We start from the raw sequence: 143403 nt of genomic DNA on the forward strand, positions 1-143403 counted from the left end.
ATGAATGAATGTGTGTGAAAGTTGAAGGAGGAGGAGTGAAGAAAGAGAAGTATTAGTGTTCACTGGATTATTTGCTTAGTCTATGTTATATTTTAGAAGATGCAGACAGGAGGAAGAGTTAGAATTTGTAGAAGGTACAAAAGCAAGAAGAATTTGTTTGGTAGATATTTCAGAGAGGCATGGTGTAAGTAAAGATGTGATGGAGTGCAGGAGCAAGAAGAGACTTTTGCCTGTCATCAGGGATGTGGTGATATAGAAAGATACCAGAATTTAGATAGGAGATGTTTAGTTAGTCCCAGGAACAAGGAGTAATTTGTTAAGATGAGAATTACAAGTGAAATTAGAAATAAGAGTGGCTCCAAAAGATGAAATAATTTGGCAGACCAGGAAGCTAAGGTGCAGCAGAGAATGAAGCTAAAAGGGTCATGTTAATATTAACTCCAAATAAGGAAAATTGAAAATTCCAGAATTTAGTGAAACAGAGGAAAAAGAATTGAAGGAGATAAGAGGTAAACCAGATGAATCAAAGAAACAGAAACTTCTTGAAAGAAGGCAATTACTTAATAAAGTACTTACTAGAAAAATATTAGAAAACATGCATCAGAAAACTCACTGAGGTACCCAAGCTTTGTGTGATTATTTCCTAAGAAACTATGAATACATTGGGATTTGTAGGGTAACAGAGAAGATAACTGAAAGATGTATAACTTGTCAAAAGATAAAATAAAAAGATAATGAGGAGAACTACACTGGAAGGTAAGGAATTAGCCTTTAGACCATTTCAAAGTATCCAAGTAGATTTTACAGAACTTCCTCAAGTTCAACGATGGAAATATATATTGGTAATAACAGACCATTTAACTCATTGAGTGGAGGCAGTTCCCACTGCCAAGGCTACTGCTAATGTGGTAAGTAAAACCCTTTTGAAACAAATTATTCCAAGATATGAGATGGTTAATAAAATAGATTCAGACAGAGGAACACACTTTACATCAAAAGTGTTACAACAATTAATTCAAGCTTTGAGGACCCCAGGCCCAGCAGCTCTGGCTCTGTAGGAAAACCCTAACAGAAGCTGTGAGGCAGCTGCACCAGGACACCCCTGACCTTAGGCCCCTCTGGGCATTGGAGTCCGGGAAGAGAATGAACTCTTTGTCCCCAAGAAAGAAACCCCAGAAGCCCCAGGGTGTCCTTGGGGAAGTGTTCCTGAGTTTTGCTTCTGTTTGTTATTAATGCTGGGGTTGGTGTTGTTTGTTAACCTGTGTATATACACCAAAAAGAAACTGTTATTACTGTCCCCAGATCTTCGCCTGAGAGGCCCCTAATTTTCAAAATTACAATAATTCAGAGGGAGAGAGTTTGAATTCTTCATTACAAGGGTGGCTCCAGCTTTTCTGTGGCAGATACCTGTCTTTCAGACTAAGACAGGACCATTTTTTAGCTATCCTATAAAACTTAGGTGTGATATTTATAACAGTATTTTAGCATTGTGCAGCTTGTATTCCAAGATTTTGTTAAAACCTATGATCAATTTAATATGCTGCCATTTCTGTCAGCTATATAGTGCACACACAGATAGATTATGTTGTGCCAAAATGCAATTCAAAGAAATTATAAATTGCACCATATCAAAATTGTTGTGATTAATATCTCTAACTCCAAAATGAGAAAGTCCTTTTCAGGTATTGCTGACTGAGGCGGCGATCCAGATCAGGGAATGAAGATGAATTCACCAGCAGAGCAAAAGGACCTGTGGAAAAGCCTAAGGAGTGGACAATATCACCAGAACCGAGTGATACAAAATTAACTCTTAAACGGGAATGAGTAGTAATGAACTGGGGAGATCCATATGATCCAGGAAACATACGCAGGATCACACCTGACTGGAAACTTAGACTGAGTTTTGCATCAGTGGTTTCAAATACCACCTGAGAAAACTTTAAGACACCTCCAGTACCCTCCATGGGGAGGATACTGCCACCGCAGACAGGAAGATCAGAAATGTTTCGGACAGAAAACCCCTGTAATTTTTGGCCTTAGCCTGTGATTTATATAAAGAGGAGGGTGAATTACAACCTCATATATTGCCAAGCCAAATACCCTGTTTGATTCACCCAAATACTGGACATGCTGGTTGGTTTAAATGTGTTTGAGCTGTGAGAAAAATTGGTACTGTAGTTCACACAAATGACACTCTCGTTGCATGAAGTGTAGAGTGTCACCTGAGCCCCCTATCCAAGCAGAACTTGGAGCTACTGAAATAATAACTTAGTTGTGTGGTTGGGAGTTATTAGTGCCTCTTGAATGGGAGATAGCTGAGAAAAAGTGGGAGACCACCATTAAAGAGTGTCAGAAACGATTTGCCTGGAAATTAGCCAAGAGAAAGTGACAATAGACGAGAGGGCAAGACCAGATTGGCCTCTATAATCGCCACCGAGAAGATCACATACACCTGCTGTGGGCTGCAACCCCATAGGCATGGGAGGTGGGAGTATAAGCCATACTGGACCTCTCCTTTTGCTGTCACTCATTCTCTGTTTCTTCATTTTTGAAATATTAACCAGGCCATGCTATATGGAAAGACACCGAGGCTCCTTCTTTATTTCTCATACTCATGTCAACAGTCACTGTTACAACCCTTCCAAATTGGGAAATTGCATACACAATGAGAAAAAGTATTAGATTGCTGAAAATTTAAGGGGAAGTGAATGTGCAAAAGGGGAGAAATGGATGTGTTTCACCCACATTACTAGAAGTAAAGCAAAGAATTTGGTATACAGGAAAAATCCCTATGTTAGCCTCCCAGAGATTTCTAAATTTTGGGAGAATATGGATGAGCAAAAACTGGATTATTGGAAAGCACCAAACGGTCTGTTCTGGATATGTGGAAAAAGGCATACCCAAAACTCCCCCCACAAGTGGAAAGAGAGCTGTACTCTGGGTGTCATACAACCAGGATTTTTTCTTTTGCCTGGACCTGAAGGGGACCACTTAGGGATACCAGTTTATGAGGATCTAAAAAGAAACAAGAGAGACCTAATTGGAGGATTCCAAAAATGGGGAGATGATGAGTGGCCCCCTGAACGAATACTAGAAACGTATGGGCCAGCCACCTGGGCACAAGACGGGAGTTGGGGATATCGAACTCCCATTTATATGTTAAATCGTATCATAAGGCTTCAGGCAGTCGTAGAAATAATAACAAACAAAACTGGTCTGGCCATGGAATTAATATCCAGGCAACAAACTCAAATCAGAGCCGCTGTGTACCAAAACAGGTTAGCACTGGATTACCTATTAGCTGAAGAAGGGGGCATTTGTGAAAAATTCAATACATCAGATTGTTGTTTATAATGGAGATGCTATCCTAGATATAGTCAATGATATCAGAAAAATCGCCCAAGTACCAGTTCAGAAGTGGGAATCCGTGCTAAGTACCAGCTGGTGAGATAATGTGCTAGGAGTAGAATGGTGAAAGAAACTAGGCTTTTTCCTCTTATGTGCTACAGCTAGTTTAATATTCTTTCCTTGCTTGATCCCTTGTTTTATTAGATTAATCACTAGTGTAGTTCAAGGTATGCAATTAGTAACCTTAGATCAAAAGATGGATACAACAAAAACGGTGCAAAAGATTATGGTATTAAGGAAACAAAATAGAGTAGAAGACCCCCCTCCAAAAAGCTAGACTGATTTATGAAGAAAATGAACATAGAAGGGATGCAAGAGAGCAGTAAATATCCGCTCGAGCCAATTTATTATAATAAGAAAGAGGAGGGATTGTGAAAAAGGCATATTGTATATGTGGCTCTACGCAGATATTTACTATATGTAATCTGATAGATAGAAAAGTTATACTATATTAACATTAGAATAATGTAGTGAATGTAGTTTTGTAATTAACAATAAGTTATAGTACAATAGAAGCTGTGTATGTGTGTTATATTTTTGCTCAAGAAGAAAAAATTCCTCAGCACAGAGATAACATTCACAGAGGCCCCTAAACCTTACAGAGGCCTCTAAACCTTCTAGTGAAGAAGAATTTATGGCCTCTTATCCACAGAACCTAACTTTCTCAAGGACGTATGCTCTCATGTGTTCTTTTAATTAACAGAAAGCTTTTGTGACAAGAAACAGCTGAAAATTACTTGTTTTACGTAAGATATGAATAGTCATAAACTGAAGGCTTAAAAAAGAAGACTTCTCTTTGTTCTGGGCCCTTCTCCTTCCTAGCCTTTGTCTGGGAGGGAGGGGGGACAAAAGCCCGGGCTACCTTCTTTGCTCTTGTTGTCTCATTATTTGTCCTGTCTCTGAAAACTTTTTTTAAACTTTTATTATTGTATTAATATTTTTGTAACCAATTTTTATTCTTTATTAAATATTCATAAATTTCAAAAAAACGAGTGATTTGCGTTTATCACACAGGGAATCCTTTAAGTACATTTAGATCAATGCATGAAGTCAAATAAACACTTCAAATCCCTCAAGATTAAGAGTGAATCCAGTCAGGAAACGGCTGAGCCACTGCTCGACCCTTTTTTCTGTCGTAGACCAACCAGCCTGGAGGATGCTGCAGCCCATCCCCAAATCCTGCTGTACCTGGGCACACTCCAGTGAAGGACAGCAGAGCACAAGGCTTGCCCTGGCCCCAGCTGGGTTGGGATGTTTCAGCTGCAAACGATAGATCTATTTTACGTATTAGAGCTTGTCTAGACCAAGGAAATGTTCCTGCTATGACTATGCTGAGGTAATTACACCAGTGTAAACCCCTCTGGGCAAAACAGAGCTTTCAGTGGCCTGATTTACGCTGGTCACTTGCCAGGATTAGTTCAGCTGGTACCAGCCTGTCCTCCAGGAGCTCCTGCTCCCAGCTGGAATCCCGCACAGAAGTTTTCATCCGCCTCATCTGAAACCTTGGCACTGCCAATCTATCAATCAAGACATCCTTCTGGGACGGGTGGGCAAATGTTTCTCTCCAAAAGAATGGTAAATATTTAGAAGGCTCTTCTGTTAGGGGAGAATTGATTAATATGCTACCAAAAAAAAAAAAAAAGAAAAAAAGCTGAAATAAATCTGGATCTAAATTAAAGCATATTTGGATTTGTGTATGTATATCAGGGCAACATGTTGGCTGCAAATACAATGAAATAGGAAAGCTGATGTAGGATGTTTAACCTGCCAGGGGTAGAGGTGTCCCTTACCCACATTAAATTTGTGTGCAAGGACAAAATGTGTCCAAGCAGTAAAACAGGAGCTACTCCAAACTGATCAATTCAAATGAACAACAACAAAAAAAAAAAAGAGAAAAAATTTCCCTAAATTAAATAAACCCAAGGAAGGCCCTTTAAAGCACAGAAGGTGGAACCCTAGTCTAGGAGAAGTCAGTGGCAATATTTACACGGGCTTTAAAGGAGAGGCTTCACTTACTCTGATATGTAAAAGCACACGGTGCTGTTGTGCATAGCGTGGTACAAAATACATGTGCTGAGTTTCACACACAGCATTCAGGGAACATGCTGATAAATGCAGGATGAGGAACAGGCAGACTAACAGACAGACTTGGTTATATTTTAATCTGGTTTACTGTTACCTGCAGGTGTTGGAGTTAAAATGTTCTAAAAAGTTACTACATACTTTTAACTCTAAACAGTTACTGGAAGGACAGCTAGAAACTCTAATAGTAAAACAAACACGCTCCTTTAAAAGTTTCCTTATTAAAAAAAAATTAAAATGGGGGGGAAAGTATGTCTGAAGCACAAAGATGACATCAGAAAAGTTCCTCAATTCACAGATGGCTGCACCTTTCAAAAAAAATTAAAACAGGAACCCTAGATTGATTTAATCACCCGTACAAGTGAAAAAACGTAATGAAGATATTTAGTGCCAAATTGGTTTCTTGGGACCTTTTCCATGTAAATAATACAAATCAAACCTTGAAGTTCAGTGCAGATATGATCTGACAAGTAAGCCAGGCTTTTTGTTTTCCTTTGATCCAGCTCCAGAAATATTTTATCCAAGGTAAAGTTGGTTTTAAGTGTTTTCCATTTCAGTTTTTAATTTTGGATATTCATCATATAGGAAACTTGCTTATAATGCTTCAAACACCAGTCAGGCTGCACTGACTCACAGCACCAAACCCAAAAATTTCCTTGTGTTTGCTCATAAGAGGGGCAATATCAAGAACTCCCCACAAGAATATCAAGAATGTGACATGGTATTAATTTCCATTACTTGGTTATTTTTAAGGTTACAGGGCACATGGACAGCCCCAGCCAAATATTCCCAAATACCAAGACAAACCGACTTCAGTATTTTTTGTACTGTTCCACTTCTCCCAGGTGTGTTGGGGAATCATACTTATGAAGATAATAAGATAGACAGACCTTTGCTTTCTGAGTGATTCCCCAAATTCCCCACATACTGCCATTCCCTCAGGATGCCATCTGGGAGCAACAGTGCCTTCTCTTGGAAGAAAATCTTAACTTGTTATGGTTTTTGGGGAGGTCTTGGGTTTGGATTTTGTGGTTTTTTTTTTGGTTTTTTTTTTGGTTTTTTTTGGTTTTTTTTTGGTGGGTTTTTTGGGGGGGGAGGTTGTTTTTGGTTTTTTGTAATTGTTTTTGTGGTTTTTTTGTTTTGGGTTGTTGGGGGTTTTTTTGTATTTTACTTCTCTGATTCTATTAAAAATTAAAATTAAAAATTAAAAAAAAAAATTTCCATTCCATTTTCAAACCAGGATGAAGATTCTGCAATCCAGAAAAAAAAATACATATAACCTTGTTCACAGCTTTCAGTGTTATGTGCCTAAACACAGATTTAGACACCTTGCTGTAGGCAGGCAGTTTTCAAAAATTCAGCTCTTGTCAATAATGTAAAATCCTGTGGATTCTCTTCCTTCCACAAATTGGTATGTAGTATATTTAGAATTAACAGGGCCCGTTTTCCCTTTTCACTCGAGTATGTGGTGTAAGGTTAATGAAAATAAGATGGATATTTTATTTTGGGTCTGACATATAATATTATTAAATGTGCCCACCAGAAATGTAGGATAAAATATTTGCTCTGCTTGAAGATTATGTGATATTTGTATTCTAAGCCTCACCACAGTGGGTTTCTTTAAATAGAAGCTATACTTTACTCCTAAATTGCTTAAGGCAAAGGAAGCAGAGATGATGTTTTTATGAATGTTTAAATGCAAATGGAACTGAGAGTGAATGCTATGCTAGCTAACATCAAAGGCTCACCAAAGTCTCTGCATTAATGAGGCTCTTTGTTTCCTGGATCACAGATTACAACAGGTTTCCAACTCATTGCCAAGGCTTTATCTCCATTTGGGAGGGCTGTAAATCTCAGACGATTTTTTTTTCACATGCAAAACAAGAGGATCATCTGAAAGAAGGAAAAAAAAATCTTAAAGTAGCAAATATTTCATTCAAATGATTATTCCTCAAAGTGGCTGCATCTTATTTTATTTTTGGGATGTTTAAAAGAATGGAAATTTGCCGACAGAGTTTCCTATGGGGCAGCTCGTTCATTTGGAGGAGAAAATTGAGCAGGAAAAAAGCAAACAGCATCCTTCCCTCTCCCATCCTCTTCAGCCCAGCATCAACTGTGCCCCAAAATCAGAACAATTATTTTATGTCATGCAAAATCAGCAATTAGCAGAAAGACAGATTTTGCTCCATTTAAATATTTTCAAGTACTTTTCAAAGTGGCTCCAACTAGTTCTTCTCCTCCCCAAAAAGTAATGAGATTATATCCCTAGTAATAATACCTTAATTAACAAGAAAAATAGGGACCAAGATTTTTAGCTTCCTATTCAAGGGCTGAATGTGACAATATGTTGTATATTGGGTCATAAAAAACAATTTACATGGCGTCATTACAGTCTGTAGCAGAGTCTCCAGGACCCAGGGCTATCTTATGCAATCTTAATTAAGGAAAATAAATATCGGTGTGTTGTTTTAAGCTACTGGAGACATGCACAGGACCTGTCGTGTGTGATCAGAAGGGATGGGGAGTTTCCTTTTCCATGGGAACTGCTTAAAAAACCCTCCGACGCCAACACACAAGTGTCTAGTGCCTTCGGAATGGGCTGTGAAGATGGTAATTTCTTGTTTCCTGACCCTAATAATTTTGTGCCACCCCACGTCACGTCTGTGCTGCGAAGGGGCCGAGGGAGCACCGCCCGTGCCCGGGGCACGCACGGCGGGTGGCCAGTGGCACCCACGTGTGGCACAGCTGTGCCTGCACCCACAGCTGGCAATGGGCAGCTGTCCTGGCTCTGTGTGTGTGTGTGGGCACACACGTGTGCTGTGTGTGCTCAGACATACGTGCCCTGACGTGTCCCAGCGTGTGTGTGTGTGTTCATGCCTATCTGTGCACACATACGTGTGCTGATGTTGCAGTGTGTGTTTGTACACACACCATGATGAGTTTCAGCACACACATATACGTGCTGAGGCGTGTCTGTGTGCACACATACACGTCCTGGTGTCTTACTGTGTAGAGGTTTACGTGTTCATGCATCTGTCTGTGCACACATACGTGTCCTGATGGCTCAGTGTGTGCACACACGTGCTGATGTGTTCTTATGTGAGTGCACACCCGTATGAGCTGACATGTCTGTGTGCACACATGTGCTGATGTGTGTCAGCAGTTCCATGTATGGCCTTCTGTCCTCTGTGTGAAGTCATGTGCTGCTGATCTGTGCTTGTACATTCATAGGTGAATGTGAGTGTGCAGACGTGTTTGTGTGTGCAGATTGTGTGCACAGATATGTCTGCAGATGTGTGGCTGTGCATGCTGATGTGTGCAGCTACGTGTTCTTTTGTGTCTCTGGGGCTGTGTGTGGATCCCACTGCCGTGTGCTGCTGTGTGAGTGCTCGTGTGTGCCAGACGTGCATGCTGTGTGTGTACACAGGTGTGTGTGTAGCTGTGCACACACACACCTGCAGAGACATGTGGGGGGCCGTGCAGACCCTGACATGCTGCTGTGTGTGTACAGACTGTGCACACACACGTATGTGTGGATGTGTGTGAGATGTGCACGTGCAGCCATGCATGTATGAGTAAGCACCGACGTGTGCAGGTGTGTGCTCAGCTGTGGGCATGCAGGGGTGGCTGCAGGTGAGCCTGTACCAAGGTGTGTGTGCAGATGTGTGTGCACAGAAGGGTATGCAGGAACGTGGATGGGCACGGGCGTGCATGGGGCATGTGAGTGTGTGCTCAGATGTGCATGCAGGCATGTCCGTGTGTGCAGGCATGTGTGCACAAAGGTAGGCACAGGTGTGTGTGCAGATGTGCAAGCAGAGATGCGTGTGCATACCCGAGTGTGTCACAGCCGTGCACACACACCCAGGGCAGCCCCCGGTGTTGCCCACCCTGGGGCCCCCCGCAGCCCCCACCCAGCGGGCCGGGAGGGGGTCACCCCGCCGCAGCGCCGTCGTGGGGACAGCGTCGGGCTGGCTGTGCCTGTAACGCAGGGACTCGGCCCCGCGGCGTGTGCCCATGTGTCCCGGTGTGTGTCCCAGTGTGCGTGTCCCAGTGTGCGTGTCCCGGTGTGTGTCTCAGTGTGTGTCCCAGTGTGCGTGTCCCAGTGTGTGTGTCCCAGTGTGTGCATGTCCCAGTGTGTGCGTGTCCCAGTGTGTGCGTGTCCCAGTGTGTGTGTCCCAGTGTGTGTGTCCCGGTGTGTGTCCCAGTGTGTGTGTCCCAGTGTGTGTGTGTGTCCCAGTGTGTGTGTGTCCCAGTGTGTGTGTCTCAGTGTGTGTGTCCCGGTGCGTGTGTCCCGGTGTGTGTCCCAGTGTGTGTGTCCCGGTGTGTGTCCCAGTGTGTGTGTCTCAGTGTGTGTCCCAGTGTGTGTGTCCCGGTGTGTGTGTGTCTCAGTGTGCGTGTCCCAGTGTGCGTGTCCCAGTGTGTGTGTCCCAGTGTGTGTCTCAGTGTGTGTCCCAGTGTGTGTGTGTCCCAGTGTGTGTGTCCCAGTGTGTGTGTGTCCCAGTGTGTGTGTCCTGGTGTGTGTCTCAGTGTGTGTCCCAGTGTGTGTGTGTCCCAGTGTGTGTGTCTCAATGTGTGTGTCCCGGTGTGTGTGTCCCGGTGTGTGTGTCCCGGTGTGTGTCCCATTGTGTGCGTCCCTCTGTGTGTCCCGGTCTGTGTATCACGGTGTGCGTGTCCCAGTGTGTGTGCGTGTCCCAGTGTGTGTGTGTCCCGGTGTGTGTCCCAGTGTGTGTGTGTGTCCCGGTGTGTGTGTGTCCCTGTGTATCCCGGTCTGTATCCCGGTGTGTGTGTGTGTCCTGGTGTGTGTGTGTCCCAGTGTGTATCCCGGTCAGTGTCCCGGTGTGTGTGTGTACCCCGGTGTGTGTATGTCCCAGTGTCTATCCCGGTCTGTGTCCCGGTGTGTGTGTGAGTGTCCCGGTGTGTGTGTGTACCCCGGTGTGTGTGTATGTCCCAGTGTCTATCCCGGTCTGTGTCCCGGTCTGTGTATCCCGGTGTGTGTGTGTGTCCCGGTCTGTGTCCCGGTGTGTGTGTGTACCCCGGTGTGTGTGTATGTCCCAGTGTCTATCCCGGTCAGTGTCCCGGTGTGTGTGTGTACCCCGGTGTGTGTGTGTCCCAGTGTGTATCCCGGTCAGTGTCCCGGTGTGTGTGTGTACCCCGGTGTGTGTATGTCCCAGTGTCTATCCCGGTCTGTGTCCCGGTGTGTGTACCCCGGTGTGTGTGTGTGTCCCAGTGTCTATCCCGGTCTGTGTCCCGGTCTGTGTATCCCGGTGTGTGTGTGTGTCCCGGTCTGTGTCCCGGTGTGTGTGCGTGTCCCCGCGTGTGCCCGCCCCCGGCCCCGCCCCGGCGCTGCCAATCACCCGGCGGTCGCTTTGATGTCGCAGCGCTCGCCCGCCGCGCCGTCGCGCTCGCAGTCGGACCGGGCGCTCCGTGCTCCGCCAGCCGCCGGCGCCCGCTGCTCCAGCCAAACTTCCCGGGGCTCGGAGGGCGGGGGGGCGGCGGCGGCACGGGGGCGCCCCCGGAGCCCGGCATCCCGCGGCGCCTGCCCGCCCGCAGCCTGCCGAGCCCCCCGCGGGAGCGGGAGCGGGAGCGGGGAGGGGAGAAGGGAGGGGGGCAAAGAAAAGAGTGACGAGGGAAAAGCAAATCTTCGTATTTTCTAAAGGAAGGATTTAAAGGGAATTTGGAAAGGGGGAACAAAATTAAAGGGGGAAAAAAACTTTAAAAGTTGAAAGGAGGAAAAAACTTTAAAAAGAAAAAAAATTCAAGAGGGAGCTATTTTTTATTTTTAGTTTTTTTTTCAAGAGGAGGAAAAAATAATTGAGGGAGAGGAGAAAAAAAAAAAATTGCGAAGGGCTTGATCCGGGAGAACAATACTCGCCGGGAAAGTTGCTGCGCGGCGGGGAGGGAGCGGCGGGAGGAAAATGCCGCAGCTGGGCAGCGGCGGCGGGGACGACCTGGGCGCCACGGACGAGATGCTGGCCTTCAAGGACGAGGGCGAGCAGGAGGAGAAGATCCCCGAGAACGCCTTCACCGAGCGCGACCTGGCCGACCTCAAGTCCTCGCTGGTGAACGAGTCGGAAGGCAGCGGCAGCCCGGCCGCCGCCGCCGCCGATGCCGAGGTGAGCCGGGCCGGAGCGCCCCGCACGGCGGCCCCGCGCCCCCCGCCCCGCCGCGGCCCCCGCCCCACGCCCCCGCGCTGCCCCTCTCTCTCCTCCCCGTGCAGGCCCTCCGGCGAGTGCAGGATCCGCAGCGGGTGTACCAGGAGAAGCTCCCGGACCACATGGATGATGGTTAGTCACAGCCACCTCCGCGTGTCTCTGTGTGGCCCCCTCTCCCCATTCCCGGTTCCCGCTGGTCTTCCCCAGTCTAGTACTGGACCCCCCGGTTCCCCAGCCCATGGCCCTGACACCCCTGGGAGTGAGGGATGCCAGCCTGGTCACCGCAGCCCCCCGTGGGAAAGGCGATCCTGACAGCACCGAGGCTTCCCGGTGTCCCCACTGTGGGAGTCCGCACCCAGGGGGGACCCCGGCGCTCCCCAGCTCCTTCTCTGAGGAGTATGGGACAACAAGACCCCCACAACATGTTGTAACCTCTTTGGGGACCCCCGACAGGCAGAGGAGTCACCTGTAATAAGACGAATTTTGACAGGGAACATTGATTTCAGCAGGCATGAAACATCAGGACTCGGGGATGTATAAAGGATCTGCCTATTCTGGTTACCCTTTCCTGATGCTCTCAGATCCGTATCTGCCCAATGGATCTATGTCACCTCTGGTAAGTTCCTCCTCTCCTTTCGGAGAAGTTTTGTGGCCTCTCTCACTGCTGAAGTATGTTGCAGGTATTGTGCAGGCACCTACACGTGTTTTTTTCCTGACAAATTGGAGCCCAGTTTCTGAAATATCTGGACACTGTTCTGTCCAAGCCAAAAAGAAAAGCAGTGGGAAGGGGGAGAGATGCTCGGCAGGAAGTGCCTGCTGCACTCCGAATTTGCTGAAGGAGCTGCTTTTCCAGTCTCCTCATTCTCTAGGTTTGGCTTTACTCTTCCAGCAGTCAAATATCTCATGGAAGAATTCCCTTCCTTTTTCTGGGTCATGGCCTTTGGAAGGAGCAGCTCCTGGTCTTTGTGTTTGTGTTCAGGGTTGTGTCCCGCAGCTGAGCTTGAACCTGCCTGTAAAACATCCAGGTTCTGGCGTGCTGTGTGTTAGGGCTCTGTTGTGGATGATGGCCCAGGAAATGGACCTTGTGCTTCTAAAATGGCAATAGAAGTTCAGGAAAAGGCTTCGTGCTGCTGGAGTACTCTTCCCGTCTTCTTCCTGTAAAGTTTTTCCCTCTCAGTTTAAATTAGCTTTAGCAATTCTGTATGTTCTCATGTTTCTAGGTTTTGCTATCTGAATGATTAAACTAAAATCTTCTTTACAAAAGCTGTCTTTTCCCATCACCATCTTGGTCAGAACTTCAGAAAATAATGTCCTGACGTTGCAGCAGACAGTCGATGCTGGTGTCGCTCCTGGGAGCCAGCACTGCTGCATTTCTTGCAGACATTGTTCTGCATTGGCTGTCAGCAAGTGAGGACAGAATGTAATCTGGTTTATTTCAGGTTCAGGTTTTAACCTTTAAAGGGATAAAGTTTAAAAGAATATATAAACCCATGCTTAATTCCAGTCATTTGTTCGCAAGAGCGGTAGGATGTAAAACTGGTGTTACGAAAAATGGATGGACTGTAGAGTATGAAACTTAAATTTATTTGTGGAAACCAGTGCCGTACCCTCACACCTGACCCAGCTGGCCTGGGTAGCAGGAGACAGGACCCTGCAAGAGCCTGTACCCCACACAGCTTTTCCTAGGGGATTCAGTTTTCCTGGCTGACTGCTGGAACTTTGCTGAAGTTTGCAGGTTATAAAGGATTTATCCCTAAATTTTAAGTCTTCCATCAGTTTACAGCACAAAAAGATGTATTTGCAGGGCAGGGCCAACTTATGTTGTAACTCAAATAAGCATTTCTTCTGGTGCTTCCCACCTTATCCAGATACCAGGTATCCCCCTCATTCCCCAAAATATTAAGGTGTTCTCTTCCTGATAAACTTTAAATGCTTTTAAATTTGTCTTATGTAAACACACCTAATTTGCTTCCTGAGTTAGAATCTGGGTAAGTCCAGAGTTAAGTTAGTCCAGCATCTTTTTGCTATGGTGAAATATTTCTTTTAATCTTAAACTCTTCCTAGATGGGCAGCAAAGTGCAGTAGCCTATTTATTAGCAGCTAAGCTATAAAGTAGATTTATAAAGTGGTTTAGGAATCACCTTTTCCCTTGATAACAGAATAAAATCTAGGCAGTTGCTGTCAGAGCAGCAGACAAGAGCAAATAGACTGCAGAACTCGAAGGGGAGAAGACGTAAGTAGCAGAGAAGAAAGGATCCCATCCCCTTGAGAGCCACCAAAATCATCCCATGCCTCAAACAGCTGCCTTTAGACCTGTTTGGATCCTGCTGTGGTTTATGAAGAGCTAATTTGATGTTTTCAGTTAAAAATCTGTTACCTAGCAGACAGGGGAAGTTTTCTTCCTCAGATGAAGGCTGGTCTTGCGGTTTTTCAACTTATTACAATAACTATTTCAGTGTATAATTCTGGGCAATTTCATCTTACGTTTCTATTGACTGTGCAAATGTTATCATGGTAAATTATGGCTTGCTCTCATATAGATTTATTGCTGCTGTGTACATTATATAAAGTGTGGGCTATAATCTGGTGGCTGCTTCCAATAATTGAGGAGGTCAGATGTGTGACTGAAGATTGCAGATACTTAACCATCCATAAAAGTGTGTTTAATTAACACTTTAGCGCAAGTAGAGTCGGGGAGGAGGGTTGTGTGAGTGAATAGGATTACATATCACAATCATGCATGCACTTGATAGTGGAGATTGTATTTTGGTTAATGAGGCTTCCTGGAAACAGTTGTTTGCAAGTAGGGTTAATTTTAGAATCTTAAAAAAAAAATCAATTAAAAAATTAAACCAGGAGTGCTTTGGCAAACTGTCAGGGCTTTACATTGAAAACAGTAATTTACCTGATTGAAAATAGAGTATAACTCCCTGAAAGATGCAGAGCAGCCAGCACTGAGGCTGGGGCTGAACCCCTGCCCTGCAGTGCTCTGTGAAACCACATTTTTTTCAGTGGGCTCCCCGTGAACCCTGTGAGGGAGCTGCAAGTGGCTCTGGACCGGCTCCAGCACCTGCCTGGCTGGGTGTGTTGCTACCAGCAGTACCGGGGTGCTGCTTTCCTATTTTCTTTCTGATTTTGTCAGCAGCACCACTTTTGCTTTGTTTCCCCTCAAGGTGTTTGTAGCCACTAACTGTTATGCAGCTCACCCGAGCATCCTGCTCAGGTCCCCACATCTCCCAGCCAAAATTGCCTCTTTTTACCAAACACACCCAGCATTATTTACGTTATTTACGCGCGGTGCTGCCGCTCCGAAGCGATGCTCTGAGCAGGGCTGGGGCAGGGCTGGGTGCTAGCAGCAGCCAGCCCAAGCACAGCTGATGGTCCCTGGAGGGCCAGCAGCAGAGGAGTGCCAGGAGCTCCCCACAGCTGGGTGGCCCTCCTTGGCTGAAGGTGGCACATGCCAGTGTGGGATGATTCAGCTGGAGTGCTGCTGGATTGGGCAGGCACAGGTTTCCTGGGCTGGCAGTAGAGCTGGGGGCGTGGGCAGCTTCTGGAGCTGAGGACAGGGCTGAGCCCAGTGTCCCTTGTTCTGGGAGCTGTGAACCCCCTCAGCTGCCGGGCTGGGGAGGGCACACTCAGTCAGGGCTGTTTAAGAGCACCTTGGCATTGCCTGTGCGTGCATCTGAAATCCTGGCACTCTGCAGGGCCCCAGGAGAGCCATCTCTGCCTCTCAGGTGTTACGTGTGTGGTTGTTCAAGGCTCCACTTTATCCCATCCTATGCAAAGTCCAGCTTTTCCCAGAGTGAAATATATAGGACTTATGGGTTAAAAATCTGCAGAGAAACTTCCAAAGAATATGAGCAAGTTGAGGAACTGTTTTTCTAAATTAAATATAAAATCATAAAACTATATCCTTTTTTAAATAGTACAAATGACTTTAAATCAAATTAAGGTACATCCTTAGTAAGAGCAGCAGCCTTTTAGGTGGTTACAAACATTAGAGGTCAGACATGGTCAAACATGTTAACACTTTGATCAGATTAAAATATTTTTCTTGCTACAGTTGTATAATTGAGTTTAGACCCGAGGGGGTTTTCTGAACATTGTTATATCTTGTACTGCGTGGTAGTTAAATGGTAAAAGGAGCTCTTATATAAGTTCCTTTAAGTTCCTTTAAGTTCTTTTTGTAAATAGGTTTATAAAATAGGGGAATGAGCCATGCTGCCCTGTATATAGGGCATGAGGTCGCCCTGCTCCCATGGATGGGAGGGATCTGAGGGGAGCTCCTCACACCTTCTGTGCACTTCAGATGTGTTTGGTGAGTGTGAGGGGTGTAAAGACAGGATTAAAGTGTTCTGTATGTAAAGCTGAGACACTGGACTTCCTGTCTGTGTGAGAAACAGAAGTGCAAGAGCCTCCTTTTCTTTGGAAAACAGACACTACCTCATTTTCTTAATTACTAAGTTGTCAAACCAGGGCTTACATGGGAGCAGAAGAGTGGGTGTACCTCCGCAAGCCCCGCGCAGCTGAAGCCCCCAAATAAGACAGCAGGGCTCACAAATAATGTTGCTTTTCAGAGCCTGATCCCTGTGGTTCTCTGGGCTCCTTGAGCTTGTTCAGAGGGTATGAAATGTCCCCTTGGGCTGGGCAAGATGAAAGTGCAGTTACTGCTGGCCTGGGGCCACAGGGCGCGAGTGTCTGACATGAGGTCAAAAAGCATGGAGCTGCAGTCTGGGGCTGCTCTTCACTGGACAGCAGCTGAACAGCAGCAGCTGAGCCCCAGGACAAGGCTGCTTCTGCTGCAGCCCCTTTCCCAAGGCTGCTCCATCCCTCTGCAGGAGGAGACTGGCAGAAGGAAATCTGCAGCTCATCTGCTTCTCTGCCTTTCTGTCCTGACTTGCACTGTTGGGGCAATAGTTTAGGATTGCTTTTTCCTGTGTTGAGTTCTGATCTTGTTGAAACCAGTGGGAAAACTCCCCGGAGTCACCGTGTGATTGGGATTTGTTGGTGTGAGAGGACTGCTGCATCCCTCTCCAGATGTTATGCGTGGAGGGAGGAAGGAGAGCAGCTGGAAGCCAGCTCTGTGTGTTCCAGCAGTGCCTGCTGCTGTGGGAGAGCAGCTTCCCAGCCAGGTTCCCTGGCAGCAGGGCTTGCACTGCAGGACCTCTCTGGGATGGTTCCCTGTCCCTGTGGATTGTTACATTCCCAGTGGCAGAAAGCGTCAGGAGTGCGGTGGCTGTGGATGGACCTCCAGGCAGACAGACAGATGAGTAATTTGTTCCTGACCAGAGCAAATCCACTTCTTTCAGCTCTTCTACCTAGCTTGAAATAAGATAATGATGAAAATAATGTTTTGTGTTAAAGCACAGTTTTGGATATGTGGAGGTACCAAGGCACAGCGCTTACGAGGTCATTTATTGCATGTCTGATTCAGTCTTGGTTCCCCCAAGGAAAATTCTTGTGTTAATTTCTGAGTTCATATCACACCCTCAATTTTGAAGCAGAACTTCCCTTTGAAATAATTAGAGAGTTCTGCTTAAGAAGCAGCGACATGATACAGCCCTGGATGTGTGTGGTCTAATATAACCTTATTTTTAAAATTGTTTGGAATGAAAAAAGAGAAGGCAAAATGTCACAGGGAAACAAAGGCAAGTTTTATGTAAATCTGTGCATGTGAGTAAGTGTGCATGTGATTCAGACAGTTCAACTATATCTGGTCTCCCACTGGGATTCCTTCACAGGCTTCCCTGGCACTGGCTGTCCAAGCCTGAGATGCTTTGTTGGCAGGGAGTTGCTATGAGATGTGTATGGTAAAGGCACTGTTCCTGCAAATTTCCAACCATTGCTGCTTGTGAAATTTTATAGGCTTGACCAGTTGAGAGTCTGGAGGGAAAAGCAAACACTTAACATAAACTCAAGTTCCTGAAGCTCAGTCATGTTAGTGATTAGTGGTTTTAAAATTTTAACTGTGAAGAATAAAGTGATTTGGGTTTGAGTGGCACGTGGCACATCCAGGATGAAAAGTACAGAGCTGGTCTGGTATCCAGAGCTGTAACTGAGAGAAGGGGGAGCAGGAGGGGCTCTGCAATGTGCTCACTCGTGTGTTGCCTCACAGTTGTAGTCCCTCTCGTGCCATGACTCTCTTGGCACCATTAAATTCCTGTATTGGCCTGAAAACCCTGGCTGATCCACGCAGGGGGATGTGCTGGCCTTGCTCTGCCAGGTACCCGGTCCAGTAGCACGGCGTGTGTTCTGTGACTAAACAGGAACGCTGGCTCCGGAGGGATGACTCCCTCCTGCTGTCAGAGATCTTCTGCACAGGCCCAGATCCTAATCACAGGCTGAACCCTCTCTATCTGTAGCGTGATCTGCAAGGGAAGCAGGATATTGGGATATGGGTTGGTGTGAGCTGCACACCTGAGGTGGCAGTCTGGTGTGGACTGTGTGTCTGTGTGTACATGGCACCGTGGTTACGGCCAGGGCAGAGCCTGGTGCTGAGAAACAGCAACAGTTTTGAGGAAGCATCTACAGCTTGCCATTAATTTCACATCTGCAGTTCTTCATCTGCTTTTTGGCCATGATTCATCCAGACCAAATTTAGTCTTTGTTTCCTATGGGTTGGCCTTTGAGCCCCCTTGCCAATTCACCACAGAGAAGGGGAGAAAGGACCTGAGCACTTGTGAGCATCATTACTCTCCTGGGGAGGCTGTGCTGGGCAGAGTGGGTTTGGGTGAACAACAGTCAGGCATGTGCTGCTCTTCACTTGCTAAAATCTCCTGCACCATGTGTGAGTCACAATTTCCTCAATAAATCCTCAAGGATTATCTTTCCCTGTCTGTTCCATTGATTTGAAGAGGGACTAGGTGCCAGAACTGTCTTCTTGAGGGCATGGCCACTGTGGGAGCTTCTCTTCACCCCTCCGAGGCTTTGGCCATGGCTGCTGCAGCTCCCTCTCTTGTTTGCTGCTCATTTCATAGAAACACAGAATGGTTTGAGTTGGAAGGGTCCTTAAAGATGATCACATTCCAACCCCTTGCCATGGGAAGGGATACCATTACACCAGGTTGCTCAGGGCCCCTGGTTTCCCATGCCTTTGCCATTCCACCTCACTGCCCAGGGAGCCAGGATGGCTTATGTCAGCATCTCTGCCAGCCTAATGTACACATGCTCTTACCTCATTATTTACCAGTGGTGGGTGGAGGGCACAGCAATAGGAGAGAAGGTACAAGTTGCTTCCTGAACTCTTTTTGCAGAGCCACTGCAGCAGGGAAAGCTTTTCAGACTGATCAGATCCCAGGCTGGTGCCAAGTGGGGACATGTGAGTCCCCCCTCTAGGCTCTTTCATGTGCTGTTCTTTGAATCTCTCTTTTTTTCAAAAAAATAGGCTATAACAAGATACTTGCTCATTAGTCTCTGTGTCTGGAGGATGAAACAAAGGTTTGGTAGGCGAACGGGTGACTCAGAGGGTTGGATACAGGATACAGAGCTGTTCACTTCCTAGTTTCCAGTTTTAATACGGCTGAATCAGTAAAGACCAGGTGCCTGTTCTTTCTGCTGGCTTGTCCACTGGTCTGAGAGGGCACAGCTCCCTCCAGGCAGTGCGAGTGTTTCATGGAGTGAATGTCCAAGGAACCTGCAAAGTCTGGACCAAACCCTCTGTGAACATCAACCAAGGTCTTGTTCTCGTCATGAGACTGCCAGTTCAGCACGTGCTGGTGGTTCACAAACCCACTGGCTTTGTTTCATAAAGGAAGGCTTTGCAACAGCATGTGCCTCTAAGGCTTGATTACAGCAGCATCTTTTTCTTGGTTGGTTATCTTGGACAGAGCTCTTACCTTCACCTCCTTACAGAGCAGCTTAGAACTGCTCTGTCACTGGTTTTTGCCTTTGAGTCTTTATAATTTGGGATCATAAAGTCATTTATTCTGGAAAAGCCCTCTAAGATCAGTGAGTCCAATCTTTAACCCAGCACTGACAAGGCTACCACTAAAACATGTCCCCAAGTGCCACATCTACACATCTTCTAAATCTCTTCAGGAACAGTGACTCCACCACTTCCCTGAACAGCCTGTGCCAGGGCTTGTCAGCTTCTTCAGTGAAGAAATCTTCCCTTCCATCCACTCTCAGTGTCCCCCTGGTGCAATTTGAGGCTGTTTCCTCATCCTGTTGTCTCTTACTTGGGAGAAAAGACTGAAGCCCCCCACACCTGGGTCTGCCCTCCTTTCAGGTAGTTTTGGACAGCAGGGAGGTCCCCCCGAGCATCCTTTACTCCAGGTTGAGCCCCCTGTCTCCCTCACCTGCTCCCATCAGACCTGTGCTCCAGACCCTCCATCAGCTCCATTGCCTTTCTCTGGACGTGCTATCTATGACCATTCCCCATGAAGGGCTCTTCCACCTCCCCCTCTGTGAAGTGGCTTCATGGACAAAGCAGGACACTTGGTCACTAAAAGGGTTAGCAAAACCTGACAAAACCAGCTGTCCCCATCCATGGCATTCTGCTGGCTGGAGGTGCTGGGCAAGAGGTTACCAAAGTGGCTTTAAACCACTGCTCCTCTCCTGTTCACCACCTCTGCTAAACACAGCTCAGCTGCCATGAAAAGAATCTGCTTCATTGTGTTTCACGGGGTCCCAAAATTAGTATTTTGTAAAAGAAAACAATAAACTCAACCATGCTGTGGTAAGTTTTTGAAACCAAAGTAAAACTGGATACTAGAATCTAGAGCACTTTTCCCCTCCGGTTATAACAACTTTGCATTTGATTAAATGATAGGCAAAAAAATGTCTCAACAGTATCTCCTTTGTTCCATTGAAAAATCTGGAACTGTAATATACAAAGTACACGTCTGCCTTGAAGAGGTACATGGTAATCACAGACTGGCCAAAAAAAGACCTTTTTTTTTTTTTTTTTAAAAATGATTCAGCTTGTCTGCTCTGTGTTGAATTTGTTTTCTGCTGTGGTTTGCTCTGAGGAGTAGAATACATGAGCATAAACTGAGGTTCTGCTCTGATGGGACCCACACAAAAGTAAAATGTGAAAGCCCAAGGTCATGAAATGTGTTTGACTGGAGCAGAGGGGCTGTGTTTATAAAGGCACTTGGGAAAAGACTGTTGTGGAGTTGCTGGGCAGAGACTCTTTGCAGCAAAATGCTCAGAAAGGATCAGAAATGTGGAGTTTTTATTCTGACACTGAGGATATGGCACTGTGGAGATTGCTTTCATGTTTAGGAAATAAAGCATTGTAAGATCTACCACATGAAAATTTGTTTTTCTTAGCGTGGAGAGGCTGATGAGGTGATTCTCGTTAGGTGCTGCTGCCCTGGAATTACTGGTATGGGAGTCTGGATAGTGAGGAGGAGTTGTTGTCTTTGGATTCCAGGTGGGAGACACAGCACAACCCCTGACACCACCAAACCCCAGGTCAAAAATTGGCCTCTGAGCTTTGGCTTCCTGCTATAACTCACAGGCTGTGGCATTGCCAGGTTTGGAATCTCACCATCCAGAAAAATACATGGCTTTAGAAATCCAAGTGATGTTTTGCAAGATTGCATCATGCTGTGCTGAATATTCCTTGGAGTGCCTAGATAAATCAAATAAATAGATAAATTGATTATGCATATTAACCCAAAATTGAAACCAAAAGCAATAACATAAAATAAGAAATAATTTTTAAAAAAAAATTAAATAAACATCCAAACCTTTTTGTTTGACTTTCTCTGATACAAAGCAATTTCTCCAGGACTGTACACCATATGAAACACATTATAAGTGCTCTTGTAAAATCCACATCATTATACCACATGAAAGCCCGGGTCCTAAAAATAGCCCTTCAGAGAGGATGCAGGCTAGTAGCAATTTCGGTGATCATGAAATAGTTGTGTTGACATCTCCATGCATGCACACCCACAGAAAGCTTTGACTTTTGAATATTAGCAAAATTTGTGCTTTGTGAAATTTTACATCTCATCCCATTGATGGCCCTTTACCCAGGGGCATTCATTTCTGATCTTGTTCCCGTTTTTCTAACCCAATTTTATTGAGAAAGTGGGTACATCACTTTTTTTTTTTCTTCCCTCGATTTTTCTGTGAAACTCTTTCCTTACTATCAGTTTGACAGTGGGTGGCAATATCAGTTGTACTTCCCTGTCTTCCAGCAGGGAAATATATGTTTTTTTTCTTCAGTAGACACATACATCCCCGGTATTTTGCAGAACTGTTAAAATGTAAACGTAGAGCATTAGATAATAACACAAGAAGCTGCCACATCTATGCAGCCTTTGTATCTGGTGTAGTAGTCAAAAGAAAGTAAATGAAATCTGCAGTAATTACACAGTAATGTATCCACAACAAAAAAATTTCTTCCTTGTCCCAGCGATCAGAACTTGGCTTTTGTTCTGGAGTATGAAAGGTGCAGCCTCCTGCCTTCGGTGTGTTCGCAGCAAAGCCCTGGCTGGGATCTGCTGCCGTAGCTCTGGGATAGACAACACAGCCCTGCCAGCTGGTATCACCCCAGATCTTTTTGAAGAGCTCATCAGATCTGGTTTTATTGCTGTTGTGTTTCGGTTTTCGTTTGTTATTTGTTTGAAAGCGTTACTATAGGGGTAGTTTTCTGAAAAACGTTGGAATCTTCAGCGCTGATCTCTCGTTTGCATTTTTCTTTTATAAAGGTGCTAGAGATGCACACCTTCACTTGAGGGTGGCTGAAGGCTGTGGTTTAAGGCTGTCCTGGATTTTAAGTGTGTGGCCCTTCTAAAACCACTTGGAAACAGTCTGTATCCTCAAAATAAATTTGCTTCTGGAACTGGAGCAAAATTTGTGGACATGGCAAGTGAAATAACAGAGTGTGGAAGAAAATGACATTGCTTCTGAAATAGCTGGCATGAAAATCACGGAGTCTGATGTTTCATTCAAATCAGATGTGGCTCTGGTTGTTGTGGGGCAGGACACAAACTCGCCCAGCAATGCAACTCCAAGGGATTTACAGGAGACATGCAGTTGTTCCAGGTTGTTTTAACTGCAGGGCAGCTCTTGTCCCTTGTCTGGGGTGGAGGAGCAATCTTGTTCCAAGGCAAACAGGCTCTCCAGATTTTACCTTGGTCAATTGATTTCTTGTAGGCTGTTAGCAATTCTGAAGAATCAAATGCTGTAAAGTGACATCACAGAAGTAAGTTTGCTGTTGCTAATTTAGCTCCCTAGAACATCTGGACTAGGGGACATGGCAACACCTTCACAAGGCAATAATTTTATAGTGTAAATGCATTGATTTCTACAGGAAGTCATCAGTAATTGAAGGATCTCTTTCCCACCAAGGGCTGAGAAATTTTGGCTCCTTTTGGCCTTTATAAGGCAACAGACAGTGGTGTTTAGAAAACGCCAAAAAGTTTTAATGCTTCTGGCTTGAAGCTGCCATCATCCTTAAGCCCTTTTCTCTTTTCCATAATTAATTGGGTGACTGAAAATAGGGTTGTATCTGGCAACGTCAATTTTTTTACTGTTTTGTTGAGCTCAGATTTTTCTGCTAGGAGCAGAATTCAGGTAAAAGCACCAAATGTTCCTGACTGGGACTTGTGACGGGACTTGAATGCCAGAGCTGTTGTAGAGAAAATTTAACTTCTTGACTCAGGAGTACAGAAAGATACCTGATATGTTAGTGCCAATTGTTTGGCTGTTGACTGTAACTAGTATATAACTACATCTATGTATTCAGACTTCGCAGAATAGAACGTTTTCAAGTTACAATACACTATTTGTACAGATCCAGCACACGGATCTGGTTGTTAAATGCATACTGATGGATGAGGCAGGCTGCAGTGAATCCCTGGCACATCAGCTCCTGTATCCAAAGGCATCACTCCTCAGCCAGGTTTCCTGCTGAAGCACCGTGGTGAACGCCAGGCTGTGGGGTGGGCGCGTTGCTGTTCCCGTGGGCAGGAGCTGCCTCTCTCTTGCTGCAGCCCGTTTGATATGGGATCCTCTGAGCAGGGAGCACCAGGTGCTGTGGCAGACGGTGGGAATAGCCAGATCAACAGCCATGAGCAGCGCCAGTTGTTTATGTGTTAACACAGGATGTTCTCAAAATCAGGTAAGAAGTGAGGCATGTTACCACGTTTTATAGCAGAGGAACCGGATAGTCTTGTAACTGCCACGCATGGCCTCGGCAGAGGAAGCGTGGTTTTATCCCAGCTTCACCTCCCAGTCCCACAGGAGCTTGTTTTTCTGTGACTCAGTTTCCCCCAGGAGTGTTGTGGAGCTTTATCGTTTCACGTGGAAGCAATGTTTGGAGAGCATGGCAATGTCAATACTGGAACAAAGTATAAAATCCCACACAGGCTGCTGCAAGAGGGGATGTTTCAGAAATGATCAGAGAAGGAATAGCCTTAAAAAGAAAGCTCTGCTGCTTATTAGACCACTCTTACTTCAAGATATTTAACAAATTGCAATTTCATAATCTTTTAGGAAGTTGCAGGTGTCTCTAAGACCACAACTCCTTCAAGGAAACTGGCATCTTGCTTTAAAAACAAATCACCTTCTCAGCCTAAATGATAATTTCGTAGAGTGGTATTAGCTGGATGGCAGCGATGATGGCATGGTCCAGCACGTTGTCTGAAATACACATGACAAATAAATCCCTGTTATTAAACCAGGAACAAATGTCATTTATATATCCACTTGTAACATGCAATGAGGACAACCTCCAGGATCACACAGCATAGCTTTTGGAGGCATATACCAAACTTCTGGATGCATAATTCAAATTCTTTGTCATGAAGAATCAGTCTATTTATCTTGGAACCTTTTTTACTTAAACAGTAATCTCTAGGAAATCATTTAACAGTAGTTCCCTGCCAGTTTGTCAGTTAATGGCTTGAGGCAAAGTCTGAAGTGGATGAAAACCTTTTTAGGGAGATGCTGCTGTCGCAGGAGGTGCAGAAAGGTTTATAGCAGAAAGCAAGAGAGGAGGCGGTCAGATGAGTTCAGTCCAACTTTTAGAATCACGAGGAAACTCGGCACAACAGGGCAAAGATGGCTTCTGCAAGCTCATTATGTGCAGAATGTGAAAGCCATCTGTTGTGCCCATGTCAACTTAGAAGCCTAAATTTTCCGTACTGGAGGCTCCAGGTGTGACTTTGTGGAGGCCAAAACCACATGTGTTTGTGGTGGCTGGGGCTCTGCCTCGCTCCCTCGCTTCTTTGCATCCTGGGCATTTCTGTATCCCAGGTATCTCTGTCTCTCTGCATCCTGGGCATCTCTGCATACTGGGCATCTCTGAATATGTGCCCTGGCCATCTCTGCATCCTGGCCATCTCTGCATCTCACTGTCCTGGGCATCTGCACCTCTGCATCCTGCATCTCCCCATTCCCGGTGCGGAGGCAGCCGGGTGGGAGAGCCGGGGCACAGCCCCCCTGCTCGGCTGGGGTGCTGCAGGGTGTCTGCCAGGGCAGCAGAGTCCTCCAGCTCTCAGATGTTATCACTTCTCTCTAAAAGTCTAGCAGCAAGTTTCAGTTAGGTAATGAGTTATCTGATTTCCCTTTAATCTGGGCAGCATCACTCCAGCGCGATAACCTCCAATCGTTATTTATCTCACGCTCAGTGCTGCAGGAAGAAAACTGGCAAGGATGGGTGAAAATTCACTGGAAAAGGGGCTAAGAAAAGTTGCCCTGGCCTACACCAAATTCCTCCTTTTTGCAGCAGGTGCGGGTGAGAAATAACTGCCCTGAGTGGAAACTCTCCTGAGAGGCCACAAAATCCAGCTGAAGCAAATGCCACTTCCCTGCAGCATTATCTCCCACTCAGTGCTGTCTGCCCACAGAGGATGGTAGGGTGTAGGAGCTGGCAGGGGATTAATGGCAGCCTGGTTCATAAAAAACTCCGCTGCCAGAAGGACGTGGGACCCAGACAGAAGTAAAGAGGGGCTGATTCTCTCTGCAGATGCCCCCAAGTGCTATTTGTCTGAGAGCAGATTTTCCCACAGATCTTTGGCCTTCATATTATTTGAAGAACCCCCTCTGCAGCTGCAATCCTTCCCTCCCCCGAGGGAAAAACAGGGTGGTAACTTTGTGAACTGAATGGTGTGGAGGTTTAGGAGTACTGCCATGGGAGGGGAAGATTTGGCTCATTAGTGTGGAACATTGTGTTGCCAGGAACAGAGTTTTGGGGCAGAACTAATAACATGGAAGCAGATGCAGTCAGCTTTTATTAAACCGGTTTGTAGATGACTCCAAATAGGCAACAGTTGTATCTGGGGCTTTCCTTGCAAGAGGCAGAATGGCAGACCCCAGCAGAAGCAGAGCCTGGCTTAAATACTGGATAAAAAGTACAGAAGCTAACCTAATTTCTTGATGTTTGGAAACATTTCTCCCAAATATATTTTTAAAAGAAGGAAAAGAAAGAAAGGAACAACTGAAGACTTGGTTATTGTGTTATAATCTTTAAACTTTTAGAGCTCATATATCTCACCTTGAGGAAGGAGCAGCTGTAGATCACAGTGTTCACAGTCTGAAGGACCCAGCAGGATCTCACCTCTGCTCTATCCTGATGCACCATCTCCTCTAGGCCATGGACTCCCAAGTTGCACTCAGTTACCCCCACATCTGAACATAAATTAACTGCTTGACAGTGCGTTAGAGGTAGGCATGGATAAATTAATTTCCAAGCCAGGTTTTGAAGCACTTCTTCCTTGAACCACCCTTTCCGTAGAACCAATTAACTCCATAACACTAATCAGCATCCGTGATGGTCGAATGCCATTTCCTGACACGTGGCATTCCATGGCCACCAGTAAGGATGGGTTGAACTCATTCTGTAATTGCCTTACCCAAGTGCATGGGTTGCAATGATCGTCAGCCACATCCAAAGTGCTGTTCCCAGCCAGCTCCCCGATCTGAGTGAGACCATTGATGCCTCTGAGGGGTCACACAAACACCATCCATGCTCAGCCAGACCCAGCAATGACTGTGTGTCCTTACAGTGTCCTCCTGGTCCTTCACCTCCTCTGTGCAGCCTGGCTTTCGTGAGGGTGTTGGGAATGGTCGGTCCCCATCAGTGCAGCCAACCCTGCCAATCTCTGTAGAGGTGCGTGTTGGATTTCTGACATCTCCATAGATGTCTGTCAGCTCCTTCTAGGCCAACTCCAGCCACCGTTTCATAGAGCGAAGAGAACCATCCAGAAATCCTTTCCCTGCTCCGTGCATCCAAGAGCAGCCTGGCATACCCATCAAGTCTTCCTGGCTGTGCTCTGTGCAGCTTCATCATCCCAGTCTGGCTGAGGAAGACAAGAAGAATCCACTCGGATGCTGTACTCCATCCTGCCTTGGTTGTGCAATACTTTTTTTTCTCGGGCAGTTTCTAATCTAGAGATTTTCTGGGATCTCCATGGCATTAAGGGAAGTCTCCTCATCACCTCAGGTTCTGTCTTTCAGTACCAAGTGTTTAAGACATAATTCCAGGCGTCCAGGGCTTGCTTTCTCTTTGTGTCTCCTTTGCTGTTGCTTTCATTTGCTAACATGTTGAACTTCAAAGTCTATTCTTTCTCATTCCTAATTTTTATGGAAAAAATGGTCTGAACCCCATTTGCATTTCCTCCCTGAGGATACTGGCAGTTCTTAATCCTATATATTAAAGTAACTCAGTTTTCCCAGCAGCCCTTTATTCTGGGACTGCTCTTCCACTCTGTTTTCTCCTTGAAATGCTCTCCTGTGGTTCAAAATTGCTCTTCACGGTGCCCCTGACCACTGTCACTTGCTGTTATATGCTATTTGCAAGGATGTTTGATCACTTTTAAAGCCCTTTTCCCTTCCCATCCTGTCCCTTGCAGGTAATTTGTGAAGGTTTCATGCCCATGGCAGTAGGTGCCTGTTTGCTCTCAGAGGTTGCATTGTGGGCTCTGCAACCAGCAGTATCCAGGACCTGCTGGAATAACTATTTATAAAGCCAAGAGATAGCAGGATGAAAGTAAATAGGGTACTATTTTATTCAGGCTGATTTTAATTTCACACTGATGGTCTCCATATTCTGTGTGAGTCCCAGTGACCACTGGCATTTACCTGCCCGAGAGGCAGTTGCCATCTGTGCTTCCCTGGCTGTGATGCAGGAGGGTACAGGGACCCTCTGTCTCTCAGTCCCTTGTCCCTCTTTCTGCTTCCACACAGAGGCCACAGCAATTCCCTGTGTTTCCCAGCCCCTGGGAGCTGTGGGAAGCAGGCAGAACACCGGCTGCGCTGGTCGTGCAGATCCAGGGATTTGGATCACGCAAACCCAGTGTTCTCTCCTACAAGCCATTCTCAGCAATGTGCTTGGGTAATTAGCATGTTCATAAACACTTCGTAATCTTGTGATCATGGCTTGCAGATTAGCTCTTTTGCCAGCTTTGCGATTTCTTTGCCAGTTTTAGTTTTAATTGCAAATCCATTACTGCCAGCTCCCTTGCATATTGTAGCAATAGGCAAATTAAAAAACTTGGACACAGTTGGGCGGGTTTCAGTTAAGAAATTAATTGTTACTGCCAAGCAGTGCTTTTTAATGTGAGGGTGGCATTTGAGTTTGTTTTTGAGGGCATAATCTCCAAGACTTTCTTTTTTCCCTTCTCCTCCCCCCTCCCCAGACTGCGTTGCCCTGTCGAGCAGCTCCCCAGATGGCATGAAGCAAATGCTTGCCTCTTTGATCTCCTAGTCAAGAAATTTGGAAGTCGTTCTGAATTTATGAGAATCCTGTCTGAAATAAATCTGTCTGTGAGCAGGGCCACACTAAGGCAACCCGGAGCTGCAGGCACAGCTCACCTGAACCTCCCAGGGAAGCTCAGGATTACATCCCACAGGAGCATCGTGTGATGCTGTAGCGATAAAGAGAAACTTCATGCATATTGTTGAACATGAAAAAGTCTAGACAATCTACAATTTACCAGTCGGGGTAATTGGCTAAAGGCTTAATCCGCCCTGATAATCCAGTAATGGTATTGTTGGCAGGACATTGATGTAAATATCACTCAGCAGTGCTGGCAGCCGCTGTCTCCTGTGATTGCTGCCATTCCCAATTCCTTTTCCACAGTCATTAGGGCTGATGGGGAATTTTCTGAGTTCTGCAAACTTCTTTTTTTCTTTTCTCAAAAATTGTCTGGGCTATATGGTTGTTTTTCACTCTGTTGAATAACATTTTTCACCAGGTTAGAATTTTCACAGACCCATTCCTCAAGAATATCTTTGTTCTTTGATGTACTTTTATCCCCTCGTGTATTTCTCCCATAGCTCTCTTCAGCCTCCTGATGCTGCTGTTGCAGAGTTTGCAATCACCCTTTAATACAAACAACATCTGGTCCTGCAGTGGACCCGTGCCAGCACTGCAAGCCACCTATCACCTGTGTGTCACCACCAAGCCCAGTGGCATTCACTGAGACTCTGTTGGCATCACTCTGCACAAGCCCTGACATGCCACTGGCATGGCTGGGGCTGCAGACACTGGTGGGGCACTGTGGAAGTCAACGAGCTGAGCAGGGTTCTAGAAATCCATCCCCATTTTGCAGGGGTGTTTTAAATGCATTTCTTTGTGCCCTGTGGGGACAAAGAAGGGGATTGTAGCATCACAGATGCAGGGAAGAATGGACAGACTTAGTCCAGCCTTCAAACATGAGTCTCCCACCACTGCAGTGCTTGTCCTCACATGCTGCCTTCCATGGCTTGTTGATGTGTTAGAGCATGGCTGGGCTTAAATCTTTGTTTAATTGTGCATGAAGCCAGTGTCTAAAAACATCTGTCCCATTCTTGTTACTTTATTCTCTTTAACTCATTCTCTCCATTTGCCTTGGTTAATGTGGTTGTTTTCAGCTGCCTTTACAGCTGAAGGACTCTACTCCTGTAAGCCTGAACAGTACCAAGCACAAATAGATCCTGCCTGACTGGAGTCACAGAATCCCAGGATGGCTGGGTTAGAAAGGACTTAAAGACCTTCTCATTCCATCCTCCCTGCTATAGGGAGTGATGCCACCTAAAAGATGAAGTTTCTCAGGGCCCCTTCCAACTGCTCTGTACAACTCCTCTGCCTTCTGCGGGATTGCAGTTGTGTAATGGAGTGGAGCTCAGCAGAGGATTCCCTCATGACCAAAACAGAACCACCATGAGAATTCCTTTTCTGCTGACTCCAAGCTGCCAGCTGAAGTATTAAAACCCTATATGTAATAATACATAAACTTATTTTGGTCGTGGACCCAGCTGCGGGGGCTGTGAATCCTTGATACTGTTCTTAAGGCAGCGTGTAGTGGTTTTTAGAACATGGCTTTTTTTTTTTTTTTTGTCTGCTCAGAAAACAATAGAAGCAGCACAGTTCTGCTGCAAACAAAACCTGAACGTGCTCTAACTTACGTGTGAAATATCAAAGAGCGCCTATTCAGTACACACCACCCTTCTGTTTCACAGCAAACACCTTGTCACAGCACAGAGACCTTGGGAAAACTATATATAGTGTATTTGGGTGAATGTCACCCTGGTAATTATTCCACAGCTCTGGCTCCACAATGTTGTGGCTAACAAATCCAACTTTAATTGTTCGTGATCTCTATCGGAGCAGACATTGGGTTTGAGTTCAGTCGGTACAGAGTCAGGAGGAATAAACACAAACCTACAGTAAGATCAAAGCAGCAGAGAGGCGCACATGTGCTAATAATAATAGCTTATGAAAGCTTATATTTTCCTTCAACAACATCCTGTCATTTATGTATCAGCTTTGAAAAGGGTAAAAAAAAAAATTCAGTGTAATTTACTTCAGAAAAAAAAAAAATAGATAAGGCAGGTATTTGATTGCAGCAGCTCGTGTGTGGTTTGCTGCGAGGATTGTACATGCACCGAGTCCTCCAGTGCATGTGTGAAAGGAAGGTGCAGAGGCTGAGCTGGCTGTGACCAAAGTACCATCATTATCTGATTTTTAGTACAGCTGGTGACAGTGTAAGGCAGCAGGGAGGATGAGGTAAACAGTCTCAAAGGCGGTAACCGCACGCACACCTGGTGCACCTCCATCAGATGTGTGTAAACAGCCTGCGTGGAGGGAGGTGACAGCGGGCTCAGGACGGCTAACGGCTCGGGACATGCAGGACACGCAGGACACGCGCACAGAGGTTTGGGGATGGTGTTCTGGTTGGGGTGGAATTGCCCAGGGGATTTAAAGGGGGATTTTGCCCTTCCGTGACCACAGGCAGCTTTGCAGGGTGGCTTTCCCTCGGTGTGTGGGACAAGCAGAGTGTGGCAGGGTGGCTGTACCCTCTGGCTGAGCGGGGTCGGGTAGCCGTGATTTCACCTCCACACAGTGTGACCTGCTTAGGAAGGTCAGCCCTCAAAACTGGGCACAGTGCTGACCATTTTTTCTGTGCTCTTTCTTCAAGTTTTTGCTATCAGCTTTTTTAATCTAGCGCAGTGGCTTAAGCTTCAGTCGGGGGGTTTGTCCTGCCTGGCACTGAGGTGCCTGGTGGGCTGTGGGGGACTGGGACACCAGGAGCTGCAGGAGCAGAGCTGTGGCAGGTGATGTGGCTGTCAGGAAGGAGTCCTGGTGTGTTGTGAGTCTGTCTTTCCCGTTGTGTGCTGTGATTGTTGACATTTGGTTATGCCTGTAGTTCTCTCTGCAAGCAAGAAAGGGTTTGGAGTGTTGGTGGAGGGAGGAAGGCTGACAACAAAAGGTGTCAAAATGTCCCACTGAGTACTGAAGATGGGCTGGCTGAGGAAGGAGAAGGTTGTTTAGAAAGAGAACCAAGGAGAAGAGCACAAACAGGAGCAGGTACAGGAACAGTCACACTTTCTGCTCTTTCTGCACAGGCTCCTCGGGCACAGTGTGACCATGGCCATGGGGTGACAGTAGCAGAGAGCAATCCCTGCACTGGGAAGGGTTTTTCAGGGCTGTAAGGCTGAGCTGGAGTCTGTTCAGAGTCTGCAGCGGCTGAATCGCAGCAAACAGGGACTCGTTAGGAAACTGGAGCAAATAATAATGATCTGTATGTTTAATGCAGCTGAAAGGCGTACTTCAAAGATACTGTTATCCCAGAAAAGCCCGAGTATAGAGGGGAATGTACTTGATCACTGCTTCCAAGTTTTGATGGTAGCGTTGTAAGTAGGTCAGCAAACGGTAATATTTAAATTAACTCCTCTTTCTGGCAACTAGATGGGAATGTAGGTCTAGAAATGGGTAAATGTAGATTCCCTTCCCAGCTCTGCCACTTTGACAAGTCACTTCATCTCCTCGTGCCTAAGGGAAAAATACACCTTTGGGCTCTGCCCAGTAATCATCATCCAAATGCTTCCCCACCTATCTGAAGGGTTTTAGAATATGTGATTGAAAAGTGCAAAGTGTTATTAACATTGAATTAATGTCTGCCATTACAATATGTAATGGAGTATTTCTGCACACACCCCATTTCCTCCTGCTCGAATGTTTTGTCAGACAAGTCCAAGTGTTTACCAGCTTTATAGCTGGCCTAAAAAGAGCCAGCGGGAGCTGCTGGTCGCTAGTGGAGCTGCTGGGCTTGTTTGATGGCAGCTGGGGTGCAGGAACTGCCAGCAGGGCTGCCAGCACACAGCCAGGGACCCAGCTTGTGGCAGCAGGGTTGGGGTGGCCAGGGTGTCCCCTCAGCAGCCAGCCCAGAGCTGTAGACACATCTCCTGTGACACATCTCCTGTGACACATCTCCTGTGACACCTGCACGCTGTGGCACTGTACCAGAAGGCCAGGTTCCCCTGGGCACAGGGAGCATGGTGGGGTAATGCAGATGCACACTCCTGCCAGGGATGGAAAGTGGGGAATGTGCTACTGGAGCACCTCACTTCTCTTTTGTGGGAGCAGAGAGCCACAGCCCTCCCACTGCCTGCACCTCATCAGCTGATGGCAGCATTCTCACTTACTTGGGCAGCACTGGTTGATTTGATTTCTACCTCCTCTAAATACATTGCTGTTCTCTGTGCAAATAACAGCTGCATGTTTATTGACCTGCAGCTGTATTTAAGGATTCTCATCCCTGGAAATGTTCAAGGTCAGGTTGAATGGGGCTTGGAGCCATCTCATCTTGTGGAAGGTGTCTCTGCCCATGGCAGGAGGGTTTGAACAATAAGAGTTTTAAGGTCCCTTCTAACCCAAACCATTGTATGATTCTGTGATATCAACCCAGATCTTTCAGAGCAGCATTGCTCCTTTTTGGGCATCTTCTCATCCCATCAGACAGACCTTCCCTACCTGCCTTGGGTTTGCCCACCACCGTGCACAACCCTGCCTTCTTTCTCATTATCATGCCCTGCACAAACATTTCCCTTCTTTTCTAAAATATCACAGCACATGGTGTGGGTTGCTGTCTAGACTGCATCACTTGAAGCAAATGTATTCACTAATATGATATATTATTAGAACTCACTAAAAGTAACAAACAAAGTACATTTCTTTGTTCACTCTTTAATTGTTTGTTCATTAGCTTGCTTGCTGATTCATAAAATATGAAAAGCTCCAATAGGGTATCTAGTCACTAGTGCAAATTAGCTAGTTTCTAATGTACATAAATAAATTATAACCCTGTATTTACAATTTGCCTGTACTATAAGGGCTGTGCAGAAATGCTTTATCTCTGCACACAAAATGACAAGTAAAGGCAGAAGCTGGGAGTGCTGTATCCTACACTTGCAGAACACGCTAGTAGCAAAAATTATCTCTTTGCTGGTGGGTAATTTGTTTTCTTTAGCTCTGAAGGTGGAATATGACAATGTTGGATAGCTACCTTTGTAGCTAGGGCTGGATGTTCAGCTGGTGAGTTGGCAGGGCCATGCTCTGTCTACTGTCAGCAGCTGGGAAAGCCCTGAAGCTTTTGTTATCCTGGGGCTCTGCGTTTTCCTCTGGTTTGTCTGATCCACTGTTGTGCTCTCTCTTCAGCAGCAGCTCTTCATACTTTTTGGCTATTCTTGTTGCTTATGAATTATTCCCCAAAGACAGCCATGTCCTCAGATTCCTAGGAAACTTCCAGGTATTGTGTGCCCATGTGCAAGACTCCCAGAGGGTGTAAGATCATCTTAGGGTGTTTTTTTCATGGATTTCTGTAGTACAGAGTGTAATTCTCTATTAGAGATCAGAGATAGGATTCTTCACTCCTTTCCAGACCATGATCAACATGCTCATGACTAAATGAATAATTCTCTAAAAGTTGTGTAGGTTTCTAGATAAAACTCTGCAGGCAACTGTTTAATGTCTGCATATTACATTGGTTTAATCCCTTCTCAGTTCTGTAATTCTTTTAAATAAGGAATCCAGGCTGTCGGAGTCCGAGTGAGAGAGTACCAAAGTCATAGAATCACAGAATGGTCTGGGCTGGATGGGACATTAAAGACCATCTTGTTCCAACCCCCTGCCATGAGCAGGGACAACTTCCACTGTCCCAGGCTGCTCCAAGCCCCATCCAAACTGGCCATGAACACTTCCAGGGAAGGGGCATCCACAGTTTTTCTGGGCAACCAGTGAAAAACGAACTTAGTAATTATTAAAAATTTGTGTCCCGTCTGATTTGTATCAAAGATACAAAATACCAAAGATTTCTGGCCATAAATGCCTTGTTTTGCTAAATTCTTGGTTACTGCCTCTTCCATGGGTAGCGTTCCCAAAGCCTTTGCTGGGTGTTAGGCTTGGACCTGCAGATGCTCACGTAGGGAAATGATCTCACATATATGGATGGTCTTGTCAAAACCAGCCTAACAATTGGTGCATAAAATTATTTGTATATATTTGTATTTGCAAGTGTTGGATTTATACATGCAAGATCAAGGACTTAATTTGTAAATTTTTTTTTTGTTTTGCTACATGAAAGCTTTGCTGACTGTGTACCCAGAGGTCTCTGCTGCATAAATCCTGTTGAATTTCAATAAAAACCACTTTAGCCTTTCTTGGGCAGACCTGGGTACTTATAAAATTTTCAAATTTATTATAAACTGAAGGATATTTCATCAAGTCAGCTCACTGTAGGATGTCACATTTCCAATATGTTAGCAGCAGTCAAGACCCAAAAATGTCTGGTTTTGACAGAATGAAATACACATTTTTTTTCTCAGCCTCTTTCAATGGCAATGATTAAACAGAGATTAGGATGATGTGGGGTTTGTATCTTCAGTTATTTTACCTCAGTATATACCATTGCTTTAACTGACTTTACCACAAAGCCTCTCAAACTTCCTTTTCTTTGCTAAATTAGCTTGTGAATTCTCCGCTTCCTCACATCTTCAACACCTCCACCTCTGACAGATGTGGAAAAAGCCTTTTATCATTTACATGTCCCAAATGTTCCCAGGAATGACCCTGGTGCACCGCACTGCTGTGGCGGGACACGGCTTTCCAGACATGGCTTTTGGGAGGGGACCTCATCCACAGACAGAGTGGTGAAAGCTAAACCCCAGTCCCAAAGACATTTTAGGACCTTTGTGGTATCAAAAGGGAGCATTTTGTTGCATGTTTTGAATTTGAGAATCCTAAGGCATGATTCATGTGGTCAGGGAGCTGGCAGGGCTCGTGGTGCATTCTCCAGATGTACCGGGAGCCTGGAATCTGCTGTGCCCCAAGTGTGGGCAGTTGGGTCATCACACCAAGTGGAATCCTGCTTTGGAAACTTGGGGGCACCCAGTTTGACTCCTTCTGCGTTTCACATGAGGCTTTTCTTGCTTGATCACTCATAGATTTCTGTCATTTTGTCAGTATTGAGCTTCAGCTATAAAAGCGAATTAGTTCTGCTTAATCAACCCACAAATCTATAATCTCTAGTTTATGAAGGGAAAATACAGAAGTGGTAAAATCTTGTGCCCTGCTCTTGGAGCCAGCCAAGCTGCTGCAAAGGCCTGCAAGCAGTTCTTGACAGCATCATTCAGAAAGTCTTGCATCTTCATCTCATCCTGCTTGAATTTCTTCATTTGCTTGTTGGAATCACTGGCTGCACTTGGCTTCCTACATTTTTGTTTTGCCGTGTGTGTGATGCTGCCCTTGTCTCTTTGCAGATGGCCAGATTAGGTGGAAGAAAATGAGTTATGCTTATTTCTGCGCTTTAGGTGTTTTTTCATGAGCACTGCCCTATGCAAAGCAAGCAATGTGATTCTTTCATGTTTTCTTTAATCCTGACTCTAATCCAGTCTCCCTAGTTCCTCCTGAGTTCCATGTGAACATAGCTTTCTTCAATGTACGTTTTTTTTCTTCATTGCTGAAGAAAAGGTTTCTTGCTAAAGGAGCAGACAGTTCTAGACCAGCATCTCCTTTTTTAGGTTGCTCACTCTACACTTTCTGAATCTGGGCCATGGTGATGAGGACCTCAGCCCCAGCACCAAGCTGCCTTTGGGGTTAGGGTTACAGTTCAGAGAGCTGAGCCCACCCTCCAGGGACACTGGCACTCAAAAAGGCACTGCAGGGACATCACAGCAGAGTGCTGTCATTGCCAGCTCCACAATTCTTAATCTGTGCCACCTCTGACAGTGGGGATTGCTGGGCCAGTGCCAAGCTGCCATTAGGGTCAGGGTCAGGGTTAGGGTTTAAAGAGTCAAATCTCCAGGAACTGTGGGGCTAGAAAAGGTATGCCAGGGCAATCCTGGCAGGGCCACAGCATTGCTGCTCTTACATCTTTCTGATCTGGAAAATCCGTAATAGTTGGTTTGGGTCTGGGCTGGGATTAGGGTTTGGGTTACGATTAGTGTTAGGGTTGGGGTTGAGAGACCCAAAGAGCCTGCAGCTCCAGGAGCACTGGGGCTGGAAAAGGCCATGGAGATCACAGCAGGGCCATCACATTGCTGCTCTTACATCTTTCTGGTCCAGCTGTGGTGCTTAGTTTGGGTTTAGGGTTAGGGTTAGAGTTGAGAGATCCAAAGAGCCTGCAGCTCCAGGAGCACTGGGGGTGGAAAATGCCAGGGAGATCACACCAGGGCCACCACACTGCTGCTCCTGCATCTTTCTGACCTGGACATGGTGATGGGGGCCTCAGCCCCAGCGACAAGCTGCCTTTAGACCTTAGGTTAGGGTTGAGAGAGAGAAATTGCCTAGAGCTCCTTGGACATTTGGCCTGGAAAACTCGCCAAGAGATCATAGCAAAGCCAGAGCATTGCTGCCTCCACACCTTTCAGATTAGGGCTGTGCTTGGAGGTGGGCATCTCAGCCACAGCCCTAATCTTGCTGAAAGTTTGGTGTGAAGAAAAAGAAAATTCTGAATGAAAACAGTTAAATGGAATAAAATGAAATGAAGTGCAGTGAAATGAGCCAAAGCTTAATGAAATTATTTTCATTGAAATCTTGAGATTTCATTTCCTTTCATTGGAAGAGTTTTTATTTCATGAAAAGAAATTAAATGTGAAATTGAGGAAAAAAAGTGAAATGAAAAGTCAGGAAAAGAAAGGAAATACAGTGAAATGTATTTTCTATCAGTTCAGTTCTCTGCCTTCCCCTTGGTATTAGGGGCAACAATGGGGCTGAGATTCTCTGAGGTTCTCTAGCCAATTCTGCCATTAGAATTTGACTCTGAAGGCCACCACACAATTCCTTGAAGAAAACAATTTCCATTCTCTGCTGGTCCTGTCTGAGTTTAGGACAACAGCTGTAAGGCAAAATATTTTACTGCAGATACCAAGAGTTTTAAAGTCATGAAACAAGCCTGCATTTAAAAGGAAGAGTTGCTAAATTCAACACATATAATTGACGTATAATTTGAAGTAATAGCTTTGCAGGAGTGTCTGCACAGAATCTGACCTATATATTCCTTGGAATTGGTGACCATGTGGAAGAAGGAGAGAGGTTGACCCAGCTTGACATTCAGATCCCAGAGAAAGGCTGCATGACTAACACTGAAAAAGCAGCCGTGTAATTTCAGTCTTGGAATTGCATCATGAGCTCACAGGCTGACAGCCATGGAACCCAATATGGGCATTTTCCAGAGTCACTTCCTGGTGCTCATCCACCTGAATTAAGACAAAAGAGTTAATTGCATTTTTTTGGGAAGCAGCTCTCCTCTTAAGCACTTTACCATGTGAAGAGCACCCCTTCTGCAGTTGAGGAGGATTTCAGATTTATCTTTGACTCACACTTGCCAGGTGGTGGTGATCCAGCCTTTTCAAAATGCCTCTGCATAAAATTATCCCAATCCCACAAACCACTCAGTATTATTTCATTGATGTTCTGCTGGCAAAGAGGCCTCTAAGGCTTTAGACACTTGAATGGAGGCAGGTGCCTTTTTTATCCTCCAGCCTTCCCAGAAAATCTAGTGAGTGATGCTGTGGGATTTCCCCAGTCCTCAAAGGAATTCCCTCCTTGGGGGAAGATAGAGGTTAGAGTGCCAGTGTGGGTATTTGTTTGAATCTTGCTGGGGCAGAGGACTCTGTCTCCAGTGCACCCTTCTCCTGCATCCCTTTGCCACCTGGATGCTGAGTCCTCACTCCCCAGGAACATCTCTGGGCCACTCTGTGCTCTCCATTTTCCCATTCCTGGCTCACTGACAGCAGACAGATCCCACATGGAGGGAGAGGATGCAGCAGTACAGTGAGGACCTGTGAAGCAGGGAGTTAATGCAGTGTCCTGGGGACCAAACTGCCTCAGGACAGCATCCTTGGGTACCATGCTGGGGCTCCATTCCCCCCACAGCACCGCCTGTTGTCCTGCCTTACAGCTCAGCACACTCTTGATCAGCTTTAAGGAAAGGACTGCCCTGTATCAACTGTGTCAATCTCTGTTTCCCATGTGTGGAAATGCTGTGATTTCCAGCAGAGCACAAGTGGCTGCTGGGTTCATCACCTGAGCTGTAGCATGTAGGCTGCTCCTTGGGGTGACTCACTGGGGTGCACTGCTCTGCCCCTTGGGGCATTTGGTTAAGACAGCACGCTCTGGGAACACTGGATCAGGAGAGAACTGAAAAGGAGCAAAGTGTTGCTACTCCAATACGTTTTTTAAAACTCCGCTTTTTAAATGATGAGCAGAGCATGCCAGGAGCTGCTGGGTGTTGATCTCTGCTTTCCTGCTCCCTTAGCAGGCTCACAGAGATTTGGATTTTCCCTTGCAACAAGGGTGGGTGGAATGAGCTGAAAAGGAGGGAGTCAGCTCTGCTGCCTGATGGAGAGAGCATGGGGGAAGTGCTGTTCTCCAGTGCTGGGGCCACCAGCAGCAGTGGAGATCCAAGCAGCTGCTGGGTCACCCAAAACCATGCCCAGAGAGAGGGAGGGGAGAAGCTTGAGCTGCTGTAATCACAGGTAGGAGTGGAAATGTCTGGAACTGATCCATCAATGAGCAGTGGGCCATTCCTTGGAAATGCTGGGAATGGCTCCTGTCCCCTTGCAGCACATGTGCTGATCTGGGCTTGGACAGTACTTTCTTTTTCAGTCTGGCTTATATACTCAGTAACATGTTTAGAAAGAAATTTATATAAAAATCTCTCTTCATGTTATATTTCCAAGCCACCACACATGGATTTACTTGTGAATAATGGATGAGTCAGCAGGGTATAATGCTCATTACTCACAGTGAGTACGCAGGGAGGTACTCGGAGCAGTGGCGAGGGCTGGGTGAATCCCAAATTCATTCTGTCCCTGGATGCTGGGCATTGTTGCCTGGAGCTGCCACACTGCTGATGCTGCAGAAGCTGGGATGAGGAACTCAGCTCGTTTTCTCCTAATTTTTTAGTTCATTTCTGTTGAGGTAAACTAAGCCTGTGACATGTCATGGAGTACAAGCGAGTGATAAAGTCTAATTTCTGCATCTTCTGCCTTCCCCTGCTGTTTGTGGAAGGGAGGTAACAAGTGAAGTTGGACAGCCACAAACTTTTAAATGAGGATTACATTACCTACAAAGAATGTAGGCAAGCAAGATTCAGTGGTGCAACTTTCTGAAGAAGAAAAGTCTGTCAGCCAGTGCTAATGAGGGTATCTGGTCATTCACAACTGGATTAATCTTCTTTTCCCCAGTGAAATGTTTCTGTTTAAAGCACCTGCTAAAAAGGGAGCCATATAAAGAAGTGTCTGGGTGGTAAAAAGTGTTCTTGTGTTTGCTTCCCATTCTTCAGGTAATGTATAGAGCAAAGAAAAGGTTCCCATAAAATGGGAAACCAGGAACAGGAATAAGGAATTAGGATCTGGAGAGCCTGAAATACCCAGCCTGCAAAATCTCCTGCTGCTGGTTGCATGGAAAGGAAGAGCAATAATTGAAGCAGAGAGACTGAATTTAAGAGCAGAGCAGAATGAATTAATGTGTGGTCCTGGAGGGTGATTATCCCTGCTCCTGTGCCTGAGAACACCTGGGCTTGTCCTGTGTCACAGGGGCAGGGTGGTGAAGCATTGGCTTCTCCTTCTGCTCAGAATACAGTTTAGGCCAACCCTAGCCAGACCAGAAAGACAACATGGCATGGAAATCAAAACACAGGCTCCTATTTCTCTGATGGTGTACACAGGATATAGTGGGGCCAGCATGAGGTTTTTTTGTTTGTGGTCGAGAATTTAACTTTCATTTTTCTAACGTCAGACACTTTGGGGCTGAGGGTTTCAAATGAAACAGAATTCGGCTCATGCAGAAGTTGCATGTTTGCAAATACAGTGAAGTGAGTTTGAACCCTGTGTGGTTTACCATGGAAAATGCAGACATGATGTTTTTCACCTGAACTTGGCTACACACACACTGAAGACAGAGGAGACCGTGTAGCTAAAGCAGTGAAGAGTTTCAGACGTGAAACTAAAACTAACTTCCTCGTTGTGCACAAATACAGATAAACACACACACCCACCCAGGCTGCTGTGGTGTGATTCCTCGTGCCATTTTGGCTTGCAGAGCAGTCAGTAGTGAGCAGCTGTATCTGTGTCAGCAGAGGCTGAGCAGAGCTCCAGACCCTGAGCCGTGGAAGGAAGATTCTGTGCTGGGAAGGACACTGTGCCAAGAGGGAGTCAACACTCATGGACAAGACCTCAGCAATATTCCATCCATACCTGACACACGTTTAGCCTCTGTTTAGCCCTGAGGGTGCAGACTGGCACAGTTTGCCCAGAGAAGCTGTGGAAGCCCCATCCCTGGAAGTGTTCAAGGCCAGCTTGGACAGGGCTTGTAGTAACCTGGTCTCAAGGAAGGTGTCCCTGCCCACAGCAGGGGTTGGGACTGGTTGAGCTTTAAGGTGTCTTCCAACCCAAACCTTTCTAGGATTCCACAAATCTTTGTAAGCAGGTTCAAGTCTTTTTTTTATTTGTAAGTGCATGACAATCTTCCTCGCTTTTGCTCATGCATGACCCATATGCTTCAGCATCTCATATGGATGACACATTTTCTCAGCTTGGAGTTGGCAGGGTATGGCCCTTCCACTGGAGCTGAGGGAGACAAAGAATTCCTTGTGCACAGAACTCATTTGGGCTGCCCCTGCTCTGCTTCCGAGCAGGCTGAGGGTTCAGATGCAGGTAGCAACACCCAAAAATACCAGGAGGCTCAGGAGTCCTTTGATGCCTTGTACCTTTGCAGCACAGTTACAGCTGCTGCTTGTTTTCCAGTGACTCGTGCCTGTGACAGTAAAGCCAGGATATGAATCTTCATGGTTTTGTTTGCTACTCAAAAGGTCAGGGGGGAAAGTATGGTACACCATATCAATAATGTATCATCTGAAAGGGATTGTTTCCACCTTTGGACTGGGAAAAAAAAGATACCTCCCAGTACAGATGTGTGCAAAGGACACACTTGTATGTGTTTATCATCATGCATTAATGGGGTGGGTGAGGGCCTTCCACATCCATAATTCCTTTTAATTTCTACTGCAGTGTTGAAGGTTTACAGTCTGTGACACAAAGCATGTGGGTTTCACAGGTCAGTCAGCCTGCCCTGGAGCAAACAGATTTTGGGTGTAGTTTCTCATTCCCATTTACTCCTCGTATTCTTCATTAGCACATAGGCCCAGAGTGAGCCAGCTGCTGAGCACCAGCTGGAAGGGAAAGCCAGGATGTGATCATCTTTCACATGGCGACAATTTTGTGAGGATTTGGCTTGAATGTACAGTTTAGCAGACAAATGTGGGTTTTGAGTTAGACATGTGTTTGTTGAAGGTTTGGGCTGGTGGCGACCTAAAGCTGGAAGTGAGCCTGGGAATGAGGACAGAGCAATGACCTGCATGGGGGCTAGGGCTGTTGGGAAACATTGGTTGGAGGGGAACATTTTAGGGCTAAGATTTGTCTGAGAAAAGCCCTGAGACAGTGTAAGTGTTTGTGGACCTGTGATCTGGACATGATACATTGTTCAGCTGGCACTTACCAGAGCTTTACCTGCTGCCTTGACCGTCAGTGCCTTGCTGGCTGTGGTTGGAAGCATGGCCCAGGGGCACTCAGCAGTTCTCATGGTGCTTTAGTGATGCCTGTAGCACAATCTCAGGGCTTTATCCTGGTTCAAGCCCTAACCCTACATTCAGTGTGAGCCCAGCCCCAGAAACCTCTCCCAGTTCCCAGACTGAGTGAAATGGGTGCAGATGTGGCAGCAGAGTCCACTGTATAATCTGCTGGATTCAAACTCTAACCCTGACCTCAACCTCAGCCTGTTCACTGCTCCAGTGACTCCTGGTGACCCCAGGTTTCAAAGCAGTCACAGATTCACTCACCATTTAGCTTTCCATTTGGGTGCTGTCTCCCCCAAATCTCTTTGTTATCCTGGCTCATCTATGTCTTTCAGACCTTCCAAAGTCATGCAGCCTGCACCAGTTCCAGAAGAAAATTATCTCAAAGAGCTGCATGTCCTTTCACCATACTTTACTCATCTGCCTCCACTAAATCTTCTCATAACCCAAATTTATCTGTTCTTCCTCACCTGACTTTTGATCCTAACGCCCACTTCAGCATGAGTGCCATTGTTTTCCCCTTGCCTAATACTAATCCTAACCAAAACTCTCGCCCAAGTCATAAAGATGGAAGCTGTGTACAACCTGCCTTACATCCAGGTGGATCTGCTAGAATGCTTTCTTTGGGTAGAAACTGCACTGAGATCCAGAGTCCCATGAGTTGGGACTGGGCTTGGGGCTGTGGCCAGTACTGTTCACCCAAAAGAACTTCAGGATTTAATTTAGGCTCATGTTTCACAGGAGCCATGAGCTAGGAAAAAATGGGGAAGTGGTGACACTGTGGCATGTCTCCAGTCACTGGTGCTGGTTTCACAAGTGAGTAGGTCAGGAGTGTCCCGTCCCAGATATCCCTGCTGGCTCTCACATGGATAAAACAAATACTGGTACCATAGGTGCACGATAAAAGTCTTCCTTGTAAAAAACAGACTTCAAGGAAGAGTAGCTGATGTCATCACTGAGAGATGACTGGGCTGGAACAGTTTCCTTAATTAACCTGTAAATAAAATGTTTGATGGACTGACTGCAGCTCCACAGTGGTGCAAGTGGTGGATCTATTTCTGAGGAAATTCTTCTGAATTCCAGAAGAGATCAGGATACTTTGACTGAGAAGGAACTGTATCCAATAATATCTCTCAAGTTCACAAATAAGTCTTTGATCTCTTCTGTTTCATGACTCCGCATTGCTTTTGAAAGACAGCTGAAACTTCAACTCCCACAGTAAAATTCAGCTTTTTTTATGTTTTATCCTGTTTACAACAAACACAGGCAGGTGGCAGGTCCTGGTGGTGTGATGCGTGTGAGGGAATGACCTTCTCTTCAGTGACAGAATAGAATAGAATAGAATAGAATAGAATAGAATAGAATAGAATAGAATAGAATAGAATAGAATAGAATAGAATAGAATAGAATAGAATAGAATAGAATAGAATAGAATAGAATAGAATAGAATAGAATAGAATAGAATAGAATAGAAATTTCAGTTGGAAGGAGTATGACAGCTACTCCTGTTTTACATATAACAAGAGGCTTGGGATTTATGTGATCAGCAGTTCAAAAGCTATCAGAAGAGGAGAAGCTCCAGGCTGGCTGCATGCTTGCTCACAACTGAATGCAATGCAAGTTGAGGCCAAAGTCCATCCCAAGAGCCTCCCCCTGTGTTGCAGACCACCCCTGTCAGGGCTGTGTGAGGATGAACTGCTCCATTCCAGCCCCGTGCTGAGTGACAGTAACCCGGTGGCACGGGGACAGCTGGCCATCTGTGCACCTCTCCGGGGAGGAGCACACAGCTGTGAGCACATCCTTTCTCATTTGATGCATCACATGTGAAAGGACGAGGCTGGAATTCCAAGCTGGCCCCACTGTGCCCGTGGCCACAGGGGAGCAAAGCCACATACCGGAAAGTTAGCTCAGTGAAGCAGTCACAGGTTTTTCTCTTGATTTCCATTCAGACTTCCAAAGGTACTTTTTCTTTTCTCTATGCCTTATAAAGCACTGCATACACCTACTTTCAGCTATAAATAAGAAATAATTGTGCGCATTTAACACTTATTAAAATTCTTTTTAAATTTATATGCAAACGAGGAGCAGCCACAGGCTCCTGGCGGGTTGCCGATAAAGCCCTTTGTTCTGCGAAGATTCTACACCACTGATGAGGGAGATAAATTTGTCTTCAGTGCCATAGTCTTGTCTTTGCTCTGAATCTTTTTTATAACTACTGGAAGGTGTAGGTTGAGAAATGCTGGTTTGATTAGCTGGGCTTGTGGTTGGTCCCTTTTCATGCCAAAATCATTTAAGTGTTCCAGACATGGCATACACCCATGGAATCTACAAATATATCTCTCCCCAGTGCGTCATAATTCCTGGGGTAGTAAGTGATGAATCATCAGGATCTAATGTGAAGATAACCTAATTAGCATTAATCAGAGCTCCTGCCCGAGGTGGGAAAATGCTAGGTGAGCAGTCTGTTAGCTGCCATCTGACTTTTTAAATTATTTTATTTTCATTTCTTTCGATTTTACAAATCAAACTCTTCAAAGCTTCCAAGCTCGTAGACTGGTACTCCTTGGTGACATGAAAAATTTAACAGCTTTTTCATGTCCCTCAGTCTCCATCCTGCCCTGCTCTTACCCATTATCTTACTCCTTGCATTGCCTGGGAGTCCACAGGCTGTGGCTGGGTTGTGCTGTGGCATGAGATGGCTGCTGGGCTTAGAGGTTTCTCCCTGAGGTTTCTCCCTGCAAGGAATCTGCCTGTAGCCCCCTCCTGCTAAAATCATTAAGTGACTATCTCCAGAGTTCAAATTAACTCTTACCTTGTTTCAATATGACAGAATAGAGATCCCATCAGGTGTACTAAGTGGTGATGAGAAGTATTCCCTTAGGTAGAGTAGTTGTAGTATCTTCTTTCTACTCAGGACAATAACTTTTTTTTTTTAAATCTTTAAAATTATTTTGCAGCACTTTGCTTCTAGTAATGTACCTTCTAACCAAAAATCCCAAGCAGCAGGGATGACTGTAAATACTTCCCAACGTGTCCTTACCCTGCTTAGGGCAGGGCTGTTGCAATCAGAGTTCAAGTCTGTGGTGCAGGAGCACGAGGAATTCAGTCTCAGCAGAAAGATGCCATCGAACACCACCCTCCATGAGTGCTGGCCCATTTGTTTGTGGATTGTTTATGGCAAATTCTTTTACCTGTTGGCATTTGCAGCATGCCTCTGGATTTTGAAATGCATTGGCTTTGGTGGTGTGTCTCCTCACACCTCGGGTTTGGTAGTGGGAATCCCAGTACAAAGGGAACCAGGATTCTGAATTATCCATTAGCATAAAGATGAATAGCTTTCAGTGAGACCCATAAGGATTTATTTTAATGATGCTTATTATTTTAAAGGTAACCCAGTGTGCAACATGGCCCCTCAGGCAGCCTGGGACTGCCGTCATGGTCACAGAACACCAAATGGCTTGGGTAGGAATCAAAATCATCTCTTTCCAACCCTCCTGCCATGGGCAAAAACACCTTCCACTAGACCAGGTTGCTCCAAGCCCTGTCCCACCTGGCACTGGCATCCAGCTGGTGTGGCACAGCCTCTCCCCCATGGAAGAGCTTGTGGGCCCCATGGGAAGCAGTGGCAGCCCTGCTGGGGCGTGGGGAATGTGTGTGAGCCGACCCCCAGGGCAAGAAAAAGGGAAATACTTGCCAGTTTGTGGGCTCAGAGTCCTACAGTAATCCAGTCGTGATCCTTTGCTGTGGTGGCCAATGCATTTCTTTGCCACCCAGACAGAACTGAGGTTATCTTTCCTTGAAGCTGCTGGAGATCTGCCATGGGAAATGCCTTTCTTTGATCTGGATTTTGCCATGATCCCCTAACTTATAATTACACTAACTCTTCCATTCCAGTGAAACCCACCCCTTCCTTTTTTACCCGTGGCACATGGGATTTTTAGAGAAACCACTGAGACTTGTCAGGGCAGCATTGTGCTCCATGGGCTGCTGGGGTGGCTTTTACCTCCTGAATTTGCTCAGACGTAACAGAATTACTCTTTTCACCTAAATACTGTTCCATAGCTCTGTATTGAGTTGGAGGAAAAAATTCCATAACAAAACCAAAAGGGCAGGAGCACACAGCTGCTTCTTTTATTATGGTGCATAAAGTCACCTAAGCCAGCTGGGAAGGTTTGTAGCCACCAGCAGATGTCATTGCAGCCAGCACAGTGTGGTGTATGTCAGGTGAGAACAGAGGCACTGCAGGTATTCAGATAATACCCAGTGGAGAATGAAAATGAAAAAATAAATCATGTAATTGCTGATTGCCAGGTAGCTCATTCTTAGATCACTGGTAGCTCATTTGTAGTAGATAAGAGTAGACATGAGGGATTAAATCCCACACTACAATTTGTTTTCTGCTGAATAATTAAGATTTATTAGTCCCAAGCACAAATTATAGTAATTTAAAATACTAATACTTTTTTTTTTTGATGGAACATGGGAGTGGATTTTGTTTAGTGGGAGTAGCTGGGTCCTGATAACCTAAGGAGCCTGAGGATTAGTGAGGAGGGCTGGGATGGGATGATCCACCCCATGCCCCAGTGCTGCCAGCCATGCTGAGCCCCCAAGGAAGGTGGAGCAGCCCTGGGGCTGGGGGCTGTGCCAGGGGTGGTGATTACAGCAGTGGCTCACTGTTGTTACCTTGCCTTCCCTCCTTTGTTTGCTCTGCCGTGTCTCCAGGACCTGGCAGTTTGTGCACATCTCCAGTACAGTGCTCTAGTGGAAGGGGTCCCTGCCCATGGCAGGGAGGTTGAAGCTGGGTGAGCTTTGAGGTCCTTTCCCACCCAAACCTTCCCAGGATCCGTGATTCTGTGATCCCTTGGTGCAGCAGGAGAGCCGTGGCATTCGTGTTTGTGCGTGTGTTTGCCTGGACATTCGTGTATGTGCACAAATTTATGCCCTTGCAAACCTAAATTTTTAATGCTCACACATTTCTGTGCTAGTGGCTGCAAAGTGGCAGACAGTGCTCCTCTTGAAATCAGTGGCAAACTTTGCTGTCACAAAGACAAAATAATGAAAAATGCTCATTACTCTGTTCCTGAGTAATTTCCTCACTCCTTCCTCTGGGTTCAGCAAGCAAACAGAGAAAATCCCTGAGCTGCCTGTAAGACCTTGGTCAGTCACTGGTAGTTATTATTATGCCATTGCATCAAATGTATCAAAATCTTTTATATAAAATCTCCCGTTACAAGCAATATTTACTGTTGGCTTGGTGAAGACCACAAGCAGAACTGAGTCGGCTGAGCTCCATCTTTTTCAGATTCAGGAGATAACAAGTCTCCACCCTAAAATACACTTTACAGTTAAGAAATGCAATTTCTGTTAAACTGCTGATCCGAATATAGCCTTGTACACATACAAGACAGTCAAGCTGAGGCAGATGGATGGTTGGTGATAAGAGAGACAGGCTAAAGGCAGGGTTTCATGGCCAGTCTCCTCACAACACAGCAAAGAAGGATTTATCTTGTGGCAAACCCTGGCTCTTCCTATTTCTACAGTCACTGATGAGGCTGTACCTCAAATTCTGTTTTGTGTTAAGGGCCCCTCACTCCAAGACAGACATGGAGGTGCTGGAGAATTTGCTGAGAAGGGCAGTGGAGCAGGGGAAGGGTCTGGAGCACAAATCTGATGAGGAGAGGGGCTAGGGGGACTCATCCTGGACAAAAGGAGGCACCTTCTCGCTCCCTACAACTACCTGACAGGCAGGTAGAGCCAGACAGGGATCCATCTCTTCTCCCCATAAACAAGTGATGGGACAAGAGGAATCAGCCTCAAGTTTCAGCAGGGCAGGTTTAGATTTAATATTGGGAAAAAATATCCACCAAAATGGTTGTCAAGGCCTGGAAGAGGCTGCCCAAGGCACTCAGGATGGAGTCACCATCCCTGCAGGGATTTAACAAACATGTAAATGTAGCACTTGGAGACATGGTTTAGTGGTGGCCTTGGCAGTCCTGGGTTAACATTTGGACTCACTGATCTTGGAAGGCTTTTCCAACCTAAATGATTCTGTGATTCCAGACCCAAGAAAACACCTGCCAGCACTGGAGATAATGTCGTGTTCTTGGCCTTAGATGAGATAAGTCAGTGGGAAAACTTCATTGACTTTGGCACAGGTTGTATCTTATTTTCAATTCCATGAATCTGAATTGTTAATCTTTTGCTAATGTTTGGAGATGCCCCAAACACTTCAGCTGGGGACATACAGAGTCACCTGTTCAGGTGGTATTTCCTTATGAATCCCATCCCTGGGGCTCAGCTCAGCTTGGGGATTTATTTCTTTAGAAAATCCCAACTTGCTTTATGTCCTGAAATAGAGGAGAGAGCCAGCCAAAGAATTAAAAAGAAGATGTTATATTAAGCATGTGTTTTTAGAAGAAAGTGCTTTATCTGTGTGGCACCTCACTTAAAACCAAGAGGTATAAAAAAGTGTAATTCTCTGTAATCAATAGGATTTTTACCTTTCACATTCTAAGGAGCTTAGATGATGGCCAGGAGATAGATGGGCTTATTTTTTAATTGTGAACTTCGCTGGGAAGAATATAAATCCCAATCCAATGGCTATAGTGCTTTAATTGTTTTTTTCAGCAAATGTACAATCCATGGGTAATGAAGACAACTTTTACTATAAAAAATGGAATACTAATATAAGATTTAATCATGTGACAGTGTCCTGAAGCAAGGACTCTTTTGCCTGTGTATCATTGTCCTGGAGGCAAGATAAGTTTTTCATTCCCAGATTCTCTCAAAAGCAGATGTGGGACACATGGACTTCAGCTCAAGCCCTAAATAATACTTAAGCTTAAAAATATCACTGTGGGCATGTGGAGGTTGTATGCATACAGGTGTGGCAGATGTTGTGGATTTTTTAGTATAATCAATGTTCTCTTTAACCTCAGTTCCATCGTTCAGCAAATACAGCTGTCAGTTGTAATAGATCAGAGACCATGACGAGTAAGTTAAAAAAAGTCTGTGTTACAAAATGACCTGCAGTTAAATAGCTGATCTCTGGTGCTGGTTAGTTAATTACCTGGTTAGGGAAAAAAATCTATGCCAGAAGCTTCACATAATCATCCATTCTTTGTGATTTTTTTCTTCTTCTTTTCATCTCAATGGGTGTAAGTGCTGGGGCAGTTGTGGGTCTGTTTGCAGCTGGCATTTTGGTGGCACCGTGGTGGCATCGCTGGGGGCTCTGGTGCAGGCAGACCTGGCAGAGGTCCCTGTGCACCAGTGACGTGCTGGGATGTGCAGGAACGCAGTGGCTGCTTGCACATCAGCCACCCTGCTCCCTGCCTCCTGTGGGGCTGCCTCCACACACCCCTTCTGTTTGCTCAGTTCTGCTTTGTTTAACTTTTCTGGAAAACCTTTCCCATGCGGTGCCGTGTCGCGGCTGACCGCGGGGCAGGGCGAGCTCCCAGGGCAGGCTGTGTTGGAAAACAAGCCTGACCTCGGCCAGCAAAGTTGGGACTTTGACATTTTTGCCCTTCACCACCAACGTGAAATGGTGAAATCTCGCACTGGGGTGATGGGAACAGATGCTTCCCTGGGGCTGCTTTCAGGGTCAGGCCACCAGGACCCTCTCTGTGGTCAGCCTGGGGTACAGCCCAGCAGAAGATTGCTCGTGCAAATGTCACCAGAGATGAGAATCAGAGCATGAAAATACAAAGAAAGGTTTGGGATGAACGTGGCTTATTTGGGTATTCTGCCTCCTGGGAAGGTGAGTGCATCAACCAGGACTTTGTCATGCACTTAAATTTCTCCCAGCAAAACTGTGGTGAAGTTTGGTGCACCCTATGAAGAGTTGTGGATTTTCTGAGAAAAGCAAATAAAGTGGCTTAAAAACTCCTGGCCCTGTGCAGTCCTGGACCAGGTGATAAGCACCCTAACAAGAACTGCATCATTAGAACCCTGCTAAGCCCTCACAGGGTTGTGCCTTTTGCTTCTTGTATTCCCATGAACCCCGAACTCAAAGCAAAACCAAGTTGAAAGCGAAAAGTTTCATCAATTATTTTTCTCATCAAAACCATATGAAATTTTGACTTTCTTATTTTTTCAGAGTGAAGCCTTTGATCAGTCCTGCCTTGTGAATGTATGATTAGCCAGGGTTAAAATGAAATCCAAGACTGGGAACGTTTTTGTGGCCTCTGGTTTCGAAGTGACAATTTTTCACATCTGACCTAACCAGGTTATCCCTGGGCCATTGGTGACAGTCACTTTCATAAAGCTATAGCCAAAAACTGAGGGGAGCTCTTGGTAAAAATATTCTGAGAAGTCAGCCTAGCCATAGCAGGATTCATTTATTATTTTTATTTTAGCATAAAAAATAAAGTTTGCTGCATTTATTAATAGGCCACATCATAATCCCCCATTATGGCACCTCCTGGAACTGTATTTGGCTATATTTGGAAAATAAGACTTTCATCCAGGCTCTGAAGTTTGGAAACCAGCTCTCTCCAAGCTGCTTTCCATACTGAGACACAAAGATGAAAATAATCTCATGACCATCCACTCCTGTAGTAAAATCCTGTGCAATTAAATCTATGAATCTCAATACCTGAAAAACAGGACTTGATGACACATGACAGGAGCTGAGTTAAAATATGTATGACTTAGTCCTGGCACAGTGGGTAATCTCTATCATCACGAGTGTGGAGAAGATGAAATCGAGGCATGGGGTGGGGATGCACAGCACCAGAGTTACCTCATATATTCCCACCCCTTACCTGAACTCCAGTTCTGAAAATGAGCCCCAGAATTATTTCTGAATAGACAATATTTTTTAAAAAAATAGAAAAGATCTGTAAAGATGCTGTGTATGGAGTCAGAGGTTGCTGTGGTGCTTAGTGCATCACCTCTCTCTTGGTTTGCTAGCTCATTACCTAGTTTGTTGTGAGGAATTAGGAGATTGAGGCAGGAAAGCTGCATGTTCCACTTCAGTCTGAGTCCAGCTCACAGGATAAGACCTCTCCATCCTAAATTTCATCCAGGAGCCTCTGCCTCATGCTGCTGAGGCTGCCAGGATTAGCTGTCGAGCATTTGAACTGCTCCTTGTTTTACATCTCATAGGAGGTAACATTTAAGGAACTTCTAGAAGTCAAGTGGCAGGACAAGATTAATTAGGATTCCTTTCTAATCCTAATTACAATGATATTTGCTTCCCACGATAGGAGTTGTTCATTAGCATATGTATAAGTTTGTTTTGTTAGCCTGTCTGCTTCCCTCCCCCCAACAAAAAAAGGTTAAGTAATATTTAATACATTTTTGCAGTCATTAAAAAAAATCAACTCTTTTTAATCTGGTAAAAACATCAGATGGGCAGAGGAGAAACCCATTCAATTCCCTATTAATTTCCCTTGCTCTCTAATTATATGCAAATCCACCAAGCCCAGGTTTTAATTCAGCTGCTCGCATTAAGAGATCAGAGGAAGATTCAAAATGGGAAAGCAGAGTTTGACATGTCATCGGGGGCTCATACGAATTTGACTGGAAGATAAATTCCACATTTTAATTAAAATGTTTATTCCGCTCCGCACAATAATGCTTGCTTGCTTTCAGAGGAAAAAAAGGGTATTAAGCATTAAAGGAACTAATTCCTCCTATCGAGAAAATTAGGATTTCTCTCAGGCAGACACAGGGTATCATCCAGGATTAGCGGCTGTAGCATTCTTTGTAAACATGTCACCCTTGAAAGTGAACAACAAGGAAAGCTGCTATCGCCTCACTGCTGCAGGGTGTCCACGGAGCATCCCTTTGGCTCCAGAGGGGATTATCTTCCCTCCACGGCCCCCACAGAGCCCTTTATCGTGGAAGCTGGGAGATAAATGGGAGTGAGATTAGGGTGATGTGGGGGTGGCAGCGGGCAGCTCGCCTGTCCCCGTGCTGCCATCACCAGGGGCATTTGGGGTCCCTGTGGGGACAGATGTCCCTCAGCACAGCCCTCACCCAGCGGGCTGCACAGGCAGGGCTGGGGAGGAGGGGATCTGTCCCCACCCTGGGCTGGAATCACGCTGTGGAGGGGTCTGGGAGAGACCCTGGGGAAGGCTCAGAGCAGCCGTGGTTCATTCACTCCTGGCCATCCATGTTGTGCTTGACATTTGTATCAATTTGAAGGGATTTCACCACAGCAGAGAAATGTGTGCTCCAGGAGGATGATGATATTGCAGATTATCATCCCAGGTTGTTTTGACTTGTCTGTTACTGGACTGTGGCATGGGCTTGGACCCTGGGCGTGGTAAAACTGCTTCCCTTGGTGTCATCTGCCATGGTGTGAGTGTGTGGCCTGGCCATGGGATGCCATGGGAGAAAGCTCCCTCTGGACATGTCAGCCACATCACAGTACCATTCTTGTTTTTATGTATTGTTCCTGTCATTACTATTATTTTTCCCAGCATTGTCAGCGAGTTGGAGATTTCAGATGGGATGAGAAACTTGGGTTTGTTGTCTGTTTCTTTCAACCAGTGATGTTGTCAGGCAGTGAGACATCCTCTGAAACAGATGTGAGAGAGGAGGAGAGGAGAGGAGAGGAGAGGAGAGGAGAGGAGAGGAGAGGAGAGGAGAGGAGAGGAGAGGAGAGGAGAGGAGAGGAGAGGAGAGGAGAGGAGAGGAGAGGAGAGGAGAGGAGAGGAGAGGAGAGGAGAGGAGAGGAGAGGAGAGGAGAGGAGAGGAGAGGAGAGGAGAGGAGAGGAGAGGAGAGGAGAGGAGAGGAGAGGAGAGGAGAGGAGAGGAGAGGAGAGGAGAGGAGAGGAGAGGAGAGGAGAGGAAGATGAATAGAAAGTAGGGACTATAGTGCTTGCCAGCAGGGGCAGACGACTGTCCCTTCCCAAGCCCATAGAAAAGAGGCAGGTGTCCTGTGATAGGTCTCCTGTCCAGGTCCCCATGTGACAGGTCCCCGTGTGACCAGCAGGATGGTGTCACCCATGGTGGCCTTGCACCCTGGCACTGCTGTGATGTGGAGGGGCAGGTTTCACCCCTTTGATGTTTGGTTAATCGAAACGTCTTAAATCACACAAGTGTTTTTGAGGGGTTGTGTTTTGTAAACTCCCCCACACTCTTTCAAGTACATGGGCTGGTTTTGTATTTGTTATAAATGGAAAGAAAAACACAGCCAGCAGCCAGGACCCCTCTCCTCATGCCCAGGGATTCTGTAAGCAAACATTTGCCTCCAGAAAACTGCACAACACTGGCACCTGGAGGGTTCTTGTTGCTGGCAGAGGGCCCCAGAAATCTTGCAGGTTTTTCCATCTGCTGCTGCAAGCACATCCCTGGAGATAAGGGATCTTAGAATCACAGAATGGTTTGGGCTGGAAGGGGCCTTAGACCATCTCATTCCACCTCCACTGCCATGGGCAGGGGCACTGTCTGCTAGACCAAGTTGCTGCAAGCCCCATCAACCTCACCTGGAACATTTCTGGGGTATGGGGCAGCCACAGTTTCTCTGGGAAACCAGTGCCAGTGCCTCACCACCCTCAGAGGGAATAATTTCTTCCCAGTATCTAGGGATGTGACAACCAGATGCCAAAGCCACCTCAGTTCAGATCCAGCATGCAGCTGGGGCTGGGGTTTGCAAACAGCTTCTCAAAGCAGGTGGAAATCCTTGAAACTAGCAGCAGCAGGACCACGACATGGCTCTCACAGTGCAGAGCCTCAGTGTTTCACCAGAGCTTTGCACCCTGAGGTTTGGCTGGGCCTGGTGGTGCCAGGCACATGGGAGGCGACATCCCCGGCCCTTTGGGAAGCGGTGTCTCAAGCCTGGCCACAGGGCAAGCCGTGCCTCTGTGACAGATTTTTGTTTTGCTTTCCTCCCTTGCCCTCTTGGACGTTTTCCTGATTAATTCTGGGTACTGGACCGAGTGCTCTCTGTAGAGAATGGGGTGAAGTGAAGGAGGTCAGATCCTATCAGCCCCACGGGTCAGAGGGGAGCACTCACAGCCTCAAGCGCTGCCAGTAACTCCAGGGCTTGCAGCTTTTGATTCAAATTCTCAGAACCACACGGCGTGATGGGGACAGAGATTTTTTTTTTTCTCTGTAGCCCAGAGAGAGCCAATAACCAGAGGTGAGTGTTACAGGACGAGCTGGGGGCTGATGCAGCCCCAGAATTAAATTGCCATTTTTTGGGAAAGACTAGCAGGGGTTTGGTGCTGCAGTGCAGCCCCTGGGTTATATTGCCCCAGCATTTTGGTTCCATGAAGCCAAATGTCACCACTGCCTTTTGTGGCACTTGGGGACTGGAGGGGGTTGCTATATCCTGAGCAGATGCTTTGAGGGTCACAGCAGGAGTGTTTCCCAAGCAAAACAATCATTCATGAGGGCAATTTCTGCAGGTTTGAGGAGGCATCTGGAGTGAGGTGGCTCTTCTGCTGAATGGAACTGTAAACATTGGGTGGTGATGTCTAAATTTCATTTTTTGGGGGCTCCACCTCTCTGGTATGGGGTGTAGCTGCCTCCACACTTGGCCCCTGTCACCCCAAGAGAACAACCTCTGGGAGGGACTTTTCATCTTTATTTTTCCATGCCTTTTTTTTTTTTTTTTTTAATTTTCAGGAAGAACCACCTACATCTTTCTCTTAGAAGATAAATACTTGAGAAGTGAAACAGCTCTTCCTGTGCCCGTAAATGGTGAAAAACTCAGCTTATTTCCCCTGCTGAGTTTGACTGAAAAATAATAACCATTATTGCTTAAAACCAGAAACCAGCAGCAGCACAGAAGGTCACAGAGAAATTTTGGAAGGTTTTTAAGTTCTTTCCCTGTATTTTCCCCCATCACTGTAAGTGTTCAAGGCCAGGTTGGATGAGGCTCTGAGCAACATGGTCTAGTGGGTGATATATATCTGCCCGTGGCAGGGAGTTGTAGATGTGTTATCTTTAAGGTCCCTTCCCACCCAAACTATTTTGTGATTGCATGATTTGTCCCCATCATGTCTGGAGCTTGGTCACCCCTCTAAGTGCTGGGACATTGAAGGTGTGAAATGCCTTCACATTTTTTTACAAACACGGGGAGTTTGTTCTCTGATGTGCATCCCAGTCACAGGGGAATCAGGATCAGGGGAGCTGAGTTTGGCTGCTCAGGCAAGCACATCCCCTGGAATGTGCAGAGAGGTTTAGGGCTACCCACGTGCCTCATCAGCATTTTCAAAGCAGAGCTGGGTTTTAAAGAGGCTGAAGGAAATCAGGGGAAAGGGAAGAGCTGAGGAAATTAATGCTCCATCAACCACAAAATGTAGAGTGCAGGGATAAAAATCAGAGTGAGGGCAATGTTTGGATAAAAACCTGAGGAGCAAAGACAGTATTTGCCTGTATGTGTGATATGTCTCTTAAACCAATCGGTGCCTTGTTGCAATTCATATGCAGAATTAATGCAAGAATTAATAACTGCAAATTATTCCTTTCCTCTCCATCTTACTGCTGCTCATGAGCACATCAGGGCCAGCCAGGGGTGGGGGGCACAGGGCAGTGGGACCCTTCTGATTTTGGGAATGAGGTGTGTGGAGGAACCTTGGTGGTGCTGAGGGTAGGAACCAGATCCAGCTGTCTGTGCCACAGCCCTGCTGGCTGACCTGGGCAGTGGCCAGGAGGATGCTGCTGCTGCTGCTGCTGCTGCAGCCAAAATTTGGCTGTGCAGGAGGAGTGCATGGCTGGATGAGGGCAGTCCCTGAGCATGAGTGGCTTTAACTTTCCCTGTTTCTTTTCCTCTGCGGCAGCGGGCTGGGGCGCTGGGACTGCAGCAAAAGTGAGAAAAGAGACAGGAGTGTGCTGAGATGAGAAATGAGTCAGTGCTGCCTTTGCTCGCGGGTGCCGAGGGCTCCGGCCCCGCGTGCAGTCAGTGCCAAAAACGCCTGCAGTGGGTGCTGGGGTGATCCTTTATCACAGCATCTCCTGGTGTAACACACGGGGAAATGAGGGGCAGAGGTGTCTGCTGACACAGCCTGGGGCCCTGAGCTGGGAGGTGTTACCAGGACTTGGGGTGTGCAGGGCTGGCTTTGAGTCAGGGGCTCTGGGTCTCCAGTGCCCCAAGTGACAGCATTCCCCTGGGAGTCCTCCTGGCAGCCCTCCTGGCATCTGATGCTGTGGGATGTGCCTAATAATGTCCTTAATCATACCATAGAATCACAGCATGGTTTGGGTTGGAAGGAACCTTAGAGATCATCCAGTTCTAACCCACCTGCCATGGGCAGAGACACCTTCACTAGACAAGGTTGCCCAGGGCCTCATCCAAGCTGGACTAATGTCCCTGATACATCCCTAATCATCTGCTAATTTGGATTGACTGGAGGATAACGAGCAAGAGGCACAGTGCCACTGGTCACAGGTAGCTTCACCAGGAGCAGTGTATGCTTGGTGTAGCCTGACCTTATACCTTTCTTTCTGTGGCACAATGACTAATTTTGCTGTGAAGAGGAATTAATTCCTCATTGAATCAGCAACAGCAAACCTCGGTAGGTTTTGTTTTTCATAGCTGACACATCGACTCATCTCACTCTCTCTGAGAAGTGACGTCAAAGCAAACACGTTTGGGGCAACTCGGGGCTGGACTGCAGCCTGCAGCTCCCGTGCTGCGCCCGGGCACCCACGCAGGGCAGGGGAGCACGGAGACCTGCCCGGAGCTCAGCCCAGTGTCTGAGCTGAGAACTGCCTTGGGGAATGCTCCCAGCAGCCAGACACACAGCACAGCCAGTGACACGGGGCTCTGGGACTGCCAAACCCCCCTGTGCCATGGTGGGGATGGCCACAGCAGGGCACAGCTGCCAGCCCCAGTCCCCTTCCCTTGGCCAGGCCCCTCGCTGTGCTCAGGGCACTGCAGGGCTGGCCCATGGCTCTCCATTCTCTGTCTTTGGGGCTGGCAATGTGGGAAGATTTGAAAGTGATGTGAGTAATTTCACCTGGCTGTGGCTGGGCGCCCTGGCGGGGCTGGAAACCACAGCGCTCGCCCTGGCCACCAGCTCCTGCACCCTGTGCACCCCGGCACCCTGTGCTGGGGGATGGATCCTGCACCCTGGGGTGCTCCCTGCCTGCCCTCAGCACAGCCAGGCCCACGGGTGCACCTGGCTCCAGGGCTCACAGAGGGGTTGTGGGACTTTCATCCCCCTGCAGACTCCTGTGCATCCGTGGATGGACAGAGGCTCCCACAGAGCAGGGTTTTCCAGCAGGTTTGGCTCTCAGGATGTTGGCTGATGTCCTGGGAGCTGTGGTTTGTGCAAGGCAGGCAGCACCCTGTTACCCTCCATGGGGAGCACAGCACCCCTTGAAGTCACATCCCCAAAGAAAATACAACAGCATGAAATTTAACATGTTTCGCTATTGGAAGGGGCAGTAGAGGTAAACTACTTTATTTTAGTTCTGGATTGTCTTCTACCTGGAAATCAATTAAAGTCATTCCCATCTGTAAAAGCAGCAGTGGAGCCCAGCACTGGTGGGATGTTGCGATCTTCAGCAGCCCCCAGGCAGCGTGGTGTGACCTCTGCTGCTTTTAGTAGCTGTGTTCAGTTGTAGCAAGGAATAATTTCACAGGTTACGAAACATCTTTTTTTTTCATTTGTTTCTTTTCCTAAACTGATCCAATTTTTTTTTCCTACAATATTTTCAGACTGAAAAACTCAAAAGAGTTTTACCAGCCATGGAAGTTTTTTAGTTTGATCATTTCACTCAAATTTTGACTTTTGGCCTTCTATGCTACATTTTTCTAGGGTTAACTTTAAAGTTTAACAGAAAAATCCTCCATCAAACTAGCAAAGTAAAACTACTCATTTTTAGCATGTAATGACTAAATAGATGAGCTTCTAAAAAATGAATTAAAATACTTCCTAACACAAGGTGCTTTCCAGAAAATGTTTGATTTTAATCTTGCACCATTCTCTAGTGAAAACCCCACATTTTGATTAAACCCCCCTCATTTATAGTTCTGATCAACCAGAAGCATCCTAGCAGTTTGTATAACCCAGTGCTACCTTGGCCAGGGTGTGTGTGATGGAGAATGGGAGCAAAGGCAAAGCAAGTGGAGCCTGATCAGGACCTTGGAGCCAAAATACACTGGAACTGCAGTGGTGAGGGTGATCCTCACAGGCCAGATCCACTGGGTTTGCATGTGCTCAGAGGAAAGGGAATTTTCTGTCTGGCCTTGAGATCTCATCACAATCACACACCCAGCCATGAGTGGGGACATCTAATTTAGCCTTTCCAACAATTAATCTTTCTTAATAATTAATGCTACTGTCTTTTTTCTTTGCTCCTCCAATTACCTCTAGGTATTAAACTCACTTCTTTGCTTCAAGGAGGGATCTTCTTCCCTCAGTAGCATTGGGGTTTTCACTCATTTTCAGGGAGGTTGGTGCAGGGAGGGGGATGCACTGCAGCATCAGTGCCTGGCCCAGCACACAGGGGAGGAGAGGGCAGTGCTCACTGGGCACTCGGCAGAGCTGCAATTTAGCAAATTTGAGGGTGGAGGGAAAGCCCTCCAGACCTGCAAACCCCATCCTGCTGCTCCATCCCCTCTGGAAATACCATGCTGTGTTTGCTGTAAATGTGTCTCTTCATTTCTGTACGAGGTTGTGGCTGCACAGCTCCTTCCCCAACCTGTCCTCAAAGGGCTGTGCTGGAAGAGGTGGGCCAAAGCTGCCCTTGGAGCCCCTTCATGCCCCCCATGGCTGCTGAGGGACAGGAGGTGACAAATTTGTGTTGGGGCCGTGATATTTGGCAGCAGCAGTGTTATTTTTGGTGCTTGGGTAGTGAGCAGCTCTGTCACTGCAGCTCTGAGCTGTGTTGAAACTCAGGAGACAAAATAAGGTTCTTACAAACCACAGCACATCCCCTGGGATGTCCTGACCTGGTGTCCTCCCAGGGGACCTTCTAGAGAACACCAAACCACTGCCCTCGTGTCAATTCAAACCTCTTTACATCAGGCTGATTTTATGGCATAAAACATTGTCAGCTGCCTTGAAAAGTCTCCTCAAGGTTCATGTGCTGCAGCTGAGTTGCAGGAACATAATCCAGACCTTGCAAAAAACGGGGAATTGATCCCATTTCTCTGGCCTGTGGATTTCTCTAAGCCAGGTGTGGCTTCATGGTGCAGCTGGGGAAGACCAGGAGCTGCAGCCATGGCCATGGGCCACAACCATTGGCAGCTGCAGTCTGTGAACCAGGATCAACATGGATTTTTCACTTTTTCTCCATATTTTTGTGGAGCATTTCCTTCTTCCCTTAATTTTGAGAGATGAGTTCCTGTAACAAACTCCCTAATGGAGGAAGTGGAAAGGGGAATAAATAGCCCCTTGCAGAAATTTTTCTTATCTCCTTGCTGGTCATCCTTCCCCACCAGGTCTTTATGGCTTTAGAGAGTAGAGAAGTTTTTTTGTGCAAGGCAGGCACAAAGTGAGGCAAGGGCAAATGTGGAAGGGCCATGGGGAAGGCAGCTCTGCTTACTGGTGCAACATGTTGTTTTCCATCTGGACTGGTGGAAAAACTGAGTAATTGAGCTGCAAGTCTTGTTGTACCACCAGGTTACCACTGAATCACTGAACCTCAGAATGGTTTGGGTTGTAAGGGACCTTGGAAATCATCTCCTTCCAATCCCCTGCCGTGGCAGGGACACTTTCCACTAGCTCTAAGCCTGGTCCAAGCTGGCCTTGAGCACTTCCATGTTCTGCTTTGGTGGAAAGGACAGCCCATGCTTTATTCTAACCATGTGTACTCCCTGCTTTTCCCTGGGGAGGTGTCCTGCAGACCAGCATCAGAACAGTTCCTCTGCCTTTGGAGTGGTGTGTGTCTCCTGTCATTGCTCTGAAAGCTGTTCACAGGCATCAGGCAGCGAGGCTGGCTGGTGAATGGTGCTGTGCTTTGGATCAGGCATGAAGCAAATGGGAAAGAAAGATCTGCCCTGCTTTGAACAGAAGAAATGCCTGAGCTCAGGTTTTCAAAACAGCTCAACATTGAGCTTGTTCTGCTCCATGTTAGAGTGTACACGTAGAACTGCATGTCCCTCGTGTAGGCTTTGTGGCTCTTAAATAAGCTAAACCATAGCTAATTTTAGAAATATCACTGAAAAGCTCTTCTTCATCTCATTTCATGGCTAAGAATAGAAGGAGCTCAGAGCTCCAAACATGTGTTTAACTGAGCAGGGACCAGCCCAGTGCTGCTCTCGATGGGAAAACCACAAAACCCATGGCCCTGCTGCAGGACAGGAGTGCCTGTACCACACCAGTTTGTGCTGGGAAGGGGGATTACATTCCCAGTACCCCATTGTATGCAGTAAACCTACACCTGTTAAGCATCAGGAATTAGGGTTTTCATTCATTCTCAAATGCAAACCTGCGTGCCTCTTGGTTTTTATTTGCATGAGCAAACCTTTGTGGGAAAGGCAGATGTAAAGCAACGTCTCCATCAGTCTGTTTTTCTTTCCGCTTCATGGGTTTCCTCCTCAGAGCAGGGATGCAAAACACAGGACTTGCCCAGGGCTCCCAGTTCTCTTGGAGAGGCTGGGATAGGTCCAGGACAGGCTGATCAGAGCCACTGTCTGTGTCTGTGCCTCCTTCACCAAAGCCAGCTGGAGCTTCATGCTTGTTCTGCATGAGCAAAATCATTACAAAAATGAAAGGCACCAGTGAATTGAGTCCATGGATCATAAATGATTTGTCAGAAGTCACACAGCAAATCATCTGTAGACATCCCAGTGAGACTGATAAAAACTGGCTGGCATGCCCAGCTCCCAGCCCCTGGAGAGCTGTCTGACCTGCTCTGTTCCCAAATTTACCCTCTTTTGGAGTGCTGTTAGTCCTGTTTCTTTTTGTGGATTTATCTGGGACAAATCCTAACCTTCCACCACCAAGATGAAGTCAGTTTGGATTTAAAGGCAACCATGGGCGAAACTGGGCATGTAGGAAACAGCACAAGGTGCTCGAGGCGAGGAGGCTGTGTAGATGGCAACGTGTCTGTGTGTCTGTGTGTGTGTCTGTGTGTCTGTGTCTGTGTGTCTGTGTGTGTGTCTGTGTGTCTGTGTCTGTGTGTCTGTCTGTGTGTCTGTGTGTCTGTGTGTGTCTGTGTGTGTCTGTGTGTCTGTGTGTGTGTCTGTGTGTCTGTGTCTGTGTGTCTGTCTGTGTGTCTGTGTGTCTGTGTCTGTGTGTCTGTGTGTGTCTATGTGTGTCTGTGTGTGTCTGTGTGTCTGTGTCTGTGTGTCTGTGTGTGTCTGTGTGTGTCTGTGTGTCTGTGTGTGTGTCTGTGTGTGTGTCTGTGTGTCTGTGTCTGTGTGTCTGTCTGTGTGTCTGTGTGTCTGTGTCTGTGTGTCTGTGTGTGTCTATGTGTGTCTGTGTGTGTCTGTGTGTCTGTATGTGTGTCTGTGGGTGTGTCTGTGTGTGTCTGTGTGTCTGTGTGTGTGTTCCTTACAGCTGTGCAGCTCTTCCAAACAGGTTCCTGTCTCTCTGTTCCAACACAATGAATTCCTGTTGTGTTGACAAAAAGAGCTTTTTCCAAGGTGTTGGGCTCCCACAGCCATACTGTGCATAACCAGGAGTAGCTACAAGAGGAGACAGATTTTTCTTTGCTTGCTTTTCCTGGATTTTTTGCATCTCCAGCATTACCTCAGTTCCCTCTGGTCCCTCTCCAGCACTGGAGCTCAGTCCAGCAGGGATTTCAGCCCAAGGGCTAGCTGGTGACCACGTCCTGTTTCCAAAGGCGTTACCCTCGGCGTTCAGTGGTGGCCTTGGCAGTGCTGTGCTGCCAAGGTTGGACTTGACGATCTTTTCCAAGTCTTTTCCAGCCTAAATGATTCTGTGATCCTGTGTCTGTCTTTGCATGAGAGCCCTGATTAATAAAGCCCAAACAAAGATCCAAATGAGTATGAAGGATTCACTGGGAAAGTCCTGATTTAGACCCTGTGGTAGTCCAGGACAGAGAACAAGAGCTTTGCCTTGGGTAACACACTTGGAGCATTCATCCTGGAATAAAAGATACTGGAAGTGAATGGAAAAGAAGTTGTGAACTTTGAAAATTTCATGCTGGTTTGATCTGTTTTCCACTTATCCAAGAAATCATCTCCAGCTGTTTTTCCTGCTTGGCTTACAGATTTTTTTTTATTATTATTTTTGTAGGATGCTGCAGCGTTTGTTCAGTAATCTGTTGAGTGTTTGTGTAGTGTTTCCAGTCATTCCCAGCCTTGCTGGCAGCAGCAGAGCTGCAGAGGGCACTGGCCCTCCCTGCTGGTGTGTCCTGCAGGCTGCTGAGCCCTGTGCTGGTTGTGTCTTGCAGTCCAACAAGGTCCCTGTGGTGCAGCCGTCGCACGGGGTGCACCCGCTGACGCCGCTCATCCCGTACAGCAACGAGCACTTCAGCCACGGCAACCACTCGCCCCACCTGCCCGCCGACATCAACCAGAAACAGGGTAAGGGCAGCTCTGTGCTGCATTCCCCGCCCAGACACCCCCAGAGCCTGCAACCACGTAGTTTAACCCTTCCTCCCCTTTCTGACACTATTGGCTGTGTTCCAATTCTCTCTCCTTAGCACAAGCCTAGATAAGGCCCTCTTCTTCCGCACTCACCTCTTTCCCCTCTGGAAACCACCTGGAATAAACATCTTGAACTACATCTGGGGCTTAGAGCCTCTTTTGGAATCCTTTGCCCTGTCCCTGAAATATTCCTCCAAAGCCTTCTAGGATCTGAGCTAGCACAGGAACTTTGGGAGGCAGCAGGGGGGATATTTCACTCTGGGACCTGTGTGCTGCCAGGGGGACAGAGGCCTCTCAGGCTGACACCTTCCTGCCCCCAAATCAATGAGAAAAATCAGGACCTTTGCTCAGCTGGGACATTGCTTAGCAGTAGGAGGGTATTTATCTTATTGGCAGTGCTTTGTGGTCTGGCTGTGAGCAGTTTGATAGCAAAAGTGCCAGCCCTGCTCAGGCAGTGTGCTCAGTTCTCTGTACACACTGTCCTGCACCTTGAGACCAGACCAGAGCCTGCACAATAATGCACAAGAGTCAACCAGAAAATGGAAAGTAATCTTTCCTTTGACTCATACCCAAACTGTTGTCAGGTTGTCATTTTGAGAAAATAAATGCTTGAAACAGGAAATATTTTGACTAAACCGGATCGGTGTCTGAAAATTGACTGGATTGTGACATGTGTGTCCCCGTGGCCACATGTTCTGTGGTTGTCACCTGGTTTGGCTTTTTGTGTTCCTGTGTGAGCCCAGGCCGTGTCAATTGGCTCATGAGGCTGTGGAGGAAAGTACAGTATTTTGAGGTTAAACCCTCTAAAATAAACTGTAAATACGGGTATGTGTTGAGGAATTCACCCCAGTCCATCATTCCATCATTCTTCATGAGTTCCTGGCAAACAGAGTGCAAAATGAAACTTTTCTCAAGCTTACATTAGTGCAGAACTTCTGTTCAGGTTACCCGAGTTTTTACACAAAGCTGGGCTTGATTTCATGGGAAAGCAAGCAAACTGAGAGTTTTGTGTCAAAGTGCATTCAGGAAGGAGGTCAGTGTCCATCAGAGCCCAGAAACCAGTGCCAGAACAGAGGCACAAAACCAACTGTTGGGATGTGGGCAAAGGTCTCCACCCAGGAGTGATCCAAACTCTCCCAGAGGCATCAGCTCCACCAGGTTAACATCATTGCTAAAACAATGGGTTATTGAGGATGCTCTTGGCTGGAGGACCCACTGAATAATCCCTGGTCTGAACCTGGAGGCCACAGTGTGGGCTCACCAGGGATGCTGATGGTAGGATTTAGGTCTGGAGTTCACATTGTGGTCTCACCAGGGATGCTGATGGGTGTGATTTAGGTCTGGTGTAAGAGATAACCCAGGCACATCCTGGTTGCCTTCCAGGCAGCACACTGCTTGTCAGCCATCAGAGCATAATAAACTCAACAGAAAAATAGGAAGAGTTAACAAAATAAACCTACTAAAAGCTCAGGTAATGGCTGAGTTTGAGTCTGAGAGAAGGTGTGCAGGAAGGCAATCTGACACACTTCCCCAACAGTGCCTTTGCTGTACCTGCAGAGCTCTGCCCCTCCAGGAGCCACTCGCCATGAGCTGGGACTCTCTGTCAGCCTGGGGAGCCTTAAGTGATGCAAGAGCAGCTCACCCAGGGGCAGAGCTGGCAGTATCCCTCTGTGGAGGCTAAGTCTGGCACTGGAGCAGTCCCTGGGCATTCAGCTCTGTGGTGGGTCAGTCATTCCAGGACACTGTCCTTGGGCTGCCCCCTGTGCCCCCAGTGCAGGCTCTGTCCAGTCTCCCCTTCCCATTTTGGCCTGTACTTCTGCAGACTCAGGGAGTCTGTCTGTCCCACAGACCCCCCCATGTGCTGTTCAAGGAAAGGTTCAGCCCACCATCCTCAGCTGGCTCTAGCCTTTGTGGTGCAGCTGTGATCATACATGTCCCATCCCTGCACTGCTGGGGAGGGTTCATCCTGCATGTGCCCCATCTCTGTTCACCACGGAAACGCTCCCATTACCACCCAGTGTAAGCACTGGAGAGTCACTCTCACACTCATTCTCCCAGCATCCCTCTAAAGTTTCTCACAGTAGCCCAAGGACACACAGACAAGGAAATACAAGCAGGAATTCTGAGTCAGTGGCTGGTGCCCCAACCACTGGGCCAGCAAGAATAACTTGTGCTCTGACTTATGCAACTTGTGTTGTTGGGGCTGCAAATCTGAGGATGTTCCATCAGCTGCCTTGTGCAGGGCTGGTTTTGTTTGACCCTCCGTGGGCCACTGAGTCACACTGGAAGCAAATCTATACTAAGTTATATATTCCTGTCAGGTCAGTTATATATTTATTTTAGCTGTCTCCTAAAAAAATGCTTAGAATTTGTTGGTGTGATTCGTAATTAATGAGGTATCATTCATACATCTAGGAGAAAAACCCAGTTGCAACTGCTTGCAGCTCATCACCAGTTTAGTCCATGTGTTTATCTAGGACAGCCACTCAGCAATCCCTGTTTAAAATTTTTGTCTGAGGCTCAAGAGCAGCATCACCACACCACGCTGTGCCAGGGCTCAGCCCCAGCACCCCCCAGTTTCCCAGTCCAGGGGTCAACTGGAGGCTGTTTTTGCCAGCAGCACCGTGGTTGTCTGAGGCCCACCCACAGCCCCAGGCACCACAGGATGTTTTCCAGCCCAGACAGGAACAGAGCAGTGCTGTGGCTGTGTCCCCTGGCCATGCTGCCCCTGCCAGCGGCTTTGAAGATCACCCAGGGATTCCCCATGCAAAGGGTGAATTCCCAGCTGGCACCATACCCACCTCCACAGTTCCTTGGCACCCACAGAGCCGCAGAACAATTGTTTTGAACTCAAATTGCCTAAAATGAAGTTGGAAGTGGTGCCTGCTGGAGCATCCCCACTGCCTGCTCACGGGGGGTCCTGTGGATGGCTGATGGAGAGGGAGCACAGGAATGGCTTTGACCATCCACTGAGCACCTGAGTGGCCTCTCTGGGAAAGGCAGAGGGATCCTGGAGCCAGACAAATCCTTACCAAAGCACGGTGCTGCTTGGCCTCAGGGTGGCATGGAGCAGCCATGACGTTTGTGCAAGAGCGAGATGCCTCCTCCACCCCCCCCATGTTTGTGATTTTGCAGCAATGTGGATGACCCACAATGGGATGTGACCCACCACATCCCCACAGAGAGAACCACAGGAAACTTGCAGGCAGCTATTTCGTGTAGCTGTCCACAAGTGCCCATAGGTGAAGCAGCCAGGGGGTTGGGAACCATCCGGGTCAGCCAGGGAGGGCAGTGCCAGGCTCACCTCCTCTCCTTCTCCCTTCTTCCAGGAGTGCACCGTCCTTCCCAGACCTCAGACATCCCTGGTTTCTACCCCCTGCCCCCCGGTGGAGTGGGCCAGATCCCGCCGTCGATGGGATGGTGAGTGGGGAGGGCCAGCCCCGGTGCTCCCCCTGCTTCCCCTCCTGTGCTCTGCAGGGGAGGAGAGGGCAGCCCTGTCCTGGAGCTGGGAGCACACCCACGGACAGGCTGGAGCCTCCATCCTGGCTGAGGCATCCCCGGAGAGGGGGTACAGCCTGCCCAGTTCAGAGCTGCCTCCTGCTTTACATCTGTCTGTGCGGATTAGGGAACCCAGAGAGAGCTTCCTACTCACCCCTCCTAATCACAGCAAGAGTCTCTTTTTTGAGTAGGAGGTGATTTTCTCCCTCACTGGGCTTTCTGGCACAAACAGTGCTTTCCCTGAGCTCTCCACCAGCACAGTGTAATCCCATGGGATGCTCCATCTGCCAGGCCATGGTGTTTCTTGGGGTCTGGCACACAGGGGAAAGAGTACATCATGGCAGAGACCTGCCAGGAGGCAGCCCTGGTACCCACAGCCTGGCCACAGCTCAGCCAGCTGGTAACCACTGCCCCAGCACGCGTGGGAAAGGAGAGACCATGAGCTGGAGCACTCCCAAAATGTACCCCCTGCGTGGACCAGCCCTGCAGAGCATCCTGCAAAGCACAGCCTGTTGGTGAACCTGCCCCGGGGACACAAGTGACAAACACAGCAGTGTGCTCTCTGTGGTCATTGCCACTGGCTCCTGTCCCTCTGAGCACACTGAGAGCGGGTCTGGCAGGTGCTGCCATGTGGGCATCATCACTCCTCAGGTGAATGTTTAATCCTCAGTGATGATGCAGGGCCATGGCAGAGGCTGACAGGGAGACTGGTGGCTGCAGGTGACAATTCAGGGTTGCTGGGACGAGGAGAGAGGGCAGGGCAGATGATCACAGGGACAGTGGCCAAATTCCCCCAGTGTTTGTGGATAAAACCCCGGCAAAGCCTGTGGAGAGCTTCAGGTACAAGAACCTATTGCAGAGTGGGAAAGGGGAAGCTTCTTAAAGCACAGAGTAAAATGTTAGCTTTTGCTTTGTTTTGTTTATGAATTTCGTGTTCCAGATATTTAACCACAAGGAAACAGAGGATGAGGCCTTTGATACAGAGTCTGGCTTCAAAGAGATTACATTTTGCCTTCTGTGCTAAATCTGCTACTTCTGGGTGATGATTTAAATTCTCATATGACGTGATTCATCCTCAGGAAAAACAAGGACTGGGGTGACTGTGCTGGAACATGAAAGAAATAGTTGGAGCAGGGAGAAAGGAGCCTGTCTGTCAAATGGAGGGTCCACTCCTGGGTTAGGATGATGCTCTGCAGACAGCCTGGGCTCATGAAGGGAGAGCAGTCTGGTTTTTTGTGGAGATTTTGTGGGGCAGTTGGTGGTGGAGAGAGCTTTCATGGCTGAGCTGCTCCAGCATCCGTGGGGTTTGGCATCCTCCTGCAGCCACATCAGATGCCTTCATTAATGGCTAATAGAGCAGATATGGTGAAGCAACAAACGGCCTGACACACAGAGAGCAGCACCTTGAGGCACATGTGTCTAAGAGAGCTTTTGCTCTTTCTCTTCCTTGCCCAAAATGTATGGAAAGAATCCCAAACCTATTTGTGGAGTGCCTGGTCCTCAGCTGAGGCTCACACACTGCTGTGGGTGGGTGCAGAAGTACTAAAGCCAAGATTTTTCATGAAGGCAGGTTCATGGCAGCATCCCCCCATGCCAGCAGCAGGGGCTGGGTGCCAGGGATGGCTGTGCTGGGGATGGTCATGCCAGGGATGCATCCCAGAGAAGCTGTGGCTGCCCCACCCCTGGAAGTGTTCAAGGCCAGGCTGGATGAGATCTTGAGCAACCTGGTCCAGAGGAAGGTGTCCCTGCCCAGGGCAGGGAATTGGAACTGGATGATCTTTAAGGTTCCTCCCAACTCAAACCATTACAGGATTCCATGGTTGTTCTGGTGCCAGGCCAGGGCAGCCACACACGGGAAGCCACTTTCCTCCACAAGCTGGCAGGCAGAAGCTGGGCAGAAACTGGTTTTGTTCTCCCTGAGCGCTTCAGGAGGAGGAGTTGCAGTCACTCTCTCTGTAATTAAGCTGGGATGACAGATAAAAGCTTCCAAGAGTCCAGTCAAGTGAGTTTTGCCTATGGGAGCCTGGAGTTAACATTAGCCAGGAACCTGCAAATCGTGTCACTCACCTGTGCCCGGGGCTGGGCACAGTGGGGCCATGGCAGCCTCCCCTCCACCGTCCCACAGCCTTTTTCTGAGCCACCCTCCCATCACCAGGTGATCTCTGGAAACAGGCTGAGAGAGCTGGGGTTCTTCAGCCTGGAGAAGTTTCAGGGAGGCCTCAAAGCCCCTTCCCGTACCTAAAAGGAGCTTATAAAAAAGAGAGAGGGGGACTTTTTATATGGGCAGATAGTGATAGGACAAGGGGGAACAGTTTTGAACTAAAAGAGGAGAATTAGATCAGAGGAAGAAGTTAGGAAGTTAGGAAGTTCTTTACAAAGAGGATGGTGAGGCCCTGGCACAGGTTGCCCAGAGACATTGCAGCTGCCCCATCCCTGGAGGTGTTCATGGTCAGGTTGGACAGGGCTTGAAGCAGCTGGATGTGGTGAAAGGTGTCCTGCCCATGGCAAAAGCGTGGAATGAGATGAACTTTAGGGTCCCTTCCATCCCAAACCAGTAATTCCATGATATGGGCTGTAACCCTGCACTCCCATCAGGGAGTGACTTTGCACTTGCTTTAATTTGCATGTCAGAGGGCCTTTGGATGAAGCTGCAAATGCCCAGCTCCACTCCTATCCCAATATCCCAGCCTCTGGAGCAACACAGGTCGCTTCTGGATTGTCTCCAAGTGTTTTCTCGGCCCTGGGGCAGCCGCCTCCACCTTCAAAGTCTGTTTGGGTTCCCCGATGTGCAGCAGCACTTGGCTGTTTGTTGGTGTGTTTATACCCACCAACATCTGAGGGGTCGGGGAGGGCTCCTGCCTGCCAGGGTGTAAACAGCCCCAGCTGCCTTTCCTGCAGACAGATCCTGCAGATTTCAGTCAACACACAGCAGCAGAACAGGAGCCTCCTTCCTGCCCAGCACAGCTCAGGGGTCTGACTGTGGCTGTCATTGTTCCTCTTCAGGGCACAAAGCTGTCTTCAGCCCCAAAAAGCCCCTGGCATCCAGGAGCTTGGGTCTTTCACAGTGCACCACACTTGATGATAATGGACTTTTTTGTGGATTTTTTTCATCATTAGAGCTGAAAGTGTCTGGTCTTGAGTTTAGGTACAGCTCTGTGCAGCCTGGCCAGAGGAGAGTGAGTGCCAGCACAGTTGTAAGCACCCCAATGTGCCCCATCCCTGGAAGTGTTCAAGGCCAGGTGGGATGGGGCTTGGAGCAACCTGGTCTAGTGGAAGATGTCCCTGCTCGTGGTGGGGTGGGTTGGAACAAGATGAGCTTTAAGGTCCCTTCCAACCTAAACTATCCTGTGATTTTAAGGTCCCTTCCAAGCTAAACCATGCTGTAATTCTATGATCTTGGTTTCTATCTGCAGTTTTAGGCTAGAAGCATCTTCTGGCAGGTTTGCAGAACAAGGCAAGGTATTTTTGAGCTATTTCCATATGAAAATGTGGGAGTTCCCTTGCTGGGAGCAACAAGGAACTTCCTGCATAGTTATTTTACTATCTCAAAAATAATTTCCAGCCCCAGGTCTGGTACATGCCTGGTCCCCAGTAGGAAACAACTTTTAAAAAGAATGCAGGACTGAGCTTCTGGCTTCTTTAAAACTGATGGATGTCCTTAAAAGGATGTGCTGAGGAAATCAGAGCATTCCTGAAGCACAAGGGCAGGGTAGGTACCTTCTCTCCAGACTCCCTGGATCCTCCCTCGCTTTGGGCATCACGGTGTCACAGAGTAGATAAAGTTGGAAGTGACCACAGTGGGTCAGTTGGTCCAACCTCCCTGCTCAGGCAGAGTTGTTCTAGAGCACATGGCACAGGATTGCGTCCAGACAATCCTGGGATATCCCCAGTCAGGGAGGCTCCACACCCTTTCTGGGCAGCCTGTTCCAGTGCTTGGTCACTGCACAGTAAGGAAGTTTTCTTCATATTTATCTCCCTGGTGCAGCTTCTTATTCACCACACAGAGAATTCGAGCAGGCTTTAATTTTATTTTTTTTTTTGTCACACTGTGCTCTTTTGAGCAACTTCTTCTGTGCAATAGCAACATCTCCTGATTTTTCAGCACACCTCTGCACTGTGCTTTGTTACTGGGTGAACTCCAAGCTGCAGCATTAGTCAGTACCAGGGGCAGAAGGGTTCAGAATTGGATCCAACCTTTGTAGGAAGGCCCAGGTTCTCTCAAAATAACATCCAAAGCCCACGCTGCCCCTCCAGCCTAAGGGACACCGAGAGTCTGCCCAGCCAGGGGCATCAGTGCTCTGAGTCCTGTTAGCAGAGGGTATCTTTAGGAAACACCACGTGGCTGTGGATGCTTTATAGCCTCTTTCTTCCTGATCCCAGGCAGAGCCAGTCTGTCTATCCGCTCCCGTCATGTGGATTTAGACAGCCGTACTCGTCAGCGCTCTCTGCTGGGGCCTCTTTCTCCAGGTGAGTATGAGCTGTGTGAGACAGGGCAGCCCGGCTGGCCGCAGCTTGCAGTTCGTGCAGCAGGAGCTTGCAGCAGAGCACAGCCACAGGGACAGCCACGCACCCTCCCGGGCCAGCCGGGGGAGGAGGAGGCGCTTTCAGGCAGTGTCTGCTCCAGAGGGTGCTCAGGGGAATACTGAGGAGGAAGGATGCACAACAAGGTTGGGTTTTGTTCAGCACAACTCTAAAGAGAGTCAAAAACTCCAGCCTTCAGCTCAGCAGTGGGAAAATGGGGTGGAAGCCATGGCTCAGGATTTTGCTCCGTGTCACTAACCCTAATCCTGAATGTGTCCCTGCTGCCACCACCGCTTTGCTTTGCAGAGATGGATCTGGTTTACTTGGTCTCAGCTTTAAAAGCAGGACAGGAGGGGGCAGTGATTTGCTGCCCTCCCACTGGTACATGTCAGTTCTGGGAGATGCAAGCACAGCTTCTGCCTTGGGGTGAGCAGAATGCATCCCCTGTGGATGAGAATCACTGAGCCCAGCTCTTCCAGGCGTGCTGCTGGCCAAAGCTCTCGTGGCTCCGTAGGGATGCCAGGGCCACACCAGCTTTTGCTTCTGCTTCATGTCCTGAGGAGCTGTTAGTGGAGATTTCCCAGAGGAAAACTGTGCAAACCCTTGCTCAACGTCAGCCCTTAGCCACACAGAAAGCTGGATCCATGCAACCCTCAATCCATACACTTGATCCTTGCATCCCTTGATCCAGGGAGCCCCTGAGCCCTGCAGAAGAGGGGAGGGAGTGCTCCCAGCCCTCCTTTCTCACAAGGTATCACCCATGCACAGCCTCAGAAGTGAAGGCAAGCAGAGTTAACGGTTTCCTGTGGAGCCCCAACAGCCTCCCTGAGCTCCTGCCTGCAGGATTTTGGGGCGGATTTTGCAGCACTGCTGCAGCTGAGAAAGTACACCTGGTCAGATAAGGATCAGACTGTGCTGGTGGATTAAATTAAACAGCTTTTCTTTTCGTGCCAGCATATCTAATGAACAGTTCACCTCCCATGGGCAATTCTGCCATCTCAAGCTGCAGTCATAAAGTGGCAAGCTTGGCAAAGCTGACTTTGCTGGCTCTGTCCTCCAAAACTCCAGAGAGAGCTAATGAAGCCTGAGAGCTAATGAGACCTCTCATGATCTCAGCCCATGTTGTGGAAAGCATTGCTTAGGCAAGGTGCACCTCCTAGAGTTGCAGTTGGGTTCATGTTCAGACCTACTCTATTTCTGTTAAAAGAAAGGTGTGGGGTGGTCCTAATCTATCCCATCCAAACTCCAGGTTGAGTTTGTTGTTTTTTCCTGCCATGCTAATGAAATACCGCAACAACAGAGACGTGAGCAGCTGAAGCTGCTGGGTGGAAGCACCCCTGATCCCGGCCGGGCTGGCTCCACTGCAGGCGGGTTCCCTCGCCGTGGCACTGGATCCTTTCCACCCAGATGCCCACTGCTTGGCCAGCCGTGCCAGGGTGCCCCAGGGGTGCTGGGCACCGCTGCCCCTGCCAGCCCCCGCCAGCGCTTTCCGTGTCCTCGCTTTCCGTCCGCTTCCGCCGCGTCTTCCGAGGGACGCCTGCCCTGCCGGCCCCGCCGTGCCCGGCACAGCCCTCCCGGCCCAGCTCAGCCCCTCTGTTGCAGGTTCACTCACCCGCTGATGCTGGGCTCTGGCATGCACACCACGGGCATCCCGCACCCTGCCATCGTGCCCCACTCCGGCAAGCAGGAGATGGAGCACTACGACAGGAACATGTGAGTGGGGAGTGCTGCCTCGGCAGCCTCAGCTCCTCAGTGCCCCTTTCATTTGTCACCCTCAGTGCCCAGTGGGGGGAGGATGGATAAACACTGAGCTGTGCATCTGAGGAGCAGATCTCAGGTCCCCCAGCTGCTCGTGCTGTTGGGTTGTTTTGGGGTCCAGTCTTCTGGTGGCTCTGATGCTGACAGTCCCTCCTTTTGTCCCACCAAGGAAACCTCAGCCAGAACCAAAGAGGGAGAAGGAAGCCAAGAAGCCCACTATTAAGAAGCCCCTGAATGCTTTCATGTTGTATATGAAAGAAATGCGGGCGAAAGTCATCGCTGAGTGCACCCTGAAGGAGAGTGCTGCCATCAACCAGATCTTGGGAAGGAGGGTAAGAGCTCACAGGGCCCCGTGTCACCACCTGTGCCACATCCCTGTCCCTCGCAGCTTCTCTTAAGTACATAACAAGCACCTGCTTCAAATCTGGGTGCTCTTATCCCATAAACACAGGGGGCAGGTGTGCCCTGGTGGGGTGGCCACGCTGGGCTGGGCTGGGAGGGGGCAGCAGGGCCATGTCTCACTGCTCTTTGTCCTTGCAGTGGCACGCGCTGTCCCGAGAGGAGCAAGCCAAGTACTACGAACTGGCCCGCAAGGAACGGCAGCTCCACATGCAGCTCTACCCCGGCTGGTCTGCCAGAGACAACTACGTGAGTGCCACCGTGCCCAGACCCGCCCTGTGGCATGGCCAGAACGGCCTGGGGGCTGGCTGCTGTCTACCAAACACCTGGGCCTGGCAGTGCCATTCCTGGCAGTGCCAGAGCCATGGAAATTCACATTTCAGGAGTATTTTGGACACTCTCTTGGCTTACTGCCTGTCTAAAACTTGAATAATACAGGTCCCAGCAACCACAAGCATTTATTTGCTATTGTCCAAGCAAATGCGAATAGAAAGGAAGGGAAGCTTTTAAGTGCTGTGGATATATCGTTGGGAATACAATTTATGGAAGGGAACTGCGCTGTGCATCTTGGACATCAGCGGAGATGTGTGTGAGGGTGGTGAGGCCCTGGCACAGGTTGCCCAAAGAAGTGGATGCTCCATCCTTGGAAGTGTTCAAGGTCAAGTTGGACAGGGCTTGAAGCAACCAGGTCTAGTGGAAAATGTCCCTGCTCATGTCAGGGGGTTGGAACAGGAGGTGTTTGAGGTCCCTTTCAACCCAAATAATTCTATGTTCCTGTGATTTAAAATAGTGGCTCTTTTTGTAGGGGATCTGTTCTTCCACTACTGTTTTGATCCTACATGCCTAACAAGCTCATTAGTGAACTGAGCAAAGCACACATAAGTGTTCAGATGTCTGTCCATCCACACATCTCCATCATTTCCCTCACAGACACTTTCTTACCCCTGGGAGCTGCACAGTGAGTGCCCATCCTTCCCGCACTGACTCCAACCCTCCTTCCAGAATGACAGAATTCTGCCAAGGGCAAGAAAACGCCTGTAAACAGACCCAAACCACCCCAAACTCCTCCCAAAACCACAGGGCAGAGATGATGCAGAAAAAGCAGCGGTGAGGGGAAGCCCCCAGCCCACATTTTGATGGGCACACATCTGGAGGGCATCAGCATTGCGGACAGCATGGCAACATCTTCCTCCAAGACCATGCACACCCTCCGTGGAAATCCCAGTCCTGTGTCATTTTTGTCTGGTTCCTTGGGGAACCAAGGGCTGGTTCCTTTCTCCAGAAGATAGATGGTGGGCTCAAAAAATGCATATTGCTCCTCCCAGCACTGTAAACCAGCTGTTTGGGGTGGTGTGGTTGTTGCAAGAGATGCTTTTCTCTGTGAAGTTGGGCAGGGAGGAGGAGGAGGAGGAATGTAGGTCACTTGTGCAGCACGTGATGCGGATATCGGGCAGGAAATACAGTTGCTCCCCCACTGAAGAAAAAGCTTACCACAGCTCTGAGCTTTCCACCTTCACTCAAACCACAAGAAGTCATATAAGAAGTCACGGGTCAAAGGCAGCCCTGGGAGCTGCCTGCATCACACAGCCAGATTTGCTCCCATGCTGCTGTGCCCTCATTAATCAGCTCGTTAGGGGACGAGGGGAGGTGCTGCATCTTGTGAATCAGAGAGGCAGCTTGGGGATAAAGTAGGACTTTTTTATTACTGAAAGAAGAATGAGAAATGGGTCCAGAACTGCAATAGCACTTCAATAAATTAGTATTATTTAAAAATAAGTTTCTGGGGATTTCCTAAAACTTCCTTTCCCATTTGGAATCAGGGAATATGAAGAACCAGTTTCAGTTTGTGTATAAGGCACCACATTAAAGCATGTTTTGGAAATAGGGAAGGTTCTAAAATGGACCAAGTCCTTTTTAGAAAGATAAGAAGGAGGAATAAAAATATGACAGGAGCATCAGCTGTTGATCATACTGTTTCCATTGCATGCAGCAAATCTTGTTTAATTCTATTAATCTCATTTAACTTATTAATTAAATTATCAATTCATTAATTAAAGCAATAATGGGTGTGATCCCCAGGTGAGATGCATCAGAGTGGGCTGAGGAGTTCTGGCTGGCAGGGGTGCTGAGCAGCACAGGCACTGACTGGCTTTATTACAGCTGGTTTACAGCCACTAACATTTTCCCTCACCCTCTCTGACACAGCCTGCAGCATCAGTCTGGGCCTTAGCTGTGTTTGCAGCACAGACCTGGACTCAGAAACCAGAGCATGGAGCAGTGGGGTGAGAAAAAGATGGAGCAGATGTGTGGGAAGGAGTGGGGACATTGCTGCCATCACCTCTTGAGTTTATTGCAGCTTCTAAATAAGCACAGATCTCATGCAAAATGCTGAGCCAAAATGCCTGTGGTGCTGGATCAGGGGTATTGGAAATGAGGGCTAATCGCTGAGAAAAGGCACAAGCCCAGAATGAATTTGTGCTGCACAGAAACCATAGCAAGTGTGCAAGACCATGTTTGGGTTTCACTTTGAGAGTTCCCCATGGGTTTCTTCTTAGAAGCGTTGGAATGGGAAGAGGGAAAGGAAGGGGACACCCTCATAAATAAACCTGAGTAGTCCCTTTGGAGCTTTTTCCAGTTCATCCCCTCCTGGAATGGGCTGAGCCAGCAGCACCATGGCTCTTACTGGATCTTACCTGGGAGACAGCAGCCACCCCCAGCACCCAGTCCAGCCCCAAAAACCCTGCCCAGCACCCCTGGTTTTGTGGAGCACGGATAACAGCTTTTCCTTTGCTTTCCTAGGGGAAAAAGAAGAGAAGAACACGGGAAAAGCAGCAAGATTCCAACTCAGGTAAGTGCATGTAGCCTGGCAGCTGTTCCTGCTTTCCTGCTCGGATGGGAGAATCCAAGGCAGTTTTTGGGTTTTACTGTGTTTTATTTTATTCTCCTGAGCTTAACTAGAGAAATACACGTCCATTATTTTTTTTTAAGCCATGGTAAATTAACATTTCTGTGACCTTTTAATAGACATATTTGATTTAGAACATGGATAGTGTGTGAAAACTGAAAAGATGGGATTTTGGCAAATGTATAATAACTTTATATAAACTATCACTAAACTTTGTCTATGGAAAACATGCAAGGTGATTGTCCCTATCAGACCTACAGATGTTATTAACTAAAAAAAACTCCTCTCAGATGCATCCATATTGTGTGGGGGATGAAATGTAGTAGCAGGGCTCAAGGTCATTCACGGGACTACTCCAAGTTTGGTTGTCATTTCAAAGTAATGTAGAGTTGAAGCAAAGTCACACTAAATGCCACCTCCTTCTACCACCCTGCCGATTAGAAAAGGCCCTTTTGACAGATTTCAGCTGGTCACAGACACATTCCCATCATCCAAGACTATTCATGTGCTGATTTCTGAAGTATTTCTGCCATATCAGGAATAAATATTATCTGTACCAATAAATATTCATTAAATCATTATCAAGAGATGTGTCCCAGTAATACCTTCAGCTTAATTAACACTGTTAATCTCGTTCAGTTCCGAGTCTGATAAGAGGAATACAAGCTTTTAGGCATTTATGTAGAGTGCACTGTATATTTTTATATATCCATATATATGTCTTGTCTGTGTGATACAAAAGTGATAATTTTGCCTATTACAGATTGAAAACCAACTACTGGTGGTACACAACAAGACATTGATGGTGGTTGAAAGAGAGGGGCTGAATCCAGCACAGAAATGTACTGTTCAATCTCATTTACACCACCAGAGGAATACATGATGTGCCTGAAAGCAAACAGGGCTTCACCCTAATGAGTCCTGTTATTTTTACAGTAAAACTGCAATGTTTTAGGAAAGGCCATGGAGAACAGCTTTTCCATTAAAACTGGAAGGGGTACGATGGGGGCAGAGTGGAATACCTGGGCCTGGCTCTCCTTGGTGCTAACTCTGCTTTCAGCCTGCTTCTGCAACGTTTCCTCCTCTTCTCTCCGTGCGCAGCCCGAGCTCGCTGGCAGCCCGCGTAGGCACCCCTGGGTAAGGATGGATACAGGGGGCAGCCTCCGGGATCTGGCAGCTTTTCCAGACTTAACAAATTTGAAGAGCTGTGAATTTCCCTGCAGTTGCCCGCAGTTCCTCTAAGCTGTTTCCCAAACCACCTCCAGCTGCCAGCAGTGATCACTGATATTTGCCTAACGATCACTTTTTTCCAGGTGGTGCCAGCACCATTCTGTAGCAGGAGATAACGGGATTGTAGCCTGCTAGTCGTGTGTTAAAGTGGCTAAAATGATGTTGCCTCTTTTCTTCCTCGTGCTCCTCCTCCTCTTTGTGCCTCTGCCTTGCCCGCTCTCCGCCGCGCATGCTTCTGTGTTCAGATCCTGCCTCTCCTAAGAAATGCAGAGCTCGCTTTGGCCTCAACCAACAAACGGACTGGTGCGGCCCGTGCAGGTGTGTATCGGCATCTCCGTGCTGCTGGGTGTTCCTGGGACAGGGGACAGCTCCAGCCCCTTCTGCAGCCAGCCCAGCACCAGCGGGGCTGCTCCATCCAGCCAGGGATGGGCTGTGCTCCGGGCATCCTCAGGAGTTTTCTGAGCTGCAAGGGACAGGCTGTACTCTGGGGTTTTTATCCCTTCTGGGGCAGTGTTGGTTTAGTGCTGTACGTATTCCTCAGCTGCTAGATTTCCCTGGTCTTCAAAGCTTATTTCCAGGATGGAGACCTCTGACCCTGACATGAGGGTTTTTTTTCTCCATTAGTGCTTTCCAATCACATTAGTGGCACCCTAGGGCCAGCAGTGAGGATTTAATGGGTTTCTTTCTCCTATTTATACTGAGTTAACCATGTATTTCAAGATCCAGCTCATCCTGAGCCCTAAATTTCTCAGTATCCACCACAGGGGGATGGGACAGCCTCAAGCAGCAAAACAGAGCAGTTCTGTGCTCCTCAGGCTCCCAGAGGATTTGGCCAGGCAGTAATAAAGTTTGCATCAACCAAGTGCTGCTTGGCTCAGAGGGGCTGCAAAGGCAGCCAGGCAGAGAAAGCTCCTGGGAGCTTCTGGATCTGGGTGCCAGAGCACAGAGAGACTCCAGCTTGGACAGAGGTCTGCAGTTTGCAGTTTTACACCAGTGCCTTGAGGAAAAAGGTGGAAGTAGAGTACTGCTTGATGTGTTCACTTCAGCTTGAAGTGACTAGTATCATTTAGTTGACCCAAATCTGGCCCAGACTTTGCTGCACCCCAGGCTCCAGTCCCTGTGGCTGAGCCCCACGTGAGCTCCCATCCTGCAGCTCAGCGTGCCACAACAGCAGAGTTCCCTGTTCGCCTTTTATTCCCTGGGTGGTGTCATCAAGCACCATTTTTTAATGGATTAAGAATCCAGATAGAGCTCCCTTAGTGTCTCATTAATACTTGACTGTCCTGGGGGCTGCTGGAGCGCCCCGTGCCACCAGGCTGAGTGCCCCATTCTCCCATGGACACTTCCTCCACCTTCCCTCTGCCTCCACTCCAGCTCTGAGCTCAGCTTCTCCTCTGCACGGCTTCCCCATTAACACAGGCTGCTGGAGTGCCTGGGCACCTTGGCATGCTCTGCTCGTGTACCCTGTAACCAAGCCCTGGCCAGCCAGAGCTGCTCTGCAATTCCCCTACTAACGCCCTGCTGCCTCTCAGGGGCTGCTGTCCAACGTGCTCTGCTCAGCTCTGGAGAACAACTTCCCCAGGAGGATTTCCACTCCACAGGAGAGGTTAACTGGTTGAGATTGAGTGTTCCTGCTCTAGGGCTTTCACACTCCTCCCCCATACCCTGGACAAACACTCCAGGGTGCTGCAGTTTCCTAAGGGAGAGGGGTAAGTTCCCTTGAGAGAGGGATAAACCCCTTTAGCTGTAACACCCACCTCAGCATAACCCACGGACTGGGCCATGTTCAGGAGTCTGTAGCATCACATCTGCTTTTTTCCCTGTTACTTTAAATCCAATGAATCAATGGGCACACTCCTGTAATCTTAAACAGGTCATTGAAACTCTATCCTGCAGCTACTCCCAAGAGGTCTGTGGGAAGCACAGCTCCTCCTCAGGCTTGTCTCTGGGGAAATACTACCCATAGAAAATATCCTCGAGTTAAATACTGAGTTCAGCTGAGCTGCCGTGCTTCCTATCGCGTTAATTGGGTCAGCACAGCTAACGATGGCACTGACAGCAGCAATAGCATTGCTCTTGTTCACATGCAGTGCCAGTCGTGTTCAGTACTGGACTGGTTAATACACATTCTTACCCTGTCTGGTTTTCATTAGGAAGATCAAAGAAAGGTGTGTGCCTGCATTAGCGAGTTCTCCATCCGATCCATTTTCCTCAAATGATACAGTGAGCTGGGTGGGAGATGTTCTCTTACCTGTTTTTGCTGTAAGGGCTCCAGCAGAGGAATTGTCCCTTTGATACTATTAAGGTGACATCTTGAGAGCTCTTTTGTTTGAGGATCTATACTGAGGTGCTCAAGGACCCAAGGCAGGTGCCATGAGGGATCTCTCACATGAAAGGAATGAAAACCAGCTCAACAAAGAGTGATAGTGTGAGGGACTGACTCTGGACAAGCAGGGGTAGCTAAAACAATCTGGATGTACAGGGTGACATCTGGAACTCAGAATAAATACTGAACAGAATTGTCACAGGATGTGCAGGAATTCTGGCCAACCCTACCTACAGCAAGAATGATGTGTGACTTGTATTTTTGATGCCCCCAAATCGTAACATCCAAACAAGTGGGGAACTGAGTGTTTCTTCCAGGAGGGATGAAGGGAGGCTGGTCCCTGCTCCTTAAGGCAGGTGCTGCTGCCTTAGGGATCTTCCCAGTTCCAGCAGATTTCTTGCTAGAAGAGCAGGGCTGGAGGAGAGCTGTTCCCAGTGGGTACTGTCCTGTAGAAACCCCTTGGGTCACTAAAGCTATCCCCAGATGATGAGCTCTATCACACTCCACAGAATGGAAGCATAGAAGTGAGTCTGTCACCACTGCAGGACCATTCCTACCCTTCTGCCAAATCTTTCTCCCTAGTATCTGCCCACATTGCATTTTGTACCTATACTCCACTTCCCAAGAGGAGGTCACAGCAAACCTTTCCACTCCAGGATCCCTGTGGGCTGAAGTGTGATTGGTGGCACTGTCAGGGCTGATTTTCCCTTAGCTCAGTGAGCACGTTAAAGGTGATCTGCCCTCCAAGGAGCAACAAATCCTTTGAAGACCTCAGGACTGTTCCAACTTTGAACTCAGGACCTCAGACACTCTCAGACTGTCTCCCTCCAGGCAGTCCCAGGCCATTTCCTTCCCTTTTCCTGAATGGTTGCTGAGCACATTTCTGCTCAGCTGTCTCACTGAGTTGTCCTTGCAAGTGGGGATGAATGGGAAGTGCACTCAGATGCAGAGGTAACTCAGAGATGAAAAGAAGAGCTGAGCTAAGGCCAGGTTGGATGGTACTTGAAACAACCTCTGGTCTAGTGGGAGGTGTGTCCCTGCCCATGACACGGAGGTTAACACGGGATGAGCTTTAAGGTCCCTTCCAACCCAAACCAGTCCGTGGCTCTAAGTAGATAATACTGTGCACAAGGCTGGGAAAATGCTGGGAAACGGGCTCTTGGAACCTTCTGATTTTGGGATGAGAAAATCCGAGAGTGGTGTGCAGGGCAGTGTCCCAGCAGAGCACAGCCTGGTGCTGCTGAGCACAGCGGTGCTGACGTGCCCTGTCACACCAGTGCACACGGCTGTCCCCTGGGCCTGCGTGGGCTCTGCAGCAGGTGGGGAGGGGATGCTTTGGTCCTGAACTCGTGACAGCCGGGCACCCACACAGAATTTGAGCAGTTGGGGTGGTGGCTGGTGAAGAATGGCCTCACGTGTTGGATTTTATTATTATTTTGATTTTTATTAGCTTGGGGTGTTTATTATTATTTATATTATTAAATTATTATTGATTTGATTTTTTATTATTTCATGGATATATATTATTTGATATATATTATTATTTTGGAGGGTTTTTTCTTTTTTATTACTCCCGTTGATTTTTACTCCTGTTTCATGCCCTCCTCCTCCTCCTCCTCCTCTCCCGGCCCGCCGGCGCCGCCTGGCGGTGTCCCCGCAGCGCCGCGGGGAGGAGGGGGCGGCGGATCCACGGCGGTGCCGGGACCCTCCCGTTACCGAGGCCTCTCTCCGCTGTTCCAGGAGGAAAAAGAAGTGCATTCGGTACCTACAAGGAGAAGGACGCTGTGCCAGCCCAGTTTCTTCCGATGGAAGTGCTATAGACTCCCCTCCATCCCCACCGGACGCACTCCGATGCATCCCCTCCGCCTTCCCGTCAGAGCAGCTCGCAGCCCCCGCCGACCCCGCGCACCGCGACCAGCCCGACCCCTGCCCCGTGTCCGCGCACCTCCCGCCCGCCTCCGGCCCCTCCAGACCCGGCTGCCGCCGCTCCCCGGCGCCCCCCGCCTACAGCCGCGCCTCCTCGGGCACATAGTCCCTGCCAGCCGCTGGCCACACCGGGCACTGCGCTCGCCCACCTGGTTCTGCTGTCCCCGCACGAGGAGCAGAGCCCAGCCAAATCCCCATCTCACTGTAAAACACGCAAAGTTTGGCGACAGGATGATTTAAGTATGATAGAAAACTCACTTGGTTGGGGTTTCTTCTGGAGGGGAGAGGTGATAAAAAGCAATTTCAAAAAAAGGTAAAAAATAAGTACTTGCCAAAATTTAAAGTGCTGATGAGTAAACAAGCCTTTTGTCCCTGCCCTGTGATGCTTTTTTTTGTTTGTTTGGGGTTTTGTTTCGGTTTCTTTTTTACTGCATTATCTCCAAGTGTGGCAGAGAGCAGAGCCATGTCCCCAGCTTGCTGCTGTAGGTGGTAGGTGCTGTCAGTCCAACCTTGGCTTCCACTCCTGCCCTCCGAGCTGCTTCAAAGTGCAGTCACTCCCAGATCTCTCACAGCCCTTCCACCACGGAGCTGGAAAAGCTGGAATAGGAGCATTTTCTAAAAGCCCTATGTCTGAAAAGGAAGTGTAGCAGTGCCAGCGTTCTGATCTGACCGAGTAAAAGAGAAATATTTAAACCAGTGAGGTGAATTATTTGGACTTCTTGTCTGAGAACAGGAAGATGTTGTTTGCAGGTCCCTGTGCAGACGTGTCCCATTCCAGGGCTGTACAGCAAGGCAGAGAAAGAAGCACAGACCGCTGGAAGGGCTGATGGGTGCTCAGGGCACCGGTCAGGTGGAGGGCCTGCCCTGCTGTCAGGAATTGTCCTCTGCAGATGTGGATGGGCAGAAATCCCCGCAGACAGACTGACCGAAGCCTCAGGAGTCACTGTTGGTTTTGTAGGCTCTGAGGGAGCTCTGCAGGTCCACAGCAGTGAGCAGGGGAGGGCGGGCTGGCCCGTGGCCCAGGCTCACACCGCTGCCCCGGCGGGTCCTTCCTTGGAGGGGAGGTGTGAGCTCTCCCCTTGCAGGGCACTCACTACCCTGCCCCAGGCTGTAGGCATCCACCTGTACATACCCTCGGTGAGATAAGAACCCTCTTTTTCAGAATCCAGTGTAGAACTTGTTAAAAAAACACTTATTCTAGCTTTTTCTAAAAGATTCTCCCTCCATCCCAATGACAATGCCAAATGTTAATGTAGTCTCTCCAGCTTTAAAATGTTTATCAGTTTCTGGTATTGTATTTATATTTTGAGTTTGATAAACAAAAAACACTGTGGATGAATTATGATCTCCATGAACTGATGTAAATCTCAAATAATTCCAAGTTCTGGATTTACTTCAGGTTTACAGTCATCTCAGAGATCACAATATAGTTCAGTGCAGACTTTTTTTCCTGTTCAAACGATATATATTCCAGACTGCTGAAGAGAAAAATGTCACCACACAAAGGTAGAGGGGGCACTATTTTTTTCGTACTTGATAGATGGATTTTGGAGTACTGAATACAAATTATGTAGTAATATTATTGTAGAACTGCAAGAAATTTAAGATGACCTTTATAATGTACAAACTATTTTTATATTTTTTTCTTAATGCAAAAACACCGTAATTTTTTACATTGGATTAAACATAACTTTTTAACCAAGTTTATGCCTCAAAGATTTAAAATTAAAAAAAAAAAAAAAAAAAAGCCAAACCTAACTAGTCTGTAGAGCAGCTTTGGGTTTAGTCCCTTTATTTAGACAGTTTTGCTTCTAGCAGTGTAGAATTTTTATTTCTGGTTTTAGTTTAGAAGATCTAAACCTGTTTCTTTATTTCTCTCCTGTGTAAATGTAACTTCAGAAGCACTGACAGAAACCTATGTGCACAAACCTGACAAATTTGCAAAGAGTCATTTTGAAGTTTGAATCATTTTAACCCTTGGAGAAGCAGCATTATCTGATCCAGTGCCAGCTGTACTCTTGTGTACTGACTGCACTCAGAGGGTTAATTACATAGCACTAGATCAATATGCAATCTGCTCATTTTAAATTATTTTAGCAAGCTTAGCCAACAGCATGTTCTGGTGCTGAACAGAGGAACTCAGTAGACTTGCCAGACCTGAGATATCTCTATAATCATTTGATTTTCAAACAAACAAACAAGAAAAACAGCTTTAAAACAGCTGTGTCTCCGCTCATCATTTGTCACTCTGAGACCCTCTACTGTAAGGTGCTGTGAAAGTGTCACCTACTGGAAACACCACAGATGACAGACCAGCCACCACAGCCTGTGTACCCCACACTGGGGGTAAGGCTGGTGTAACTGAACACGACTGGAATTGCGTGGTTGGATGACAGATGTAACTTAGCAGCAAAGCAAAGGCAGGTAGAAAGAAAATGCAGATGTGTCTGAGTAGCACCAGAGGAAATTTCAGGGCAAGTCCTGATCAGTATTAAACTGGCCGAGGCACCCAGACCAGCCCTCATTCATTTCATGCCCTGGGACTTGCACCCACTTATTTCAAGGCTCCTCTGGCCCCTCCATGGTGCTGCGAGTCCCTGCCTCGACCAGCAAAAGGCTCATCTGCATTACAGCCTCCTCTCACCATTGTTATTCCAGCTGATTCCTGCAAAAGCTCCTTAGTGATACCCAACACTCCCTCTCCAGGAGCCCTTCCCTGTGCCCTGTGGCACGGAAACCTTTCCAGAGCCCCGGAGCTGGAGCAGTCACACCAGAGCCTTGTTCTGCCTGTGCTCTGCTCCATACATACAGGATTATGGCCAGACCTTACCCCGTGCTTCCAGCTACTGCAGAATAAACTCAGAATATCCACTGGTGATATACTACACTCAGTTTATACTGGGGTAACTGAAAAAAAATCGTTGTTTTTATTCCAAAACACAGAAGAGATACCTTTAGGCTGCCCCCTTCCAAGACAAAACAGCATGACTGACTTCTGTTCCATGGCCCCACGGCTGGTAACCAATGCCAAAACAAGTTATTCTTACTAATACCAAAAAAAGTGTCTTTAGAACTGCCACATGAAGTGTTGCTATTTTGTGTTAATACTCTTTATTGACAGAAGGAAGACTTTGCCCTGAAGTTTTTATCTCAACAAGATTTTTTTTTCTAGTTATTTTACAGCAGCTTTAACTCTTCCTGAAATATATATTTGAATTTCTGGAATCAGTCTGAATGTAGAAATCATGGAAGTACCACTTCATTAAAACAAGTAAAACCATGGTATGTATGTAGCAGGGATAAATGTTTTGCAGCTGTATCTTCATTTGTCCAATGACTACCCATCATTTGTTGTAATTTTTTTACTTCACTGAGTTTGTATTTTTTGGCTTTTATGTTCAAAGTATGTTTATAGCTTTATAAATAAAGTAATTGCCAGACTGGCTGTTTAAAAGAGGCCACTGGAAGTTATAATGCTATCAAACTCTCCAGTAACTATTTCTTAGCATTCACTGCTTTTGTTTTTTCCCTTCAGCATTTGTATGTTTGAATAGTTGTTAGAATAACTGCCAATAACCTTCAGTGGGTAAGATGGAAATAGTAAGCTGAGGGTATGAAGAAAATACTTTTTTTTCTGTAATTCCTACTGACACCCAGCCTTCCCCACCCTTGATCCCTTTTATATCTAGGAGAAGCCTGATCCCTGATTGTGCACTGACTTAAAAAATTAGGGAAGCCCCATACACCTTAAACAGGAACAGAAAGTTTAAGAGTGGGAAATCAGTCTCTCCTGCTCTCTGGAATTTCAGAGTCCACAGCCAGTGCCTGTTACAGCAGCACAGCAGCAGGTTCAGCTGCAGCATGGGACACAGCGGCAGCCACATGACAGCCCGAACTCTCAGCACTTCCCAGTGTCCTTCTCGACAGCTCAACACTAGTGTTACTGGAGTGGCTAAGACAACTTGAGAGAGTCAAAAAAAGTCTTTTCCTGCTGACATTCCTGCCAGGCAGCTACAGAATTTGAATCTGGCCGAAGTCTGAGTCAGTACTACAGGGGAATTTCAATTAGAGACAGTAAGCTGTACGCAATCCTAACTCCCAAGACTAGTGAGGGTATTACAAATCTGCCAAAGCTACACAATGCCTTGAGCACACAGCCCAGGCCTCCCCTACCCCTTCACAGCTGCCTCAGCCAAGTGTCACAACCTGGGGCTTCAGCAGATGCTCAGCACGGCACATTCAACCAGCACAGCTCAGGTTTTGGGCCAGCTGCTCTCACCATCACCGAGTTTTATCCCAGGTGTGGCTATGCAAGCACAGCACCGTTGGAGCAGTGCAATGAGGAAGATAAACTGTGTCTTTGTCTCTCCCTCACCCTGAAGCAGCACAAGGCATCGTGCAGGGCGGTGGCTGCTGACAGACATTGACACTGAGCTTATGACAAGCACCCAAAGGAATTTACACAGGCTGCTGCCACCAAACACAATGACACCAGACCTCTGGATCAGCCACAGCACTCTGAGGGGGAACAAGTGTACTCTGGAACACTGCACACACAGAAGGGTTTATTTCTTGTAAGAATCCAGCATAAGCTGAATATCAACTACAAACATAGCCACAAATGACATCACATTTTCCTCTAGAAGCACTTTTAAACTAAGGTGAACTGTTTGTCATACAGGCTGCCGGAAAGGCTTCAGCATGTCCATGTGCAGCAGTGGAGTGTTTTATGCCCACTGACAATGTCTAATACACCCAATATAATGCACAGCAGCACAAGGGCAGACCCCTCAACCTCCTGAGCAACCAGATATGAGGAACAGTTGTATCCAAAGCATGGCTTTGAATGCTGATTTAGAGCAAATTCTGAATGCTTTCATAATGGTTACATCCACAATTTAGGTAGTCCTGGGAAGCCATCAAAAAAATCTCTCAGGATATTCAATCATCACCTAACTTCATCTCAAAGCTGCCCACTGTGTCAGACTAGTACCCTGCATTAGTCATGTAAAAAACCCCTTTACATCTGTTTTATTTCAATTAACCACTGCCTCAGTGCTATTACTTCTACACTCAGTAACAAGTGACAGTAAAATTGTCTAGTTCCAAATAACTAGAACCATTTGCAAACAAAAGTTTAAAAGCCCTTTATTAATTCAGAAGTGAAACACCAATATTTCAAGTGAGATAAGTATGTTTATTAAGGTTCATTCTACTCTAAGGTTTATACAGAGAATGGAATGCAATACAAGCTAAGAGCACACCTCAAAGATCTACCACACAACCATCCCCTACTCCCTATAAGGGAACTGTTAAAAAAAAAAAAAAAATCAGAAAACCAGTTACTGTTTAACTAGTTGCAAGTGGCTTTGTCCAAAGAAGTTAAGCTTGATATTGCATTAGCTTTGTATGCAATAATTAAGTCCCTACAAGCTGAAGTATACAGAGGCATGAGATTTCCTGTGGACACATGAAACCAGGTTTCCAAGAGCTACATCACAAGGGTCTTTAAAACTGCCTAAAAACCAGCCACTAATGGCATGCACAGGTCAATAATATTAACTTTGGTAATGTCAGTCATTTTTGGTCAAATCTGGATTCCACTTTAAGCAGTAACGTGTATAAAAACACACCCATCCTGTGCATAAAGCAATACACTTTATTTGCTATCACCTAGAGGCAGGTCTTCAAGACATGGCTGAAGTATTCAAATTTAGCTGTCAGGAGCTTGCTTAGTTCTAAATCACATTTTCACTAGTCTATAAGGCAAGACTAAAAGGACAAGAAAGTGGTCAAATATTTAATTTTTTTAAAATGCAGGACAAGAACCATCTTGAAAATTATATAGCTTTAAGTAACACTAACTTTTTTCCACGATGTTTTTGTAAGAAATCCAGTAACTTTTTTACATTATCTAGTTCCCCAAGACACATTCTGGTTTGTTTTTCTTTCTGAAGTTATCAATACCCTGTAAATACATGTGTTTTGCTCTTCTTGAGGAAGAAGACATAGATGTCTTTATTTACAACAGAGTCAATCCTTAGCACTATAACTGGACTTCAGCAGTTTAAAAGTGTAATGAAAATGATAACCTTAAGTGCTACTTCCCATATAGAATCAACACTTAGTTCAGTTTTATTCATTGCAAAGTAAAAAGACACCCAATTACACTAGTAAAAACTCAGAGATTTAGATCTGTACTCAAAAAAACACTACACATGCAAAGGGAACAACATCCTGCTAACACAACTTCATTTGCTGCTGCATTTGTCTAATATTAACAATTATGAACAGGGCAGTGCAACTAGTATTTGGAACAATCCTTACAGTGTAAGAGTGTCAGGCACAATACTTCATTTCTCTTCACACCACTGGTTCTCTTTACGTACCTGCAAGAGCAGTTTAACTGTTAGTGTGCTGCAGTGAAATTCTAAGCCTTGGCTGTAAATACCCATAAGCATTCAGGATTATTTACTGCAGGGAGGCAAACTTGGAGCAGCTTTAATTTTTGACACAGATTTTGCAATTATAAAGTCCATCTGCCAAACTGGCCTGTTTATCAATGTAAGCCAGGTTTTTCATGCCTAGGTTTGATCAAATCTGAAATTTTCTGACCAAGTAAAGCAAACAGAATATCAAGTCTAAGCTGTTTGTTTCATGACATAGCATTGAAAAATAACCAAGTCTATAACTCATTGCCTTGTATTGAAACCAGGCACGTTGTTCTGCTTTTTCCCAATTCTGCCATTTTGCAGCTGGGTTTGTTGGGTAAGTTTTAAGATCAATGAGTTTGTTACTTAGAGAACCCAAACTTACCTTTCCAGCCACATGCAGCAATAAATCTCCAGCATTCCTACTACAGCCCCAAACCAGCAAACTAAGACTGACAGCAACAATCCTACATACTTTCTTATTAGACATGTTAGAGCTAGAAAAGTCAATACACTGTTTTGACCTTTTCAGGTAATGGGCTACAAGCATGGTAAGACACCAAGAAGTCTTCTGCTAGTAGCACCCCAATTATGAGGAGCTGATGCATTAGCTTACACTAATTGGTAACAAGTCTGTTGCATCACAAATTGAGTTATGAAGCACCACACAGTAATTCAGCACAAACAGCCAGCTAAATTATAATTAAACCCAGATCAATTACCTGTGCTTCTTCCTCTTCAGTGAAGTCATTCTTAATATTGAATGTCTTGCGAATTTCTTCTGGGGTTTTCCCCTTGATCATGTTTGCCACTGTCTTGCATGTGACATCCAGCAAACCTTTGATGTCCAAGTAATTTGCAGCCTGTAAAAGTTTTCAGAGCCCCCATATCAATATTCTGCCTCTGTAGATGAACTACCGAAGTTACACTGAAATTTTAGAATACTGTATGCAAACAGATCATCTCCACTTTGAGAAGCATCTAGCTAGAACCTTCAAGGGACAGTACCTAAAACCTGCTTGCCAAACATAAGGTAGTCATTTGTACAATGAAAAACACTCTTCCTGCTCCACCTTTTAAAAATAGCTTTCCAAAGTCTGCAAATATTCAAGATCTTCAGAGCTGCAGTACTGTTAACCAGCCAAGGCAGGTAATGTTGGCTCACAAGGTACAAATTTAAGAGTCAAAGTCAGATTTTCATTTTTATGCAGATCTCCAGAACTCTGTAACTAGTAATAAGCCCTCAACTTGGACTTGAGAGCCACAAGAATAAAAGACAGTGCTATTTAGAAAAGTGTATTGATTGATGAGTGAGTATAGATTAATGCCAGCATAAGGCTAACAAGCATTCCAGCATCCTCAGCAATTTCAGCCAAGACTTACCAGAACCACCTGCCCTCCCCCCACATCCATCCTTCGAATGAAAAAGTAACTCAAGAAGCATATAAAGGCTTTATTTCTCAAGTGCATAGCAGAGCTTCACAGGCACAGCCTTTGCACTTCTTGAGGACACTCACCAAGATAAGCTCAAAAAGTGTTCCTTGGTCTACTTTCAGAAACTCTTGATCCCACACAGGGATGTCATCTGTTCTCTTCTCTTTGTTCTCATCATCCTCAGGAGGAGGTGGATCATCCTTGTGATGGGTGCACCACTGAATCACCTAATTATGGTTTTGATTAAAAAAAAGTTTTATCCAAGTGATTCTCCCATTAAACCCCAACTATAACTTAACTTCATACTGAAAGAAATGTAACTTTTTCTCAAGACTAATATTAAAATCCTGTACGAACATGCTCAAATCCCAGTATTTTTGTTTTAGAACAACTGATCCCCAATCCCAGCATACAGCTTTCAGAATGGGCTGTACAAAGAAAACCTAAATCTCATTTTGCTGTATTTAATCTGTTTGCAGAAACAGACTTTGTATTAAGCAGACCACTACACGGGAAGAGTGCAGGGCAGTAATAGCTACCAGCAGGTCACATTCACCCCAGTACAAAGTTCAGCCAGCAAGTTTGCTATTAGTGTTGGTTTGGGGTTTGTTTTGTTTTTGTTTGGGAACACGTAATCTTATGACCCAGACAAATAAAAGGCGCAAGGATCTACTGCAAGCAAAATCCTGTTCCATTTCACCAACCCAAGAGACAATTTTAGGTTATTTATCTGTCTGTTCACTAGGAAACAATTCCTAAGCCTGTATTTACCCCAAAACAGACACAACAGATTGGTGCTTACTTTGGCACTACTCTTTCTATTTGAAAGCATAAAGAATCTTTGACACCACACAACTACACTTTTCCCCCAGACCATGACCATGGTGTGTTAATGAATTTAATACCACCAAGTGCACACAGTGTCTCTTAGGCACTGCCACTGCCAGTCACTCTCACCACTGCCTGTCCCTCAATTCTTTCTCTAAACATTTGCATCTCATGAACAGCCGCCTCAGTTCACAGAATCCAGTTAAAATAAGTGCTTTAACACTGATTGCCAGTGTGCCCAGATGCCCAGCACCACTTCCTTAGGAAGCCTGTCTGGCCTCCAGGGCTGTTCCAGGTCACCCCTGTACTCTGCCATTACCTGCCAGCCTCACCCACATGCCCTGTTCATGCACCTTGATTTGGTCTGTAGCACATGAAAAATATTTTTTAACTAATAGTTCATAATACCCAACTCCAACATGAATTTCACATTCCTTTACTGCCATGCAGCACAACCACTTTCATCACCTTACCTTTTTTAAGATGGCTGCATTAACATTTGGAAGAGGGACTGGGTCATCATCACCTTCATCATCCATTCCCAAATCTAAAAATGGAAAGATGGCTGAGCAATTGGCAGACAAAACCATTTACTGAACTGGGATGTTTCATCAATTCTTCACTATTTTGACAACACTGAGGCTGAATGATTGGTAACAAAGGACCTCTAAACTGTGAAGGCGGGAGCTTTTGTAAGGCTTTGTGGAGCTGTGGCTGCATTATACATCCTAGGTTGTACCAAGCTGAGGTTAAGTGGTTGATAAGGCTGCCTCATCAAATGAGAGCATCTACAAACCATCAGCTAAAGAGTCACTTGGTAACTCAGTGTTCTGAATCTGAATCCAGATGCTGAACAATCTGACAAACATTTGTGTATTTTTACCACTTACACAGTTTCAACCCACAAGTTCCAACTGAGGGCTCCCATTCTATTTATGATTAAATAAGAATTCAAATCTACCGTGGTAAATAGACACCGTGTCTTGTCCTCTGCATGAGCAGGAAATATTGTAGTCACAGAAGTGCTGCTCTCAGGCTCTGAATCACTTGTACTGATCCTGTACCAGCTGAAGAAGTTCACACAGTAAGACAGCAGCACAAATCCTTCCATCAAAAAAAGCATTTATAAAGCATGCTTCCAACACTCCTTGTTTTAAAAGCTTGTCAGCATGCTCCAGAGAGATTTGGTTTTGTCCTCTTGATATGATCAAGGAATCAATATAAAATTTACGAGAAAAATATAATTAAACTTTCAACTTGATACTCAGAACAAATACCACATTAGCCATCTTTGATTAGAGAATGTGCTTTTTTTATTACCCAACTGCTAACAGTTGGATGACAACCTAGCTGTCAAAGACATCTTGTAATTAGTTATGTAATTGAATAGAGATGCAGACCTTCACTCATTACACACACACAGATAAGCCAATTCTACATCACCAAGGAACCTGATTTTTAAGAACATATGACTATCATCACTCCCCAAATTTGTACGTGATAAAAATCATGTACATCTGTATTTAGACAAGTCCGCTACTGTTGTTATCAGTGGAATGCTAATTAACATCACTTTTTTGTTTGCAATTACTCCACAGATTCAGAACTGAAACACTGCCATTAAAAGATACTGAAATAATTCAAGCAGTGTCTGAAGTTTGGTCAACTCTGCTTGACTTGTTACCATCACCTCCAAACCAGCAATTTCATCCATTACCAGAAAATTGGTATTTCATTGGTGGTCCTGTGGTGCTCAGTACAACCCAAACTTTCAGCTCCTCCCCTCTCAGCTGCAGCACCCAACACACAAAACATTAACTGATGCTCAGCCCTGAAACTGCATTTCACCTGTACTAGCAGACTGGTTCTGTCCCAGGTAAGAAAGACTCAAGTTTATAGTGCCCAGCTTACACACTTCCCATGAATAACTTCCCTCTGTCTCCAGCTGAGTGTCACTGAACACCAGCAGTGACACAGCCCCTGCAGGAGAAAACTGAGGATTGTGCATCTTAATGTATTCCATTTCCTGTTCGTGTTGCCAGCCATGTCCAACAGCATCTTATTAACTGAAGTGTTCAATGCCTGACATAATTCAACCTTATTTTTATTGTTCTTACAAGGTGTCTCAACAAAACAAAGATTTACATGCAAGAGCACAATATTAACTACATGTACAGAAAAAAATGGTTTTAAGTTAACTCATGAATCTATCAAAAAACTAGAAAAAAACACCGGTAAACAATGAGGATCTGCACTAGAGGGATTAGACAGTTTGCTCTGTATCCCAGCCATCTGGCAGATTTCCCCTCCCCCACCACGAGCTCTTTTGTTTCAAATTTATGTCAGCAGGAGATCAGACCTAAGTATTTATCCCAAATAATTTAACAGCATTCACAAGCTCACAACATAGGTTTAACTTCAGCTCTTTATTGCACTGATTTATTATCTCCCACTCCATGCAAGTGATATTTACATTCTAAGACTGGTTTGTGTGATTAAATAAACCGAAGTTTTAAATATTATTAATGTTCTGTTTGCTTAACTCTCACAGAACTGAAATAGACTGTAGGTAAGGCAGTTGGCTGCTTGTATTTTACTGACCTCCCTACAAGCGCTCTTAACCAGGGCTTTTTACAAGAGCACATCCACCCTAAACAGTTTCAGCTACAACAGCAGGAGTTCCAGCTGTGTGGGCAGCAGGCAGCAAGCTGCTCCACAGACCTGGGAATCCTTTTTCAGCACAGCACCAGCTCGTCTCAACTCCTGTCCAAGAGGCTTCCTCAGGGTCTCACACTCTTACCTTCCAGCATAGTCTTTATAGTCACAGACTGTTTTGCAATTTCCACATCAACTTCGAAGATTTCTCCATCTGAACTCTGCAGTTTAATTGAAGGCATCTACAAGAGAAGGACAGTTATTTCCACACAATATTCAGCAGATGTTACAAGTTCTGCTGACTAAAAGATGTGCATCACCTTTACTGCTGAAATTGTTTCTTCCCAACAGCAGATAGCCCAATGCCACTTGAGGTGCACTCAGTGGAAATTTATCCATTCCTTGAACCAACAGCCCTAAATTCATTAATCTTCACGCTTAAGAAACAAGGACTGACTGAAGTCTAACATAATTTATGAGTTTTTCTTAATTTGAAAGCATAAAATACACAGGTTAGTCAATAGTGCCTTTTTTTTTCCAGTACAACACTAGAGCTTATCTTTCTCTTGAAAAAAATTTTCAACACTTCCAAAACATTGCTTGCCTTCAAATCCAAACAACTGCTACTCACTTCAACTGCTCAAACAATGTCAGATCTCAAAAGCAGTTTTCAAATGATAGCCTCTGGAACAGAATCATAACATTGAGCTTGGAAGGAATTCCCCTAGACAGTCTAGTTCAGCCTCCCTTGCTCCAGGAGTTAAACAGACCCCATCACTGGGGATCAAAGACTTCCTCCAGAAGTGTTTGGTTTTCTGAAGAGATTAAAAAGCAATAAACTCCTACAAGGAAGGCCTTCAAAGCACAAAGCAAGATCAGTACTTGGTTAGCACCTGAGATGACCATGCATTTTAACCAAGTCCCTCAAACAAACTGTAGTAAGGCCTACAATAAAGAGGCAGCAGGCTTGCAAGATGCCATTAGCAGAAACAGAATCAAATTTTACAAGAAAGCATCATTACAGATATAACGGCTCAAACCCAGAAGTAAAGCACATAACACAGCAGCCAGGAGATTAAAACTTCTGTCTGAAATGACACACACAGACTGTGGGGGTATCACTGCAGGTGAGCCAACCAAAGGACACTATAAACAACTGTCTGGCCACATAAATTTTATAAATTTGTTCTCAACCAGCTAGTAGGATGTGTTGTAAGTTCCTTTACCACTCAAAATATTTGTTAGCAGCAAAGCATTGCAACAGTTTCCTTTTTTTTTTTTTTGGTCCTCCAGTTATCTGCTTCAAGATCACTGAATCATGTGTTTGCACAGCCTGCAATATTGTGAACAACTCTAGGCACAAAGAATTTCAATTAAATTTCCGATGTTCTTCCCCCACCAAACTTACACGCTTCACACATTAGTTCCTCACAGCAGTACTTGAGCTATCAGTCCTTAATTAACTGGACCACTTGCAGCAAACTTGCATTACCTCTTTCTGAAAGCTCCTCGGTGTAGCGTGGCTGAGCGTGACAGCCCTGTGCAAACCCAGGCCAAGGAAGGCTCGGCCAACACGTGTTATTAAGCAGCTCACACGAGCCCCGAGTCCTCATTGCTTTAATTTCCACTTGGCAGTGAGCTGCCAGTTAATGTTTACACAGCAGTGTAACCCTATATGACAGTGCTACTTCTAATTAAGATGGATGTTCTGGAGGAACACAGTCATGATTGTTCCAAAGGTACAAGTGTGTGTATACATATATATATACACACACACACAAAGATGCACAAACCCAAAATCTGGATTAAAGCACCCTTCTAGGTTAGCAGTTTGAATGATGTTCTGGGGAAAGCACTGTAGGCACACATTTTAAATTTAATGCATCTGTCTTTGCAGGGACTGCCTGGGAGCACTCCAGACCAAACCCAGCTCCATGGCCAGCCTCCCTGAGCCTGGGCTTACATAATGCTGCACAGCAGAGCCGGCCAGGAAGGGATGCTGCCCTAGCCAGGGGAGTCCCCGCAAGGATATTTCCCTCCTATCCCCCAAACCCGCTTCTAACAAGGCCTTTAGTTATCTGCTAAGGGTCTGAAACAGATAAAATGGAGTTAAACTATTGCCTTATCACTGACAACACATCAGAATTTCATCCAAATTTCATTTTTTTTTATACCACAGAACTCAGTGTCCTAGAAAAAAAAATTAAAGTGATTTTTAGCAAGCTACAGTACAGCTCTGGCAGGTGAGTCCCTGGGCAGTAGCACCACTGGGTGACTAAGCAAACCAGTCCTATAAGCTTTATTCGACAACATTACAACAGCCTAGGAAGCAGGCTGAAGCCAAACCTGAATTACAGCGGTAATTTACATGTCTAAGCCTGAAACGCCGAGCTCAGCCACCTACAGCTGCGCCTCCCAGCGCCATTTCGGATGGATGCCCGCCGCTTCCCCCTCGCCTCCCGCGTCAGCGCCGGTATCCAGGAGCCAGGTAACGAACCCACACCGGAGGCGCGGCCTCTCCGGGACACGGAGGGGGGCAGGGGGAGCCGGGAGGGGGAGGCACAGCCGCCCGGGAGCCGCGGGGGAGAGGCTCGGTCTGCTCGGAGGCTTCGCTCACCACCCCCGCAGACAACGCTCCCCACACCGCCCCCGCGGGAGCTTCACTCCCGCACGGCCCGGGAGGGCTCGGCCCCAACGAGCCCCGGGAGCTCCATCCCTGCACGGCCCAGGAGCGCGCACTTTCCGCCCGCCCCGGCCCCCACGGCCTCCCGACCCTCCGTCCGCGGCAGGCCGGGCCCGCCGCCCGCACACAGCTGCTGCCGCTGCCCCCGCCCCCCGCTCGGGCCTCACCGTCGGGCGGCGGTGGCTCCGCGGACGGACCGTGAGGAGGCGGCGGCGGCGCTCGGGCCTGACTGCGGCGGCGCTCTTATAGCGGGCGGGGGCGGGGGAAGGACCCGCCTCCCGCCGCCTCGCAACACCCGGGCTGCCCTCCGCGAACGCCTGAGCAGAACACCGCGCGGCGGCTCCCGAACGGTGAAACCCGGTACTGGCGCCGCGTTCCCCGAGGTGCGGAGCGGGAGCGGAGCCGGAACGGGTTTGAGGGTAAGGAGCAGCCCGTGGAGGGTTTGCCAGGCAGCGACGGGGCCGCGCCAGAAGCCGCACAATAGACCGGGGCAGGGCCCCTCCCCGCGGCCTGCGGCGCCGCCGCGGGCCCGGCCCGGCCGCGCTGAGGGGGCAGCGCGGGGCTCCCGTGGCGGCGGAGGGCGCCGGAGCCCGGGGCTGCCTCGGTGCCCCCCAGCCGGCCCGGCTGGCCGGTCGTGTGGTGAAATCGTGCAGGGTATCCCGGGCTCGCCCCAGAATGCCCACGGTGCGGGTTTCCTTCACGGGGAGAAAGGCCGAGGCCCGGGGTTAAGCGGGGTAATTCTGCGAGTGTCTGTGGAGGCTCCCCGCAGGTAAACACGGTGAAACCCCATCGTCAGGGGTTGCTCTAGCGACGGAAGACATTTTAGCCGAGAAACAACATTGAACAACCGGCTAGTTTAAATTTGTTCCAACATGAGACATTATTCCCCAAGTGGAAATACGTGCAGGACCTTTCATGGAGGCGGAAATGGATTTAGCTCTGAGTGATGCTCACAGAACATCTGCCCTAGATGCCGCCAGCAATTTCAGGCAGCTCCAGCTCAGCCCTTTAAAGCATCTGCAGACATCAGCTCTGCGAGGAGCCCCCGGGCCGAGAAGCAGAGCAGAGCTGGGCACACAAACACAGCCCAGGCCTCTGTTAGCACAGCCCCACCTGAGCACTGCGCCCAGCACGGGCGGTGGCTGGAGGGTCACCAGTGTGTGCTGGAAAGCGTCAGGTACAGGGTTTTCAGGGGAAAAAACCGAGTATGTGAAGGGTTTTGCTGTGTGAGGAAGGGCTGGCTATGACCCCTCACGTTGCTGTGAAGTGTCCTGGACACTGTGTTGTGCTGTCACTGCACACGCTCCATGCTCTGCTGCTGAGCCTGGTTTTGCATCAGCTCTCCATAGCAAAATGGCTTTGAAGTAGGCAAGATACTTACACAGTGACAACACAGGATTCTGACAATTTGGTTTACTTCCAATCCTAAACAAAAGTGTTTTAAGAACCAAAAAGCATGTTTTCACATCATTTCAATGCAGACACAGCCAGGGTGCCTGTAAGTACAGTGATACCTGCGACAGCTCCACACTGCAGAGTACAGCATCATTTATAGTCTCAGGCAGCACCAGGGAGGTTGAGGTTGGACATCAGCAAGGATTTCTTCCCTGAAAGGGTTGTCAAGCATGGCACAGTGGAGTCACCATCCATGGAAGTGTTCAAGAAACAACTGAATGTAGCACTGAGTGCTCTGCTCTGGTTGACAAGGTGCTGATCAATTGAGGGTTGGCCTTGGTAATCTTGGAGATGTTTTCCAACCTTAACGATTCTGTGATAAGTCACAGGTTTCCCTTCCCTTGGGGTCCCAGAAAGTCCCAGTCTGTGCACCCTGCCATGGGCAGGGACACTTCCAGTAGATCAGGTTGCTCAGGGCCCTGTCCAACCTGGCCTTGGACACTTCCAGGGGTGGGGCAGCCACAGCTTCTCTGGGCAACCAGTGCCAGTATCTATCTCACATAACAAGTGAGACTACAGTTAGAAAAAATTAAATATTAAATACCTTGTTGGTTGGGGCTGATTCTCAGGAGACATGGAAGACTCAAATAGATTCTCAGCCAGGAAGGACCTCCTAGAGCTCAGCTGATAGCCAGGCTGTCATCAGAGCATATGGACAGGCTTCGCTGTAAATTCCAGAGAACTGTTGGAGGCGACTGCCTGACTTGGGAAGCTTGTTCCATGGGCTTTAGGATGCTGAGCAGCTTGTTAATCACAGAAGACTTGAATACAGCTCTGAGCAACCTGATCTGATTTTGCAGGTGGTTCCAGGTCACCTCTGTGGTCCCTTCCAGCCTGGATTCCTGTGGGCTTCTGTAACATGTGCTCCCCTGAACCCTTCCCAAGAGCTGAGTGAGCAGCCAGAGGGGCCAGGTGCTGCTTGGCAGCAGATGTGGACACTAACAGAAGTTCCTCAGAGATCCTGGTATTGATAACCACACAAGCTCTTTGTTCACCACTGAATGGGGCCTCATTTGCATTTTTAATTTATGTTTATTTCTATTTATAGAGTGTGAAACCTCCAACTACATTACAGTGACTTTTTGATTGTACCAGCATTGCATTTACCTTTTTCTTCCTCAGCCACACTATCTCATACTTCAGTGCTGAGAATCACATTCAGTGCACTAAAGCCCACTGCCTTTATTTTCCTTAAATTATTATTTTTTAATTTATGTTAAAACTCCTTGGTTTAGAGAATCAGACAATAACAGAAGGTGGCCAATGGAAAACATAACTACAAATTCTAAATTCCCTTTCCCAGTGTTGCCAGAGACCAAGGTTGTGATTTGGCTCATGACCAGCAAGCACAAGCTCACAGACTGCAAATCAGGCTCAGCAGAGGGGGGATGGGGTTTGCTCTCAACACAAGGCAAATCTAGTGGAATCTAGGAGCAGGCAGAAAGCTAAATTCCATGCTAAATTATAGTTGTTGATAAATTTAATTCATAATTATATTACTGATGAGCTTTATACTGGGTACACATCTCTACAGCTTTCCAAAGGAGAAAATTCCATCCTCAGTGGACTTTGAATTCTATTAATATGTTGAATTAGAAGTCTGGGAAAGTTAAAACAGCAAAAACACCCCACACCCCAAAAAGAGGCAGATGGCTGTCACAGATATGCTGTAATCACATGACAGCACCTCCCCCTGTGCCCCACATATCACAGAATGAACTCCCCAGCCTCTCCAGATGCTTCCCGTTATCTGTTGTGAAAAGCAGCTGCTGCCGCGGCGATAGCCCAAGTCCTGTGAGTCAGCCAGTGGTAATGGCACAAACCTCCATCCCTGGCTGAAGCTGCAAGGCAAAGAACAAACTGCTTAAAAAAGGGGTGGTTCAATTGTAATTGCTCTGCACATCGGTAATGACTGCACTGCAAATAATCCTAAAGCTGAGCGTTGCTTCCCTGAGTGCAGAGAATCACACCACATACAGCCACAGCTAAATTACAGTTAAGGGCCTTTGACCACTGACAAACATGGAGGAGGAAGAGCAGCTCAACACCAAAGCAAATACCTGAAAAGATTGGAGCAACTGAGCTTGATTTAACATTTAATCAGATCCAGAAGAGCTCTGACCTACATACTCACAGCATCCCAGGGCTGCAGGCACAGCCAGTTGAGCAGCCACGCGGCCGCAGGGGAAGACGGTTTAATGTGCTGAACGTGAGGAAGCAGCCTCATGGACACAGCCATGCATCTGCTGCACAGCATCAGGTTCCCTTCTTGGATGTTTCTCTCAGGCAAAAGATAATATGACCCCCACTCTTCAGACCAGAGCATCTTGCATTCCACGTTGGCAGGGAAACAATTTTTTTTTAGCTGCTGGTAGTGATTTAGAGACTGGAGATAACAGTGATTATTTTTCAATATGAATGTGATGTAGGATTGTCAAAGTCTAATGACGATCAGGCTTGAAAGAGCTCAGCTTTGCTCCACTGACAAGTTGGAAAAAGTCCACAGAACTCATCCTGGATTCACTGAACCAGGGAGAGCAAGCCAGGGAGAGAGCCAGCTATGACCATGGAATCTGAAAAAGAACGTAAACTACACGTGGGGAGAATGAGACTTGCTGCAAAAATCATCCTTCCTTTTCAGGAATACAAAAAATTAGGAACATTTTTTAAAACAAGCAGCCACATCAAGTTTGCAAATAATTGAACTGACTGGTTCAGAGTAAAACCGGAAAAGATCAGAATTATTCATGTGAGAGAGATGGTAGAAAGACACTACCAAGCTCAAAGGCCTGGGCCACTGCTTTTTAAAGCAGTCTTGGAACTGCAGCAGCAGCAGAGGAAAATTCTCGTTCTCAGTACAAGTCTGGAAAAGATAACTATATAAAAAAGCTAATTACTGCATTTCCATTTCATCAAAATTTGTATTAAAGCAGCATCCTTGAGAAGGTGTGACTTCATATCTTGTACTCCAACATTGTGAAATGGTGGGTGGTAGAGCCCAGCACTTGAGTGAGAGTCCAGTCAGAGAATCAGAGAATCCTCGAATGGTTTGGGTTGGCAGGGACCTTAAAGCTCATCTGGTTCCAGCCCTCTGCTGTGGACTCTCCCAGGTTGCTCAAGGTCCCATCGAACCTGGCCAGGAACACTTCCAGGGATAGGGCTGCCACAGCTTCTGTGGGATACTGGACCTGGACCTCACCATGCTCATACGCAAGGATTTCTTCCCAATGTCCAATCTAGTCCTGCTCTCTCTCAGTTTAAAGCCATTCCCTCTTGTCCTGTGAGCATGGCACGTGGGCACTCTGAGAGCAGATTGGACACCAGTGGACTGACAAAACCCAATTACCAAATCCTGTCAAGCACACACCAAGTAAGATTTTATCAGCTTCTATTTCTTCCATTAACATCACTCCTATTCCCCTTACATAACAGTGGGGATTTGAGATAGTTTAAAAAACTGAAGATGAAGAGGAGGAAGACTGAAAATAGAAATACCTACCTCAAACCTATTTGCAGCACCTATTTCCTACACTCGCCCTCACTCCACCTCCCCATATTTAAACAGTGATTTTTGTACCAGTTCTGCCCTGGCACCCTCTGAAATCACCTGGCCCGCTCTGGAGGAGCCAAGGGCGGATGCTGTGGCTGCTGAGGGTGCCGGTCCCGGCCGTGCCGGGTCGCGGCGCGGCGCTCCCGGGCGGCGGGGCAGGGCCACGCGGTGGCGCCGGGGCTCGCTCCAGGGACCGGAGCCGCCAGCGAGCGCAGCCCCGCAGAGATGCGCGCCCGGGCATCCCAAGGAATGAAAAGGGCAGACTTGCTGTAGGTGGCCTTGAGAACGACCTTCAGTGGTGCTGTATAAAACTGTAAATACCCTTGATGTAAGCACGAGGGGACAGGAACGGGGTTAGCTTTACGGGGCTGCCGGCCACTGGTCTCAACGCAGGAGCCTTTCAAAGTCCAAAAAGCAGATTCTGGGCTGGTTCTGACGCCACAGATGATAATGAGCAGTTGCTTTGAGATTTCAAAGTCCATGGGAATAAATAAATACAGTGTGTTTCAGAAGTCAGCATTTTTAAATGCATTCAAAGCATTTTAAAAAGAGATTCCGGGGGGGAAAGGGACAGCCCAATAACATGTTGAGATGGCTGAGCTAAAGCTGGATAAACGCATGACCAGACAAACAGAACCCATCCCCAGCCTTCCTCTCTCCCAGGAAGCTGGGGCACCCTCTCCCCTGGGCATTGTCCCTGCTCCAGCAGCAGCCAGCTGTGTTCCTCTTCCCCGAGGACAAACACAGCAGTGGAAAAGGAGCAAAGCTGCCTGAAAAGTGGGTCAAGCGTGGAATGAAACCCCCACCATAGGATACTCCCAGGCAGGGCTTCTCCAGCCGTACCCGCCCCTGCCCCCTCCGCATTTTTCTTATAAAATAAAGAAGCAGAATAGAGCAGCCATCACTGCCGACTCCTGCACTGATGGCCACGATAAAGAAGGTTTTTCACAGCAAGGTTTAGGGTTAGGCTGGATGGGGGGGTGTGGGTGTTTTCTCAAACTCCTGAAAAATAAAGGCAGTTGGGAGCCAGGCTAAAGCCTTTCAGCCCAATCGATCGTGCAATTATCAATGTAAACAGGACACTCATCTTTTACAGTTCAGCACCTTCGGTTTTAAATGCATCATTTGAAAAACAGTTTATATTGAAATTAAAACCCAAACAAACAAAAGCAACAAAACCAAACCAAAAGAACCTAACCTCAAAAACACAGATGTGTTTAGGGGAAATCTACTGAGGAAGATGTATACAGAAGTCAAAGACAACCAAAAGCAAAGATTTCGTTTAATTGATGCAAGCTTGTGCAATGATATGAGTAGCTGCAAAATGGAGAGTGTTCTCCTCAAAATCACTTTTCTGCAAGTTCTCATGCAGGATGCTCACCCTGATCATACTGCTCCTCTTCCATCACCAGTCCCAGGTGATTAGCAACTAATGTTTTATACATTACTTATACCAGCAGCAATCATCTTAGTTTCCACCCCAAAGTTCTGTTCACCAGAGAGTAATTAAGAGATCAGCAGTTTCACCCATCTTAAAGAATAAAGCTCTTAAGCTGCAGCACAGGTTTTAAAAGGCTAAAACATGCAGTACTGCTTAATTTAAACCCAAAAGTGTTGTTTCAGCCTTTTTTTCCTGTCCATATGCCAAAGCGCACTGGTCCCTTGCTCAAGAAAGCAGCCTGCCTTTATTCCCATCCAAAAAGAGTACAGCCAAATGAATTAGAGCACCAAAATAACTTTTTGTAAAACCACAGAAGGCTGACTCACGAACTGCTGACTCTGCAGGGCTTTGTTGGTGTGTTCATGGGTACTGAAAGATTTCTACACAGTCCAGTGTGATTTTTACTTAACACTTTACCTGTTTCCAACCTTCTCCCAGAAGAACCTGCAGAACACCAATACTCTGTGTTATGATTGCTGTAGCACACATAAGGCATCCAATGCCTTCTTCAATGCTTCAAAAATCACTGCTTGCAGACATTTTGCTCCAAAAATCCAAGCTCATACAAACCATCAATATGGTTGCGAAAACCATGGAACACGTAAAAAGCTATTTTTCAGGCAAAATTTGCTCTGACCGACATGGCAACCCTTAAAACACATTAAGCTTCCAGGAGTGATTTGCATCCAGACAAAACAAGCAGCAATTAGAGCAATAAATGAGTGTGGAACAGGTGCACAAGGAGGTAATGAAAGTGGAGGCACACCTTCAACTCACTGAATTTGGAGCAGCATTTAATTTGAAATTCCAAATTGTGATCACACTTGTATCTTCTTACAAGCATTTTTCCTGAAGGAACAAGAGTACTTATTCCTCAGCCCCCTCCCAAGGTAACTCCCAAGGTCCTGTTCCTCCAAGAGCAGGAACTGCACTCCAATATTACAAGGGAAATTAGAGGGGGAAAAGAATGTGGCTTTTGAACTGTGAAAATAAACCCAGCACTATCATAGCAGGTTTGGTTTTGTCTTGTACAGGAGGAAATCCTTCAAGAGTCAGGATAAATTTTTAAATGGTCAGAGCAAAGACTTTGTCCCAAGGTCCTTGAAACACAATTGCTTTCTAGAACGGACTCAGTGCTTCAGTTTACTACTATAAAATCAAAATAAATCCAATGGAACATGGATTGGTAGGTATTGGCACCTCCCAGCATTTTTTTCTTTTACTAGCAGAGCTTTCCACAGGAACTGGACCAAGACAGGCACATGAAATGTCAGCTTCCACTGGCAGGACGCCCCCTCACCACCTTTTCACAGGGCAGACTTTGTTCTGTTCCCATTCAGCCATGTGGGGAAGGAGGTAACACTATCTGCACCTTCCCATGCATCCAGTACTTTACCAAGGGATTATCAGAAGACCTAAGTGAGGTAACATTGCCCAAGCACTTGGAGCAGGGATACTGAGTGTGTATGGAAGCATCAGCAGTTAGAAACAATCTGAAATGACCACCAGGTGACAGTCACACACACTGGTTACCTTGGACAAACACCCATCTACAGCGGCAGCTTGGTCAGTGACAGAGCAGCAACTGGGGCAGCAGCCAGCCCAAAGCTCCAGGGATCTGTGAAGAGGGAGCCGTAAGCAGAGGAACAAAGCACAGGGTGGAAATAGGCAGAAGAAAAGGTGTAGAAGGAGGGTGAAGGAGGAAAAAATCTGGCAAATCCATATAGCTTTGTATGTGTACAATACACATTTTGTCTCTTTTTTTTTATTTAATGAGCCCTTAGTTCAGGACAGGCCTGCACCAGTTTAGGGTGCACATTTTGATTTATGGCCAATGACTTAGACAAAATTAAATATAGAAAGCTCAAAACCTCTCCTTTTGTCTATCAATATTCTCCTGGCTCTATGCCAGTTCTGAGAAAGAAGAAAAAAAGAGAACAGCTCATGGAAAAGTAATTTCATTCCCAACTGACTTCTGATAACCTAAACCCCAATGTCAGCCATCCCCACTTAGTGTGACATTGCCACTTAAACACTGAACAACTACAGGATTTGCAGCTATGCCTCTATTTTGTATTTCATGGAATGCAGCAGGCAGTGTAGAGATGGAGGAATTACCAGTGATCTCCAAATCCTGCTCATTTCTCTGCTGCCACCGTGCTCACAGGCTGAAGTAAAGGAAGTTCTGTGCAGGTGGACTGATCAATCAGCTACCAATAAATCAAACCCCGATTATCTCTATCTTTGTTTCTTCTCTTCCATCTTCCAAACACAGGTTCAGCTGGTTACTGCTCCATCACAGCACCGGATTTTTTCTTCACGATTTTGCACTGGAATCTTCACACAGACCATCGCAACATAATTACAGAGGAAAGCACAAAAACTGGAGTGACTCCAACATTGTCCATGGACTTTACTAACAACCACTTGGATTTGTGTACAGAAACTGAAGCAAGGAAAGGACTGCTCCCCAGCAGAGCAGATGAGTCATGCCAATTAAAGCAACAAGGAAAACAGAAAATAGGGCAAAGTCATTCCTCTTGAAGGAATAGTGTCAATGAAAGCACGAAGTCCCATCTACACAAACAGAGAAAGACAAGCAACAGGAATGGAACGTGAACTACTCTCAGCAAAGGATTTTTTTAATAGTGATCAAAGCAAAAGCTCCCAATATACTAAAAAAAGACACTTCAGATGCACTTATTTTTAGCATGCACTTCTTCCTGTAAGAGATCAAACTACAGCAGACTGAGCTCTCCAGAAGCCATTTGGAACCCAACCTACAGGACAAGGCTCAAATTTTGCTGAAGGCAAAGCAACCACTTGAGCCCTTTCTGAAAGGGGATGAAGTAATGCTTGATGAAATGCAGCATCTTCTTTGCAAGTTAAAGAATTAAGTGGTTCTCCAGCTTTTCAGAAAAGCAAGAAAGCACCAAAAAGCATGTCTAGGACTAAACCTCCAGGTGAGCTGGATATTTGCAAAATTTCTGTGTATTTCATTAGAAACAAGCAGTGTAAAAAACAAGCCTCCACATTATTACAGAATCTACATCATGCCCATGAAACTTAAAATCTCAGACAATATGAATATTAAGAGTTCTTCTATTAAGTCAACAGCCAGGTACATCATTTAGATGTACCCAAGAAGTTTCACACACAAGCCTTAAAAAAGGCCTAACATTTGAATTTTGACTTGGAACCAAATCATCAAATTTGGGTTCACATTTTGAAGAAGTTAGTAGAAAGGAAATATTTAAACAGAAGTTAACATAAACCACATACCTCTGTTTTTCAGAATGGAAGCCTGGGCAAATACACGTAGCACTAAACTTCAAGTTGTTTCCTTTAATATTTACAAAGTTGGTTTTATTCTTAGTTTTTCAGAAAAATGATTTTAAGTATTAGCACCTACATTGTAAATGACTCAAACTTAGATTTACACTTGAAATAAAGCCACACATGATCAGTTAAGTGAACCTGTATTCTTCCATTTCTGAGTATTTCAGTAGAGCACCAAGAGGGAAAGAGCAACATGTGAGTAACCAGCAAGCTGTTCTCAGCTGTGAGACACAGGCCCAGGCACCTTCCTGGGACAGGATTCAAAAGGTCAGAGTTTTCCAGCACACTCCAAATCACCTCAGTTTTAGTTATTTATAAGGTGGAAATTTCTATGCAAGTTTATAAAACCCATCCAGCTACATGTTAGTTTATTAAACCACAGTTGACCTGAGATGTAATTAGAATTTTGACATTTTTCCATACTTAGTTCACAAGTTTATTATGAAAAACACTGCAGCTTTGTCCTGCAGTAACATTGTTTTACAGAAAAAAAACAGTTCTGTTCAAAGTAATTCACTATCCTTGGACAATTACAAGGGACAATATGGTAGGGCTGAGTGGATAAGGGAACTGAGTGCAGACAAAAAAAAAATCAATACAATTAAATTAAACAGTATTCCCTGAAAATAAAACAAACAAACAGTTTCAGAACAAATATGAGGCCTTGGTACTTATTTTAAAAATGTTCTTTAAGCTTCAATGATTGTTTGCTGCTACCCTTATCTACAGTCATGCTGAATAAAGCTATAGCTAAATGGAAAGTTAAATGTATTCACGAGGTGTTAATGTCTACATCTTATTATTTGCAGTCTCTCAGAGAAAGCAAAAGTAACTACAAATAGCGCTATGCCAGAAACTGGTTTCTTGACCAACAATGTTGCTTCAGCATGCAATGAACTGGTTCATTCTAAAGTGGTCACAGTTGTTGATGACAAGAGGCTTTGTATTGAATATGGCACGTCTTTTGGTCCATGTGAAAACAAAGTTTGAATGTTAAATATTTTCTGACATTTTGGAGTTACTGTTGCTCTTCCCATTTTCTTTAGGTCAACATATGGTTCATGGCAATACTGTACAGGTCTAAAATCTCTTTACAGGAAGTAGTCTGGGGTGCGACGAGTAACATGCGGTTCACCTCTGCGCGGTGCCGGGTCAAACTGCAAACTGAAGAGCACAGGCATCAGTGAAACTACAGCTCAGCTCACATCCAGGCATGTTCTAGCCATCAATTACAGGAGCAGGAGTTTAATACAGGTGGGTCTTTCCAAGTTTTATCAACCAAATTAAGTATTCCAGAACAAGTGTTCCAGCTCTTCCACTCCTATTAGTATGTACTTTTAACCATCACATTTTTAAATTCCTCTTACCATGAAGGTCTGGAGAGAAATTAATTTTAGCTTTAACACTCAAACTGGTCAAACACTAGTATCTATTAGAAAATTACAGTCTCCAATTACTATCGAATTTTGCCTCATTTACCAGTAAAGTTGCTGCTGCAGTAGTTAACTAGAAATCTCATTCAAAAAGCTGACATCCCAACAACTGAAGAATTCAGAGATTCCAAAAGTCTCCTGCCTGAGACAGGAAGGCAATACCTTAGATGTGACAGCCTACTCCTGCTCTCAAATCACATCCCTACACAGCAAGTCACTAAAATCCAGGTAGTTATATAAAAAAAAAGAGGAGTCTCACTTTAATCTGACAGAAGTTCTCAACAGCAACTGTTCCAGAGGCTTGACTCAAAGACTTTAAATGTGAATAACCCAACAATTCCACATTCACTCCACCTCCCAAAAGGTTAGAGGGGAAAAAAAACCCCATACTTTAACACAATTGAGTGGTATCATTAAAATCACAGGCAATGGAATTCTCACTTTTAAACATACTTACAAGGAGTATTTTAGAGTATCATCAAGTTCCATGATTGCAGCCTGGTTGCCACAACGGTAACAATAGTTTGGAGCACTGAAAATTGTTACTACATTCCGATCATGACACCAGTTGTACCCCTGGAGAGGAAGGAAAAAAATAATTCTGACAACCAAGTTAATGTACCCCGTGTAGTGACCACAAACCAACCTTTTAATGTGCACAGCCCTAAGTGGCATTTGTAGGGTTACTTTAAATAAGGCTAACACTGTATCGTATTTATCTTCTGGAGAGAAAAAGGGTAAAAAGGAATTTTTGCCTTCATAGTTGCTTCCTACTATCAAATATGAACTAGATATTAAAAAAAAGACAAAAAACCAAACCACCTGGCAAGATTGCTCCATTACATTAGCATTAAGTAGTTAAAACGGCAATTATGAAGTACACAATCTACTCTGAACCTTCAACTGTGATCACCAAAACCAGAATCCAGACATACACTTAAAAATCTGAACTGCTAGGAGTAACTAGAGACCAAGAACAAAAGCCCACATCCAAGCTAAAAAGAAAAGTTACACTTTTTTCCAAGAGACACATATTTAAAAACCTTTTTATCTACACAGAAAGGGAAGACCACATCTAGTACCAAGGCCTGGTTTGGGATATTACTGTGCTTTTTAAGGAAAACAAGGCCAAAATAAAGGTTACTCCACTGTCAAACTCCATTAGTCGCACATGAATACTGTCAAGGTCAAGTTTCTGGAAGACTTAGCTGGATCATCACCTGTTACAGCAGCATATGCACACTTCTGACACACAGAGAGCATGGAATAAATGGCCCCAGGACACAATCCAAAGTTTGAACACACAGGCTGTCCTGCTCACCTCCATTACCAACTGATGAGCTCTTGAAACCAACGTAAGGCCATTAGCATGGTTAAAGGTTTCTGAAATATCCTGTCCAAATGTGTAACCTGCACCTCGAGGAGAAATTCCCCAGCCGCCGCGATCGTCTGGATCTGACCATAGCAAGTCACACATTGGACCCTGTAAGAGATGTAGATGATGTTTCAGGCGTGAAGTGCAAAGAACCAAAACTAGCATGTTTCTTTCTTTAAGCAAGGACATGTCCCTCATTTTTCCTTTAAAAAATCCAGAGCAGGAAGACAGGCACTTTAATATTGCTAAGTTGGTTTGAATTTCATTTTCAGCCTGTGAACTTAAACCCCCAATACATGCTGTATCATCAATCTCACTGGCTTAGAAAATTATTTTTCAGTACCTCATGGGGAACTTCCTGCAAGCGATCAAGTGCTCTGATGTGATCCAGTGTATCTATAGATGGAGAGAGGCCACCATGTAGACAAAAAATCTGCAAGAGTTAAGAAACATGAAGTTTATTTGCATTAATCAATGCAGTTAGAACAGTTTAGAATAAATGATTACGAGAAAATCTGCATGAGATTCCTTTAAAGATGAGAGCTGACAAAATGCAGTGTTAAGAGCTCCCTTTACAATAAAAACATTCAACTTGGTCAAATGTCAACATACCTGGCCATCCACCAAGGCAGTTAGAGGCAGGTAGTCAAAAAGGTCTGTAAAGTATTTCCAAACATTTGCATTTCCATATTTCCTTAAACATTCATCATAGAAACCATAAACTTGTGTGATTTGCCTGCTTTCATGATTCCCTCGAAGAATTGTGATACGTTCACGGTAACGGACCTAAACAGAACAGTTTATTTTAGCACATCAATGAGCAACTCTTCCCCAGAACAGAACTGGCACTCCTCAATCCCTACCACACATCAATAAAGCAATTAAAACAAATCATTCTGAAGATTCAATTATAACCTTTGAGGTTAAAAAAAGGAATAATTTATTCAAATCTTCAGCTGCCAAATACTTTTGAACCACACAGAGATTACTTGTAAGTGGTATTTATTATTACTAGTGGACTTCACTATACCTGTGCATTAAGCTGATCTCTCCAAGCAAATTCTTAAAGACTGCTACTTAGGCAAGTAACAAATGAATGTTCATTTCAGAGAAAGCTCAGGCTTGCACCTGAACTTTTTTATTTTTTCTTTTTGAGAAGTGACTTAGAAAACTAAGACAGCCAAGAATTCAGTCTCCAATGCAGTGAAAATCATAGGAGATATTAAGCATAGTCAGGATAGTAATGATATATTTTATATGGAACTGTAAAGCTGAGAAGAAAAGTTACCTTAAGAGCTACAAGCAATGTGACTGTTTCAACTGAATAATATCCTCTGTCAACATAGTCCCCCATAAACAAATAGTTTGTGTCTGGTGATTTGCCTCCAATTCTGAAAAGTTCCATGAGGTCGTGAAATTGTCCATGGACATCTCCACACACTGTGACCGGACATCGCACTTCTTGTACGTTGGATTCTTTTGTCAAAATTTCTTTAGCCTATAAAAAAAAGCACATAATTGTGAGTTTGTTTATGAAGAGTCATTTTACTCAAAGCACGCTCTACCCCTTGCAACTCTGCCACCTGCTCTCTTTAGGAGCTCTTGTCCCTTCCTTCTCTGAAGCACTTCAGGTAGAAGTTTATCTTTACTTAAACATTGTCCATCTTAAAACAGCATTTCACTTTATGAAACCCTGTGTTAGTAATTAGTAGTTGCGTGGCTTTTTTTCCTCTTTGAGGACAGTATCTTGAGTAAAACTTCAGACTTTCTACAAAAATGTTTCTGTGAAGTATAGAACCCACCTGCAAAGGCAGGGAGTCCTGCATAAAGCAGAATGAGAACAAACATCCACTGGTACCACCAATTACAGAGCAGGTCATTTACCTGCACAAGTTTTCTCAACAAGTTCTGTGATTAAACACAGACTAATAAACGACAAGTTGTGTCTCCATAAACCAAAGCTGGGTAAGACCTTTGTCATCATCATTTTTCCCAAAAAGCTGTGTGTATAAAAGTTGCAGACAAAGGTAATTTGTATGAAGAAGCATAGGCTAAATATAGCACTAGAAAGGTAATTTTGAAATAATGCAAGACAGTTGTTACAGTTTGTTCTCAGAACAGTCACCAGACACATGCCACAATGATTTGCTAAATCAAGAAGGTATTAGAAATATAAATAGTAACAAGTTTACTAGTTACCATCTACAAAGATTTCGCTGTTTTTCAAGGCAATGTTCCTATTCAAAAAGGATCCTTTTTACTTCATTACCCCAATTACAAGAGAATATATAAAAACTATATTCCATACTATAACCCAAGTTGTCTACAGACAGTGGCTGACACTCACACCCAAGTGGTGTTACTGTCCCACACATCCTCCTGGCTGACCACCATGGTCACCACTTCAAACAGAAGCAACACCTAAGTTTAATGATGGAAATTCATAAAATTCAATGTTTCACTGCAAAGAAATGCAAAAATACAGCACGGCTAAGCACCCTGCACAACACAAAGCTTTAGATGTCACTCTGCAGACGTATTTACATCAAAAGTCAGTCTCACATGAGAGTTTCCACTTGTGTTGTGGCCAGTACTAAAGATAGGTCATTCCTGGCTTGTGGTTGATGCTAGAAGTACAGATTTATTTTAAGATAGCCTGACCTAAGTTAATTTTAATGCAGTGACACTCACCAGATGTTTTGAAGGTGTTTTAACAGCCTTGGCCTCTTCTAATACTCTCTTACATTCAGAAATATTTGCCAGCTTAATTCTTCTTTTGACAGAGAATGCCACAGATGCTTACAGCAGTTTGCTATAAAAAAACCCTACTCTTAATGAGGATGTTTCTACCACTGGATTTTCTTAACATACTTGAAGCACTGCACAAAGAAGGCAGCATTCATTTTTCATCAAAGATATGCAGCGTTTGTGCTGAGAATGGCAGAGTTCTCAGCAACTGAGTTGCTTTCTCAGTTTCTGAAATATTAAATCACTCAGATACGCACATGACCAAACACGCAGAGAAGTCAGACAGCTACTCTGATGGGAAAAGACTGTTTCAGGTCAACCTGCAGAACAGCAACCTCTGTTTAAATCCTGCAGTGGAGGAATGCTGGTGCACGGATTCCAACATTTCCGTGTTCTAAAACCAGTTTCATGTTACGCTGTGCTATGAACTATTTAGCTAATTTACAGTCTTATGTCCCACAGTATTAGAAATGGCACATATTCAAGTTCTCAAACATTCTACTTGGCTCTATAAAAGAACTTCAGCAAAGCTGAAGATAGAAAAGATAATATCCTGAAAACAAGCTACCAACAAGCAGTCTACTATATCCCAACTTTCACAATAAATGAATTCCTATAAAAAGGTAAAGTTTAAAAAAACGTTTAATACACTGTAACACAATACCAACACGAGTTGGTAAGACAACAGTACGTTTAAGACTACAATTTCACAATGGTAAGTGATCACTACTACTACTGCTGCAGTATCTGTGCCCCTGGCCCTGTGCAACTCCACCTTGTTCCACGCCCTCTTTTCATTGATTCTTAATGGTGCTGCTTACTCACCGCATCACAACTCCCTCCCCCTACCCATCCTCCCCTCCAACAAATGCACTTCCCACCAGAGCTCTCCTACACTTCCTCATGCAGAAGAAGCAGTAGAGCACTCTTCAGCATCCTTCAGCAGAAGACAAAAAACTCCTGATCCAACCATCTGACACAGGAGAACTAGGAGAGAGACACACCCCCTACCCCCTGAACTTAAAACACCCCGGGACCTATCGCCACAAAGGGTAATAGTGCAACAATGCAGTATTTTGACATCAACATTTTCAAACATCCAGGCTTCACTGCCTATCATCAGGACAAAACAAGGATACAATTCGGAAAGATCTTCTTGAGCATCTATTAATTCTTTTGTATCTCTGTCTTTTTTTCAGTTCTTAACAATTCTTACTATTAAGACAGCCCTAAACTTCTCTACACCTCCAACACTTAATTAATCTTATTTACATAGTTAAATACCACAAATCAAACTTCTGTGGTACGGGGTACTTAAGCAAAAACTTTGTATCAACAACCTACTATATTACAGTTTTACAACTGTAATATAGTAGGTTGTTGATACAAAGTGCCTCTGAATCAGTTCAATAATTTTCTCAGCACTACACTCTCAGATTTCAAAATAAAGTGCAAACACATACAGACTAAGACTGCAAAGATGATGTTACTTCAAGTTAATAAATGCTAATTTTACAGCCAATTACCAATGAAGTCCAAGACAAAGAACACAGCAGTGAGACAGAGTTACACAAGAAGAATATAGGAAGAACCAAGTGCAATGCTGTCATAAACATTCCACTATTGCTGAGGTGGAAAGTCACATATTTTACTCAGAACAATCTCAAAGTTCAAACAATAAGCACGCATCAAATACATTTCAGCTTAGTCATAGTGACTGGAACGCATTCTGCCTTAATACTGGCTTACTCAGTCATTTCACTGTAAAGAGAAAACTTGTACAATCCCCAAACTCAACATGAATAAAACCAATATTGGTTTAAACACACAAGAAAACAACCACTTTTCACTTTAAAAGAGTAGCACAGTATAAAAACACAACCTAGTACTTAAGAATTAAACCATTCCTGGCCAGCTGCACATCATCTAAAGGCCCAGCTGAACAGCACCAAGCTGCTTTGGTGGCTCTGCTTACAAAGCACATCTCTGCAAAATGCTGTTCTTAAAACAAAAAGATCAGCTTCATTGTTTTAGGAACAGTACAAGATCCAAGTGTATGAACTGCCATGGATAAGAATTTTGAAAATATGACAATGTCAACCTTATGATTTTCAGATCCTCTGTTTATTCAATGAAATGCATAAGTTGTATGCATGCAGATGTATCTCTTATTTCCCCTGCTCCCTCCCAATATTTTTATCTTATATGCCACAAATTAAGGCTCAGAGTCAAGTGCCATAAAAGCTGTATTCCATTTTACTTCCTCAACTCACTCTGTGCTGAGGATAAGCAAGTTTTCCTCATGAGCAACATACATCATCAACCTTGTCTCACAGAAATAATTTCCAGTGGTCCATTTCTGAAAAATCCTCTGAATTAATCTGTACCCAAATTCTTCTGTGTTTCCAGAATACATCAGTTATTTCTTAATTACTCTGACCCTTCTTAGGTCCCTACATTCTAGCATGAGCTCTGACAACTCAGCCCAATTATCTACCCTGAAAAACTGTGGGGCACACAAAACAAAATAACAAGACCCAAACCAAACAGTAAACATCACTTTGTCTGTGTAGAATTGCACATCAATACATGAAGCAGCACTATGAAGCACTCATGAAAAGATAACCACTACTAACTCAGTAAGGAAAATACAACCATTATTTTAATTAGACAACACAGCCCAAGGTCATGGTTGCAGATGGTAATGTGTCGTTCTTGGCTGACCAGAATTCACACCTGCAGCCCACCATACTGTCCAGTAAAGTGTGTAATGAGAAGTATCCACTGTAACCAATAAATAGTTTTTTGTAGTTACCATAAAGATATTTTGATGAGATTGAAGACTTCAACCACACCCATAATTTCCTGTCACCAAGGTGCACAGGATGTGACTAAAGGCACAATGATCAGCTAATTGGGATGAATACTGGTTTTAGCTGTTCAAACATCACAACCTGAAATAGATTCCAGTTCCATGCAAAGTCATCCATTACAGTCAGCAATTCTTCTGCAGAGTCAATGCTTTTCCATTTCAAGGTTTCCCCCAGACCTTACATGGGGACGAAAGAGAGCAGGTTCGGACAAAAGATGGGCTTATTATTTAAAGCAAAAGGTGTTTTCATTCACTGTCTGACATTTGAAGCAAAACTAGATAAATGAAGCCTTCAATAACACCCTTCTGTGAAGGAGGCATGGCAGTCAGATTACACATGACACAAATGGGAAACTGATTTTTGCTGGACTTCACAATCCACTAAGGAATTCAGTGTGAATGTATAAGTAGGAACAAAATTAAAATACAAAGCTCCCCACTGACATTTAATTATTTACTATTCCAAAGTAGGTAAAAACAGGATTTCCATCCACATAGAAATACTGAGCAGCAAAATACTCTTTTGCCAGAACAAAAGATGATGCATCTGCTTTCTCTCTGGATTTAGGACTAGCACCTAAACCTTCATTTCTAATATCTTCTGTTTGGTGAGAAGAGAGACCAGTTTAAATACAAGATCTTAGACAACCAAAAGAGTAAGCCCAATGCCAAAACTGCTGTAAGATTAAAATAAGACAATCACTTTCCTTCATCGCCTGTAAATTCTAGAAGGTCTACAAGAAAGCATGCAAGCAGCAAACTTCTGCCAAATAACCCTCTCTTCCTATGTATTACAAAAGTAAGAACTGACACCATCCCAAACCTTGATAGTTCCCTCAACATTTCCATTTGAAAAGATCAGTAGCAGTCTTACACAGAGTAACTGATAAGTGTTCTTCCCCTCAGAGGTAACTCTGGGAGAAGGGGAAAGGCTATTTATCAATCAGCCATTGACAAGAGCAGTGGGGATAGGGTCTTCTGAAAGAACTCAGTGTCATTATGTTGCTTCATACAAAAGATCTTAGTATCTTTAATTTTAAATTGAAGAAAAATAATCTAGAAAAAACGTTTTTAAAAAACATAAGAAGCCAAATAACTCAGGAACCCTTATACCTTCCTTGCCTCATGGGAGTTCCAAGAAACACAGCAATGACAGCAATGCAGGAAGCTGACCACTTACAGGGATGTTTTTCAGTCCTCTCGGTAGAACAAGCTGTATTTATCTTAAATAATTCAAGTTGTTAAAAAAAGAAATAGGCTAAACCTATTCCCAAACTAGTTGTGCCTGATATCAACAAGTCCAGCTTCACGCAATGAACCCAAAAAGTTCTCAACCCTTTTGTTCCAGTAACTCCAACACAGCTTGACACAATCATGCTGCAGGTCAGGACACCAGCTGGAGGATGGCATATCAAAACTCAAGCAAGCAAGCAAGCAACATCTGTATTGGAAGGCATGTTCAAAATATTCAGCAGAAATATTGGAGACCTGGATACTGAGTAACTGAGCTCCAGTATTCATTCTTTAGTCAGGAATATTTTTCCAGCTTAATATATACTACTTATACTATAAGAAAAAGAGTTTAAGAGCAGCATTACTGAATACAGGTGTAGTGTTTAAGGGTCCCTAAGCAAGAGTGAAACTTCAGTCCCTGCTTCTGTGAATTGCCCTCACACAGGTCTGTTGTACCAGGTCTTCTGAACTCCTGCCAGACAGGTTTGGGTTTTGTGCTGGGCAAGGCAACTGAAAATGGCTCGGAAGCGATCACTGAGCAGCACTGTCATCACATCAGAGGGGGGAGCAGCCTCAGCACAGGTAGATTTGGAAGAGGACATCAGTATTGCAACCTCATCCACGTCTTTAGCCTCAAACTGTCAGAATTCAAGGAGGAACTTGCTCTGACAATTTAGGAGTGCTTCCTGCTGTTAGCTTAAGCCATGCCCAAAACACAAGTATCTGTCACTCCTACTTGATCACAACTGTTGCAACTAAAAAGCAATAAAACAAAACCAAACATCTCACTGCTAGCACAACTCAGTTTTTACAGAATTTACCAGAATTAAAAAACAAAAACCAGAAAGCTCTTGATGCTACAATCACTGGCACATTGAAGACCAAATTTTTATACGCACATCAAGAAATATGTAAATCTAAGACTAGGTGAGAAGGCTGCCAAAGTTGACACTTCAAATACCTTCTGTGGAAAGAGATAATTTCCATTTTTCATTAGCAACCATAACAAAAAAACAAACAAACAAAACACCACCAAAAAAACCCCCACAACAAATCAGAACAATGGACATGAAGCGATTTTTTTTAAGTGTTCCAGAATAATCTGAAACACAGTCATTCAAATGTTACAAAAGGCTTTGTACACTACACTTTTAACTCCTCAGAGACAGAAGGTGTAACTACATGACCCTATCAATTACCTGACCCTTGAGTATGTTCAACAAAGCAGCAAAGGAGCCCTAAACCACCCTCTGGTCTCCCAGAGCCCCTTGAACAGCTACTGAGGGTCCCTCCCACCACTGGCAGCAGAATTCCCTTGCTACAGCATCCAGAAGTGCAGGGGCAAGGCAGAACTGCAATGCTGCACATTCGTCTCCTGCCAGGGCCAGGGGTGGAGGGACACAGAACCTGCCCAATGCACAGCCCACCAACACACAGGGCACAGCACACTCTATCACTACCTGGGAATTCTGCTGGGGCAGGTTCCTTGGCTGATTTACAGCAAGTTCAGACAGCAACATTCATTTTCACAATCATATTAGTCTGAAAAATAGTTAGTTATACAATACGGATATGAGAATGCAAAAGATAGCTCATGGAAAAGCCCTTGCAAATGCAGCTGGAAACAGTTTAAAACATTCACTTCTGGCCAAAAATAATCAGCTAAGAAAGGCAACTCCTGAACAACATAGGAAGCAGAAGGGAACAGTGCCTCTGTCTGAAAAAAAAAGTTGGGTAGACAACTAACCTAAAACACAGGAGTGAAATCCACAGAACATGTAAGTTCTGTGCTTTAGAGGAACTGAACTTTGATTGCACAGGCTTTTTTCAACCCAAAAGAAAGCTTCATCAGAAACATACTCATCCTCTCAGAATTAAGTCACTTAAACATAGCTAAGTGAGTTTGTGCACTCAGCTGCAGTGGGTATAAGCACGTTTGGTTAGAGAACATCTAACTTGGAAGATCAGGTGTTAAAAGTGAAAAATTCTACAACAGGAAAAGAAATTAGAAAAATACACCATGAACAAGGTACATACCAGAGAACAGTGCGGCCCAGAAACACATTTGTACTACAAAAATTAGCAACAGTGACAAATCAAAAAGTAAATGTAACCAACATCACTGTTGCAGATCAAAAACTGCAGGAGTCAAACTTTGAATAAACATTTCTTGAATGCCTTTACTAGTATCAGCCCTTCACTTAATTTAAAATATTTTGGCTAGCAGCACTATTCATTCAGAGGTATTTTACTGGCAATTCAAGAACACTGAACACTCTACACAGTATATGTGACCAAATAGTCTTCTCTCTCTCCAAAAACTGGAGATGTCACACTCAAACTCACTAAATTATGGAGAAGTGTTTTCGAGGGAGTGGCTCTGACACTCTGCCTCCACCTGCACTAGACACCTTCTGCAATAATCAAGGCAAACTCTACTCAAAAATTCACCTCATTCCTTTGTGCAATTTTAGACTGTCATCCCACCTTCCTGAGCAATGTACCACACCCCCAGCTCCTGTGATAAAGGGCATTTATACACAGAGGAGACAAGACCATTTCCCTCCACCCTCATAATGTATGAGAAAGAAACTCTAAACCTGCATCCTTTCATTCAAAATGGCCAGTGGAAAAACTCTCACCTGGCAATAAAGGACTTCCTTTCACCTCTGCCAATAAACAATTCAGCACTAACAGAACAAACACTGGTGACATGTAACAGTAACTGGACTGGGTATATTCTGACCACTTCTTTAGAACTTGCACTTCTCAAATGCTGAAACAAAGCACACACAGTTGGTCACTTCACTGACATAACATTAAACATACAGCACATACTAAGCCTACAATAATTTACCTGCTAATCAGAGGTTGATTATTCCAAATAATTTGTGAATGTATTATTCATGGTTACAAATTACTTCTAGACTTCAAAGATGTTTCTGCCCAGTTCCCACTACCACCATCACCCAGGTAACCAGGCTCAGTGAAAGACACGCCAAGATAGCAACTGGGCTGCACAAATGGCCAGACAATTATCACATTTGTAAAATGCTATTATGTTCTTCAGGTATCAATACTGAAGCACAAGAGAGCCCTTAGGCTTATTCTTATTAGACAGGCACCAGTCTGCACACAGGAAACGCCAGCAGATCAAGAAATACTTGTTAGGGAGATCATCCAATCAAGCAGTGTTATCAGGAAAAACCCCTCAATTTTTAAAAATTGCTTATTTTAACTAGCCCCAGCTGCAATCCAGTGTGGTGAAGAACAACAGTTAATACTGTTTATACCTAGTAGGGTCTTTATTTGTCCTTTGTAACAATAGCTGTATTTGACACTGTCCTTAAACTATTAATGGAAAGACAGCCTTTCGATGTGATTACATCCACAGAACTAATTAAACAGTCCAAACAAAGCACATCCCAGTGAGGTTTCTGAGAGTCGGTGCTGGGAACATGGAAACACATAAAAGCAAGTGCTACCCCTCAGCAGGAAGGTGCAGAACTGAGCTCCCACCCCACTTGCATGAAAACAGCAGAAACAAGAAGATGGAAAATTCAGACTTCAAGGGCCTACTTCCAATTCCTTGCATGAGCAACCAGGAAGAAACTTAACTACTCTTAGCAGAAAGTCCAAGTAAATCCACCTGTAGTTATCAGCAACAAATCAACTTTCCCGAACATCGCCAGCCCTGTGGCTGAACTCTGCACAGTGGTGACCACACACGGAGAACTGTCACCCCACCCAACATGAAGGCTGCTGCAAAATAATACTGTGACTGGCAGATTTCTTTTCCAGATTCTGATAGTCTCTCATCTCAACGTCAGACACAAAGTTTTCTTTTCTATTTCCCTTTACCATTATCTTGGTGATGAGCACCACATATTTATCCATAAATACAGCTCATTTCTATTCTTCACTGGGAAAAAATGAAAATACCATCTTGTGCAACACTGATGACAGGGACTACTGTATCTTCTGTAAGGAATTTCTAGTGATATGCCTGCTTCTCACTGAACCAAAACCCCACTACATTGAAAGCTTTTTGTACATTACACATCCCTCATGGTCCTGCAAGTTACCATACAGCCCCACAAAATGGAGCCATATGAACCCACTCCTGGGGGATTCAGGACTCAGTAGCCATCAGTTTAGAAACGATGGCAAGTGAAACACCCGCCTCTCACATAAAGCAATACAAGGAAGAAGCTGGACCACTGTCATTGGCGAGGCACATGGAAATAGCCAGGTGGTGACACTGCCACTTACTTGCAACACCCTTTAAAATACACAGCCTGAATCAAATGGAAACAATGTTGAGTTGCTGGAATACAAGTGGACTAAAATCTGTACTGGCGGAAGAGCTGGTCTGGCCAAAAGCACTGCAAGTTCTATTAAACTCATAGACAGTCCTCTCGAAACAATTTGCTTCCAAAACAACCTAATGTAGTATTTGAAAGCATGATTCCAATTTTAAAATATTCTTGGTACTTTCTGTGGCAAGTACATAGGCTTCTTTAGAAGCCAGTACATCCATAACTTCATGTATTCATTAATACCCAGTTCCCAAAAAATTCACAAATATTCCATCTTTCAGTCTAGTAATACAACACCACATAAAAACATCAGTAATTAAAAAAAAACCAAAAAAAACCCAAACCCAGAAAAAAACCCCAAAACACCACCACCAACCCTCAGCTATTAAGTTACATCCAGAATTAGAATTCAACTGGAAAATGCCACTGGATGCTACCACAACAAAATTTTCCTGAATTTCCAAAATGCAGTCTGTCCTGGGCTGCTTTACAATCTTTCTAAGCTATGAATGTCTCAATCACCACATTGCTCTGTAACATCCACATCTCAACATTTTCAAACCACCACTATAAAAATATGGAGTTATGAAGGATCTCGAATGTTTATTCTGTGAATTTCGTGAAACCCAGAACCTTATTGAGGGAAACCAAAACCCCAAAGCTAATTTACCCTTCAATTACTTATAAACGTGTCAGTGCTTATTCATAACATGAAAAATACAAAAAATAAATCAAAGCAGCAGTTCTTTACCGCGTGTAACTTCCAAGCGCTTACCACAAGCTTTTATTTTCATTGTAATAACTCGCGCTTTTGGGGGTTGATTCAACGTTTTAACCAAGGACAGGGGGTCTCTCGGGGGTCTCTCCCGAGGATCCATCGCGGCCGCGGCGCCATTTTAGGAGGCGCTGAGCAGGCGGGAGGCGGAGCCGAGGCTCCAGCACAGCCGAGGGGCCGCGGCTCGCCCGGCCCCGGCTCCCGGCGCGCTCCCCCCGCCGGGGCGCGCCGAGCCCCCGGCCCGCCCGACAGCCCCGCGCCCGCCCGGCTGAGCGGCACCGCCCCCGCCAGCAGCTCCCTGCCCGGCCCCGCCGCCGCCCCGCAGCCCCTCGCTCCTCACCTTCTCGCAGAGGCTCTTCACCTGCCCCTCGGACAGCTGCTTGCACTCGTTTAGCTGCTCCACCCACTGGTCGAGCTCCTTGGTGAAGACCTTCTCCTCCATCCCGCTCTCCCCCTCCTCCTCCTCCTCCTCACCGGCTGCTGCTGCTGCCGCCGCACCGCCCCGCGGGCCCCTGCGATCCGCGCTCCCCACAGCGGCGGCGGCCGCGACGCGTCAGGGCGGGCGCGGGCGGGCGGGCGCGGGGAGAGGGCGGCCCGGGGCGCTCCGGCTGCGGCAGCGCTGCCGCTCCTCGCTCCGCACCGTGTAATGGCCGCCGCTGCTGACGTCACCGCCCCGGCCCCACCGAGGGGAGGGGGGACAGCCAGGGGCGCCGACAGCGCGTGCGCGGCGCCCGGGCGGGGCTGCGAGTGCGCTCTGAGGGGAGGGGGCGGGTGAGGGCAATGACCGCGCTCGCCCGCCCGCCCGCCCGCCGGGGGAGCGGCGGGTGGATGTCCTCCATCCCGCGTCTTGTTCGCGGTGCCTGTGCTTCGTCCCGGTCCTGGCCCCCGGGGGCTGGCGCTCTCCCCGCGGGGGGTCCGTGTGAGGGGCGCGGCGCAGCCCCGCCCCGCCCGCTCGCAGTCCTGAGGCGGGAGCCAGAGCACTGCCGGGAGGGGTCGCCGCCATGGCCGTACCGGCCCCTCCTGTGCCCGGGTGCTGAGCGCCGGCTCCTGGCGGGGCACAGGCTGGGCAGGGTCCTCGCCTGCCAAGCACCTGCTGCGGGGTCGGGAGGCGATGTTTCTGAGGGCTTTGTGCGGCTCCGCAGTGTTTGTGGTTCTCCCTGCAATTAACGCATATGGGTATCTCCGAGGCTCGTGCCAAGAGGCTGGCCCCAGGGTCTTTGCAGTGACAGGACGAGGAGCACAAAAAGTTCCACCTCCGCACGAGAAAGAATTTTACGCTGTGGGTAGCAGAGCCCGGGAACGGGCTGCCCAGGGAGGGCGTGGAGGTTTCCTCTCAGGAGACTTTCAAAACCCCGCTGGACACGTCCCTGTATCCAGGAACACGGCCCTGGCCGATGGGTCCGACGGGGTGATCTCTAGAGATCCCTTCCAACCCGAACAATTCTGTGGTGCTGAGTCCTTAGCCCGGTTATCCTGTCTGTCAGAGAAGAGGGAAGTGGAGGGCGATTAGGTTGTTGCTAGTGTTGGGTACTTTAAAAATGAAGTTTTTCAGTTCTAAATTATGGGCATTAAATATCATCTTAATTGTACCACCAGGCGGTGCTTAGGTTAAAAAGGCTGTGCTCCATTTCTTTAAAACAATTTCTACTGAAAGAGTTCTTGGAAGTCTGGAGTTTATTATGACCTTTTTAGACAGAAGTAATGCATGAAGTGCAGTGTAAGTGTTCAGTGAAGGAAATTAGTGGTGGACCTTTCAGGAAACTTTCAGGAAGATGGTATTTTTTTCAGGAAACTAGTGGTGACCTCAGCTACCTTATTGTACTCAGACACTTGCTACCTAAGGGAAAATATGTCAGTAAGACACAGATAAGTTGCAATAAAAAAGAATGTAGGAAATATACCGAACTAATTTCTAATGAATTAAGTATTTTATTGCAATCTGTGTCTTAAATTATAGAAGATTTCCCTTAAATTACTCACAAAAGGCATGAAAGAATCAGTTTTTAAAATAATTTTTTTTTACTTAAAATGGGTCAAAATGTTGATAAAATATTGATTCGGTAATTTCCAGAGGGCACAATGACTTTTCCTAGTTAATTTGTGTTAATTGTCTTGGTCATCACTTGGCTAATTCAGAGGCTGACTTGTTAAATTCTTTGCCTACTAGTGAAGGAAATTAAGAATTCCACAGTGAGCAAGGGGTAAGGAATGTTTGCTTTCATGGGTCAGTCTCGGTTTCTTGGTGTCATACTCTCCTGCTAGACGTAAGCTAGTTTGAATTGCCTGACTTAGGTTTTGTTTATCTTCCTCAATAGTTTTGCTGTTCTTACACAAGTTCCCATCTTCAGGTGACCTTAGTTTTGTGCTTAAAGTTGTAGAAGGAATGTCCCATTCATTGAGAAAAGCTATAGGTTTCAAGAATTCACTCTGTAGCACATCTTCCCAAAATAGCTTTGAGCAAATATATGCAAAGAATAAGAAGCAATAACATCAACTCTTGTGTAATTTGCCAAGCTAAAGTTCATTTTCTTTAATAACTGTTGACTTTCTGGCATAGTTACATGTTTGAGGATCACACTGCAAACCATCCACACGAGCTGTGCTTTCCTCACTCCTACCAGGTAAGACATGGCAGGATTTCAGTTCCAGTTTTGTAGGCAAACAAGCCAGGTTAAGAGTTTCTTCCTGCTAGCACGGATCAGATTGGACACCCCACAGATTAACAATCACTGCTGTCTTCAGAGCAATTGTGGTGGTTCCCAACCCCACTGTTGGTTCCCAGGAGCACAGTGGTAAAGAAGGGAACACTTGTTTGAAAAGACTCAGTCATAGATCTTTTCCAGACAAACTCCACCTGGGAAGGGGTGGGGGATTCAGCGCTCCCTGCTTGCCGCTGAAAGCTGTGCCGCTCACTATTGGAGAATTCAGGACTCTGCAAAGGAAATTCGGGATTCATTTATCTGGACACTTCCAGAGAAGGGGAAAGCTTTGGTTTCCATCTCCATTCCAAGCATTAGCTCTGTATTTTATCCTCATACTCTTTTGAATTGCCTATATATAGATCAGCGATCAGATCTTCCTCCCTCTGACTTGAGAATGACAATCAATAGTTTAGAGAATCACAGTTGCTTTTCTCAGATATTTATCTGAGCCTTCAAAGGAGAATGTAATAATGAAAGGATACGTGCTGTGTTGCATAAGTTGGGTGTTTGTCAGGGCTTCAGATACACAGCAAGATTAAACTGTAACCTGTGAGATGGCAGTAATAAATTGTATTTAGTATGTGAATATATGCCAGCAGTGTGTGTGGTGTGTACCTGAGGAGCTGTGTGGGTGCAGCTGCCCCGGTGAGTCAGGGCTGTGCAGGCCACACTGCTGTGCTGACACCCGAGTCAGGGACCTTTGTGTCACATGTGTGGCGTTCTGGAGAGAGGTGAAGTGGTCAGGCTGACTGCACTTATGTTTACACACGTCCAGCTGTGGGTTAGTCAGCTGTTAGCCTATAGTGCCAACTAATTCTGTACTAGTCTGAAATTAAACTCAAACTCATGGACAAGGGTGTTAGCAACTGCAAGAATCTTATCAGTAACACCAACGTTTCCATTGTACTGTGAGACATTAGTGTTTAAATGCAGATTTATATCATACCGTCCAACTATACAACGTATTGTCAACTTAGCATTGTGGAGTAAGGAACACGTAAATTAGTTTTCTTCACACTTGGCTCTCTCTGAATATTTTAGTGATTCTAAATTACCCATCAATGCATGCCCAAAATGTCTGTTGCTAGGGTGTTTTAATACTAAATGCAGAATTAAAGGGCTATGCAATACAATATAAAGAGTATACCATACAATTTAAAGGCTATACAATAGTGTAACAATGAGCTGACACCTTTAGATGTAGGGCTGCAAACTTTGATTAATATGTGTATTTCTGCAAGCAAATACAGACACCGGTACATTAGCGTGGAAGTCAACTGCCTCTGTGAGGAAAGGGACGTCTGGTCAAATAAATTCAGAAGTACACATCATGTAATCTCTTGCATATTCAGATACTGGCCACTACTGGATAAAATATATGTTTTGTGTCTTAATAGTCCCATTAAATCAGATAAGCCTGTCATCTTAAGTACAACTATTACAAAAGACCGAAAGAAAAACAGAACACGTTTACATCAGATATTTGTTACATCACCACAAACAAATACTATTTCTGTATATTTGACCAATTTCAGAGTCCAGAGAGTACATGACAAAGTCAGTCACATCAGTAATGCCACTATCAACAGAGGCCCACTCACTTCAACTGAATGGGTTCTGTAGAAGATGGAACCTTATATTAATCACCTTGTATACCACAAGACATATTACTGAAATCTGCTAGTTCATCATTCACCCTCGTGTTGTAGATAAAGCAGGAAGTGCAATGTCTTACTGAAAGAAGAAATTACAGAGTAACCATGAAAATCACATTTTCAGATCACTATGGTTACAGGTATTTCATAGTCAAGAGCCTTTTAAAAGCTAGGAATAGAGTGCTGATTCTCCAATGTTAGGGCTTGATATTTTGCAAGTATTTTATGTCCTGCTCTCTTCCCTGTGAGGCTGGCACTGAACTCTCTGTGCCCAGCCTGGCTGAGTAGGAGCACTGGGGCAGTGGGTACATCCTTGCGCACCTGAGCAAGGGTCGTGTGCTTCCTACTTATCATCTACACGTTTTAATCTCTAGAATACTTGACAAACATCACCTCTGCCAGGACAAATAGCATCACTTTATCGCCAGATGAACAAATACGTGATTTCAGCCCGACGAGGAAACAGATACTGAAATTAACTCACTTTCCAAACAAGACAGAAGCATTGAGAGTTGAGAGTAGAGACCTCAGTTCAACAGATACTTGGACCCATCCTTAAATTCCTTGCTTTTAAACAGATAACATAAGCATCTGTGAAATGCCCTGCTAAGCTCATGCTGCGAGGCTTTAGGCTTGCTGATTGCTGATGCTCTGGTCAACACAGCTTGTGTTACAAGTGCTTTCTTTGGAAAAACTCCTATTATTCAGTCCTTTCCATAAGCTGTGTTTAAGAACAAATTATTAATACGTACAAGCAGTTGTCATGGAGATAATGTGATCCCAAGTGTGTTTTTTGTAAGTTGCACAAACCTGGCATATCCCACATGCCTTGTATGGAAAATTCCTACATAATGTTTCCTGTGTTAGATATGGGATAGATATTTATCTTTGCTTTTTTTGCCAACACCCAGTGGAGAAACCACTGCTTCTGGCTTTCAGATGGCTGGCTTTAGGAGTAGGAAAAATGTAGGACTTGTATGATATGGGGTTTTTTAAGATGCAGCATCTCAGCAAGGAGCTGAACTGCTCACTTCTGTGAAATCTCAAACACTGTGCAACATCCAAATTATGACTAAAACCTCACAGAATATATTTTCTCTCCTCATCTTGGTCCACAGAATTATGCGAAAATGTAGTAATTAATCCAAAAGAAGGCAGCTGGCTAATGTAGCTGGGGAGGCCTCAGGGCCATAATGAGGATAGTTTTCCTTAGAATGAGACTGCTATCCTATTAAATGTCTATAAATCCAGGTAACATCTTGTTTAGGATTATCATAATATTTCTACTCTTTAACTGTGCCCTTGCAAAGTAGTTCACTGTGCACTTCAGCCATTCTTACCTTTATTCTGCACCTCTAATCTGGTCCTGGAGATTCTGTTACACTTCAGCTGGGCAACATCTGACTGTTGGAGCTGTTCTGTACCTGTTCACTTGGGTGAATGAAGGAGATTCTCTGCATATTATAGCTCTTAATTCTTTTTTTCCCCAGATATTTACTCATCAGTTAACATTACACTACAGTTACTGTCATAATGACCTTGAGCTGGGCCAAGCAGTTAAGCTACAGAAAGGCTGCAAAAAATAATTACAGCAAGAAAATTTGAGTTATTGCTCCCTCACTTTCCTGCCCAGTGAATGTGTGTTTCTTTCATGGCACTGCCACTGTCTTGCAGTGAAGGAAGCACAAACTCAGCTGGGGAGTACCTTTTAGTGCATGTTAATATGATATCCATGTTGGGTTGGTGATGTTGCAGGTGTCTTGTGTGGCAGAACAAGTCCACACAACCTGCTAAGGATGGCTTGGCTAAACTGCTGCCCTCCAGCTCAGCATCAGCTCTCAAGCCCAGATCCAAGCAGTACTGGCTGCTGCTTCAAGGCTTCCTCTGAACAGAGTGCCTGGGGAGGGAAATTTTCTTCTGAAATCTCTTTGAGTATGTGCTAAAGGACAAAGGAGGAGTTCACTGCACGGGTACACTTAGATCCTGATTTCACTTCACTGTGATTAACAAGTGTATTATTAGTAATAGCTAGTTACAAATAAGAACCTGACCTTATTTTTAACCTAATACTGAATCAGATCTAATTGTAATAGATGGGTTCACTGCTATGCTTTGCTCTTTGAATATTCTCATTCAGAATTTCAGTGCTTTCCATCTTAGGTATTAAAAATAGGTGGCAAGTTGGATAATTCTTATTGTTCCAAATCTCGTTTGCAGCCTTACATAACAGTGTTCTCACAAAAAAGTTTATTTTAAGTGTGGAGTGGAAGAACATGCTGTAGCAACCTGAAATTTTTTGCAATAATGTAGCTGGGTTATGCAGAGTCTAGATAGAACTGTCTCTTCTTTTTTAATATTAAAATGAGCCATTTTAATATTAATGAAAACAAAGTTATTAATTAATATCAAAATGTGTAGACTGCCTGAGCTTTGGAATTACAAAGTCCTGTCAGTCACAAGCATCCTTAGATAAATTGCCTAAGCAGAAACTGCTGGTCATTCCAACTCAATGACAGTCCAAATATTTGTGAGTGTAATAATAGTAAATATATAAACATGCAAAATGTAATAACAATGGTAAATTACTTAGAAAGAGAATAACTCCAGGTGGATAGGACTTCACTTGATAAACCTGAGCTTCCTCAACTTGATAAACCTAAGGTTTCTCATTAGTAACATTAGTAACACTGTGTTCATTCCCAAAGTACTGTCTCCATTTTTAGTAGCTAAGACCATTTATCTCTCCAGCCATGAGCTGTGTCACCTTTCCTCACCTTTCTATATCATATCCAAGGGAAGGATGAAAAATGTTGGGAAGAGGTAGTGATCAATCTTGAGAATATTAGATACCTCCTTTCAGCTGTAACAAGCTCCCCTGCTCTCCATGTGATCACAATAACAAAACCCCCTGATTTACTATATTTGAGTAGTATTTTTTTTTCATCTTTTATTTCATTGCATGCTGTGGCCTCCCTACTTGATCAACATCCTTTTCACATCAAAGCTAGCATTTATTCTTCCTGATTACTGTTCTTCACCTCTATACCTTTTCCTGTCCATAACTTCCTTTCTTCTTCCTTTTCAGCCTCACTGAATTGGATCAGGCAAATGATCCACAATACCTCATGAGGTCTGAAAATGTAATTTTAAACTGTTTTTTTCTCCCTGGAGTTCTGCATAAGATAAATATAATGAAAAATTAAAAAATACACAGTTTGAAATTTGATTAATAAAAACCTCAGCTTTGGCAAAAGAATGAGAAATGGCCATGAAGAGTGATACATTAATCTCACTGCTTGATGGTAATGCCCAAATTCTTGGAATTTCAGCTGGAACTGGGAACTTACTGAGGGAGCATCTGACATCCTGAGTGATGTATTACAGCATCAGTGGTAACTGCTGAGCCCTTTCACTGGCAGAGTAACATTCCCTGTTAGCCCCATTGCCACTGTATTGAACTGTAGGTTTGTCATGCAGGTGCTACTCACACCTGGCTGTTGGATGCCTAAACCAACAAATCCAAAAAGTTGGCAGGTTAAAAGCTGGGTTTGTGCTGGGCTGCCCAAGTGTACACCCAGCCTGAGCTGAGTAACCAGCTGAGTCCCTCCCTGGCACCAAGGATATCCAGAGCTCAGTCTCATGCTCAAAGGCAGGAACCAGTACTAACCCTGCTGCTGGGACATGCAGAGATTTACTCTCAGGTTACATATCTAGCACATGCATAATGTTAATTTGTACACTTAACCATTGTGGTTTTCCTCCTCAGATTACAAACTGAAAAGATCAATAAAGTTGTGACTGTTGTTTTCACTGGATGTATAATTGCTCTATAGTTAAATAATGTTATCAGGTGTATTATCAGAGAGAAGAATTGGTTTCAGGAAACTGTCATTAACTCGAGCAATTATAATTTTTCAGTTCAACAGTGACTGCATCTGTATCAGGACTGAATGAGTGAGAGGCAGTCCGGGCCTGTCAGAGCAATGATTGATCTCACTGTGCCGAATGAGAGGGAGTTTCCAGCTTCACAAGGGAGTCTCCCCAGCACAGAATCGCTGGGCTCATGCTGTGGGGCACTGCTCAGCAAGTTTAATTTTGATTCAAATTTTAATACCAAAAATAATCTTTAAAAAATCCATCTGGACCTCCTCAGAAGAACATTTCTTCCAGAAACAGCACCTTCCAGACATCAGATGCAGTACAAGTTATTCTCAACAGCACAACTGCTAAATTGACCATTCTTGAGATGGAGCTATTGCTATATGAAGTCCTTCAATGTTCCTATGAAGTTGTTGGAGCTGTTCCTATATGAAGTCCTTTTCATAAATGGCCTTCTCTGTCCTGATTATAGTTACAGTTCCTTTAACAACTCTTATCTATTACAGCAGAAAATCACTCATATTTTTTCTTTTACTAGGCAGAAAAACTTCACTGGCGTAGCTCCTACAGCTCTATTTTTTTGACAGTGTCCAACTGAACACAGTCAGGAAATGTACCAAAATCTACTAAGAATTACTCATGGGTAATTAATATACCAAGTGAAAGAATTTCCACAATAAAGGTGTGTACATTACAGTAGCCTTGAGATAGGGCTGACTTCTTCCAAAACAAGTTCTTCTGGTTTTATGGGACTATTTAATGCACTTCTGTGTTAAAGAAAATAACTCTTGTTCTCACTCTGTACTATGAAACCAGTATAGCAGGAGGCACCATGGGCTGGTGAACAGATCAGGAGACTGGAGCAGATGTCTCTTTTATCTGTTTAAAGGTCTTCAAGGCCATTTCAACTCCCACTTTCTCTTCTGTGAAGGGTTATACCTACTAATAATTTTGCTAGTTATATGAGCATATTTTCTAAACTGAAATACACTTGCTTCAAAGTATAAGGTATCTTAGAGAGAAAAGTCATATTAGGAAAACAAATGCATTATTACGTCTGTGAAAGAGTTTCTGGGCAGTGTCCCTGAATGCAAATACTTGCATTTTATTCATCTGTTTTAATGTTAATGCTTATTACATATAGTCCAGAAGAAATATATATACGCTTACATACATTCCTTGTAGAGAGGGTAGCCTCTCTAAAAAAATACTGACAGAGGGTATGTGTAACAGGGCATTTCACTTGTCTCACAAGATTCTGCACTGTTCAGTGTCTTGCAGAGACAAAGGTAATTTCACTTAGTCTGAAAAGCAGCTCTGTGCAAGAGGTCAGAACCACAGCACTGGACAATAAGATTTCTAGGTGAGGGAGTGACTGAATGTATCCACCTGAAATTACTAATATGTATTTTTAAAGTAGGGGTGCTACCAGCAAAGTACAGCTTATTATGAAGTGAGCCCATGTATGTAGCAGATGCTGGTAGTCCCTGTGCATCCAAATCCCTTCTACTTCCTTTTTTTTTATCATGCGATTGTGAATTGTGCTTTTTTTGTTTTGTAATTAAAGGGTAGAACAGATGGAGAGAACTTGAAGAGCTGCATCCATTAATTTAATGTAGAGAATGTCTCCATGTTATAATTTAATATAATGGGATTTTACTTGAGAGAAATAAAACTCTACAGTCTAGTGCTTGGAAATGTTTACTATGTGAGCAGCTTCACTGTTGAAAAGATTTCACTGAGTCATGCTGTGACTCTCTGCCAAATACCAATTGTATGACCAGCCCAGCTAGAAAAGGGTGTTTCTTCATGCCAGTACATTTCACATGCCACCCTACACTGAATCTTCTTTTGGCTGTTCACCTGTGGATTTCATGTGGCAGCAAAAGGGGAAAATTTAATCTGCATGTGTTTAAAAAAAGATTAGATACCAAGAGGCACAAGCCAGCTGGTCTAGTATTAAGAATGGTGTAACAAGAGGGGTTGGGTTTGACATGATTTCAGAAGTAGATTTAAGACAGACAATCCAAACCAAACATTGATACTGGTAAAAAGCAGTGAATATCTTGCTGGTTCCAGGAACCAAGATGCTACCCAGGAGATAAACAATTTCAAAAGTTCAGAGAACAAACTTCCTTATTTCAGTTGAGACAGGGGGTTTAATTTCTGTAGTTAAGACAGGAAAAGAAAATCCAAAAGTAGACAAGTGAGTTTTATATACAGCAGTGGACACTACTAGATTTCCCTAAATCTCATAAAATATTTATACTTAACTGTAAATATTTGAGTGAAACTTGTGTTACCTACACTTTGGGTAATTTCTATTTTATTCCTGAAATGATTTTTATCTATGGAAAGCTACAGCAAATGTCTTGTGCTAGTGATTCTTTACTCAGCAAGCTCCAGCTGTAGATACATAATACCGTCTCCCACCATGGCTAGCAATCAATACATTGTCTCCTGCATACAAAGGCTACTCCTCTGATAGTCAGTCACTAGGATAGGGATGAAATCATCAGGGAAAATAGTACTAGAAAGAACACAAAGGCTCACAATAGGCTCAAGTGTCTCTGCTGCAACCCTTAACTCCCAAGTAAAATATCCTACAGATTAACCTGCCTTGGTGACAACTGAGTAAGGAAGTTAAAGGGAAGAGCACACATAGCACAGAAAGTTTAAATTATATTTCCCATCAGTGTGATCTGTGAAATCACTGTTAGGCTGCGTGGGAATAATTGAGAGGTCACAGGGGATTATATGAGCATTTATGTTACATTCTGGCTTAAGTGTGTTCAGCTCCATGTTATCAACCAAATTGTTTCCGTCTTCAGTAATGCTGCATTCACCCCTAGGCCCTGAAAGAATAATATGTTTATTAACTGTACATATTTATCTGTCACCAAGATCTCAGGTTTTCAAATTTTCAGTTTTCAACTACTGAATGTACTGAAGCTTCTCTGCCTGGTGTAAGGAAATGAAAAACAGGATGGTTAATGGTTTCAGAAGAGAACACTCCACCTCCCTCAGAACAAAGCAGAGCTTTGCTTTAAATGGCAGCAGGCTTTGCCAGGGAATCTGATATGTGGTGCTCAATCTTTGCCTACCACTGGATGAGATGTGTCACTCCCTTTCCCCTGCTTTCCTTTGTCCTCCCTATACTTCTCCTGTAGCTCTCAGTTGAGGAATGGCTCTTGCTCTGGCTCTTTCTCACTGCCCTACTTTAACTATAACCTCATCCTTCCTCCCCTTGAAAGGACTTCTGGTTTGGAAATATTCACACCATTTAAGCAAACCTATGGTTTTAGTGAGCAGTCTCTCCTTTGGCATCACTTCGGTGCTCCTCACACCACAGCAGAACCCATTCCATGAGATAATTAGTGGCTGTATTCAAGGGACTCCAGGGGAGATACGAGTTCTGAATTTTGAGAGGATGTTTGTATATCTGATGTAATTTTGTCTCATCACAGCCTGCGTAAGCTCCCTATGCAACAGAACAAAGGACAGAATTAACCAATGAGTCCAAAAAACTTACACGAGGAAAATAGCTGTTTTCTTTCCAACAGCTGGTGCAGCTTTTTCCCTGTTGGATCTGTCTGTAACACCCCAAACCAGTTTGAAAGGAAATGTTGAAATAATGCTTGGTGCAGATAAGGTAAGGTGTTCATTGCCTGACACATTTGCTGAAAATCAGGTTTTTCACTTGGAAAATATACTTCTGCAGTCAAGCAACTGTGATGTTTTTCTTAACCATTTACCCCTCTACGCAATAAAATACTTAATAATTTTATTATCAGCCCCTCTGCAGAAAATAATTAAACCCAAATAGATAGAAATTTGTGGCAAAGAGCAGAACTCCCAGAGCTGCATGGTGGTGCGACTGTGCTAAAGCCTCAGCCCGTGGGTGACACTGTGACCTGGATATGCCTTCACAGAATCACTGAGAGCAACAGGTATTTCTGTATTGGATAGTTATTTCCACTTTATCACAAAAGAACCCTTTTCCCCCCCAGTTTTCTTCCAGCAAAGAGGTTCCTGCTTGTGTTAGGATTTCCTCTTTCCATGGTGTCCTATTTGGTAATTCTGCAGAGTGGCAGGAGGCATACAGCATACAGGAAAGAATTTCTAATTTCCCAGGGCTAAAGCACATAACAGCATGGACTAGCTGATTATCTAGTCTTCTCTGACCACGCTTCTAAAACCTGATAATTGCTTAGATCTGAACACAATGAGCACATTTCTAAAATAATTCAGATACTGGTATTTTGCTTGAAAGGCATCATATTTCATTGCCAACTCTAGAATAGCATTTTCCATCAGTTCTTCTCAGTGGGCTTTGTAAAGTCAATACCACTTCACAGGTGAGGAATCGGTGTTCAGCAATGAGATTATTTACCTCAAACCATCTCAGGCAGCAGCACAACAAGGAAGGAACATGATCCAGACAGATAGCTGGCATCAAATCCAGCTGATAATTTTAAATGGAAAAGATGTTATTATTTATTTTTGGAGGATTTGCTAGCTCAGCCTCCCTTTCACTTTTTTTTTTCAGCCTCACAGATACTGTTTTTCTTTCTGGGATCTTTAAGGTATGTTCTTACTCCTTCTGAACTGAGATCCAGTGAATGAAATCTGTTTTTCTGAGCTCTAACTCTGACCTCAAGCCCATGGAAGCTTTTTCTGGACTTGGTGACATTAAGCCCCCAGTTCCCTACTTACCCCAGGCCCTCAAAATAATTTTTAAGATAGGATTATACAGGAAAATGCATTAGGAGAGGAAGAGCATTTAAAAATAGCCTAGCATCTAAATCTGGATATAATCTCCTCTAATTCTCTCAGTAACTGAGCACAGAGCATTGGGCTGTACTAGCCTGGTGTTGGTAAATTAAAGCCATGTGCAGGATATACACTTCACAAATAGTAACAGCTGGAAGCAAATCACAAGCCAGGGAGCAAAAAGGAAAGGGTAGCACTATTGTAGTGCTTAAGTTTAATCACCAATGCAAGAATAAAGAGGAAGAAATCAAGATGCACCAAAATTGTCCTAATTTTGATGGTGTGATTTTTAGTTGTCATGAAACATGCAAAACTGTTAATATTTCAAAATTTTATATTGTAATGGATGAATTTAAGTAGCTATTGTGTTTTAAAGCCACAAAATAAAATAAATATTTGGTTTAAACTTAAACATAACAACAAGGCTCTTTATTTTTAAACACTGTTAATTTTTTTTAACATTCCAGACTTTTCATAGCTTTCCACTATGTCCTACTATCCAGCTTAGGTTGCTTGTACTTTTTTTCCTAGCAATATCAGTGACCACCTAGAAAATGCAACAGGGGAAAGCTAATGAAAAATTTTAAATATGTAACAATAAATAGGAAAAATGATTGCAAGAGGAACTGGAATTTGCATCCCAATTCCTGTGATAAACAAAGACTTCTAGACTTCACAACTCATTAACTCTTCCAGTTTCCTTATTGCATGAGATTTGCTGCTCAGCAAGATTCTTTAAATACTTTACAGACACCTCGTGATAACAGATAACGTCATGGTCAAGCAGAAATTGCTTTCCCTCAAAAATACAGGATGGACAAAACAGCGCCCACAACAAGTACAGTCTCAATAACACATCTTCAGTACAACCAAACTCCTTCCAGTTCCAGGTGAACATGTGGAGCAGCAGTTTAACTCATCTCCACTAAGTATTTTCTAGTTCCAGTTTCTTTTACTGCCTCTGCAGGTAACTTCTGCTCAGTTACAATCTTGGATCACGCTGTGGTGACTCGGCTGTTAATGTGTAACTGCTCCTCTTGCTGCAGCTCCACCATCACTCAGGCCTGAAAACACGAAGATAACTATAAAATACCTATTAATTTTCTGTTAGCTTTTTTGTTTGCACTTTAAGATCTTCCTCCCAGAAATGCATGTTTGCATGCTTTCCCTACTCTTATGTTATTGTGCCAATTCCTCATGTGTTTTCTGTGTGTTCTAATCCCTGTAGCATGCCATTAATTCATAGTACACTCAGTTATTTTAGGCATAGATATTGAAGAAACAGAATTAAAACAAGATTGCAGTATCACAGCTATGCAATTACTTTTTTGTTTTCTTTTTTTTTTTTCTTTAGACACTGAAAGGTCCAAAGTCACTGTTGTGGTTTCAGTTTGAAAAGCCAAGGCTGCTGTTCCATGTCCTGGGTGAAGCTGCCCCTCTCTTCACTGTGTCCCTTCCCAGGCCACAGCCTCAGTGGTGCCACAGCATCTCCAGGAGATTTCTTGCAGGAAAAGGATCCAAGCTCCAAATACCCATCTTTGGTCAGGTTATTTTAATCCAGATCAGGTCCTTGACCGGGTTCACCGCACAACCCACATTCATTTACGCCAGCACAGCTTAGGGCAAGATGTGGGACCAGAGAGAAACAACGTGACTCTGGGCTGCAGCAGGCAGAGCTGCTGCCAAGAGAAACACTGATCAAGCTGTACCAAATATTTGTTTTGAAATAATTTTGAAATATAGTTTCAGAACATTTGCGAATGAAATGTGTTTAGCTGTTGGGACAAAAGACTACAGCCAAAGTTAAATCTGCCCCCTAATTATGTAGAATAAACGGATAGAAAGTTAGACTACAGAGGCTAAATAGGTAATTTCACTGTTCAAATTTAAATAGCAGCTATTTAACAACAAAAATATTAAATAAATATTTTTAATTACTCATGTCTGTCACCCTGGTCACCAAACTACAGCTTATAATCAGTGTTTAGGAGTGAAGAGGCTTCCTGGGCAATGCTGGACCCCTAACTCAACCATGTTCTCACCTCACTATAAAACTACCCCAAAACCGGCTTTTGGCTAAAATGTCCTGTCTCACTTTTTCACATTAGTTTTATTTTTATTAATGATGCTGGGACTGGAAAACTTCAGAAACAGAGGTAGTTGAAAAACCATACCCGTTAAAAATTTGTTGTTTAAAGATTAGCATGTAAGAAAATACCTTTTGTTCAAACTATACAGAATGTTTTTCATCTGGCAACTGTTTTCCCTTTAAATAATAAAACGTTAAAACCTGAACTAAAAATAATCCTGTTGACTGTTCCAGTTCAGGAAATTTCTATGAGCCAAGTTTTGTTGGTTTTTTTCAGTGGCTGTTATTCCAAGTTAAGTCAGCTCAGCAACTGCTGACTCCACAATCACAACTGCTTTCATACAACCTTCATTTACTTTCTTTTATTTTTGGAAACCATGACAAAACATCAGCTGGAACACTCAGTCCAGCATTTTCTTAACATGTCTGGAATAAAACAGCAGAGGATTGTCTGCAAGGAAATATTCCGTAACAGTGTACAGCCCCCTAAAGGGTGTCTCATATCCCCACCTGGAAGGTCCTTTAACAAGTGAAGATTTTTCTCATGCTGGTATTTAAAATCACCAGTGGATTGTAATTACAATAACAATTTTATGCAGCAATAAATATTTTAAGAAGAGCAGTTCTCACCTTCCCAAATCCTGCACCATTCTGACAGGCATTAAAATCAGCATTTCTCATCTTTCAGTAGTTCTACATCTCTGCTGTTACCCTGTGCTTTGCAAGAGAACTTGATTTTGCTTCTTGTGAGAAGCTGGCTCTCAGGTCTGGTAAGAATCTGACAGCAAATGGTGATGGTTTAAGTTACATTAAAGAACATTTTCTCTTAAACCATATGCCAGCATCTAAAGTAAATCTGCTATTAAACAACTCAGAGAGCCAAATCCCTCATGAGTAGCTGAAAGGATAATGGGAATTGTGTGCACTAGAAATGGAGTTTGTTAGCGAATGACACAACCAATAGTTTTCCTTCGCAGCAAAAATCCCGACACTATGTCCGTGTAAAAGACGTGGACAAACACACTCGTGCCTTCATTTCCCCTGGGATTTCCCAGGGAGAAGGCAAACGTGTTGGAGCATCCTTGCTAAAAGCGATGTCACCGCTCCGCAGCCCCGGCAGTGATGCAGAAACCCGTGGGTTTCGAAAGGCTCCACAGCCACACCTGCTGGCTCGGCGGGCTCGGCACAGCACGGCTGAAACCCAGGAATTTTTAGAGAAATCACTCCGTAAAAATGCTACACGCTGTGTCACGCCGTGGTGCCCTCAGGGAGTCAGAAAAATGGTCAACATTTGAAAATAGTGGTACGCCAAATGCTGTACAGAGGTTCTTGTAAAAACCTCTTTGTGGCCAAGCCAAGCATTAAACAAGCTAAAAAATAGAAATTACATTTCCTAAGCTCCCACAACCTGTTGGTGCTTCTTTATGCATTAAAAGGTGATTGCATGGTATCTGCTATTCGACTGGAGAGTTTGCTTTACTCACCCTCTGTCTGAGGGGCAACAAAATGGGTTTTTTCACTGTTCACTGTGTGATTTCTTAACTCTCCAAAGGGACAAATCTGGAGTTTTCCATGATACAGTTATGCCTTTTGAGGAGCAGGATCAGAAAAGTGAAGACTTGGCCACTGTCTCTGAGTCTACTCTTGTGTAGGAGAATATAAAATCAGTGTTTTGTGAAAGATCTTATAGAACTTTAGGGAAATACAGGCTTGGGGGGATCTTTTGGGATATTCTCATGCTCCTCTGAATATCTCTCCTTTACTGCACACACACACACAAACCAAGGATAGTTTGCTCTACAGGAGCAGTTTACCAATGTGTATATAGTTGTGGACTGATATCTGTTCATATCATGAGATAATCCATAAATTAATATCATCGGGTTATTAAGAGTCTTCTCATCTAGTGCTATTCAGTGTCTGGTCTCAAATTATCTCATATTTCTTTTGTCATTGCACGTACTTCAGTAACATCTGGGATGTCTGGGCTTTATTCTGTTATTGTGTAACCTAGTTCACAGTTTTTGGCTCATTGTTCTGAATTGGTACAGTGGGTGGGTGGAAGGTGAGTTATTATTTTAGCTCCTAGTTCTAGGGTAGGTAAGGGCCCCAGAGTTTTATCTAAATTATACAGGAGAAATTATTCCCTCTAGGAAGACTCTGCTGGCTGAGGACTTTCCCAAAATACTCTTCTAATTTGCTAGATAGAGGTTATGAATGGACTGTCAGGGTAGCTGAGGCTGTCTCACCTCTCTTTAGCCAGTCCTTGTATCTTTATTTCCAAATTGTATTTACATGTGCAGCACTACCCTTTATGTATCTGTGGATGTGATTCACGCTCATGAACAGAGCCTGAAGTTCTTAGAGTCCTGCAGTTTTTGAGCATGGAGTAGGAATTCAGACACATTAGATCATCAACTGAAAACGTCCGGGCAGACAGGAAAATGCAGCATCTCTGACTCCAGATTCTTCTTCCAACATGCAAGATCTTCTTTGTGTCAGAAGCTACAATGGGTTTTCAGCCCAGCTCGGGTGGGTTCAGACTCCCTCCCAGCAGTGTTTCCAGAGCTGATTCTACCACATCCACATCCATATGTTCCTCTTCTGCATACCTGAGGGATATTTAAGACTTTAAGACTGTCAGTCTAGAGCTTCTTAAACTAAAGGGCCCACGTGAGAAAGGTGGGATCCCTATCTTCCATAAACAGTTTGGAACATCTGATTAAATAGTTTAATTATTGCCTACTGAGAGTCATATGAAGCATTTTCTGAGAATCTCTGCTTCTCTTCCTTGGCTGTTCAGATGAAAAACAGATGCTTCCAACATAAACAAATAAATCTGGTGTCTGAAATGGATGGACTAATACCCCTCTAAAGCCAGAGGAAGGGACCAGCTTCCTGCATCATGTTCTCATTGGGAAAGAACATCCTCCATCCCTCCATTTCTATTCAGTTTCCAGCTGCCACAGCTAGATAATGGTGGCCACTTCTGAAGGGGGGGCATTTTATAATGTCCCTTTATGTTGTCTCTGTGGGATTCATCTTACATGGTAAAGAAAAGAAGCCCAAATAAGCATACTAAGAGAAAATACCATGAATCCTCCTGAAAGCTCTCAAAATGTTTGTGAAGGATTTTGAAGGGTTACAAAGACTTCTAGGGAATCTAAGCAGCATAATGGATAAACTGCTTTCTCTTCATTCTCTCCAAAGATCCATTTCATTTTGAGTGTTAAACTTAGTTGTTATAACTCAACACCTTCTGAAAAGGCATCTGTAACACTAAGTCAATCCATCATCAACAAAATCAATGACTCTGGAGATTTTAACACATCCCAGTACGACTATCAGGGATTTGGAAGGACAGTATGAGAAAGAGAGGAGTAATCCCTCCTGTAATTGAGCCATGGGAGGAAAACTTGGCCTCTGGTCTGTCCTTTTCCCTGTCCCCTAGAAATGAATGAGATCCTTCATTCCTCTGCAGCAACTGCATTTTCTATTGCAATAGAAAGAGTGAGTCAGAAGAGCCTGCTGCTGGTGAAAGCCTCACTGGGCTGTGTTCAACACAGTACTTCATCCTTTTTGTTTGAGTTTTTGTAGTGTTAATCAATTATTAAAAATGTCTGGTATCACCACGAGTATTCTGGGTTTGTAAAAAAGCTTTTTGCTTGTCATTTATTTTAAGACTTAATGAACAAGCTCTCTTTGTGGAAAAAGACATTTTAGGTATGCTCTTAAAAATGAAATAGAGCAAGCTAGTAAAAAAGAAAATGCATCTCAATTAGATTATTCTTCCTCCATCTGTTCTCTCAGATCTTTTTATGGCAGGAAATTGCCTATTGGATTTTTGATTTTGCTTAATGGAAATGGCAAAACTTAAATCCATTTCCATTCCCACTGACATCAGGGGAAACAAAATTCAGTGTCTCAACAGAACACTTTTTTTTTTTTAACCATTAGTGTCTGCAACTGCATCTCAGTGAATACGGTAATTATAACATCAGTGAATTTAAATTAACTGAAAAGCTTAGAAAACTGTGGACTGGCACGTACACTTCTGAATCTTTCTGGCATTTCTGAAAATCCCAACTTCTCTAATTAGCAATTTTTGATATGCCACATTCTTCCTGTGTGGACAACCCAATTAAGCCCTGTGAACTCCCCATATGACTTTGGGGCAACAGACTGTAACTGGATGGGATTTCTAATAGGAAGTGGAGTTTCTAAGAGGAAGTAGCACTTCCAGTAAGACAGTAAGCTGGGGAAACCTTTTTCTTGCATCTTTTTAGGATGCTGAACTTCAGGAAGTCCCATCCCTGAAAATCCTGGGCTCTATAAAAACATCAAAGTGGGGTTTTTTTTAAGTATCCAGCTGCCTGACAAACAGGACATTACAAACAGGCAATAAATCAGCTGGTTAAAAGAGATATAAAGATTGTATACCATATTATTTTTTTGTACCCATGTGAGGATTGGTAAAATACATTCCAAATCTCTCATCAAAAAGCCTACTATCTTCAAAACTGAAATGAACCCAAATATCCAACACTGCTGTGTTCCTCCCTGTGCTTCCTCTCAGAGAAGAAGGACATGTAAAAGCAGATCCTTCCCACTGACTCATTCTGCTCTATAAACTAGGTTTGAGACTAAGGGAATTATCCTGGCTTGTTATTTACCTCCATGTTTATAGTTCAGCACTGCCAGAATAACTACTGCAGGGCACTGCTGTTATAATTATTACTGCTAATAATAATCAATATCTAAAGCATGAGCGAGAGCATGACTTATAACAGGAGTTATCTCTCCTTTCCACAATCCTAAACCTCTATAGAATTTCATAATAGTAGGTGGACAATAACAGAATTTTACAAAATGCAGAATGAAGTCTTCAGTGGAAATTAAGTACACATTTGGAAAAACTTCCAAGTTACCACGTTGTTAACCATGTGTGCTATGTCTCCAAAGTTCCACATTGTTGCTTCCTCACTTTTCCAGCATTTTCTCTTGCATTGCTCATCCAGGGGCTCAGTGCCAACACTGAGGGATGTTTTTGATATGGACAATATGGAAAACCATCTGCAGGGCAAACAGGCACAGGCTACACGGGAATAACATAGATTACCATCTTCTACAGGTTTATGAAACAACTCTGCTGCTTGGTTTATATGATAACAGTGCTATTTTTAAAGATAAACTTTGCACTGCTTTGACTGAATCAGGAACCAGAACATAATGGTAACTCTGACTTTAAATGTAGGCACATTATGTGTCACCATTTTAATTTAGCTTTTATATTATAATTTTCCTTTTGCTAATGTGGTCCTGAATCCACAAGTTCATGTGCAGGAAACTGCTTTTTCTATACCAGTTGAATTAGAGGTGCTATCCCCTTCCAAAAAGCCCCACATAAATTTTCATGTGTAAGGTCTTTTGAAATCAGTTCAGGAGCCCTGTACCATTGTGTAACAACATAATCTGTATAAACATCACCAGGGGCAGCTCACATTTAAGCAGAACCTAAATCAGAAAGTTTAGTAATTCCATTTTGTGGTAACAAAATATTCTCAGATGAAATCATAGTGTATAACAAAGGAAGGGGGAAAATAAAAAGGGAAAAACCCCAACAAAACCAAACAATACAGTTTAATAAGAAGCAGATTCTGTTTGTTTTAAAAGTACTTAAGGCTGAAAAAACCCTCCTGCTACATCAGAACTGACTCTGAGGCACAGAGTGCCCTCATTTCCCAAAGTCATTGATGTCCTGATTCTACTGCAATTAGCAACTGCTAATGTAGGTGATGAGCAAAAGAGAGCAGGATTTTGGCACAGTACAGTGCAGATTTCGGCACAGTACCCAACCCATCAGCAGCAGGACAAACCAGAAGTGATTAAAAGACAGGAGAAACAGTGAAGGAGAAGGACAAGGTGGGAATGCAAAGTAATGAATACTTTTAGCTCTTCCAAATTTCAGAGAAGGGTCTGAATTCTCTGGAATAGCACTGCTGCTACCCAAGTCCTTCAGTCATCCAGTCCAATGTTCCAATTCTGCACATAACTGCATACCAGTTTGAAAACTTACACTACAAAATTAACCCTTGTTCTTAATTAAGAATTTACACATTTGATATCTGTATGACAAATCACAACAGTAAAGAAAAGGTGTGCTCTAGCAGCAACAGCATTTTTTAAAATGATAAATCTTTCCTTGAGTTCTTTCATAATTGTGAAGGTACTCAATTGCTTGTTCTAACTGGAAAAGGTATTTTTAAGCTCTTTGTTATCCAATCCATGGATATAACACTGGAGCTCATCTAGAACTGTATGATTGATAAATTCCAGTACTAAGGGAAGTTTTTTCTTTCTGCTTAAATACATGAATCAGGTTAACAATACTCTTGTGATGAACTCATTGTTGGTAAAAGTAGAAAACACTTTCTACCATGGATTTTTATTTCAGTTCAGAGACTTCTTCTAAAGGGCTGATAACAAAAACTGTAATTTGCTTAACTAAAGACTGTCATTAATTTGAAAACACGCTAAAAGCCTTTGTTTCTGCTCCCTCTGCCTTCCTCCAATATCCAAACACATTTACCACATTACTTTTCATGGTGCATCTTCAGGCTCTGAACCAAAACTGCTGCACCAGGAACAGAGCAAAGAAAGGAGCAGCTCCTTTCATCAGCTTAAAAATACCCTCTGGAATGTGTTTTATTTACACTAATAAATCATAGATTAGAACTCCCATATAAAAGAATCACAGTAAAAATATACTCTTTCACACTGAGGTCCATTTACCATTTAATTTTTACATTACTGATAATTTGAAGCAGTTCTAGGCTAACTACAAAGCTGGCTTTAACTCAATATAAATGTATCTGTTATTTTATTTACCTCCCCCTCTTTTTTTTTTTAATTGTGGGCTACACTCTCACTGGTGCCAGGTCTCCTTAGTGCCACCAAGAGCCAGGCCATCAGTCTGTATTTAGAGGGAACTTTGAGGGAAGCTGAGGAACCCATATGGCAAAATGTGCCATTATCCCTAATTAAAAATTGATAAGAACTATTTTTTTAAAACATCCAGCTACTGCAAAGAGTGGAAATGGGATGGATATGAAGTATAGAAGCAAGAATCTAAATAAGTAAGAATCTAAATTTATACCCTTGTAATCTGACTACAAGTTATTTTTTCTGTACTTCACAGAAGTGCAGTTAAATCACAGTGAGCTGGTGTGTCTGGCAAGGAGAAAATCCAACCTGACCTATGTCCAGACTGAAATTCTTGGGAACTTTTCACAAGCAGAGGTCTGAACTCACACTGAGCTTTTAGGGGAAATGTCCCCACTGCACCCCCACAATGCTGAAACATCTTTGCGAGGAAATACTTGTGGATAATCCCCGCTGTGTCTGGGGATGGCACAGAACTGGTGCAATAAATAAATAAATACACTGCCCCCTCCGTGGCCAATGTGCACTGGGGATCTCGGGGAGGGAAGCAGAGCCGGGTGATGCAATCCACGGCTGCCAAAAAGGCACCGGGGGAAGCTGGGGCAGGGCAGGGTGGGCTCCAAGGATGGAACTGCAGCACTGGGAGAAGCCTCTGAGCCACCTCTGCCTTCCCTCTGCGTGGCCTGACAGGGCTGAGGACAGAACTCCGGGATGGAAGCACCACAGCAAAGCCCAGCAGGACACCAGGAACTCACCCAGCTCACACACATCACCTTGTGATGGGTCAAAGTTACCTCCGTCTGGTTTTGTGAAATGCTGCACGAGAATCTAGTACTTACTCAAGATTTATATTGACTGTGCTGTAAAATATTACCTTTAACTTCATGTAATACCCTATCAAATGGCATTTAAAAAAAAATAGAAATAAAAATTGAACTTGAAACAGCTTTCTGATCAGGACGTTGTTATATCCATCCCAGTATTATTCAAGAAGGAATGCATTACTTTCTGTTATAGACCACAGACTGTGTAAGGATTTTTTCCAAGTGTTTGAAGCACTGTTACAGTGGATAGCTTTAATGGTTGCACAGAAAAAACCTCTCCAGGCACCAAATGACAAAATTACTGTTGTTTCCACTCATTTGAAGTCAGTGGGTTACAAGGACATGATAAATTGAAAATAATTGAACTAAAATGCCCATAGTGACATTATAATGGCAGTGATGCATTTAAGTTCATTAAGCAAGGAAGTACTGGAAAATATTAACAACACATACAAATCTAAAGTGGATATTTAGTGCAGATTTAATTTTGAGACATATTAAACCACCTTTTCAAGGCCAGAGCCTCTCTTCTATTATTAGTTGGGACTGATTTTTTTTAAAGTAGCTTGGGATATATTAATTTTAAAACATGTATGTGCCATGCAATCAACAGAACAGAAATTGCATCTAGCTCTTCAGAGGAAAAAAAAAAAGCTTTTAATTTATTATTAAAACTACCAGCTACATATGTTACTGCCAGGTAGGATTAAAATAATCCATTAGATAACATTGATACACTGTTCCCCAGTGGTGTCAGAGGAGAAGAAATATTGTCCCTGATGAGATATTGCTGAAAAAGTTCCCAAGCCAGGTGAAAACAACAAAGGGTTTCAGATTCAACTCCAGCTTGGTGCTGGTGTTTGGTTTTTGTTTATTTCCCTGCACAGGCTGAGGGTGACTTGGGCTTCAAAGGGCAGAAAGCTGCCCTGGGGACAGGGGATGCCCTATCTGGGCTCTGAAGCAGTGCCTGTTAATAAAGAATTAATGAATGTTGTTAAGCATC

General features: G+C 45.1%; 3 protein-coding genes across 7 annotated transcripts; 1 reads left to right on the plus strand and 2 right to left on the minus strand.

Annotated features, from left to right (window-relative positions):
- The first annotated feature begins 10854 nt into the window (after positions 1-10854).
- Positions 10855-86577, plus strand: TCF7 (transcription factor 7). 5 transcript variants are annotated; one of them, XM_063413768.1, is made up of 11 exons: positions 10855-11603; positions 11708-11774; positions 12152-12258; positions 62207-62339; positions 65732-65822; positions 72024-72134; positions 72349-72511; positions 72720-72827; positions 75378-75426; positions 76959-77031; positions 80780-86577. In XM_063413768.1, the coding sequence occupies exons 1-11, from the start codon at positions 11406-11408 to the stop codon at positions 81069-81071; spliced, it is 1392 nt and encodes a 463-aa protein (XP_063269838.1). In that variant the 5' UTR covers positions 10855-11405; the 3' UTR covers positions 81072-86577. The 5 variants fall into 5 exon arrangements, with proteins under 5 accessions (XP_063269838.1, XP_063269834.1, XP_063269835.1 ...); XM_063413764.1 differs by lacking the exon at positions 76959-77031 and adding an exon at positions 70281-70367 and having other exon boundaries at positions 10856-11603; positions 12149-12258; positions 80780-80992; XM_063413765.1 differs by lacking the exon at positions 76959-77031 and adding an exon at positions 70281-70367 and having other exon boundaries at positions 10857-11603; positions 80780-80992.
- Positions 86578-87077: 500 nt separating this feature from the next.
- Positions 87078-95313, minus strand: SKP1 (S-phase kinase associated protein 1). Its single transcript, XM_063413770.1, has 6 exons — positions 95164-95313; positions 92459-92555; positions 90132-90205; positions 88914-89057; positions 88119-88259; positions 87078-87354 (listed from the first exon to the last, which is right to left on the minus strand). Exons 2-6 carry the CDS (start codon positions 92553-92555, stop codon positions 87319-87321), a joined length of 492 nt encoding a protein of 163 aa, XP_063269840.1. The 5' UTR covers positions 95164-95313; the 3' UTR covers positions 87078-87318.
- Positions 95314-105193: 9880 nt separating this feature from the next.
- PPP2CA (protein phosphatase 2 catalytic subunit alpha) lies at positions 105194-120175 on the minus strand. Its single transcript, XM_063413769.1, has 7 exons — positions 119877-120175; positions 108878-109087; positions 108202-108375; positions 107933-108022; positions 107536-107697; positions 106672-106790; positions 105194-105945 (listed from the first exon to the last, which is right to left on the minus strand). Exons 1-7 carry the CDS (start codon positions 119976-119978, stop codon positions 105873-105875), a joined length of 930 nt encoding a protein of 309 aa, XP_063269839.1. The 5' UTR covers positions 119979-120175; the 3' UTR covers positions 105194-105872.
- Positions 120176-143403: the final 23228 nt, after the last annotated feature.

Source organism: Prinia subflava, chromosome 16 (genome assembly GCF_021018805.1).
Source record: "Prinia subflava isolate CZ2003 ecotype Zambia chromosome 16, Cam_Psub_1.2, whole genome shotgun sequence".
NCBI lineage: Eukaryota > Metazoa > Chordata > Aves > Passeriformes > Cisticolidae > Prinia > Prinia subflava.

Coding starts and splice junctions, on each gene's coding strand:
- TCF7 (XM_063413768.1), top strand. CDS start 11,406: ATGCCGCAGCTGGGCAGCGGCGGCGGGGACGACCTGGGCGCCACGGAC. Junction 11,604..11,707: donor CCGCCGCCGCCGATGCCGAG/GTGAGCCGGGCC, acceptor CTCCCCGTGCAG/GCCCTCCGGCGAGTGCAGGA. Junction 72,828..75,377: donor GGTCTGCCAGAGACAACTAC/GTGAGTGCCACC, acceptor TTGCTTTCCTAG/GGGAAAAAGAAGAGAAGAAC.
- SKP1 (XM_063413770.1), bottom strand. CDS start 92,555: ATGCCTTCAATTAAACTGCAGAGTTCAGATGGAGAAATCTTCGAAGTT. Junction 90,206..92,458: donor TATAAAGACTATGCTGGAAG/GTAAGAGTGTGA, acceptor TTCCATTTTTAG/ATTTGGGAATGGATGATGAA. Junction 89,058..90,131: donor ATGCAGCCATCTTAAAAAAG/GTAAGGTGATGA, acceptor AACCATAATTAG/GTGATTCAGTGGTGCACCCA.
- PPP2CA (XM_063413769.1), bottom strand. CDS start 119,978: ATGGAGGAGAAGGTCTTCACCAAGGAGCTCGACCAGTGGGTGGAGCAG. Junction 109,088..119,876: donor TGAAGAGCCTCTGCGAGAAG/GTGAGGAGCGAG, acceptor TTTTTTTTATAG/GCTAAAGAAATTTTGACAAA. Junction 108,023..108,201: donor CTGCCTTGGTGGATGGCCAG/GTATGTTGACAT, acceptor TAACTCTTGCAG/ATTTTTTGTCTACATGGTGG.